General features: G+C 35.8%; 12 protein-coding genes across 20 annotated transcripts; 6 read left to right on the forward strand and 6 right to left on the reverse strand.

Moving 5' to 3' along the window:
* Window positions 1-565: 565 nt before the first annotated feature.
* LOC140758226 (probable Ufm1-specific protease) lies at window positions 566-11,690 on the forward strand. Of its 2 annotated transcripts, none has more exons than XM_073094323.1 (13): window positions 566-844; window positions 1,230-1,568; window positions 2,379-2,644; window positions 3,540-3,627; window positions 3,789-3,964; window positions 5,586-5,676; window positions 5,814-5,936; window positions 6,087-6,134; window positions 6,232-6,308; window positions 7,682-7,770; window positions 7,971-8,082; window positions 9,818-9,920; window positions 11,092-11,690. In XM_073094323.1, the coding sequence occupies exons 1-13, from the start codon at window positions 649-651 to the stop codon at window positions 11,319-11,321; spliced, it is 1,938 nt and encodes a 645-aa protein (XP_072950424.1). In that variant the 5' UTR covers window positions 566-648; the 3' UTR covers window positions 11,322-11,690. The 2 variants fall into 2 exon arrangements, with proteins under 2 accessions (XP_072950424.1, XP_072950425.1); XM_073094324.1 differs by having other exon boundaries at window positions 3,795-3,964.
* Window positions 11,691-14,972: 3,282 nt separating this feature from the next.
* LOC140780066 (ultraviolet-B receptor UVR8) lies at window positions 14,973-19,040 on the reverse strand. 2 transcript variants are annotated; one of them, XM_073125382.1, is made up of 6 exons: window positions 18,690-19,040; window positions 17,334-17,606; window positions 16,910-17,259; window positions 16,426-16,827; window positions 15,862-16,246; window positions 14,973-15,505 (listed from the first exon to the last, which is right to left on the reverse strand). In XM_073125382.1, exons 2-6 carry the CDS (start codon window positions 17,568-17,570, stop codon window positions 15,263-15,265), a joined length of 1,617 nt encoding a protein of 538 aa, XP_072981483.1. In that variant the 5' UTR covers window positions 17,571-17,606; window positions 18,690-19,040; the 3' UTR covers window positions 14,973-15,262. The 2 variants fall into 2 exon arrangements, with proteins under 2 accessions (XP_072981483.1, XP_072981482.1); XM_073125381.1 differs by having other exon boundaries at window positions 17,334-17,609.
* Window positions 19,041-25,590: 6,550 nt separating this feature from the next.
* Window positions 25,591-31,031, reverse strand: LOC140758438 (protein IN CHLOROPLAST ATPASE BIOGENESIS, chloroplastic-like). 3 transcript variants are annotated; one of them, XR_012104113.1, is made up of 13 exons: window positions 30,820-31,031; window positions 29,757-29,840; window positions 29,270-29,344; window positions 29,119-29,161; window positions 28,960-29,017; window positions 27,813-27,980; window positions 27,674-27,736; window positions 27,490-27,581; window positions 27,302-27,383; window positions 27,086-27,196; window positions 26,823-26,970; window positions 26,561-26,630; window positions 25,591-25,734 (listed from the first exon to the last, which is right to left on the reverse strand). XR_012104113.1 is itself a non-coding variant. In XM_073094606.1 (12 exons), the coding sequence occupies exons 1-11, from the start codon at window positions 30,965-30,967 to the stop codon at window positions 26,830-26,832; spliced, it is 1,065 nt and encodes a 354-aa protein (XP_072950707.1). In that variant the 5' UTR covers window positions 30,968-31,031; the 3' UTR covers window positions 26,226-26,630; window positions 26,823-26,829. The 3 variants fall into 3 exon arrangements, 1 of the variants encoding a protein (XP_072950707.1); XR_012104112.1 differs by lacking the exon at window positions 25,591-25,734 and adding an exon at window positions 26,226-26,461; XM_073094606.1 differs by lacking the exon at window positions 25,591-25,734 and having other exon boundaries at window positions 26,226-26,630.
* Window positions 31,032-32,164: 1,133 nt separating this feature from the next.
* On the forward strand, window positions 32,165-40,694 carry LOC140758044 (protein RETICULATA-RELATED 6, chloroplastic). The gene is made up of 8 exons (XM_073094019.1): window positions 32,165-32,682; window positions 34,711-34,875; window positions 34,974-35,066; window positions 35,136-35,251; window positions 38,609-38,707; window positions 38,786-39,091; window positions 39,196-39,360; window positions 40,081-40,694. The coding sequence occupies exons 1-8, from the start codon at window positions 32,278-32,280 to the stop codon at window positions 40,355-40,357; spliced, it is 1,626 nt and encodes a 541-aa protein (XP_072950120.1). The 5' UTR covers window positions 32,165-32,277; the 3' UTR covers window positions 40,358-40,694.
* A 582-nt stretch (window positions 40,695-41,276) lies between these two features.
* On the reverse strand, window positions 41,277-45,244 carry LOC140778098 (uncharacterized). The gene is made up of 3 exons (XM_073122660.1): window positions 45,090-45,244; window positions 44,861-44,995; window positions 41,277-41,713 (listed from the first exon to the last, which is right to left on the reverse strand). Exons 1-3 carry the CDS (start codon window positions 45,123-45,125, stop codon window positions 41,534-41,536), a joined length of 351 nt encoding a protein of 116 aa, XP_072978761.1. The 5' UTR covers window positions 45,126-45,244; the 3' UTR covers window positions 41,277-41,533.
* Window positions 45,245-47,531: 2,287 nt separating this feature from the next.
* LOC140780076 (protein LOW PHOTOSYNTHETIC EFFICIENCY 1, chloroplastic) lies at window positions 47,532-57,573 on the forward strand. Of its 2 annotated transcripts, XM_073125399.1 has the most exons (4): window positions 47,532-50,073; window positions 54,366-54,434; window positions 54,566-54,635; window positions 57,442-57,573. In XM_073125399.1, the coding sequence occupies exon 1, from the start codon at window positions 47,777-47,779 to the stop codon at window positions 49,997-49,999; it is 2,223 nt and encodes a 740-aa protein (XP_072981500.1). In that variant the 5' UTR covers window positions 47,532-47,776; the 3' UTR covers window positions 50,000-50,073; window positions 54,366-54,434; window positions 54,566-54,635; window positions 57,442-57,573. The 2 variants fall into 2 exon arrangements, with proteins under 2 accessions (XP_072981500.1, XP_072981501.1); XM_073125400.1 differs by lacking the exons at window positions 54,366-54,434; window positions 54,566-54,635; window positions 57,442-57,573 and adding an exon at window positions 50,826-51,246.
* LOC140780077 (very-long-chain 3-oxoacyl-CoA reductase 1-like) lies at window positions 52,522-58,573 on the reverse strand. Its single transcript, XM_073125402.1, has 3 exons — window positions 57,546-58,573; window positions 55,234-55,303; window positions 52,522-53,010 (listed from the first exon to the last, which is right to left on the reverse strand). The coding sequence occupies exons 1-3, from the start codon at window positions 58,181-58,183 to the stop codon at window positions 52,729-52,731; spliced, it is 990 nt and encodes a 329-aa protein (XP_072981503.1). The 5' UTR covers window positions 58,184-58,573; the 3' UTR covers window positions 52,522-52,728.
* Window positions 58,574-65,833: 7,260 nt separating this feature from the next.
* LOC140758195 (CBBY-like protein) lies at window positions 65,834-71,182 on the reverse strand. The gene is made up of 8 exons (XM_073094281.1): window positions 70,776-71,182; window positions 70,588-70,658; window positions 70,189-70,347; window positions 70,024-70,090; window positions 68,828-68,923; window positions 68,095-68,141; window positions 67,567-67,647; window positions 65,834-66,078 (listed from the first exon to the last, which is right to left on the reverse strand). The coding sequence occupies exons 1-8, from the start codon at window positions 71,124-71,126 to the stop codon at window positions 65,955-65,957; spliced, it is 996 nt and encodes a 331-aa protein (XP_072950382.1). The 5' UTR covers window positions 71,127-71,182; the 3' UTR covers window positions 65,834-65,954.
* A 6,745-nt stretch (window positions 71,183-77,927) lies between these two features.
* LOC140758508 (DNA-(apurinic or apyrimidinic site) endonuclease) lies at window positions 77,928-90,464 on the forward strand. Of its 2 annotated transcripts, none has more exons than XM_073094705.1 (9): window positions 77,928-78,238; window positions 78,626-78,718; window positions 79,798-79,870; window positions 80,695-80,893; window positions 82,648-82,726; window positions 83,862-83,923; window positions 86,858-86,944; window positions 88,286-88,389; window positions 89,759-90,464. In XM_073094705.1, exons 1-9 carry the CDS (start codon window positions 77,981-77,983, stop codon window positions 89,812-89,814), a joined length of 1,011 nt encoding a protein of 336 aa, XP_072950806.1. In that variant the 5' UTR covers window positions 77,928-77,980; the 3' UTR covers window positions 89,815-90,464. The 2 variants fall into 2 exon arrangements, with proteins under 2 accessions (XP_072950806.1, XP_072950804.1); XM_073094703.1 differs by having other exon boundaries at window positions 79,726-79,870; window positions 89,759-90,454.
* A 3,315-nt stretch (window positions 90,465-93,779) lies between these two features.
* Window positions 93,780-106,573, forward strand: LOC140779512 (lysine-specific demethylase JMJ705-like). 2 transcript variants are annotated; one of them, XM_073124600.1, is made up of 7 exons: window positions 93,780-94,965; window positions 95,998-96,076; window positions 96,157-96,245; window positions 99,337-99,487; window positions 100,771-101,450; window positions 102,634-103,533; window positions 105,077-106,573. In XM_073124600.1, exons 1-7 carry the CDS (start codon window positions 94,122-94,124, stop codon window positions 106,363-106,365), a joined length of 4,032 nt encoding a protein of 1,343 aa, XP_072980701.1. In that variant the 5' UTR covers window positions 93,780-94,121; the 3' UTR covers window positions 106,366-106,573. The 2 variants fall into 2 exon arrangements, with proteins under 2 accessions (XP_072980701.1, XP_072980710.1); XM_073124609.1 differs by having other exon boundaries at window positions 96,174-96,241.
* A 1,312-nt stretch (window positions 106,574-107,885) lies between these two features.
* On the reverse strand, window positions 107,886-119,277 carry LOC140778936 (trans-Golgi network-localized SYP41-interacting protein 1-like). 2 transcript variants are annotated; one of them, XM_073123843.1, is made up of 8 exons: window positions 118,771-119,277; window positions 118,445-118,702; window positions 115,427-118,357; window positions 112,175-113,006; window positions 111,434-112,086; window positions 109,677-109,821; window positions 109,498-109,579; window positions 107,886-108,201 (listed from the first exon to the last, which is right to left on the reverse strand). In XM_073123843.1, the coding sequence occupies exons 1-8, from the start codon at window positions 119,005-119,007 to the stop codon at window positions 108,099-108,101; spliced, it is 5,241 nt and encodes a 1,746-aa protein (XP_072979944.1). In that variant the 5' UTR covers window positions 119,008-119,277; the 3' UTR covers window positions 107,886-108,098. The 2 variants fall into 2 exon arrangements, with proteins under 2 accessions (XP_072979944.1, XP_072979953.1); XM_073123852.1 differs by having other exon boundaries at window positions 118,445-118,696; window positions 118,771-119,276.
* Window positions 119,278-124,767: 5,490 nt separating this feature from the next.
* Window positions 124,768-128,178, forward strand: LOC140780239 (vesicle-associated protein 1-2-like). The gene is made up of 8 exons (XM_073125653.1): window positions 124,768-124,952; window positions 125,044-125,114; window positions 125,262-125,343; window positions 125,435-125,550; window positions 125,686-125,844; window positions 125,943-125,984; window positions 126,628-126,705; window positions 127,420-128,178. The coding sequence occupies exons 1-8, from the start codon at window positions 124,901-124,903 to the stop codon at window positions 127,525-127,527; spliced, it is 708 nt and encodes a 235-aa protein (XP_072981754.1). The 5' UTR covers window positions 124,768-124,900; the 3' UTR covers window positions 127,528-128,178.
* The last annotated feature ends 14,120 nt before the right edge of the window (window positions 128,179-142,298 follow it).

The following is a 142,298-nucleotide window of genomic DNA, read 5'->3' on the forward strand; positions in this document are numbered from 1 at the left end:
TTTATATATTTCACCTCTAATGTAATAAAAATATATTAAATAATTATTTTATCTATCTTTTTTTATTTATTTTCCTTGTAAAATAATTCTCGAAAAACTTAAAATTGATTACATTATAACCATATCTACCTAGAAAGAGGCGTTTGAAGAGCTTCACGTAGCTGAGAAAAGAAATCTATACGAAAATAAATAATAATTTAAGGATCTACGTGTAATTATTTATCTATATTTCAAGCTCATATTCTACACTTTTTATAGATAAGATGGAAATATAGGGTGTGAAGTGTAATTGTCTTTTTAAAAAAGGGAATTTTATAAATCACTCCCTATATTTTACCTATTTTATGATTTGCACTCCGATTTTGAAAATTTTATAACAAACTCCTCGTTTTCTCTATAATGTTTATTTAACACTCTGAGTTAACTTAACCTAATCATAATCAAACTGAATAATACGTGTAATATCTATATTTCAAGCTCATGTTAAACACTTTTGTTCAGAAAAGATGGAAATATAGGGTGTGAAATGTAATTGTCCTTTTTTTTTTAAAAAAGAACTCTTCTCTGTGCAAGCAGAGGTAACTCCGATGTCAAACATCCGAAACCCGTAACCGCCGGCCCCCTTCCATCTCTGGAGTTGCTGTAGCCATGGATGCCGACGAGGGACGGCGCGTGCGGCTGCTGTGCCCTAAGAAGTCTCTTCTACCCTCCTCTTCCTCGCCGGGGATCCGATGGCTTATCGGATCCCCTCTCTTCCTCCCTCCGCTCACCGTCGTCGCCTCCTTCCGATGCCTCCACGCCCTCCCCGGCGATCCCTTCTCCCCCGACTTCTCCAAAGAAGCAGGTCCCCCATCCTTCCCCCTAATTAATCATTTTTATTGGCCAAAAAGTTTGTATCTTGTTGTAATTCTGAGGCTTATCTTTGATCGGTGAGAGGTTGTTCGGGTTGGGATGCCTTGATGCATTTCTTGGCAACTTAGCTTGTTTGTGTGGTGTATTTAATACAAGTTACTTTAATTTGAAAGAATATTTGACTGTTGCTTGAACTAGAGATCACCATCAACAGATATGGTCCTGTAATCTTTTCTTTTCTTTTCTTTTCTTGACAAAAAAGCCAGTTTTCAGCATTAAGCATCTCAAGTCTTCTTGCACATGCTTTCCTGTTTTGTTGCTGACGTGTTGTGATTTCTGAAATCTAATAGAGATCTTACCTTCTCAACTCTTAGCAGATGATATTAGGGCGCTACTCCTAAAAGGATTTGATATAGTAGGAGCATTATATGTTGGCTGTGAGGAAGATGCTCAGAAGGTAATCGAATCCTCTCGGAGAATGAGGTTGTCTCTTTTTGGCGAAAAAGAAAGTTATGATATGCTTGCAGCTCTTGCTAATGTGAAGACCGGTGACATTTGCTTTTTTGTCTCTGATTCATCTAAACCAAGAATTGTTGAAGCTTCTAATGTTGTGTATGAAGATAACCCTGAAAATTACTTGTGGGAGAGGGGCTGTCTTGTTCGATGTGAGCTTGCATTTAAATTGCCAATCTTTGTTCCTGTAAATAAAAAATCAGGTATGAATTTGTTGTCCCTCTTTGCATTCTTCCCCCTCTTCCAGTCTCTTTTTTCAGTTTTTCTGGAATGCTCCATTTATCACAAGACTATGCTATTCCAATTTACTCTCTTTATATCACATCTTGAATTGTCATGCACAATACAGTCATGCCATATTGGCCTCCATATTCTTGTTATTTGCAAATGCCTAAAATGTGGGCATAATACTGGTGTATGTATTCTTGTTAGGACAAAGTAAACCTAGTGATTTGTTTTTATAGAAGTATATTCAATTGAAAAAGAAATCTTCTTGGGGATAGATAGGGTAGGTTTGTGGGTGGTTCAGATCGTGGAAGAGGAGAGGTGGGCTTTTTATAAACTACCTACGTAATGTTTAAAATGCAATAGGGAACAAAAACATAACCATGTACATGTAAAAGGCAGTAAGTTCTAATGAAAATTTGATCAATAGTGCTTATAATTTTATTTAGTTATTTTTAGTGAGAGAAATTTGAGTTATTGCATTGTCAGGAAAATTTAATTGTCATGGAATTAAAAAGGTGATGCATCAATAATTTTGTACAAAATTTTTAGCATAAGTAGCTTAGTCTCCTGGCCTGGTTTACTAGTCATCTATGTGCCTTGCACTCATGATTTGTGGTATTCCACCTGCTAGTTCTAGTATTCTTGTGCCCCATTGAAATGATTATTCATAGTTATCTGGCTTTAATTCCTTAAAATTAAATTAATCAGTGGCAATCTTGTAAAATTTAAAAAATGGAACTTCTTAGATCTGCTTCACTAGTAACCTTTACCTTTTTTTTGTGCAGACGCTGAAGCAAATTTCTCTTCACTGGTTGACGCAACTGTTGCTAGACTAAGAGATCCTTCTGTTGTATACCTAGTTGAAGGGCCTCTAAATTCTGAGGAAGCACCACATTCTATTGTTTTGCATGGTAGGGAGTTGGATTTCAGTTTGCAGACTTCCAGTCATACCCCTCTGAGGACCAACGAAAAGGAATCAAGTGAAAATACTATAGCTTGTTCACACTTTTGTTCAAAGAAAAGGTCAAACTTCTCATCCACTGCCAGAGAGGTAAGCTGAAATTTAACAAGGGGATAATTTGTAATGCTACTTGTACAAATTTAAGTTGCTGGGTATGTATATCTGTAAGTAGTTTTCTAATTGAGCATATAAGAGTGTGATCCGATTGATTCTTTAAAAGGCAACTATAGAAAGTAGCTCTAGTTATCTTCTTGATAACATGCCTTATTCTAGTTTACATAAAAGCTGTGCAAAGCCCATGTCATGCATGTTCTTGTTTTTGACTTTTCCGACAAAGTAAGTGCTCGATTTATCATCTAGCGCAATATGATTTAGCTTATTTTCATATTATTTGCGACTTTTTCTTATTTATTGCTTAAGTAAAATTGGATAACATTTCAGATGCACTTATCTTCTTATAATTGAGAGCATATGTGTTTTGATTATGAAGAGGTAAGGGATGATAATTAGTCTGACAATTTGGGTATAAGATGTATTCATCGTTTCACATGGCTGGTGGTCTTTGATGGTCAGAGAAGTTTGAAATTTGGGACTAGGAGAATTGAGTTTTCTAAGACAAATTATATTGATGCTTTAATCAGTTATAAAGCATGCGTTAACAGATTGCATCAGTCTACCTTAACGGACTGCTTCAGCCTTATCTAATATGAAGTAAAGCACTTCTTTCTGAATTTGAAGACGATTGGCATGCTTTATATGCAAGCATCTGTAGGATAGTACTCTCTAGATAAAGCTGTTTAAAATTTGAACAACTTGTTTCCCCTTTCTACAAGTAATCTCTTCTAGAAAATGTAGCTATCAGAGAGGGGAATGAATTATCTTTTGCTTAGGCTGTTCTGCATGCATTTTTGTGGATATAACTCCTAAAATTCGAGAAAACAAAAATAAAATGAAAACAATAATTTCTGACTGTTTTAATTGCTAGAGTGCAGATGCAATTCGAGTAACTGTCCTGTTCAATCAGTCAAGAAATAGCCTTAAAATGCGTGTTCCGATTGCTGAGTACTTACCAGGTGCTATTGATCTTCCGTGCCTATTAATCCACTATTTTTCTTTTCCATTTTCTTCAGTTAACATGGAAATATGGATTTATTAATTTATATACACGTTCTTTTGCTTGTAAGGTATTATGTATTCCAACCTACTTTAGTTGATAATGAATGCTTCTTTTCAGCTTCAGAACCAGCAATGATCTCAGTGATTAGTCTGAAGCTAGACGTACTTTGTTATACTTCGAAAGATTTTCCTGTGGCTGCTGCTGTGTCTAAACTGATCATTCCTGGATGTGTTGATCAGTTAGATGTTATGAAAAAGGCTGCTATTCCGGAGCTTTTATCACAACACCCTCAGGTAAACTATCTATTTGTTAAAGTGAGAGTCAGGAATAAGGAACGGGCAGTATGCTTATTAGTGGTATTGTGTTTATTTGTAGAATTTTGTCATCCACATCCACATTCTGAGAACTTGCCTGATACTGTTATGCTACAGCTACAGTAAAGTTTTCAGTTTCATTAGAAACTGCTTTGGGAGAGTGAGTATAGGGAATTTTCTATTCCATAAAAATATGTTATCAGAAGAAATTATTCTATAAAAATGTGAAAATCATCAGCATTTGGCAGGGTTAGGTTAAACATTACTTTCTTGAGATATACCTTGGTACTATTGTGCCGTAGAAAGAACATAAGCACTTGTGAGTACCTTGTAGTAAGACTTATAATGTTCATTTTATTGGACGATTGAATCATCTTGCAGTTCAAAAGAGAATAGGTCTCTCCTGGTCAGTTTTTAAGAGTTTCTTAGTTGGCACATAAGAATTAAAATTAACAACTATAATTTTGGCTTTTCACATAATCTTAGAGTATTTCTGGACCAGGACCTATGGTTTTAGTAGGACTAATCTTTCTTGCTGTTGATTCTTCATCTCCAAGAAATTCTCTGATGTTGCTCCATGGTGTAATGAAGTAGGTGGCTTTGCTTGGTTTTAAGCATTACCTAGGTGGCTTTGCTTGGTTTTAAGCATTACCTAGGTGGCTTTGCTTGGTTCCAAGCATTACATAGGTGGCTAACAGTAGGCTGAGAACTGGTTTTAATATTCTCCATTCAGTTTTGTGGACCAATGAAGTGGAAAAAGATATGTTGGTCATTTTTAGGCAAATTTAAATATATGCTAGCAAGTCCTGCATGCAAATGAGCTACTCCTGCTTTTATGCAGAAACTAAGCTATATGTCATGCAAATAGTTGCGTTAAGCTACAAGTGTTTGAAGTATTATAAGTTAGATGCATCCTGTATCAACGATGGTCATGCTAGTGACATGTGCCATGCTGTACTACCATCGGCATGGCACTCCCCGACGTACCAGTGGCACACCCATGTATGCCATTGGCACGTATTTAACATATTTTTAATAAAAACTTTAGACTATTTAGAGATTTTTTTGGGGTTTTCGGCATATAAATCTTTGATTTTTTATTTAAATATATTTATTAAAACCTATATTATAGTGTTTTATCTTTATTTTATTTTGTTACCGGCCTATTTTATTAAAGATAAATTAATAGTTAAATATAAATATTATTCAATACAAATATGATTGAATATATTTATTAAAACTAATATTAATGATTGAACACTCCATAATATGATTGAATGCTCTATAATATAATTAAACACATAATATTAATTAATAATAGTTAATAATTAAAACTAATAAATAGTAGAATGTAAAATGACGGGAAGGATCAAAGATTTTATTTTATGATAATTGATGGAAATAGAAAAAAAAAAAGACGCCACATCGGCACGGAGACCGGCACGGGGTCGTGCCACTAGCACACCCCATGCCAAGTGCAGTACCACCACCGACATGACCATCCTTGTCCTATATGTCTTAAAATTTTACTAAGCTTTTCTTTGTCAAAGGATGTTATACTTAAGTTCCTATTATAAATTAGTTTCTTTTATGTTTGCAGCTTAGTCCATACCACTTTCTTCCTCCTGGACTTTTTATTCCAGTAACTGCTGTATATGAACTCAGTTATGGGGAAACAGAAGAAAAACAAGGTAAGAAAAATACAAGGTGAATCCATTTCAGTAGAAAGTTCTGCTGCTATGTGAAGCTCAATATAGAAACAAAGAAAAAAATGGTTTTTGATTGCTGGTGCTAGTTCTTAGCTAAGGACTGTAATTTAATTATGCAGGTGAAATAAGAAAATCTCTGCACTTGCGACTGGGCTTACCATTGGACCGTCCTCTTTTGCGCATCGCTAATGCATTATCTTTTAGTGTCAGAGGAAGTAGAGAGAGCAACCTCACAAAAGATGGTACTTGATCATTAGTCTCAACATGTTTGTTATTGTGTACGCTGAACATGCTATTTTCTTTGCCTTCTATTTTCATACGTAATAATTATCTGCTTAAAGGAAAATAAAGTGTATTAAAACATATCAAATTTATGTCAACAATGTTTTCAGGTTCTTCCTTACTTCAAGATGTCCACACTGGCATTCCAAATAGTGGTGGTTAGTCTTCTGTGCCTCTTTACCTAATGAAGGGGACAGTACATTTCAACAACTTTGTCTTGCGGATATTATGAAATGACTTTTGTTGTATTTGCAGTTTCTGGTGGGATCATCTCTCTAATTGACGGTTCCTATGAATACTATCATTATCTTCTTGATGGAATTGATGACAATGTAAAGTATCTACTTTGATGAAAGTTTCTGTAATTATTATTTTTTCTATAATTGAAGTGATGTCACATAGAATCACATAGTTATATACTTGTTATTCATGCGATGCACAAAACAGAGTGGCTTTTTGCCATTCTTGTGCCATGTTAATGACATGATTTATTTCTTTGTTTTGCACATATTCGTCGTTCTTTTTAGCTGGTTTAACGAAAGTTCATTGTTATAATTCCTATGTTTCCTAAGTCTGCTTTTTTTTTCCTCACTTAATGGAATCTGAAATATAACATTACTTCCTTGAACTGATTCATGTATTTAAGAGATACACATCAATGTGGAGCTGATTTTAACCCTCAAAATGGTCAAAAGCTTAAGACTAACAGAAAGATATACAGACTATTAAAAAAATCGGTCTCAGAAACATTTCTAGTGGAGAGTGCAAGCAGGAGCAGCAGAAACTGTTAATGAGAAATACAGTAAAAAGATCATTTGTTTCTCTCTATATGCTCTCCTGATTCTTTTTTTAATTTTTTTTTATGTCTTATGATTTGGAGAACACCTGATCTCACTGTTCTACATGCTTGTTAAACACAGAAACGCATTGGAACATATGGAGGATTGAAAATATATTTGACTTCCACTTGTGCAACTCTAACAAGCATAACATCTGTTATGCAAACCATCCCCAACAACCCACTCATCTTCAACTTGATTTTTTTTTTCTTGTTGCCTTATCTAGACTTTTGGAATTTGATTTGTAGGTATACACCTTTCCTGTATAATGGTACAAAGAGATGGTTAACAAATAGTTACTTGAAGTCTTCAAGAATTCTTCTCAAGAGTCAAGAATATAAACATTTGATGCTAGTTACACATCCCTTGATACTTTAGAATATTATGATCTTCTCCTGGCATCTCAAGGGACATTTTGCAGAAGCATCATGTTGAATTTTGTAATTATTACTACTAATCCCTAAAATGTATTGATGGTTGCATGCCATCTCATCTATCAAATTGCTTAGTGTCCTCCTGGAAGTTTCTTGTCATCATGGAAATCTCCTCCTATAATGGGAATTGACTTTTTCCAGCTTTGAAAGAGTTTCAGTCAAGATTCTATGTGATTCTACAATTTATTTATTTTTCCTTTGTTTTGATTTTGAATTATCTTTTTACATTTATAATGCTATATCTTTGTAATATCTGTTGTCAATTGTCTCAATTATTGCTATCTCCCTTGTCATAACGTGGTTACTCTTATCTTCTTTTCTTCTTTGGCACAGTAATTATCATTATACTCATTATTATTCTTCCAGATATTTCTAGCTTTTTGTTATCTGCTTTGTACCTATGAGGTTCTTACTGATTAAAGCTTTATGCAGGGATGGGGGTGTGCTTACCGCTCTTTACAGACTATCATATCCTGGTATAGACTTCAGCAGTACACATCCATAGATGTTCCTTCACACAGGTTTGAAACTTGCTACCTTTCATAAATCCCTGTTCCTTGCATCTAATTGTAGCTAGTTATCTTTTTTACATTACTGTAAACTTTTCTGATAATAATTCACTTTGATTTTTCTTTCGTGAGCAATTTATAATAGAGTTGATATTATGTCAATGTTGGCGATGTCTCATTTTTATCATCTGATTGTTGCCCTTCCATTTCAGGAAGATTCAGCAAGCCCTTGTTGAGATTGGTGACAAGGATCCCTCATTCATTGGATCTCGTGAGTGGATTGGAGCCATTGAATTAAGCTTTGTTTTGGATAAACTCCTCGGTGTAAGATTTCTCGTATTATAGATTCAATTTGTATTGTTCTAAGGAGGTGGTGAAACTGATGATTTTAAATGTCAAATTGCTATACTTGTTTTCATTTGTTTGATGAACATATTTGTGATAGGGGCATATAGTATATGAATAATTTGATATAATACATCTTATGATGAATAGAAAGCTTTAATACAGAAAATGTCCAAGCTAATTGAGCAATGTTGATCAAGCAACTGAATGAGCATATGGGGGATGTCACTCTGTGTCAACTGTGCCAGTCAGCATGTGTCGTGCCAATGGCTAATTGACTCTCTAGTGCCACTGACACAATAATCTTAGCAAGTCACCAATATTTTGCATTGCAAGCTGATAAGTTATGCGAAAATACAGTCGTTTGAAGGTCACATCAGCAATTATACAAGTTGGTAGTTAATATAAATCAGAAAAGAATGGCATGCAAATTTGAGATTAAATATATATCATGTATTTCAATATTTGAGAGGTCTTGGTCAATGATGGTCATGCCGTACGACATGTGCCGCATCACAGCGCATGCTGATGTACAGCACAACCTGCTCTACTTTCGACCCCATGCAAGAGAGGGAGAGAGAAAAGACGAGAGAGGAAGGAATATTCCTACCTTGCCGTTATTGTCGCCCTTGTCGTAGCCTCTATCGTCCTCATCATTGCACTTGCCGGTGCACTTCTCTATCATTTGCCTGCCCTAGGTGAGAACGAAGAAGATGATGACAAGGTCGTAATTAAAAGGATCTGCAGATGGATCTAACTTCAATAGCGGATGAAGAAGACAATGGCAATGTCGTAACTAAAAGGATCCGCAAACAGATGTAACTTTAATAGCAGATGAAGAAGATGATGGCAAGGTCAAAAATTAAAAGGATCCACAAACCGACCTAAGTAGCAGATCAGAACATGAACGATGGAGAAGTGCAACGACAAGGGTGATGGCGACGGCTTCTGCAATAATGCTCTCCACCATGGAGAGAAGCACAACAGTGATGGTGATGGCAATGATGCTCCCTGCACGAGCCATGCGTCTGGTACTACACCGCACGACAAATACCTATTGACTCAAGGATCAGGATGACCATCATGACTCTTACTACATAGATTGATAATTCATGTTGAACTTGTTCCTTAAGCAGTCCTTTTAGACAAGCAACTTATAAGCTAGCCAAGATCTGTCCTGGAGCAGATCAGTCAGCTTGAACTCTGATCTTTAATAAGTGATCCAAGCTAAATCTTAACCTGTCATAGGCATCGAATGATATCCAGGTATGTTAGGCAGATGCATGAGTAAATGCAAGAATTGTGCAGGGATTAAGTGCCTAACCAGTGCCTACTGTCTTAGTGAAATCTGCTGATTTTCGTGGATTACTTGTTCTGTTATTTATCTACTAATCTTTTTATCGTGAACAACTTACTGCATTCCAATTACTGAAAGTAAACTAATGACATAATATAGTTGGAGGCTTGGTGCATCCTACTGTATTCTTTCCATGTGATGGTCACATTCATCTACTCAAATGTATTAATTTATCTTAGTGTTACTAAATCTGATCATAATATATGGTAACATCTTTCCATGTGACTTCATGTGTATTATGATATTAAGTTTCCCCTCATTTTGTTTACTGGAGGAGGATATTTTGCACGTAATCAATATTCTACTCTGTTGGCAAAAAGGATTTGCTTTACTGGGAAGTACTATTACTTGGAACAGGTTAGCTGCAAGATCATAAATGTGAGATCTGGTGAAGAACTTCCTGAGAAATGCAGAGAGCTTGCCAGGCATTTTGAGACACAGGGAACCCCTGTAATGATTGGTAAGTACTTTCAGATAATGATACCATTGGTCTTTTTTGCGCCAATCTGATCCATAGTAGTGGTAGATTTCTGGATGAGTGTTGTAGAAGTTTTAAAATCCTGTTGCACGTTGTTTAGTTCTCCATTTTTGTTACTCCTTTTCAACCTCTTTTGTTGTAGGACTAGGGGTGTAATTGAGCCGAGCTTATTTGACCTGACCTTACCTTGACATTAACTCTGATCAGAATTCTTATAGTCAAGGTCAGCTTGTTTTATTTCAATTAGAACCTATTTTGAGTTGAGCCAAGCTCAAGCCTATTCAAGATCAAGCCTAGATGAGCCATTTGATAAGCACAATCAAGAATATTTCAAGCCAAATTTAATTCAAGTTTTGATCAACTCAAGATTGAATTAAGTCAAGCTCGATTGAGAGAATAGATATGTACCTTCATACCTTTATATAATGCTTCTAATTTCTAATTATATACATTTATATTTCGAGCTTTATTGAGTTGAGCCTGAGTGAGCCTACATTTGGTCAAACTTGTCTTGAAATTAATTTCAAGCCTATACCAATGAATCAAGCTTGGCTCATTTACAGACGAATTGAGCTTGATCTTGTCTTACCGAGCCAAGCTCAAGACAGCTTGATTATTTTGACAGCCCTATGCAGGCGGTTTCTTGTTGCACACTTGGATGATCCCACTCTAGGTGCTAATTCTTTGACATCTCTAGACTCTTGTATAGTTTGTGCTCACTTACGTTCTTGTACGTATTATGTTAGAGAGACATATCATCTTGCTATATCATGTGATTCTTCTCTCTATTTGATACGTTTGTGAAATATTATATATATAGACATATAGAGAACTTTTGGTACCATTGGTTCTGCCTCAAGATTGCAAACTGCCTTTCAAATCTGAATTTGTATGCTGAGTGCAAATTTATCTGTTATCTTTACATGAGAATACTGGTTACAATCTTGTGCTCTTTCAATTCAGAAAGAGCATTTAAGGCCCTGACTGACTAGAAATAAGGATTATTACTTGACAAAGTAATCTTATAGAGGTCCATTTCTTAGCATGTACTTGCATAGTTCAGGAGATAAGCAGTCTCTTTTTTTTTTTTTAAAAAAAATCCAGCATTTATATATTTATTTGTAATTATACATTGTCATGGCAAATGATGCAGGCGGTGGAGTCCTGGCATATACCCTCTTGGGAGTTGAATACAATGAAGCGAGTGGTGATTGTGCCTTTCTCATCCTTGATCCACACTATACTGGCAATGATGATCTAAAGAAGATTGTAAATGGTGGATGGTGTGGATGGAAAAAGGCCGTGGATAGCAAAGGCCGGAATTTCTTCTTGAAGGATAAATTCTATAATCTTCTGCTCCCCCAGAGGCCAAACATGGTCTGAGATTTTTTTGGAGATATGTCGAATGATCAATGAAGCAAGCAATAGAATATGGAAAATTAGAGCACTACAGAAGCATTCAAAGAGAAGCTAGCTAGCAACTTTCATGCTTTGTTCTGTACTCACATTTCTGATCTTACGTTGACATTCATTCTGGACATGTGTTGATTATTTAATCAGATTGTTCTTAAGGTATTGTACAATTCAATCAGAATCTGGGCCACAATTAAAAATGTTTTAAAGTTTTCATGCTTGTAAAAGATTGTATAGCCAGTTGACTTGCCTGATTTCAGGTTACTTGTTACACCAAAGAGGCTCGTTTTCGTGCCACAATTATACGTCATTGTGGAGTTCATTTTGGTTGACGTAAAAGTATGGGATTTGTTCACAATACTTATTTCATTCTAACTTTGTTATTAGCATGCAGCTCACTCATCCTCCTGGCCAACTTGTTGGTTAAAACAATGTCTGGCTATCGCCTTGCACTTTCTTGTGGAGACATTATGTACAATCTCAGCACAATAAGTTCTATATATATATATATATTTGGTTTTATTAATCGATACGTAAGCATAATAAGTTTAACAAAAAATTTACTAAATATTTATCGAGGGAGTGGAGTGGCGGCTTAGCATTTAAGTCGTATTGTACATCATTAAATAATTTCAATAAACTTCTAAACCCTAATAACCATAACAGCCCTTGAGGATGCGTAAAAAATTAAGTATTTCTTACGCTATCTTATTAAGTTGGATTTGTATCACTAATCTTCCTACACTTATTTTGACCAAGTTATAATTGTTAGAATTTTCATTCAAAGTTACCAATGCTTGTGCCTTTCTAATTTAAAGTTTGTTGCCAATTCGAAAAAATTACTTTGCCCCTCTTTTTTTTTAAACAAAAAGATTGTATCACTTGAATTTTTTCTCGGGATACATATTTATTTAACAAAAGTAAAATCATTTAAGTGATTTTGCCATCTTTATTAACAACATTTGTATTTGTAGGTAAACTTTTGATTCGAAGGGAGTAAAATGTATTTGGTCAAAAATAAAACATCAATCTTCGTGTTGTATTAGTTCTCTCAAAGTATTGATATAAGTATACCTGGATTAATTATACTTAGACCCTCTGTACAAACTTTTTTTTGTCGCAGTGTATATACTAATTGTTTGTTTAATTTTCCTTTCAAAAATATCACATGACTATTATGCGATCAATTAGACACTAAGAGAACCATTTTACCCTAATTTTAGAGAGAATAAAGGGAAATAAATTGATGATTAGATGATCATTTGCTATTTTTCAACTACATCTTTAGAAGGTAAGCGATATTAGATAACTAGTTGAGCAGACTAAAATGCCACAATAATTTAATAAGAAGGTATATGTGAACAATAAAAATGTTTAGGCGATCTAAATGTAATTAACTCTTAATTTAAAATTTTCAAGCATAGCAAATAGTAAGTTCTTTCATGGTTATTATTTCTCCAATAATTTCTTCTTCTTTTTTCTGTTGAGAGAAATAAGATCTTAATATTATCCTAGTTAAACCCGGTACCGCTAGGATTCGAAGACGGTAATACTTATATAATATGAACTTCTTCAACCATCTAAGAACTATTTTATCCTCAATTAGTTAGTCTTATTTTTTTAAGAGTAAACTTGATTAGATATTAGAAAATATAAAAATATATTTTGTTACTAAACTAGTTTAAGAATCCCTAAACGAGTTCACGAGGAGTCTCTAAACTCAAACAAAACATTGCCGTAGTATCTGCACCCAAGTGGTTTATGGGTTAATAAGTCATACAACAACATCCATATCCATATGATTCAGCTTCTTACTAATCTTTTGGAGTCTTCTTTCCAGCCATATTAATTAAAAAGCAATAGATTGGAAGAGCCTGCACTCCACTGCAGTTTCCAAGCCAAACCTGGAGAAAAGTTATGTTAGCAACCTCATTAATAGTATTAGTATTAATATTATTATTATTATTATTGGAGTTGTTCATAGATGAAAGCTAACGATGACGTAAAGGGCCAATAACTATGACTTCCAATTCTACCACCACCTTACATTAAGAATCTAAGAGAGCCCTCCATTTATTGGGTGCTTATTTTTTTTTAATATGTCAACCAATCATTGTCAAAGTAAGCAACCTAAATAAGGCAGCAGATCCATCCTTGGCTGCAGGAATTTATGGCAACATGTTTTACATCAAAAAAAGACGACAAAGAAAAAGAGAAAATTTCCCGAGGATACTCGGAGTATCCCTATATAAAACAAAAATATTAAAAAAAATAGCGAGTCAAAAGTTATTTTTTTTTTTTGAGTTAAATGCATTTATCTTCCCGTAGGTAGTGAAATTATACGATTTGTTGCACTTTTAGTAATGACCCAAAATCAAAATACATCCTAAATTTTAAAATACCGAAAAGAAAAAATAGCGAGTCAAAAGTATTTTTTTCTTTTTGAGTTAAATGTATTTATCTTCCCGTAGTTAGTGAAATTATACGATTTCAGTAATACCCCAAATCAAAATACATCCTAAATTTTAAAATACAGTGTTTGATTCTTTTTCTTTCTTTCTTTCATTCTTGGTTAAACAAACTCAGATAATACTCATACAAGAGCTCTTAATCTTCTTAGTAAACAACTATATAGAAAAATGACAAAAACACTATTTTCACTACTGAAGCACATTCAAAGAAGAAATTGGGGGTTGATGATATTTTCTTCCAAACATTTCTATCATGGATGTTAATAATTGCTTACTTTTCAGAGCCTATGGGACTAAATGTACCAAGCCAAAATTCATAGAGGCACCCTGATTCTAGGCCTAACCCAGTAGGCTAATCTGTATTTAATCATAACTTGTCATGTCAAATGCTGCATGATTTAAATTGAGAGCCAACCATAGCCTGTGCTGCCAAACACCCCCCAAACTACAGTAAGCTCATGCAATCCTTCTCCTACTTATATTCTAATTCCAAACAGAAACAAAACAGAAACAAAACAAATTATTTGGTTGTTGGTAGCTCGGTTTCATGATTCGATTTAGTTCAATAGGTTAGCGGTGCATTAATTTAAAGGAGCAGTTCAATAGCGCGAAGTGGCTCAGACAACCAGTGAGACATGGAAGAAGAATTTTGTCATCTGGAGGTAATTGTCAAAGCATTAGGTCTGTCTCTCATTTAATTCAACCCATCAAGCAATTTAATAGATATCATAGAAGGTAGATGCCAATTGCCATGGGAAGTCCCCTTTTCTTGGGCATTTTGTTGCCATTGCATACCCATCTTTTACTGCATTTCAAGTTTCATTGCTTAAAGAAATATATCTATATATATATATACTTCTTTTCATGTATAGCTGCAAAGAACCAACTTCTGTTAGTTCACAATGAATATTTCCAATATTTGCAAACATATCCTTCCTCTTTTCTCTCTTCTGTACAGTTAAAAATTTACAATATACTGAACAAGAGGTAGTTTGTTTTGCAAGTGTAACCAAATAAAACATAAGTGTGGCTGTGTGGGTGCATTAGTATCAAACACATAACATGTCTTGCCTGTTTGATTGCAGCCCTGATTGATTGGAATCTGAAAAGAAGAAATATATTCTTCAAGTAATGAAATGAACACATTAAATTTGCACACCTTGAGCTTAAACTATTAACAAATGTCAGCTGTCTATATGTTCAAAGGAACCCAGTGCTTTAAATGGATCCTAATTTCAAGCTTGACTATGCATTGGACATGCTTCTTTCTTATATTTACATATCAACATGAATTTTTTTGAAAGATAGACACAGCATATGAACAACAGATGCTTTGTGTGAGTGAGAGAGGTAGCTATTCATCATAGCTACTAGCAGGGCTGCACGAGAAAATTAAAGAATTAACAAGATAAGTTGTTAGAGGAGAGGATGCTTTCGGAGCTAACTGAGATCGACGTCGACACGCTCCGGGTTTCCTCTCTCGCTCTGCTGCGCCGTAAGTTCAACGCCAAGCTGACCCTTATCCCCCGCCCCAAATGCATACAACTTACCAGAGTCTGTGAGAGCAAATGTGTGTGCATTCCAGTATATCGAATTTGTCAGGCTAATCTGCACCACTCTCTCGTTGGTCCTCTTCAGTGAGGAGACCAACTCAGGACTAAGAACATTTGTGTGCCTGTTGCCCTGGTAACGATAGCAATCAAGAAATCAGCATTCAGCAATAATGTCTGACTCGATACACATCCATAAATTTTATTGGACTGTACAAGGACAAATGAATGAGAAACCTATTAGTGATTCAAAAAGTGATAGCCATTTCCTCTGAAAAGAAAGTAATGAAGAAGGAAAACTAGATTTACGGATGATAATCCATGTGGACTGATGATAGAATTAAGATAAGAGCCCTTGCTCATGAATAATTATTGAACAAGAAAGTAGGACAATATCTAAAGGGAGAAGTACAGAATAAGAAAGGGAGTTGTAGCCTAAATGATTTTGCCAATCTAAAAGGTGAAATGAAATTCGAAAGCACGGCTAACCTGTCCGTCCACAGCAGCAGAGTGCCCAAGGCTTGAGGATTCACCACATCCAAATGAATATACATCTCCATCATCACAGACAACAAAAGTGGTGTAATCACCAGTTGCAACATGGACAGCCTTAGTGTTGCTCAAGGCTTCCACAACCTTGGGAACAGACTCGCATTCCTCATTTCCATGACCCAAGCAGCCATATCGCCCCCATCCCCAAGTGCACACCCGCCCATCTCGTCCTACAACAGCAGCATGCCAGGCACCAGCTGCAACTTCCACTGGCTGCATGTTCAAAGCCTGGAACTGCTCGATCAACCTAGGATACTTCTCATCGGTTCTGGAACCATGCCCGAGCTTTCCTCCTAAACCACAGCCAACAGAGTATACCGACCTGCATTATAATTGCAAAAGGTGTAACCCAACTACACTTCGATAAGTCACATTGATGGAACTTTTACTAATAATCCTTAGTCACAGTATTGTAGCTCAATCTCAATCACTGCATTTAAGAAATCAAGAAGCTCATTGGATACGATAGGATAAGAAGAAATAGTATGAAGAGAAGCTTACATGCCGCTCGGTTGGCATGCCAGTGCTAGGAGATAGCAGTAGCCAGCAGCAATCTGCACCACAGGGATATTTTCAAGAGGGCCCAAAAGAGGATGCGGTTCGAGGTCATTCGGTTCTGTCTGGTGACCAAGTTTCATGTCATTTCCCCAGGAGAAAGTATAGACCCTCCCTTCTCGAGACAGAACCGCTGTGAAGAAGTTCCCTATTGCTGCTTGAACAACAAATATGTCCTTCAAGGATTCCACCATCTGAGGTGTAGTAACAACCTTAGACCCCTGACCCCCATATTCTGCTTCTCCAAAGGAATCCTTCCCAAATGCATAAACTCTACCAGTATCACTGATCAGCATCGTTCTTCCAGCTCCTGCTGCAGCTTGTATGATCCGAATGCCCTGCAGCGATCTGCAAGGAGCATCGGATGTTCGATTCTTGTTCACTTTTATTAGCATCGAGATCATGAAGCAACTGGAAAGTTTAAAATCACCTGATAGGACGCGGCCTCGATTCCTCTTCTGTAGTTCCATGGCCGAGTTGCCCGGAGCTGTTTGACCCAAAGGAGTAGACTGCCCCACTTGAAGTCACAGCTATGCTGTGACCAGCACCGGCAATTGCCTGAGACTTCTCTCTTCGGCAACACGCCTCACCTGCTAATATGTACCTAAGAACTAGCTTCCAAGAACCCCCACATCGTTGTTTGAGGAGCTCTCTTTCCTCAACTGTCATAGGCTTAAAGATGGCCCTTTTCTGGCACATATCCAATGCCGCAAGCTCCGACATAGATAATTGGAAGTCGGGAGCGAAATTGGCAGGCTTCCTGAAAAAAGTACATGTTGCCTGGTACAACCACCAACATCCATCAACGGCATTATCAATTCTAAAACTGAAAGGAACAAATTAACACTACTTGCCTCAAGATTGGCGAGATCTTGGGAGTCTAAATCGCATGTGGTAAGAACATGGAGAACTATTGAGGGGTTTGCTGACAACGGGAATTCCCCTGGAGTGGAGTCACCAAAGCAATGACGTTGCGATCTTTGGAAAGTCTGCTGCAATGGAGAAACAAGAGACAGGGGCTCATCTATGATGCTGTGGAATGCTATGGATGGTGAGGCTCCACTAGAAGTCGCATCCATTGGGCACTGCATTAAGCAGTGCAGCTAATGCAGGAAAGCGAACTGAAGCTGCTGTCCAATTCAGAAGGAACATATCAGAAAAACTATTGTACCATCTGCATGCAAATTGCACACACCAATATATCTACAACTTGAAACAAAGAAAATGGTCGATAATGTCACTCTTGTAGCAAGAAATTGAATTGAGGAAAGTCTCCAACATAAACAGAGAGAGAGAGAGAGAGAGAGAGAGGATCCATCAGATAATATCAAAATCTACAAGCCCAGAAACATAAAATTAAAGAATCATAATCAAATGAAAGAATAGAAAACTAACAAGTTACTCGCCAAAATTAGTTTCAAAAGAACATCTCAAAGTTTCGAGTCCCAAACTTGAGAGGCAAAGAACAAAAAGAAATACCAAAGATTACTTTCCAAATCATTCAGTTCTGAGGTCAATCAAGAGAGATTTGCACCACAAGTAACTTAGACCTGTTCCTCGTGAAGCAAGACGGGAAGAACGTAAACTGCTTCCCTACCAGATACGTAAGGAGATCAGGAAATCTAAGACTAGACGGCAAAGGAAAAGAATTGTATGTGGATAGTGCTTCTTCCAAAAGGAAGCATATTCCCAAAGATTTTAGAAGAACTATAAAGCAAAGCATTCCACTCCAAAAAGTATGCCTTTCTTGAGATACCTCACAGTTATCCATCTATCAGCTTCCCATTTTATCATAGCACAAACGAAATACAAATCAAGACCTTATCCGGATAACAAAAAGGTGCAACAGAAAACAACACAGGCCCAAAATAGAAATTCTAATAGATCAATCGGCGTCCACAGAATCCAAAAGGAACCCAAATCCTAGCCCGATGAGTCCGATCTTTAGAGAAAGGAATTCCCTCACATAAATCCAACCCAGATCGCAAAATCGCATCTTTAAGACAACCATAGAATTCAAATCGCATAAAATCATCTCTAAAACATCCTTTCCAATAAAAATATATATATATTTATATCATGACCAAGAAGAACAGAGGCAGGCAACTATCCATCCATTCACGACCAGATCGGAGGGGCTAAGAAGATAAGATCCACAAGCACGTCGCAACCACCAGGAAGAAAGCAAGAATCCTCGCTCGAATTCTTACCTTCGACAGCTTATTTCCTGTTCCAGGACAATGAAAAAAGGACCCTTTTTTTTTTTTTTCTAATCGAAGCAGGATCTGATGCGATAGGAGAACAATTCTTCTTGGGCTCAGTTCGGATTAAGGAGATATGAATCGAGAAGCAAATCCAATCTAGAAGGGAAAGGTGAGGGGAGAGTTCTCTATCTCTCTCTCTCTTGGATTTCTTTTTCCCCTCTTCCGAATTCTGATCTCTCTCTCTCTCTCTCTCTCTCTCTCTCTCTCTCTCTGTTTCTGTGCTCTTTCTCTTTTTCTTGGGTCGTTTCCTTCTATGATGGATGTTGATGAGGTGTCCGCACGAGGGAGAGGGGAGAAGGGTGCGAAAGGAATTCGCCCCCTATTTTTATATGCATATGGGAGTGCCACGTCAGCACCAGCTTGTTAGCCTGGAATGACGGATTTACCCTCGGGTCAGGGGTAGAGCTTGGAGAAGGGATTAATTGTAGGGGGGGCATTGGATTTGGGTGGGATCTACGTAGGATTCCTACTACAATTAATAAAAGTCTTCTCTCAATTAGGGGAAATTATAATTTATCCCCCTTTTGTTTTTGGTTTGATTTTAAACTTAATACTTAACTACTTCGGCCTAAATTATAGCTATTAGTCAACCGTTAACTTGATATCTAAAATGATTTGATCATCTCTATAGAAATATAGTCTAATTTGTAGACGAGAACATAGCTCGGTTATTTTGTTATTTATTTGTAAAAGAAATTATTAGCACCGATAAAATGCTGTTAGTTTTGGATAGAAAATCTAATACTTGTAATTTTGTCGAGACTAAAAAATTGGTTAAGTGTTAAGTTCAATAGGAATAAATTATAATTGCCAACTATAAATTTACTCTTAAATTGTTTGTGGAAATGAAAGTCCGGCTCATTTATTGTTAACCCTAACAAAAATATTAAAATGATCAGAGTTTTTATTATTGGATTTTTTTTTACCTTATAAATAACTAAATTAAAGGGATTTATATACATAAAACGCTGATCAGTTCAGCGTTTTTATTAGGACCACAGTAAATTAGACCTTATGTAGTAATAAGTTTGAGGGGTAATTCATTTCAATAAAAAAAAATTTGGAACATAGCTAATTTGGTCAAAAACTCATATTAACCATACCTACTAGGATATTGAAAAAAAAAAAACTAATTTGAGATTGACCTTTTATTACAATTTCATAGTATTTATAGTTATTGTCATGTATGTGTTATGTCAGCAAATGAGAGCCTAAAAAGATCGCTGACTTAAAAGGTGATTTAATAAATTATTTTTTTAGACAATGATTTGCATGGTAATATAGCTTAAAAGGGAGTTATTTTTTAAAGAAGCATTTTATTATCTTAAAAAAGAAAAAATTTATGGGAAAACTAAAACAGTGAACCATCTGTTTGTGGATTATAAGTAGCTAGCAAATAATATCCGAGTTTGGTGTAATGAAAAAATAGAGATGCAGATAAAATCCACAAGAATAAGGGATATATAGAGTTGCAACAAGAGAATAGGAAAAAATAAAAACGAGATAAAACTATATACTAACTCTAAGTTGCACCAATGATTTTGAAATAAAAATACTAAAGACCATAAATGAGTCTTATATAGTAAAACTTTGGTTTTTTTTTTTTGGGCAAGCTTGCAAGAAGGAGAAATAAATAGCTATCGAATGATTAATAGTTGTGCGAACGTCCTGGCTGTAGACTATTATAACGCTAGGTTTTGTTTGTTTTCTATGTAAAATTGGGGTTCTATATATTTGTTGAAAACAAGTTGAATGTTTTTTTCTCCATTAAAATAAAAAACTTATAATTAGGAACGAAATATTATGAAGACAAAGTCATAGCACCAAGAAGACATGATTTTAAACTATGTGAATCCCTTCATAGACTAATGAATATACCTCCATATAACAATATCTTAGGATAAATTAGAAATACTTTTAAAACTAGTAAAAAAACCACCAAACATCTTGCAGAAGACCAGACAACTAATCTTAGCTAAAATCGATCATCGTTAAGCATCTTCATCACATTTTTAGTATTTGATTTGATTGTCAAACGCTCCATAAGTCTTGTAGTAATAAGTTCAAATTAAGTTGCCCATAACTCAAATTTTTGTGAGGACTGAGAAACAACTCTTGTATTTTTATTTTTTCTTATCAGAATTGCTCTTCAAAATGTGAGAATGCACAAACATTAACTTTTATCACTTTAATGTATTGTAAAAAGACAGTATCAACATGCAAGAATATCCGAATACTGTTTTTCATCCCTATCCATATCTATATGATAACTCCATGATAGCAAAAATTCTTTCAATTATAATTTGATGATCTTTGTCATCTCAGCATCTTTTAAGCTACCGTCTCATATACAAGAGAATAATATTTTTTTTTCCATAGTCACCAAACGATATATGCAGTTTTAACTTTTCATTACAAAATCTTCTCTTTTTTTAGAAGAAATGCGATAACAATTTTCAAAAGTCATCAATTCCTGAGATGAATTTATTCGAACAATTATCCAACCCAATAAAGCACTACACTTTTTAAGCAAAATAATATTGAAAAATGTAATGATTAACAATTTTCAATATCAATATACACCTTGAATTCAAAGGATTCGAGATCATAAAGATTCCCTAAAGAGCATCCTTAGTGATTGCTTTACTATGATAAAGCTTCCACAAAAAATTCTTAATGCGAGGTCTACAAGATCAATGACCAATAATGATAACATCTATTTTCTACACTAGACGCACACTTTTCTATAATAAAATATGTATAATTTATATAAGAGGTACCCATAAGAGCCTAATTTTATTATTTTAAAATTTTAAAGATTTTTTGGTACAAATACCCGAACTAAGGGTTTTAATATTATTATATTAATTTTATTGCCCAATATGCCTAGATAGGAGTGTCAATTTTAAACATAATTCACTAACTCAATATAAACCTAAAAGCTTCAAACATATTTGTGTTTAATATAATTAGGTTATAATCACTTAACTCTTAAATAAGACATATTCATATTTATTACCTTAACTATTTACTAACCTGACTTGCCAATCCATTAGTGATACAATAACTCGATTATAACACAAATAATATATTTATAATACAAATAAATTTGTATATAACCTAAATAACTTATAAGAATTCAAATAATATGTATCACGCGATACCTCGTTTGATAAACACATTGTGCTCGTGTTGGCGCACATTTGGCTTAACTCGGCCCCATTACCACCTTACTTAAAGGTTGTAACAATTAAGGTACTAAATTTAAAAGTGGTATCCCACCAAGAACACATTGCAATATTAACACTTGACATATAAGCTAATTCTAGTTGAGTTTGCCAAATGCGAATCAAGCTTGGCTTATCTATTATTATTATTATTATTATTATTATATAGATATGCATATTAGCTTTAAGGTTGTTCACTTATACAAGAAGAAAATTTATTCTAGTATCAGCCTCTTTATACTAGTGTTAACAATCACTTATCTTAATACTAGTTTACTAATACCTACTTCTCTCTTCTTTTCTCTTCCTTCCAATATTTTTATATTTATTAATTATTTTTTTACCTTGAAAAAATATTATTTCAATCAACTATCATTCCAATGACTCTTTCTACTCTTTATCTTCTCTCTCCTCTCCTCTTTTCTCCTCATCTATCAGTTATAAAAGATATTTAAGTCATCTGTCAAACTATCATTTTAGCTTTACATCATATGAATTATAATTACTACACACTATATCGTTTAGAAGTAAACATCCTAATAGCTTCTCTTGGTATACTTCTCTTATACAAGTATAATAAATAAGCATATCTATATCAGTATAAAACTTACTTCACAAGTGAATACCTCACCCCAAGAGTTACACCATGCTACTAAAATAATCGTCATAAAGGTTGAAAGCAAGGTATCATGAAAGCCAAGTGGCAAAATGGAATAATTATTATGAACTCTTTAAAAACCCACAATAAATCCCTTGTTTGCAGCTCAATCGACTACCTTCTTCGTAAATATATATAATCTTTAAATTTGAAAAATAAAGAAAAGTTAACTTTGATTTTTAACTCCTAATTTTAATGGTCTAGAGAGAGCTGCCTTCATCTCTAAGAACTTATACCAAACAGAAACAATTCATCTTAAGAACGGTGTTTTTTTATCGTGAAGCAGTGAATACTCTTAGCTACACGATTAAGGGCAAATACTTCGAAATAGGCAAGGGAATCTCACTTGATTAGACTCCAACCATAAATGATTCATTGAAGAACCGCAAATGACAATCCTTGTACACATAGCCATGCTTTTCGGATCAAATGCATGTTTGGCTTGTTTATTAGTTAAGCTCAATTTGTTTATAAATCAAGGTAAAAAAAATTAATTAAACTCAAGCAGCTCGTGAGTCAATTTGACAACCTATATTAGCCACACTCTCTAAGAACCTATCTTCCATATTATATTCCTCCTCCTACTTGTAACCAATAAATATATTTTATATGTTATACATACCTATGCAAATGGCTATATATTTTATAATAATTGATGTCTTAATTTCTTGGCTATTCATGGAAGCCAACACCAACTAAGTCTCAAAGACTACTCTCAAGCCGATAATCCATAACTTTCTATGATACAAGCTATGTAATATTTCTCCTCTTGTTTTAAATCACAATCGTATCGTCTTCCTTCACTATTCATGCAACCTCTATATCCTGAGCATTAAGCTTAATTTGCACGATATCCATGTAGTATTCTTACTGGCCTGTGTATATTGCTATTAGTTGCGCAACAAATGTTTGTCTTCTTTGACCTCTCGAGCACCACTTTTTCATGTTACTTCTAAAGCTAATGATTTATTGTCTTCTCAGTATATATATATATATATATATATATATATAGTTTTTAGATAATGTCCTATATTTTCATTATGATTCTATTAACAGTTTGTCTTTAAAAAATTTCTAATCTGGTCACTCATTTTTCACTATATTTTTCATCAAATACACTATTATCTTTTAATTTATTATTATTAATCTTAGTCTATCATTTATGTACCTCTACTTTTTAATTACTAAAGTACTCAAAAATATTTAACCTAGACCCCGCACTAACTAAACCTATATAAGCCATATTCATCTTTAACCTATTTCTTGTCTGATTCTAAATCTAATTACTCTATCCTAAACCCATAAGTCAAAATCTCAAAATAATCATTAATATTTACTATAAAAATATAGAAGAAAAAAAAAGATAATTTAGGTATTTTAGAAATCATCCTTAGTATTCTAATAGGATATTTCTTGGTTGATACTCTTCTATTTGAAAATAGTTGGCTTAAGTTAACTCTAAATGTTAAATAAAAAATATAGAAAAAAATGAGTTAGATTATAAAATCCTCAAAATGGGATGCTAATCTATAAAATGACAAATATAGGGTATTATCTAAATATTAATCTCTCTCTCCACAACGATATTATAAGTATTCGAATATAATATATAAACATCACCGTTCTCTAACACCCTAAGTTTTTAGAGTAATTTGTGAATTAACATAGTACCAGAGCTTGTGGATTCAAATTCTGCCATGTTTCTAGAAATATAAAACTCCGTCTATCAAATTAAATCCATATTATAAGGCCATTCAAGGGTAATTTTTAGAAGTTGAATAATATTTGGAACAAATTTTAGATCAAAGAGTGATACTAATTAAAAAAAAAGATTCCAATTATCAATAACTTATCACTAGTACTATGTGGCCCAACTCATGAGGCAGGCCTTAGATATGTGGTATGGCCCATGACCAAGTTAAATATATTTGAAGTGGGTTGCCCTTTGATTATAGTGTCCCTAATTTTATTAGGAAAATAATAAGATCAGATTAAATTAAATGCCCTTCTTTCTAAACTACTAATCAACCGTCAAAATATTAGCTGCCATGCATTCCCTCTGCTCTATTAGCAATCATACGTCCTCCTCGCTCTCTCTTTCTCTCTAGCCACAGTCGAATGTAAAAAAAGATAGGTAAATTAATCAAAACTTAGAGACAAATTTAATTAGTATTGAAATAAATATTACTATTAGTTAATTATAATCTGTTGCCATTACTTGAGATAGTATTATTATATTGTTGAAGGGGTCATATTTCATATAATGTTGGTGACTTCCGGATTATTTAGTTTTGCATGTATACCCTTGAAATTATTTTTTTTATAAAAAAAACTTATATACCCTTCTTTGTTATAAAAAAATTTTGTATATAACGCCTTATCTTTTAACAAAATTATAGTTTATATTATACATTATAAAAATATCCTTAATAAAATCATACTGAGAGCATTTTAATCATTTAAAAAATAAAATATCTTTATTGAATGAAAGTTCTTACAATATTAGTGTAAATCTACTCAAAAATTTTCTGCACATATTCGCCGAGTCAACGACTGGATTTGTAAATAGTAAATATATATAATGTAAATCATAATTTTATTAAAAAAAAAACACCGATTTAATAGATGAAAAAGACTATGCGCTTAGTTAAGAGTAATATATGCAGCTAGAGCATGGATGTTTTTATGTTTCTAGTATTAAGTGGATCAAAAATTTAAGAGTCATTTAATTTTATTTTTGGGTAGTCATACAAAAACAAGGATTTTGAGAGATATCCAATTAAGAATCAGTGTTTTGAGGGGTATATGTATAGATATCACCTTTGGAGGAATCTACACGTAAATAAAAGGTTTTGAGCTGGACTACAAGCAATTCAGCTTGGCTTGGTGACACACGTAACGTCTAAATGGCAATTAACACAAACATTGACCCCAAAAAAAGAAAAAGAAAAAGAATATATATATATATATATATATATATATATATATCATCTTGAGCCAAGGAACATCTGCACATATTTGCAATTACTTTTTAAGTGTACAAATCATATATGAGAGCACAAAGAGAGGGAGATCCCAATTGATGTCACATTGTGCATGTATCCCACTGCAAAAACGAGAAACCAGAACCATTGTTGATGCACTAAAACATGGGCTTCGTCTATATAAAAAGCACACGACTTGGATGTTTCAAGTCAATTATTTTTCATCAATTGGTTATAAACTTTATATATACATATAATCATATATATATGTGTTAGACTATTAATTTTACGTTAAAATTTGAGAGTGAGATGAAGTGAGTAACATTCTCTCTGCTTTACTAATGGGACTGTGTTCAGATGGTTATAACTGGTTCAACTGGAATCACAGCAATACTAGTTTAGCTGGAAGACCATTAATTTCTAACATTGTTACATCTTGAGATTCCATAAACCTCATCTCTATCTGGAAAAAAGATGACAATAATTCATCTTTCTCCACCTTACGGGGGAACCATTGTGAATCCCAAATGTAGCCAATGGGTTATACATACATATGTGTGTGTGTGTATTAAGAGATATCTCCAGCTAGAGTAAAAGAGAACAAAATTGAAAATTTTCAACGCAAGCCCCCTTTCTCTTTTGGGGGAAAAAATGGGATTTCATTTGGATTATTCTACCGAAGACAGTTTAAAAGAGAACCAATAAATCCCAAACCTAATCTATATATTCTTCAAGTGCGCTCAGAGACAGTGTTCAGATTTGTTCGCGACAGAATATAGAATTATAAAAATTGGAGTCCTTCATCCTGTCCATGAGCATTCAATTCACTGGTCTATCATACTGTATGGACTGGATTAGAGCAACCAGAGACGAAAAAGTTATATAAAACTTGGCCATAAAAATCAACAAGAACAAGGATATGCTATTAGCGGAGTAATAAAAAGTTACCAGCTACTGTAGCCTCTGGATAAATAGAGATCTCTGCTCAGCAAACTGTCAGCATCCTGGCTGGGGATACCTGACAGAAAAAGAAAGCTACTAAGGTCTCGGATCATTTCAAACTACACCAAACGAAGATGAACAAATATGATATAACACCGAAGGATTGCAACATCAAAATCTTGAAAAACATTAGTGGAGAACTTATACAGCACCGAAAATGAGGCTGTGTAATGAAACAGGAAAATCCAGTGTTAGCAACTTAGAATACCTATATACTATTCTTTGTAAGCCAAAAACCTCGCAACATCATGAAGGCCTGCTTCCACGTAACATTCAGCAATCCTATCTACTACCTCATCCCATGTGCCTTCAATTGAGGCTAAATCCAGTAAGAAAGCAGCTTCATCCAGAGCTACCTGCATTAGAAATATAAAAACAATTCCAAGGATTCAGATATCAAATTTAAGGAAAGTTACGTAAATTATGATAATTTTTTATGTTGTAAAAAGTAAAGGACTTGTCCAGGACTACCTGTTCTGGTGCTTTTCCTTTCTTCAGGTCTTCATTCTTACCATCTTCAGTCACTTTCTCCTTTATAAACTCAATCTGCTCATCCTCCCACTGTGCAATCTCAGCAACCTCCTAAGCAGGAGAATACAGTACTCAAATCAATTCTAGCAAACATATGAAGAAATAGAGCACCTGACAAACCAAGATGTGTTGTCTTTACAATGACAACAGTCATACGTGGTATCTACAACCGAGTGTCCACCATGGTGATTTCAGTGCTCCCCGAGCTGCATCTTTGGCTTCAAGTTTACGCCCAACCCTATATGACCACATGAATCAACAAAGATGAGCATTGAAGAACAAGCCATATCTGAAATAAGAGTGGAAGCATCCTTAAGAATTATTATGTTTAGATGGCTACGAACTTCAACAAAATCTCTGCATTGAACACAAAAGGTCGTCCAAATCCTGGGAATTGGTTCCTAGTGTAGAATTCTCCAGTGACAAGTGCTGAAACCTATAACAAATAAGGCATGATTAATACTGAAAGCACATAACATAATGATCAGTAGCCTTCATAGGAAAAATCACAATGTACTTATGCCTAACATGATCTCCTTTCTCCAAATGGCGTGCCACTTTTCTTTCTATAACATCAGGAAAGAGTCCAACCTGAAATCAACCATCAAAGTAACAATATACCGTCTTTATTTAATCGACACTGTGACACATATACACGCACACTGACCTTCTTTAAAATATACACGTCAAGATCTGGAATGCCTGACTCTTCAAGATCACCCTTTTTGTAAATCTTTTTTCCATCTTCAGCAGAAGCATTCCATAGTGTATCACTACTTTCTTGAGAGTCTCTAGCATCTGCCTCGACAAGGATTCTGTGAATATATTGATCTACCTACAGAAAAAGGATAACTCTAGGTTTCAAGTCCTTATCTGTCATATAACATATATACGTTAAATTGCGACAGAGATTAACTGACTGTAGCCTGACAAAGTTTATTATACAATAGTATCATGGGACAATTTCTTAACCTATCGTAATTTTGCTTGCAAGCTACTTTAGCTAGTACGAGAAATGTCGACCAAGATAATTAATATATATATATATATATATATATATATATATATATACAAGAGAAAATAGAGATCCATGCTTTTTCAAAGAGTACACAGTACTTCAAAGACCAATGATCAGTTACGGAGAAAAATGAACACACTTTATGAAAATTACATTCATGCAAGATGGTACAAGTGCACAAGCCTCCTAGAAGCAATTACAAGAATGAAGCACAAGTTTGATTTAGCAACTGATGCATACCGATTACTGGACACAACAAAATATAAAGATCAGGTTGCTATTATACCAAAAGAAGTAGATAATTATCTTTTCCTTTTACTCGATGGATAACAAAAGCATAAACATTTAATATTGTAGAAAATTAGCTAAAAGTACTGATAATTCATATAACAATTGTGATCTAAGGCAACTAGGACTAGCCAGCAATATAGATGAACCAACAGAAGTTTAATTGTGTTTCTAAACAATTCAGCTTTTGCTGTTCCAAAACCAATATTCAAATTAAGAACAATAAAGAGGCCTGAAGCATCAGCTATAAGGTTTTATGAATGAACAAAGGCAACAGAAAAAAGATATATGAAGATGAAATGCCAAGAGAAAAAAATTTAGAAGTAATTCTTCTTTTATCCTGGATGGCATTGTAAATCATTCAATAGTACGCCTGTTAAAATGCTATATTCATGGTTGCAACAGATGGTCAATTCTACATTAAATTAGTAGAAAGTCCAAAAAGATGTATGTCAGCGATACAACAAGAAGCAAGACAACAGTGTTGTCTCTTGAATTGTGGCCTTACATTCTTTGCCAAAAGCCAGACCCCATGCTTACGAACTTCCACAACTGGCATCTCCATCCTATGGGAAAGGCAAAAGCATGGTATTGCAAAAGTTAAAAATAATTCACTTGGAAGAAAGATGCTGAGAAACCAAACACAGGACAAAGAACAAGAAATTACCCAGGTGGAGCTGTTGGCCATCTTAGTAAGGAGGTCAAAGTACCTATATCATGCCCAATAACAAGTCAAACAGTAGGAGTTAGGCCTGTTAAGCAAACCACATTCTTCTGGACACCAATAGCAACTGCCAAATTTTAAACTGCGCCTGAACCTGATGGACTTTCTGATAGAGGCACAATGAGAGGAATCAACCCTTCCTTGGCTCCAGGAGGAACAATTGTTTCACCTGTCAAACAGTACAAGATTAAGGCCAGAAATTTCAACCCATTAACTATCCGAGTCCAATATGAGCTCACTAAGTTACTACTTTTCAAGCTTGTTGACTAAAAGAAAAAGTAGATCATAAGCTTTTAATGTTACTTCTGGAATAGGGTCATACTGACTCTTTTGAAATCTACTATAGTGATTATGATGCAAGATTTGAAATTACACCCTTACAGATATAGTCATCTATGTTTCACTCGTATGCATAAATACCATGGACAACCTCATTAGAAGGCTAAGGCTATTTCATATTCACCTCATTGGATAAACAATTATCATCAATTTAGATAGTAAAATATATTGTAGATATTCTTATTGCTGGTATATTTGAATGGAACCAAAATTCAGTTAACTCAAGATTAAGAAAAGTTCACCTCGTGCTTGGAGTATGTTCAACAAGCAATGAAGATGCTCAGGAGGTTTAGTTGCAGCAACATCCTTAATAAATAAAATGTGGTCTGCATTTCATGAGAAATATTATTAGACACATATTTCATCACCAACCAGATAAATTGAAATGCACGAATTTTATGCAAAATCTGAATAAGTATGCAAGAAAAATATCAGATGCAGCAAAATTATTGCTACACCTCATTTGAATGGCATTCTGAGATAAAATATTAATAACAAATTAATGATACCAGTTTACAACTTTAAATTTTAAGAATAAAATGTACAAGATGCAGCAGACATAGCATGCACAAATAAATTGCTTTGGAGGAATCAATAAGATGAAATCACACAATGTGTAAATTGTAAAAGTGTAAACATTGCTCAAGAAAATCAAATAATTGAACCATGAATGTTTGATTTGATGGCTTAAAATAAAAAATGAGAGGTAGGATTTTAGAAAAACAATATATTCTGTCCAAAATGAAAGCAGGATTGAAGGCAGCATAAGCTCAGAGTTCTTAATACCTCGAGATATAACTTATACTTGAGCTTTCCGAAGAGAAACAATATAATAGCAACAATACCCATTACCACCATAGCTTATCAGATTCTTAGCTTTTTAGAGGAACTTAGGAGGAAATTTAAAGATACACTCTAGAAGTTGGGTAAAAGTCCGCTGCATCGACCTCCACATAAGACCAGATCACAAATTCATATTAGAATAATTATAAAAGCTTCGTGACTCTTTGGGACTCACATCCGGCCATGATTCCTGTAGGGCTTCAAACAAGCAAATGCCCAATTTACAATACGCAAAATTTACCACCGAAATCACCATTCCCTAATAGAGCAGCGACAAACTCTCCAACTCAGTGAACCAAAATTCGATATCAAGAACGACACCAGCACTATCATTACATCCATCTGGATTTGAGAGTATTACACGACAAACCATGAATTCTACAGCAAACCCCCCACCAAAATAATAAACTTAGCCAGAAACGGGACGCCACAAGTTGAGTCATCTCGAAGAGAGGGGATTACCGGAAGCGGTGGCGGTCTCAGTGGAAGTGGCGACGACGGCGGTGGAAGGAGACACGGACGACGAGCATCGGATCATAGGCGTCGGCTTCTTGACGCGCAAGGATGGGAGCGCCGAGGCGAACGCGGATTTGCTCACCGCCATTCTCATCTCTCCCTCTCTCTCTCTCTCTCTACTTCGCTAGAAGGTTTTATTGAAGTAAAAGCGCTCCTAGTTACTTGTGGTGGTGGGGAGTTTTTGAAGCTAATCTAATTTGTGTAGCTCCTGTGATCCGAGAGGAGGTTTTTTTCTTTTTCTTTTAATTTATTGTTCTGAGCCTCAAGCCACTAAACTTTCAACTATCTAATTTAGGCTTCAAATTATATGCATCACTAAATAATTGCTTCATAGCAAACGCCATCGAAATCCATTCTAAACAGTCGCACATAATATTATTTAGAGTTGGAGTTGAACTTATGATCTTCTTGATCATAAGCAAATACCTAGTCTTCCCACAGTTAATTTAGCACCGATTCACTTTAAAAATATTTTTCTTTTAATTATTCTATAATACAACTATTTATTCTCAAATAATAATAAGCTAAACATCTTATAATAATTATATTTTATAATACAAATATTATTTCATCGAAATTATATTTTATAGTCTACTTTATATCAAATCAAAAAAAATATTTATAGTAAATGTATGAAAAATAAAACATATTTTTTTTTCTTCACTTTATATTACATTAAAGATAATTATTATATTCTTATGTTAAAATATAAGTGAATATAAAAATAATTATTCTTATAATAAAAACCTAATTTTGAAAATACTAAAAATAGATGTATATTCTAAAATTTATATAGCGAGGAAATATATTTAGAGCTTGATTTATAATAATTGACTTTAAAGATTGTATATATAAATTATGAGCCTCAGGAGTAATTATAGAAAATGATAATAATTTAGGGGGTAAAAAGAGAATCATTACTAATTTTTTTTTACAGACGGACCCTTTTATTATAGTAAATTTAGAAAACTTCAAATAATCATTGTACTCTTAATTTTACTCCTTACTTTTTCCTCTAAAATTTTTCGTGTTGACATTCATATGTTATTATATAACATAAAAATGTGTGTGATATTTTATATGGTTAGGAGGATTAATTTGTTATTAAAAAAAAAGCGAGAGGTCTAAGTGAAAATGGGCATCCATTGAAGGTGTAATTATCCCTAAGAGCAAGAAATTAGGCGGCCACAAAATCGCCTCAACTCCTAGTGTTCGAAGGGGTGGGCCCCGCAGGAACCCGAGGCCGGCCCAAAACTCTTCCCCCGTTAAGAGAGAGAAAAAGAAGAAGATAGAATCCTCTCACTCTTCCTTCTGGAGAGAGAAGGAGAAAGGGGCGAAAAAAAGAAAGATAAAGGCTAAAGAGGATAGTTGGGAGAGGCGCGTTTAGCGAGGCAAAGAACACCGATGGCATCGCACGCCGTCTTCCACTCCACCTCGCCCCAACCCCTCATGGCTCTCCACCGCTCCCGCTTCGCGCTCTTGCCGCCCCTAAACCCTAGCGCTAGCCCTAACCGTAACCCCAGGACTGGGCTCCTCCGCCTCCCGCGCCGGCGGCCCGTGGCGCTGCGGCCCCTCAGGGCCTCCGCAGCTTCCGCGGATGCGCCGCAGGCGCCCGTGGAGCCCGGCGGCCGGGAGGCCCTCGAGCGGTGCTTTACCGCCTCGCCGGACTCCGGGCCGCCGTCGTGCTCGTCGTCCGGATTGGCCCCGTCGCCGGTGATGAAGGGCGGGCAGTACGGGGCGTTTGGCGCGGTGACGCTGGAGAAGTCGAAGCTGAATCTCTCGCAGAAGTCGACCAAGTCAAGCCCTGAGGTATGTGGGAAGAGTTCTGGTTTATGGATTCTTCTGTTTATTTTTTAGATGGCATCTTTGAGGATTTTGGAACGATTTTGTTGGAATGATTAATTGCCCAGAAAATATGTCATCTTTTGGTGCTACTTAATTAGCTAAAGAAGTAGCTTTTGGGCGTTTCAAGTAAGTGATGTATGATTTTGCTGTTCAGAGAGTCTTCTATACGATGGGCTTCTTCTCTTTAAAAGTTATGGGTTGCCAAGTAGGGATTAGATTGGCAGTATTAGGGGGAAATGCTCGTACATTAGTTGCGTGCTTAATTTTTGGTCTTACGTGATTTGGGGGTATAGATTGATTTGTATGTCAACTAATACATTGCTCCTAATATTCTCCATGTAATTTCTGGTAAAAACTGATTCTTTCAGAGATAATAAGGGCTGGAGACAGGAGGTTGTTGAAACAATTGTGATTGTGCCACAGAAGTTGGTTCTAAAGTGAGAAGTCTAAGGTTGCCTTCCTATGGGAAGATGTTGAGTGTTGCAACTGCTGGCAAATTAGAGTACTTGCCTTTTTGCTATGAAGGTTAGAGTTGAAAATTTTTACACATCAGTGGAGCTACCTGGCCAAGATAATGTCTTCCTATAAGAAGAGGATTCCTGATACTATTGTGACTTCTAATTAATTTTCTAAGAAGCCTGGTGTTTCTCTGCACCACTTTCAACATTCTCTCATGTCTTCATCCCCTCCAATAGCTGCACCCTAGTATGAAAATTTCTGCTCTCCCTATCCCTTCCTGATTGTAAAATATTTTTCTCTAGTGTTTTCATAATTGGTATACTTGGGTCTAGAGGATTCTCAGTAATCAGCTGTACTTAGGCGCTGCCTCTTGTGATTACATCATCTTCCTTTCCTTTTCCTCTTTATATATAAATGCAACGTATAAAGGGAGGTTGCATTTCAGAAGCCAAGGATTTCACATGAGAAAATGAGATCAAGAATTGAGGTTTCTATTTTTTTCTTCTCTTGGTTTTTTCATTGGTAATGCTGAAGAAATATTGGAGTAGTTGTGATTCTTGTTGTGCTTTCGGTAGAGAGGTTTGAGATTGATCCAAGTATTATGCTTAGGGTCTTGGAACACTATTGTCATGATAATTCTCCCTTACAAGTTATCTTATGCTGATCAATTAGGTTGAGCAATGAATAGTCCTTCTAAATTACTACTCAGAAACTTGTCTTGAGCTATGGAGTACTCATGCTGAGGAGTTTCTTGAGAAAATGTCAAAGAATTAGAATTCTAGGTAAGGTGAACATAAAGAAGATTGGTAATTTTAGGGCTTCACTAGCTGCTGCGCTAAGTTTTTCCTCCTTGCATCAATCGGCCATCAATTCAAGCATCGAAATGACTTAGTGGGGGTTAGGTTGCACTCATTTACCCTCCCATATCTTGTGTTGCCAGGAGTCTTATGCATTGGAACATTTTTTAAGGAAAATTAACAAGATTCACAATTTGCTACTAGTATTCAATAAATCAGTTGCACCTAGTTTTCTGTATGATTTGACTAATGGTTTGTTTGTCCTATCATGTAATTTAATTTGAAGGAAACTAGAATGGATGTACATCAAAGAAAACTTGAATGGATACAATTCAAGAGTTGCTACCCTACATGTTATTTTGGAATATGATACCACATGCTCTAAAGTGGCTTAGATGATCCTAGAAAATTAGTAGGGATGAGGGGCTTAGTTGATGTGTTGATGTGAAAGGACTCTTTATCTGTTTCGATCCTTTGATTGGAATAATTTGTAGGAGTTCAACATCTTTTCTATGATATAGCCTCTCTAAGTTGGATAGCAGCTCAAACTCTTTTTGTTATTTTAATTTATTGTTGCTGCACATAAAGCATTCGGCCATTTCTTTTCTTTTTCTGAAATTTACCCATATGCTCTATTTCATTTTGAAACCACATAAAGCATATGTTGATATGGCACTTAATCTTTATTTTCTTTTGTTTAGTGCGTGAATGTCTCTTTTGTTTAAAAATGCTACAGACAGCTATCGGTGGTGGCGGTGGCGATATCGGTAAGAAGAATAGTCATGGTGGAGGTGATGGAGGTGATGATGATGGTGATGATGATGACTACTTTGATGACTTTGATGATGGGGATGAAGGAGATGAAGGTGGACTATTCAGAAGGCGCCTTGTTCTTCAAGAGGTAGGCAAGTTAATTCAAGTAATAAATATAGAAAGTGTTGTTGTCAGAAGATAAATGAGCGAAAAATGACATGCAAACATTTCTCTGTACTTTGGCAGCTTTTTGACAGGAAGTTTGTAGATGCTGTGCTTCAGGAGTGGTATAAAACTATGGTGAATTTACCTGCTGGACTACGCCAAGCTTACGAAATGGTATAAGCTATTTCCTCTAAGGCTTGGAACAGTAAATGATATATAGAACTAAACTTAATTGCATTGTAGGGTTTGGTGAGCTCTGCACAAATGGTACGATTCCTGTCAATTAATGCAAGACCAACAACATCTAGATTAATTTCGCGAGGTCTTCCAGAATCTCTGTCCAGAGCTTTTATTGGAAGGTACTTTCCTAAGTCTTTATACAGTTGATAGTGATACGTTTGTGTCTGGCTTGAAGCTCAATCTTTTGTATATCATAGGTTCATTTTGCATGATATTGTCTATACTTCATGTATTAGAGTTTGAGGTGGCTACTCTTCTGGTCTTGACCTGTTGACTACTTTATGATTTATATTAGTATGATAGCACTCAAAGATGCTTCTTTAAGGATATTCATGGACCATGGTTCATAATTTCAGTGAGTTTTTATTCTCTATTTTCATAAATGAAATTATTACATAGTACATATTATGGATCCCAAAACCGGCCGATCCCAATTCAGACTTGAAATCAGTCTAGTGGCTAGTCTCAGTTTGGGATTGGCCGGTTTGGCCAATTCGTCTTGGCCGAATTTGACGAAACTCAGTCATATCGGCCAAAAATAATAATGTTCGTTGAAACTACTTTTTTTTAAGATTCAGGTCAAATTTAAAATGTATGTAACATAGAAGATATTAGTAATTAATGTCATTAACTACCGTTTTTTTTTTCAAATTTTTAGTTTTTACCCTCTATTTCACTCATTTTCCTCCCACTCTCACATTTCATCGAGCTCATTTGGTGGGTCTAGTAAACCCCTCCAACTAGTTCACACTTTGGTGAACTTGGATGAGTTTTTTTTTTATTTATCATTTTCCTCTTTCTTGTGCACTTTCTAACTACTCTTTTCTTACTGCTATAGAATAATAATGAAGAGAATTTTTTTTTCCCATGATTTTATAAAATTTTGTCTAATTCAAGTTGAAATTCATTACAATTTTGAGTGAGATTTTTCTTTAGTTTTAGGCTTCATATATGACTATTTTTTATTTTTTTATTTTATATTATTTTTTTAAAATTTTTACAAAATTTCCTGCATTTGAATTAATATTTTAAAATATTACATAATTAAAAATAGTCTGATCCAATATAGGCTGGCAATACGACCAATATAGTCAGTCCCGATCCCAATACCAAGTTGCAGAACTTTGGTACATACGTAAAGGAAGAGGCTGTTAAATGACTAAGAAGAGAAATTAAACATATCATGGCAGTGAGGCTATTGATAATAAGATGGAGATCTAACAATGTTCCATGAGGGGAAGGTGGCTGCCATCTTCTAATTTTTGACAATAGAAAGTTTGCATAGCAAATTTTAGACTCTTGATGTTTTTGCCTTATGAAATAATTGACAGGGCATACTCAAAGGATTGTATATATAATTATACATGAGGATAAGAAATAGCATATAAGAACATATAAGTTAAATTTTTAATTCATGAAAATTTTAAATTTTAAATAAGTTAATACATTTTTCAAGTTTTTAAGCTTCATATGTGAGTAATTTTTATTTAATTTTCTTCTCATTTTTTTCTAAATTTTTCTGCATTTTAAAATAATATTTAGAATTTTACGTAATTAAAAAATAATTTGATCTGATATGAGTAGCTGATACGGCTGATACATATTGTTTTTCTGAACGGCCGATACTGATCCCGATACTGGGAACCTTGGTTAATAGATAAGAAAAGAGAGGATTCTTAGAACCTTTTTGTCTGTGGTAGATTTGCATAATCTTTTATGATAATTTTGCTGATTATGGAGCAGGGTGTGATACTTATTGGCTATTACCGTAGTTTGCTAACCAATATAAGCATCTTTCCTTTAGACTTCCTACTTATAATTTGTTTTCAATCATTTGTCCATTTCATTTCTTCCTGTTCTGTTTCCTGTGCTGGCTCTGTCATTTTTGTTTGTTTTTTCCTTTCCTCTCAAATGTCTTATGGAGATTGAGAAATATAAGGAGTTCAGTGAAGTCACTATGTAAGGATTACTCCTGTGCCCCTGGTTTTCTTCCTTCATATTCTAGCCCCTGATACAAGGGAAAGGTTCCCTTTCATTAGTGGAATAAAATGCTACTAGAAGAGGATGAAAATTCTTATATATGGAGGAAAATTTGGAATATATGACCTGCAAACTTGTAATATTTGTGGCAAATTTTTTGTAATGGGTTTCAATTATTTCTGTGTTGAGGACCACATTTTTTTTTCTGTTCTAACTAAGTTATATTGAAGACAAATAATTGGATATATTCTGTTGTGTGATAATTATGTGGATACAGTAATGTTCCTTTTTAGTATCACTTTCTGTTGGACATGGGGCTAATTGGATTAACAAATGACAATGAAATGTGGGTGAATTGTTGGAGGAATAACCATAATAACAAATAAAATTGTGAACGATCATTTATAGGGTTGTAGAGTCTTCCCCAGCATTTCCAGGATAGCATTGATTTCAGCATTCTTATATTGGTAAGTTTCTAGAGTGTCCTTAGTTTTTTCTTTAGTTAGAGTTTACAACACCATATGAAGTCTAGTACACCATATATTCCAGGGCTCTTCTCATTTCCCTCAAGAATAGAATTTCATCATCTTTCATTCTAATTAGATTTTAGTATAGATGAACCTTTGGCTCAATACATAACAGATGGTCAATTATAAATAGGAAATTTACGTAAGTCAAGCAAGAGCAAATCCAAGGGCAGACTTGCTCAGCACAAAAAAAATAATTATGCTGGTTGAGTAAGATCTGACAGTTAGAGCTGACTTTGAGCTGACTTTGAGCTGCCAAGTGCTCATTTGTATGTTGATCGTATTTTACCTCAGTGCACCAGCAGAACTAAATTTGTTTTAGGCCTGTTCTGGCTTGGGCTAATTATGTTGTAGATTTGTATAGTTGGTTTGCATGTAATTCTGGATTTCCCTTAATTTTCCATCCCGAATCTTTGGTGTGATTTAATCATTTAATCACATTCAGTGATTAGTTGTTTGACCTTTGCCATTAATTTTGTAATTTATAATTCTTGAGTTTTCTTTTACTGAATTTCAAAGTTTGTAAGATGTAGACAGGGAAATGCATGCCTGCAAAATTAATGTCTAGTTTTGCAAATGACTATTATAGGGTTTTATTCTGTTAAAGTGGAAGAAAATAGCCTTCTATTGGTTTGGCAATGCATTTGCATGTGATACCTTCTGTTTCCACAAATGTTGTGCTATTGGAGTAATTCTCTTGATGAGCACTGCGCATGAAGTTTGTCAGTTTATATATTAGAAGAATCCTCAGTTCTTTCCTTACAATTTTAAATTAGTAATCCTTTTATTTATAATCAAATCAGAAGAACCTTCTTGCTTAGTACTGCTAAATGTCCAATTGATATTTTACTACATACTAACAGATGATATCATGATACTTGAAGTTTTTCTTTCTTTTTCCGTGTTTCATGCTTTTAGTTTACATTTTAAGTGATATCACTAGTATGTAATCTTATTTCTGGTTTACAGGATGATTGCAGATCCATCTTTCTTATATAAGTTTCTTCTAGAATCAGCAGCAACTCTAGGTTGCTCTGTTTGGTGGGAGTTGAAGAATCGGAAGGACAGGTACTTTTTTTTCATCTAGTAGGGACATAAAAGAGGTATTTCTTATGCCTTATGTATTATTCTTGTTTGTTTGTTCAGGATTAAACAGGAATGGGATTTGGCACTCATTAATGTTCTGACAGTAACAGCTTGCAATGCATTTATGGTTTGGTCACTTGCACCATGCCGATCATATGGGAATACCTTCCATTTTGACTTGCAAAACACAATCCAGAAGCTACCAAATAATATTTTTGAGAAGAGCTATCCTATGAGAGAGTTTGACTTGCAGAAAAGAATTCACTCCTTTTTCTACAAGGCTGCAGAGTTCTGTCTAGTTGGATTAACTGCTGGTTCTGTGCAGGGTGCTTTATCAAAATTTTCCTCCAGTAAAAAAGAGGGGAGGTGAGTGGATTTACCCTTGTCTTCTCCAACCTAAGTTATCTTGTACAAGTGGCTGTTTTTATTCTTCCTTGGCATGTGCTTAAGCCTATTGTGTTTTGGTATAGGTTATCAGTAACTGTTCCTTCTGTCAGCACAAATGCCCTTGGCTATGGGGCTTTCTTAGGACTTTATGCGAACCTGCGCTATCAGCTCTTGTGTGGATTTGATCGAGCTATGTTCAACCACTTTGATGTTCTTGGTGTAGTCATCTTTTTCAGCACGGCACTAAGGTTAGTAACCACTCCATCATTTATATCATGCCTCAGTCTACTCTCTTTTATTGAAGTTCTATACTTCCCATCTGAAAGTTATTATTGAGTTGGCTTAACAGAATTTTTTTTTTCTTTCTGAGATCTCTTCTTTAATATTGATCAGGGAAATGTTATCTATTATGAGTGCTTTTCCTTGTCTTTGGAGCATTAGCATGTAACCTTAGAATGTTAAAGAAAGGTTCTTGTATATTGCCCATCTTTTCTGAGATTTTAAGACCACCTAATTTGGCCGTATGCTTTTTGGTTTTGTAGACGAACTTAATAAAATGCTAGGCTGCTCATGTTTAGCTCATGTAGCTTGACAATTCGAATGCACTAATATGTCTGACATCGAGAACCATTAACTTGACTATACATGAATTGGCAAGCAGTTCTATTCTAGACACTGAATCAATGTCTGATATGAGAAGCACGATGAGCCCAGCCATAACCATCAAATTTGAAATACTAATCACATTATTGTGAGCCTACTTTTTCTCTTGAGCAATTGCCGAACCTTTTACTATTCGTTGAAAGTAGAGATGAATGGAGGAAAATGATATAGATAGCTGTTCCCCAGTATTTGTTCCTTCTTGTTTCTGCTGTTCATGATGTTTCTACTTGCCCATATGTTGAATTGGACATAATTGTTCTGCTGTAGTAATCATCTTTTCTATCACTTTTCATGTGGATGGACAGGGTTATGAATGTTCAGATTGGGGAGACATCAAGACTTGCTTGGCTTGGGGTAGAGGCTGATCCACTCATGCAGTCTGACAGTCTACTTAAAGCATACAACAGACCTTCAGAGGCTATTGACAGACCAGAGTCAAAATGGTTCATATCAAAGAATGCCATCATTTCTGGACTTGGATTACTAGGTATCAAGCAGGGCAGTGGGGAATCTGAGGCAACACCCCCAAAGGCACGACGAAAGAGAATTGTCCGGAAAAAGGTGAGTGCAAGTTCAGCATAGTGGGCGCGGCTTCCCTGCGGAAACAATTTTGTATGCGAGGTATATCCTGCCCTACAGATTATTGTCAGGAATGCGAACATGGAAGATTTATTCTTGGAAATTTTTTGCGCAATGGAGAGACACGGCACGAGGACTTGCAAACTGTAGTTTAACCGAGGGTTCAGTGTCAAGGGTGCATGTTGTCATCAGCTAGATTTTTTGTTAATTTGTTTTGTTGTTATATTCCCCTCTGTGGAGATGTGAACCAGACTATCAATTTATTAGTCGTCTCCCTTGCAAGAGCAGGAGACTGCAACTTTCTTTAGAATGTCATACACTAGTACGAAAGTTTATTCAAGAGAGAGTTCTAATAAAATTGGAGAAATATATATATTTTTTTCATTCTTACTTTAGAAGAAGACAAGAATTAATTGTTGTATGGTCATGAATTTTACATCCATCAGTTAAAATCCAGCTGTGGTCGATTTTATCGTTTGCATTGCTGCCATCTCATAAGATGAAAATATGTATGACAATACATCAGAACAAAGATTCACCTTATTACAGAGATAAATGAAATAGAGGCTGGCGCAGCCACATAATGCATCATGTTTCCTCAAATAGTAAGTGAATCTTATTGAGGAGGCTTTATCATTTATATAACTAGCTTATCATTGGTTCCTAAACTTCTCCTATGCTTCAAAGCAGACCAGATCAATTTATAGATAGACCTCTCTCTATATAGATGAAGGTCACATTGAGAATGTTATTTATTGTCTGATTAATTGCAGCCAAATCTCTCAAATAGGTTGAACTCAGCTCCGATAGAAAAGAATCCGGTATCGAATGCGAATTAATAGTCTTGGAATTTGCCATGACAGAAATATTAGAGCAAAGGATTCCCAATCTTTACAGACTTGATGCTGGAAAATTTGTACACTTTATTTCTGTGAAGCCTCTAACTACTTGATATTATGAACCAAGAAAATATACTTGTCTCCTAGTCTTCTAATTGGACTTACTTTGCATAGAAGTTTGTAGAATTACTCCACAAGAACACATAATACACTTTCTTTCTCTCAAAAAAGGGGGAGAAGACACACTACTCCACTGATCATTTTAGTAATCTAGCAAAATAATCCATTCTCATTAGTCACAAGATAAATGTTACATCTGACAACAAGAATGTGATTGTCTTCATGATTGCTCGAGAAGATTCTTCAAGTACAAATTCAAGATGTATCTACCAGATGACTGCACATCAAGCCTTTTCTCACTAGGTTCATATTTTCCTTTGCGTAGCTGGTATCGGTGGGTAACGGCTGAGACTATATAAGCCTGGCCTTCTATCGTGACACTCTCCCCACAATGTATGTTCTGCTTAACAAGAATAGAGCAATGAGAAATTTAAGAAAAATATAAGAAAATGAAAATTCATGATATTTTGCCTTTATAAGCCAACCGATATCAAAGGTATGACATAGCTAAACAGATCACTTAAAAACATAAAGGCAAACAAACTGTCTCCACAGATAGGAATTGAAAATTTTAAAGGGTCAATAAGTATGTGAACAGAAGTAAAATATTTGCATGTATGCTACAGAAAAGACATGGATGTATAATATTGTGACACAACTCTAGCATTTCCACTTTGTTGTCTTACAAATGTAAACCATGCAAAGCTTCATTTGTGTGGTTACCAGAGCTTGCTCTAATCTGACAGAAGAGTACCTGTGATTCTCTTCCATTTAATCTCAGGGTGACTACAAAGACTTGGCAAGTCATCAGATACTATTTGAACAAGTTTGCAACCTAAAAAGCACCTGGAAATCTGGAACTGGTTAAATTTTTTCTAGCATTAAGCTCATGTTGCAACACATCAACTGCTTCTATCTTATTGTCATGAAGATTGTGAACCTTGACCTTATGCTGTGAGAATAGTGTATTTTCCATCAGTCTCATGAGTCGAAAAAAGTGTCTCGGCATGATACACTAAAAAGCTTTTCATTTTCATTGTTTGGTTAACCATTCTTAATTATACATTCCACTTATCATGTCAACATCAGATACATTCATGATGTAGAAGCACCATAGTGTGAATACGATGGGTTCTCGTACCAAAGATAGACTACGCAACAATTCCTTTAAGATCTGAACGTATTACAAGAATCAGTCCGCGCAACCGTAAGAAAATATTCGTCAGATATTCTTCGGTAGTCTAAAAAATTACGAAACCAATTGGGTTAGATCCGTAAACTTTCGTATTTACGCCTTTGACATATTCGAACTGCAACTGGGACAAAAACACGATATAAAGTGGGTGATGGTGGTGGTAACGACTGGAGTGGATGTTAGGGTTATGGATGGGTATAGAGGTGAAGGTGAATGGTGGATGTGGTTAAGAAATGTAAACGAAGAGAACGAAGTGGTCGAGATCCCGAAAAAGAGGGGTGGCTCAACAGACGAGGGAAATTAGAAGTTAGAAGAAACTTTGCCAATTGTAGAGGTAGAAGGATGGTGAAGAGGGAGGAGGGAAAGAGTCTTGAAAGAAGATAGGAGGCAAGAAATCAATAATCCAATTCCATAATGAATTTGGCTGTCATTCACATACTTATAGATGCTAGCCAATAAGTCCTAATAACAATAAGTAACCCTAATTCTAGAAGTTTTCCGTCGATCGCATTCGAACTCGTTCGATGACGTTCGAACGCACTCAAAAAGCTTTATCTCTGTATGTACGAACGCAATGCAGGCGTTCAAACGCGGGAGTTCAAACTGGCCCGACCACGTTCGAACGCACAATATGGGTTCTCTATATTCGCGAACCTAATACATGCGCTCACAAAGGCATTTGAACGCAACCCCTCTTACATACGAACGCGACGTACATGAATTTTATTTTAATGAAAATAAGCAACTAATGTAATAAGAAAAGATCCTAACTAAGTCTATCAGAATATTTGAAAAGAACATCAACAGCACAAAGTCTAGATAGTTTGCAAACTAGATGTTCACATACAATAGATAGTTTGACATTAATATCCTAAAACTACAAGGAGTTATACTAAACTCGTATTTGTTTGTCCTTTTATGCTATAGCCTAATTTGCACGTCTAGCTTAAAGTATGAAGATTGCCTGTTTGACTTTCATGACCTATCACATCGAGATAGCTGGTAGATTTCTAATAAAATATTTGATTTTGGCATTAATAAAGAGGAAAAAAAGGAGTTCTCTTCTGAGAAAAAGTAAACACATGCTGTAAAGAAAATAGGAAAAGTTTGTTTAAAGGAATATTCATGGAATTAAAATTACTGCCACTGAAATCATTAGACTCTTTCAGAAATGCCATTTATGATTAATTTCTAAAGAAATATTCATGGAATCTTCCAAACGAGTGGCTGCCAAAGTTAACATATGCATTCAAAATGATGATTATGCTCTCTTTTTCTTAAATTTTAGAATGACTAATATGTGTCAGCAAGAATATAAGAAATTCACAATTCTTGGATTCTGACCGAGATCCTTTCTTCCACAATATTGAGTATTGTTTGGTAATTTAAAGAAAAAAGAATAATTTTCGCAGACAAGTTTTAACTGTTGTTAATTAGATTGAACTGACAGTACGACATTTTCAAATGAGTTCAATGATTTCGCTAGCCATTATGATATTTTGGAGTATTTTAAAAGTTTTCACGGGCAATTATGTAGAAAAGCTTAAATTTTAACTGTAGTAACTAGTAAGTTAGATGAAGTTAACAGACTGGCATACTTGAACTAGTCCAATGAATTTTAGTGACACTTATAATATTTCAAACAATGTAGCGCAAAATTCTGATACTTGAAAAGTCGTCAAATGGTAATTATCTAAGAACCCTTTTTCTTTTATGCTTCTTCTCATTGTTTGCTTGTGAGATATCTTCAAGGTGTTGCTACACACAACTGTTACTATAATTAACACATTAATAACCATGTAAGTGAAACTTATTTCAAGCATCATGTTGTTATTGGCTTATTGCACTTAGGCCCTAATCTGATATCTTACTAATTCCTCAAATGTGAAAAATTAGGTCTTTTGAGTCATTGTTATTCTTTGTTCGCAACTTCAGAAAAAGTCAGGACCCCAAATACTTCTTCACCTCTATTGTTTACATCCAAACAAGAATCACACTTAAAAGTCTCTTGCATATGAAATTTTCTCAAAATTGATAATCAGCACCTTGATGATTGCTGATGAACGATGTCAATTGCTCATGGATCGCCACGATGATTGCCATACTTTCATCAATAAGAGGCTAAGAAGACCATGTGGTAGTCGACCCATGATATATTCAGCAATGCTTTTTTAGTAACAATAGACAGAAGGATCTAGAACAACAAATTATGGAGAGACAAAAAACAATCAAATGCTAATTCTTTTTCTCCTCTAGTTGATCTTAATAAAGGATGGTTAACACTAAAAAAATTGTACTTCATTCTTTGAGCACAAAAGGTTTAACTTTCCAAGTGGAGCTCAACAAGCATACCATCGGGAAGCAACGGACGCCAAGATTCCTGGGCGGCGGCGTGATTTCCACGACCTTAAATGGGTGTTGGTGGTCGCTATCTCTATCCTTCTCTTTCTTTCTGCACATTATCTGTTTAAGGAAACCACCATGTACCTGCATACCAACCATTTGTTGAATTGCCTCAACCAACTAAGAGGTAAGGAACCTCCAGGAAATGCAGACATTTGAGAAAGGGGGAATTGGGTACCTTGTGATGGGAGATGGAGGTGGAAGCCATGGCCATTTGGGTATGTGGTGTTCGTTCTATTGCGTCAAAGAGGAAATTTGGGAACCTTTGTTTTAATACGAACACAGCCCAGAGAATGGCAAAAGATATTTGCTTCCAATCTGGTGGTTGGTATTGCTGAATGCTGATGGTCGGAGGTACGGTCAGTAAACCGTTAGAAAATTACAATTAAAAAAAGGAAAAAAATGCGAATTCTCGTATATGCCCTTCTAAAAGTCTCAAATTAACACAAAGAGTGATTTCTATGAGATCAAATGATAAATATGATAATAAAAAAGTAAAAAATAAAGTATTTTTTTAATTAATTTCCCAAAAAATATTAAAATACCTAGAATATTATTTATTTAAGGTAATAAAAGTAATGCGATTATAAATATAAGCAAAATATAGGGTGTTTTAAATAAATTTCAATAATTTTTTATTTGGATAAATTATAAATTATTCCTCAGTAGTTATGACTAAAATCAAATTACTCATAAACTTCATTTGTTTCGTTTTACTCCTTGTGGTTTAGATTAATATGAAATTATTAGTTGTTCTAGTATCCATTTCATATTCGAAAACAAATTTTTTATCTAACCTAGCGGCGTAAAAATTTTCAGATTTGAATTTGGATATGGATATACGAATTAGGTTTAGATAGATTCATAACAATTATGAATTCAAATACAAATTCATATTCCGATATATGTTTCTCGACAAACATATAACTTGAATTCACTGGTATTTAATAGATTTTGAAAATGTTCTAGCTCTCCTAACCGCTTAGTCATAACTTATTTTCATCCTCCATAATCCATGTTGCATTGCTAAATATAATAAATTTATTAGCATATTGCGTATCAAATTATCTATCGAGCCGTGAAAAAGATTCAACAAAAGACTTCCGAATCAATTTAAATTCCTAGCTCGTATTTGTTTAAGATCCGATCTGTATACAATTTTATCTGAATACGATTTTATTTTGATATTCATCTAATATTTGTATCAGGAGCAAAAGTTTAGATCCAGATGTGGGTCAATCACTATCTAATTATATGCACTCAATTTTCACTCCTGTGGTTTGATCAAAATTCTTAAATTTTATTTATATTACTAAATCTCTTATAGTTGTAAGTTATATATAACTATGTTAGGTAGGCTAATTTTGATATAAAGCCTTTTTCTCTTACATCAATCAATTATAAAAGTCTTTTTTTTAAAAAAAAATTATTGTCTTATTCTTCTTTCCTCGCAAGATGAGGTTTTTATAATTTAATTGCATTTAATTTTTTGATTACAATAATGAATTCTAATGTGTACCGTAAATGTAAGTTGTGTGTATTCTACTATAACAAAATGTGTATCGACTATAGAAAATATATCCAGTCAATTTTATACACTAAGTTGAAAACTAAATATTGCGAGGTTTCTCACTTCTACGTGACATTGCAAACTTTTAAGAAAATAGATAATATAAATGGCAAAATGATAAAAAAAAAAAACTAACAATTTTACATAAAATTACTGTCACTATTAATTTTGACAGAAAAAACCAATGATTTCACATAAATTAATACTATGAGAGGTTAAATGATACTAATAAAAATTTAGGAAGGAGTCATCTCAATTTGACGTAGCTCGAGGATATTTTTAATAAATTTTAAGAATTTTTATAAATTACACCATATATTTTACCTATTTTGTAATTCATATCCCGTCACCCCATCTTTGAGGATTTTGTAATCCGACCCCTAATTTTCTCGTATAATTCTTATTTAATATCCTGACATTATTTTGACTAACTAACATCGATCAAGTTACTATAATATACCCCCACCATTTTCTTTCATTTTTCATTTCCCTAACTATCTTTCCTATCTACCTCCTCCACCGTTGCAATCATCGTCGCCGCCTCTGCCGCCACCACTATCTTTCCATATTCCACCCTCCCCCTCCTCTTCCTCTACTTCTTCTTTTTTGGGAAGATAAAAAAAAAATAAAGAAGACTAGAGTAATTTAGGTGTTTATAAATTATTTTATATATTATAAGAAATATTTTTTTTAGTACTATCTAAGTTAACCCAAGATATAATATGAAAATTATAGAGAAAAATGAGAGTTTAGATTACAAATCCTCAAAGCGGAGTGTGAATTATAAATAAGTAAAATATAAGATATGATTTATAAAAACCCTAAATTTTATTTTAAAAAAAACTCCATTATAACAGTATGACCTGCACTCGGATCGGATCTAGTAAGGATCTAAATCCAACCCGATAACTAATTCTAGTACAACCTATTGGATTCGAACCATCGAGCCAACCAGGGTTAACCAAACCGGCAGCCAAGCCAACGTTGGCTGGCCTCTGCACCGGATTCGAACACTAATCTCAAAGTGAACGGCTGAGAGTGGTCTTAGCGAGGGACATGCGTTCTTCTTTTACTTCAATCCCTCCCTATCTCTAGAAGCAACTCCTCACCTCTTCTCACTTGTGAATCACAAGGTAATATCCAGCCTCTACTCCCTTCCCAATCATACTCGGAGAACAGGATTTCGTGTTGGGTTGCCATCTTGTAGATAGTTCATAAAGGCTTCTCTGGATTTCTGTGGTCATTCATGTTGTTGTCATCGGAATCTCACTTCTGTGCATAAACCCATCTCCGAAATGCAATCTTTAAGCACTTTACACTTCAAAGGAGCCTTTTTGGCGACTGCCCATCTCGATCCGGAGAAGCTCTGTTCTCATAGATTGAGGAAGGGAAGGAAAAGAAGATGGTATTTTGGTGGGACAAATGTTAGCAGTTGCTGTGCTCACCAAGTCTCTCTTTCATGCAATTATGGTGGTTTGAGGAGTTCAGGCGTAAATTTGGGTTGTGGGTTTTCACGCAATGATCCCAAAGTTAGCTGTAGTGAAAGAAAGAGAACTCCTTTTGGCAGGTACTTTTCTATGGTCTTGGCATTAGAGCAAGAAACTGTTGGGAGTGATCATTTGGAGATTAGTTCGGATAATTTGGATGATGTTGGAAAATGTGAGATAGTTGATGACAAGGAGGAAGAAGAAAAAGTTGTGGACTATGAAAAGAATGATCGTAGTGGTGGGGTTAAATCAGTTGGAAAGAGGAGGGTCGATGTCCGGGCATTGGCGTTGAGTCTTCACAACTCTAAAACAGCAGATGATGTGGAGGAGTTGTTGAAGAACTATGATGATTTGCCCCTCCCTGTTTATTCTTCCATGATCAGGGGCTTAGGGGTTGATAAAAGATTAGATGCTGCATTTGCTGTTGTTGAATGGTTGAAGAGGAAGAAAGAGACAACCGGTTCCATTGCTCCAAACCTGTTCATTTACAATAGCCTTTTGAGTGCGGTAAAGCAGACAGAGCAATTTGACAAAGTTAAAGATGTTTTAGAAGATATGAAGTTGCAAGGCATTGTCTCAAACATTGTAACTTACAACACTTTGATGTCTATTTATCTGGAGCAAGGGAAACCCCATGAGGCCCTCAATGTTCTTGCTGACATAGAGAATCATGGTTTATCACCATCTGCCATTACCTATTCTGTTGTCCTACTGGCTTACAAGAAAATGAATGATGCAAGTGGCGCACTTGGGTTCTTTGTCAAGTTGAGAGAGAAGTATGAAAAGGGGGAGATAGGGAAAGATAAGAGTGAAGATTGGGAGAATGAGTTCCTAAAACTTGAAAAATTTACAATTAGCATCTGTTATCTAGTGATTCGCCAATGTCTTGTAGATGAAGAAAATCCAACTGGCAATGTTTTAGATCTTCTAAGTGATATGGATGAGGCTTTGTTAAAACTAGCTAGAACAGATTATGAGCGGCTTGCATGGGCATGTACTCGTGAAGACCATTATACTGTGGCTAAAGAGTTGTACAGAAGACTAAGGGAGTCAGATGATGAAATCAGCTTATCAGTGTGTAATCATCTGATATGGTTAATGGGTAAGGCTAAAAAATGGTGGGCAGCTCTTGAGGTTTATGAGGACCTGTTGGATAGAGGACCAAAGCCCAATAATCTATCATATGAGCTAATCATTTCTCACTTCAATATCCTACTCACTGCTGCTAGGAGAAAGGGGATTTGGAGGTGGGGTGTTAGGCTGCTGAACAAGATGCAAGATAGAGGCTTAAGACCAGGAAGTAGAGAGTGGAATGCAGTCCTTGTTGCTTGCTCAAAAGCATCAGAAACATCTGCTGCAGTACAGATATTTAGAAGGATGGTAGAGCAGGGGGAAAAGCCAACTATACTCTCTTATGGAGCTTTGCTTAGTGCACTTGAGAAAGGGAAGCTTTATGATGAGGCACTTCGGGTATGGGACCATATGTGTAAAATGGGTATTAGCCCAAACTTGTATGCTTACACAATATTGGCGTCACTTTATATCGGAAAGGGTAATCCTGAGATGGTAGATTCTGTCCTTCATGAGATGTCTTCAGTAGGAATTGAGCCAACCGTTGTTACTTTCAATGCAATAATCACTGGATGTGCTAAGAATAATATGACTAGTGCTGCTTATGAGTGGTTTCACCGAATGAAAGTTCAAAATATCAAGCCTAACAAAATTACTTATGATATGCTGATTGAAGCCCTTGCACGAGATGGTAAACCAATACTTGCCTATGAGATGTACCTAAGGGCTTGCAATGAGGGGCTAAATCTTTCTTCAAAATCATTTGATGCTGTCATCGAGTCATGTGAAGATTATGGTACTAGCATAGATCTAAATGCTTTAGGTCCTCGGCCATTTGAGAAAAGGAAAAACATCACGATACGAAGGGATATGTCAGATTTCTGTCACTTTGCAGATCTTCCTAGGAGAGCAAAACCTTTTGACAAGACAGAAGTATACACCTCACACATGCAAGAATGATAATACTGTGGTTGGACATATTTTAGGTATACTAGAGTTCTCATATATGCACAAACTCCGGAGGAGAATTCATTGTAAGGGTCTTTGCTAGCTTTACTTGAATTATCAAATTACAGTTCATATTACTTGTCGTGGCTCATAATAAATTTCCTTATTTTTCAGTTATGGGTTCCAAATTAACTAATTCAACCGAGTTTATACTTTGCTTTGCCATCTATTGAGGATGATTTGCTAACAACAGCAGAAGCATACTTCTGGCTTTTATTTATTACTATTTTTTGTTCATATTTTTACGTCCAAATCATATAGCCTGGTTTCCAACAAACTAGTGGATAACACTTATATGGATCCTTTTCCTCTATCAATTCTATTTAAGGTAAGATTGTTTGTTGAATTGAGTATTGTCGTGCCTTTTCTTACAATTTCCTCCTATCTGTTGTTTTGATCTTTCTCCTTGCCAGTGCATTCTACATTCTTCTTTGAACATGCCTGAATATTGTCAATTGATTCTTTCATAGCTTATCCTCGGTTGGAGCTAGTTGCTACCTAATTTGTTTAGATATGCTCATTTTTTATCCCATCTTTCAAAGTAACATCACTCATCCATCTCAACATCCTCAGCTATAGTTGTCTATGTTATTTCCTAGTTGCCTAGCATTTTGATCCATAAAGCATGGGTAGTAGATTTATGGGATAATTACAAGGAAACTAGTAGATTTATGCAATAATAAAAGTTCATCATCATCTCATCCAAGCCTTAATTACAAGGATGAGTTATAGCACCTTGAATGAAAGTAGCTGAACTTCTATGCTTTTCCCTTTCTAGAAACTTCCTAGTTAGCAAGAGAAAAGGAGGGAATCTCAAAAAAGAGAAAAGAAGGGATGAGATGTACAATGACAGAGATGAGAATATCCCCATCAAATGCTTCAGTGCTGCATTGTCATATAGGAGACTTTTATTTCTAGGCAAGGAAGATAGGAAGACAGAGAAGTGTTATTTTCATTTCCTTGAAAAAGCACTAAACAAAGCAGAAGAGTTTGACAGTATTTGTCTAGCTCCTAATTGGATGACAATGAGGTCTGATAACAAGATGGAACACGAGCCAACTGGATAGTGTTTAGATGGTTAAAGGGGGTTCATGTTGTATAAGTATTTCGGGTTCAAATCCCAATGACATCATTTTAATTGGGATGCCAATATTTCTTGTAGGTGTTGTATAATTATTACATTAAGCTGCGACCTGTTATTAATAAGCAAAGAACTTCTAGAGCAGTGGTGAAAATTTGTGTGATGTATTAATGTGCATTACGCTTTGGGATTCAGCAGGTTATTTCTTCTAATTAACGGTTTGAAAGAACTGAGCTATACATCAGTGAAGTCAATTATTTTGGCTTTTCGAAATGAAAAATTAGATGGATGTGTTCTTGCTTTGCAAGGCCATGCGATAGCTCATGTATTTGAGGTGGAAATGAAGGAACCAACACGCAAATGTTCTTCTATTTCTAACATTGTTATGACATGCCTTTTTTATGCCATCTGTGAATCCATAGGCAACCTTTTGTACATGATTTAAAATGACTCCCAGTACCTGGTTTCTTGCAGATACACATCTAGTTTAACAAGTCTGGTAATTGATTGTAGGAAACCAGAAATGTTAGGACATACTTTTACTGTCAGTCCTTTTCTTTTTCTTGGTCATTCCTATCAATGCTACACTTCAGGAGCTGCAGGTTTTCATGGCTTCTTAGGAGTTAATGCTTTGTAAGAAAGAATGGATGTCATAAATTAAAAAGATATAGAATTGGACCCACTGCTGCAGTCTATGTTCATTTTCTTCTCTTGTGCAATAATTGGTTTAACTATAGCTTAGGTTTTGCTTGTAGTAGTGTGCTAACTTTTTCTTCAAGCCTGTAAGACAAATACTATCAATTTTCAAAATACAAAGAGATGGGCTGGAAACTCTTACTTAAATTAAACTAGGAAGGAGCTTTTGCAAAATTTAGGTGCATTCAATTGAACAAAAGTGTAAATTTTCTTTCCAAAAAATTAATGTATGGCAAGCACAGAAAAGCTAATGAATCATAGTGTTCTCTCCAAAAGAAAGCATACATTTTGAGAAAATGGAAAAAAAAAAAAGAAGAAGGAAAGGGTACATTTATCTTGAAGTAATAAACCTTGCTGGAAAATTACAATACAGGCACCTCTTTTCCTTGAACCCTAGATTTATCTTGAAGTAATAAACCTTGCCGCAAAATTATAATACAGGCACCTCTTTTCCTTGAACCCTCTAGCTGTATTCTCTTGTGACAGTCTCTGATACTATCTATCATTTTGGAGGAGTTCCAACAGAGGATTCTCTCTCTGTAATAGGGATCACAAAGTAATTCAAGAAAAATATAGCGGAAAAGGAGGTCTCTTTTAGAACTTTGCTTGACACAAAAGTTAATAACTGGCCTTCATTTGGTTCTAGTATAAGGGAACCTTAATCAAGAATTAGATCCAAAAAGTACCTTTTCCACATATTTTTTTTTCATAGTTGAACATCCGATATGAAAAATCGTGCATAAGGAACAAAATTATTATAGTATCACAATCAAAACCAAAAAGTACAATACAGAAAGAGAAGGTGGATAATGCTGAAAACAAATTGTCTTATAGCACAACCAAGCTGAGGAAAATATAAGGTTTATGAGTGAAGTTGAACAGTAAACTTGGTACATATAGCTATTTAGTTATGAGTAGCAGCATTGCGTGCCTCTGTTCTGAGCCGCTTTATGATTTCTCTCTGTCTCAGATTAACACGCAACCGCAATTTATCATGAATGAATTCTGGTACCAAGCTTGCAATCCACCATTGAAGGAAATGAATGAAATTAGGCATGCACAGCGCGTCATGTCCAATCCAACGAATGGCGGCTTGAGCATATTCACTTGATGATGGTACAAATACAGAACGCCTTTTAGCTTCAGTCAGTCCTGATACCATCTTTGTTGCCACAAATAAAGGGACCTGCATAATTTAGGGAAGGACTTATTGTTAGAATGTAAAAGATCAAATCCACCTCTCTATCATCTAAAACCTTTTAGAAGATGATAATCTTAAAAGCCCTAGGGAATTAACTAACACAGCGTACTCAATATAATAATGAGAAGAATAAAGCGTAGAAAGGCAAACGTAAATACACATGAAATTTTATGTGAAAAAACTCCTTGTAATCCTAGATAAAAAACCAGGGATCCCTTCTCCAGGATCGAATCAAACATTATCAAATTAGTAGATACAACGGTTGAAATCGTATTTTCTCCCAAGAACCACACTTCAAAAACTTGATGGTCCAAATCAGAAGGCCATGGATTTTTCAAGTGGCTCAGGCATTCAAACACTTGATGGTTTCTCGGGTGCTGATGGATTGGTCATAAAATCATTCCAACACTTGCAAATTCACACATACGACCTATTAAATGTAACTCAAACAAAAATGTGAATGTCAAAATATAAAAGGTTAAGTACATCACTCTATGTCAGCTTAATTAGAGACCTGGTAGTAGAGCAAACTTATGGCTCAAGAACTAATGCAGTCAAGTTTCTCTCTATATATAAAAGTGCAATTACATGATACCTTTAGAGAAGGATAAACATAATTGTAGGGGAACATACACTTGAAGAATGAATCTTATGAAATTCATGTAGAAATCTATTGTCATCGGACTGGAAAGCACTGTGGAGGATTTCGTAATCTCTACATTGAAAGGACTGCTCAATACTGTCTGACAGGGAAAACAATGCAAGCCAGCAAGAAAGCACAAAAGACGGTAATTGTGTTGCTTCTTTGCAAAAGAAGTCAGCATAAGTAGACAATTTTGAGATCCTACTAGTGGAAGTAAAATTGTCTTTGAATTTGACTGCGTGCATATTGTCAACAGTCATGTAATAATGTCATCATTACATGTTACAAGAATAAAATCAGACTACCAGCTAAGTAAAATCCCCTGGAATCTAAAGTGTTCAAGTCTCCTATTGATCACTTAGGAGCCACAAGATAACAAAACTACAGATAGCTGCAATCTGTTTAAAGGTATAATATATGAAGAAATTTACCTAGTTAGGTGTTATATATGTTCTTCCTGAGTGAAGCAATATATGCCATAGACCTTAATGATGAATATATATTCATTCCAGGGGGATAATTTCACATCTTCTTCACATGTCCTCAAGCTTGGATGTGTGCTCCAGTATACATTACATAAAGAAATTTTGTTGATATGCAGTCAAGATTTAGATAGAATAATTCCTTAAGCATCATATATCTTATCCAAAATACATATATTGCTTGATTATTCATCAATATTTTATCCAAAATACAGGAATGACTTACTCCATGTAGGTAGAAGGTTGCAGGCATTACATATCTTACGATCTTGGGATCAAGATGGGTAAGCTGTTCTATTTTCTAGTCAATTAGTCTCATTATATGTAACAAATTGTTACAAGCGGCATATAGATATTGTTTATATGGCTCAATGCTTATATAAATTGACGGGTGTTTATGATTATCTGGTTGTAGCTATTGGGTTGCTGAAATTGAGTGGGTTCAAAATATACAACCACCAGAAGGGTCAGCAGACAAAGAAGATGTAAGTATGTCTGTTTGAATATTACGATACTATAAGTGGGACACATTAACTAATATTGCTTACAACAGAATTACGATGATGCAAAGAAATTTGCTCCAATGATTCTCAATCGCTCCAATGATTCTCAATCATGATCTTCTTTTAATTGTTTATGCTACCTTACTATTATTTTAGTTTTTTTCATTCATACTGTTATATCTTTCATAACAAGTTGTAATTGAGAGGTTTGTCCTAGAAAGTGAACGTACAAAAATAAATGAAAATCTTTCTAAACATTAGTTTGGTTAATGGATCTTCAAATTTGGCAGACACTATTCTTACTTGTCCTCCCTCATTATGGCTCAAAATTTTCTAGTCCTTCACATACCTGACTCTTGCATGCTTCATGTTTTTTTCAGGCCATTTTGGAAAAGGACATAATAGATATAATGTTGCAGTTTCAACATGAATAATCCTAATGAAGACTTCTTAGAATTAAGAATAATTAAGAAGTACAGTACGAAAATTTTACAAAGAAGCTTTCAAGCCTTTAGAGTAAGAGATGTTTCAGGGTGCCAGTTAACTCAAATTACAAGAAGTCAGATGAAATTCGGCTTACCTGACATTGAACATCAATTCCCTTATCTTTATACTCATGATAGAGGCTTTTCGACAATTGAGCAACATACCTGTGCAGAAAATAAATATGCTCAAGTCTCAATGTCAGCATGAAAGACTTGAGGAAAAAACTAAAAGAAGTTCCAGTGATAGCTTAGAATTTCATCAAAATAAGTTAATTAACGATCCATCATATCCATGAAAACCATCTCATTTGGGAACTTTGGAAGTGATCTTATCATCGTCATAGCATTTTTCTTGAGAATATGGGATTGATAAAGGTCACGAGTGAAGGTTCCATATAAGAATTGCTCTATAACCAATTGTCCTACTATCATCTTGGCACCATTTAGAAAATCCAGCAAGAGAGAGACTACTATAAAATCTGTATGCCCCATTATAGAACTTGGCTGAAGTCAAGTAACCCCAAACACTCGTCTTGTTGAAGTGGAGGGCTGAGTCATCTGGATTTTTTCTCTTTATCTATCCAACAAAGAGGAACATAAGGCACTGTCAAGTATAAAATGAGGGCATATTCGCATAGCTTTATCCTAGTGCTCAGGGGATAAGCCTCCTGCTTCAAATATTTTGAAGTAAAACAACATTTTAAAGCCAGAAGAAATCAGAAAATAAGCTAAAAATCTATGAAAAGATCAGAAAATAAGACATAAAGCAGTTTCAAGTTTCAGCAACAAGTTCTATACTTTGCTTCTTAGCCTACTTTGCATCAGCTTAAACTCAACAAATAGCCTGAAACATAAAAGCAAATCAATTTTTGCAAACACTTAAAATTTAATATAACAGTTGTAATTCTTGACACTTAACTTACAAATAAAGTAAATATAGTTTGGGTACCGTAATTAGACAATAAGTCTGGAACTTCTTTAATCGTAGATGGCCATGTCAACTCACAACAAATGACAAGTAGTCAGGTACCAAACAAGCACAGTCTTGACTCCAAAATGAAGGACTAAAGGAGACTAGATGATATCAATCTTTGAGAATCAATGTCGATCTGTGCTGATCCGATAGACCTACTTAAACAAGTACGGGATATTTCTAGCAAAGAGAGTCTTACTGAATTAGCAAGTTCATTTTTTCTAAAGGTCATGCCTGATAGTGCCAACAAAGTGAGACAGGGGTAAGTAAAACCTTGACATGGAGTCCAACTGTAGTATAACTTAGCTAAAAATATAAAGAGAAGTTATCCTTGATATTCAAAAAGCATTGGCTTTTGCTTCCCATCAGCTCAGGTAATTTATTCACAAAAAATGAATAGTTAATAAACATAGAGTCAAAGTGGAAAAATGGTCTTGGTGTGCTATTTAATTATGTATTCTCTTAAATTTCAATAGGAAATTTTCATATAATTATAAGGTGTGTGGTTATTCAGAATGTGAGGAGGTTGGTGATCAATAATTGAAATGAAAATATTTAGATCATATAGGAAAGAGAAAGGTCGAAACATGCCTTGGACATACAGGATGGGAAAGATAGTAATGGCGTTTCTTTGACACAAAGCTTTATAAAGAGGTGAATGCCAGAATAGGCTTCATGCATCAAACCTTAAATATATGGAATATGACACTCTACCTTTGTAGTCAATGTTAATTTAAATTTTGAAACTTATCATAACGTATTAAATTTTTGATACTTCTAAGTTTTAACCTGATGATAAATATGTTACTTTCACTAAGAATGATTTTAGTAACACTGAAATAAGCTGACTTGAAAAAAAAAGAAGAAAAACATCAATATTTAAGACTTGTTTCCTTCTCAAAGAATGGTTGATGTGTTGAAAAATGAAAATTGAATCTTAGAGCAAATAGTCTACTTTTTCTATAACATTATGGCGATTTAATTGACAAAGGGTCTGCTCAGTATATTTTTCCTTGAAATCACATCATAGACTGAATAATCAAGGTATAATAACTTATTATATCATATATCAAAATACACAACCATCAGAAAAAAAAAAAAAAAACTGTGAAATGGCTAATACCATCCCCCTTTATCTCTTCTCTATTACTAGTAATACTGTCTAATACTGTCCCCTTTTTTCTCTTGGCACTTCATTGATTTACCACCGATCACTTTAAAATTTCACAATTATTCCGTATGTACTATTCAGTGTATATTAGAAGCCTATGCTTTTGGTAACTCACAATCTTCAAGACTAATCTTTGTAACGTCTTCTTTGTCAAAATAGTATCCATGCATGCAAGCAACCAGCATTCAAGACTAAATCATTAGAAATCTAGTCAGAAAAAAAAAAGAGGAGAAATCAACAGAGGAGGATGCAAGAAGGCTAACGCTTTCGTCGCGGCGTAGACAGCATAGAGCGGAAATGAAGGCATCACCACCGTCGACCCCGACCCAATATTCACAACCGCACCTCTTCTCCTCTGAAGCATTCCAGGCAACACCACGCGTGCAATCTCCGTCAACGACTCCAAGTTCACCTTTATCATCCTCACCCACGCATCAACATCCACCTCGTGGAAGAACACCGCGCTCGGCGTCGCCACCCCGGCATTGTTGACCAGAACACCCACATCAAGCCCTTCGATCGCCCCCTTCAGCCGAAAGATCCCACCTTTAACATCCACCGAGAGGTCAAACACCACAATTTTGATCTTGGTCGTGGGAGATACCCCCCAAATGGCCTCGGAGACCTCCCCGAGCTTGTCCGGATTACGGCTGACGAGGACCAAGTTGAGGCCTTTACGGGCTAATTCGAAGGCCATAGCTCTTCCGATGCCGGAGGTGGGTCCGGTGACCACGGCCCACGACCCGTAGTCGATTAATTGCTTTGGTGGGCGGAGGAAGTAGGAGTAGACCCATCGGAGGAGGGAGATGAAGGATCTCGTGAGGGTGAAGAGGCCAAGAGAGCAGAGAAGAAGAACCCAAGTGGGTTGGAATCTGAGGTCGTCCATGAGAGAAGACGGCATTGATTTCTCTACTACTTTCTGGAGAGAGAGAGACAGACAAAGAGACAGAGAGACAGAGAGGGGTTCCAGTAGCCGTTGCTGCCAGTTACTGGAGAAGTCCAGTGGTAAGCAGTCACTGGATATATGGACAGCAGATCCTGTGCAGTCCCTGATGCAGAAATTTCATGCTCCGGCTAGAATCAGCTGGACAAAATTAATCTCGACTCTCAAGCTCTCAGTTCTCTTAGGCTTGGCTCATTTACTTTATTTATTAGGTATTTGAAGAGATACCCAATGTATCTCTATACAGAATATCATCTAAAATATTAGGAATAGAGTTCGACCCAGATTGCCATGAATTCTCTCATTCCTGCCCTAGATGAGCTAACCAATTGGCCACTTGATTATCTTCAGTAAAATAGGGAGAGTAAAATAAAATGTAATAAGGTGGAAAATATTATGTTTCATCGCCACGAGAGGTGGCTCTTGTTGCATAAAATGCTTGAGAAGTTTGAGAGTCGGAAAGTTGGAGAAGCTGTGAATTGGAGCTCGGAGCAATGCAATATTTGATAGTTTATATTATAATTTTATCGTAAGAAATAATTTTGATTGAGTATATAATATGCGCATTCATGTAATAATACTTATTTCATGCATATTTATTATCAATGATATATATATATATATATATGTACTTAAATATGACATTATGTTCCTTTCTAATTTATATATCATGCTCCTTTGTGATTTATATTATTCAATACATGATTTACTCTTTGTTTGGTATTATTAATTCAAGATAACTTCACGTGGTAACCCCACCTATCCTATCGTATGCGCCGCGCGTGTCGTGTAGGACGCATTACAGATGAAAGCTGACCCAAGTGACTCAAGCCAATCTCGAGGGATAAATACGGTATCTAGGATGGATATAAATTACCAGACAAGCATTGATATTTATTGCTCAAACAACCATGCATTGCTCCCAACATCGGAAGAGTGTCAATGGGGACATGCAGATAGATCATGGAAAGCTATAGTTGGTGGTTGTACAAGTTAATAACAACAATCATAAATTGATGGATACCAGCAAAGTCAAAAAATCTTCAAATGAATTTGAGGACGAAGGGATGTGACTTCTAGAGACCAAGCAGTTCTTCCCTTTTATAATGATCAAAGCTATGTTTTGGAACTATAGGAGCGCCAGGAAAAAAAGAGGTGCTAGACAGATGCCAAGAATCAATTAAGGTATAGATTGAATGTTTTAGCCCTGCTCAAGTCGCACAAAATTGGGAGGCATCAAAGAATGTGGTGAGGGTATTGGGTCACTACTGGTCTTTATTCGCCATCTTGGCTATTAATATGTCAAGAGGAATAATTTTTTTGAAGATCAACATGGGATGGGTGGATGCAGTGGCCACCTTTAGACAAGCAACACATCTAATAACTTCAATATGTCCATCTCGCCTCATGAGAAGAAGAGCACGGGGACAGTGAAGTTGAGACCAAAGTGCAAACCATTCGCAAAGTTCATTAATGATACCAACCTATAAGACTTGGGCTGCGTAGCATCCCATTTATGTGGTGCAATAACTAGCTTTTAGCAATCTTCAAAGATCAATACATTAGAGGAATAGCAATGTGATTGGTAGTCTTGAAAAAGCGGTTCAAGTATCAAAATAAACTATTATGTAGCTGGAGAAACTAGATGTAGTGGATCAACTGAACGAGTAGGGGTTATTAGAGCTGAGAAGCCAGTATAATCGCAAATATGCCCTATATAGACAATTGAATATCAAGTGGCTTTAGAGGTCAAGGCTTCGTTGGATAACTTAAGGTGATCGAAACACTAAAATTTTACAGATTACAACCACGACAAGAAAGTGTTGGAACCATATCCCTAGAATTAGAGACTAAAAGAAGGTATGGCTACAAAATCAGGCTAAGGTTAGTACATCTTTCATGGAGTTTTATGGCAAGATTTGGAGTAAGGCTGAAGAAGTGGTAGACCAACCAACCGAATGGTCATGGCTCTCTTCTGTCACGACCAAGGAGGGCTAGACGTTAATAGCTCTGGTTAGTTGAGTCAGAGATACAAACAGTAGTGCAAAGCATGCCACACGGGAGACACTAGGGCTAGATGGTATTGAAGTGGAAATTATTATTCACTATCGGGATGCCATGCGTGAAAGTATTTGCGAGGCTGTGCAACACTTCTTCACAAATGCCACCTTACCTAAGAGCTAGGAAAATACCTTTGTAACCCTCATCTCTAATGTGATGTACAAAAAAGCCCAAAGATAGTTTTAGATTAAAGACCAATTGCACTATTTAATGTGATGTACAAAATCATTGCTAAGATAATAATGAAGAGGCTTAAACTGCTACTGCACAAACTTGTACTGTTAGAATAGTCTACATTTGTTATTGGGCAAAGTATTGCAGACAATACACTAGCGCTCAAGAGGTAGCCCATTTGTTGGTGAACGATAAGAACGATAACCCATTCATGATGGCGAAGATTGATATAGAGAAAGCATATGATTGGTGAGCTGAGATGCAGTATGGGTACATGATGAAGAATAGGTTTCCTCGTGTCACGGTGTGATTGGATCTGGGCATGTATTAGTTCATGCTTTGGATTGTTGATCAACGGCAGAGAGACGTAGAAAATTACATACAACCATGGGTTAAGGCAAGGTGACCCACTTTCGCCTTGTTTATTTTGGTCTCGCAAATTTTAATAAGGTTGCTAAATGAGGAGGCTGCATAGGTGCCAAGTTGGTGATATTTGGCTGACCCACCACCTTCTATATAGGGATGATTTGCTTATCACTGTTCAAGCTATTACGACCAATGCCAATTGTAGTCTGGCATGCCTAGCGATGTACTCGTGTATCTCAAACTAATGGGTTAACTTCTCTAAGCCAGAGGTTTTCCTACCTATGAAACACCCACTTTCAAAAGTCACGTGTTCCTCACATGAAGAGTTCCACATGATTCTCACGTGATCTATCAGTGAAATAATCTCACAAAGTATCTGGATAAGTCTAGAAATACCATAATAATCTAATAGATAATCTAAAGTTATAATTATCACATGCCTCAACAAGCCTCTAGAAATACAAGTCTAAACACAAATTTTAAACATAAATACCCTCACAAGGGCTAAGTCCAACTAGAAATAACAGAATAAATAATAGTAAATAGGAAAATGAATCTGCTACTCCTCGATATCCGCGTCCTCCATAATCAACTCTGAAATATTTCCACCAAAATAGCGGTGAGCACGAGGCCTAGCAAGTAAAATCCAATAGTAATTTATGAATATTGTATTGCATGATAAATAGAAATATAAACCCATAAACATGTCAAGGAATGTGTACATTATAACTTTAATAACTTTCATCATTATAGCTCAATTTACATAAAAATTCACATAGAAACCGAGTCACAATGACATGTCTCACAAAGCATTATAAAATCGAAGGGGACTAGTCATCTAGCGGTATTATCGCCCATACATACCTGGCGACGCTGCATATGACTGGTTGTCTATGGTCATCAAACTAAGGATCCCAGTCATAGGCTCATCAACACCGCTCTAGTAAATCATCGCATATAGCAGAATCATCACATACGACGGGTAAGAGCACACAGCTAGATAGACGCCCTGATCTTGCGTCCTCGGGTACCGCTAGAACTACAACCCTACCTCTCAATCATCTTTTCTAATATCACACTAGACTAGTCTCTAACTAGGGCAGTGTAATCACCTGAATGCTCCACCAGCTAACGACCTCAGATGTAGACCGCTAATATAATACTATATAATACACTCTACCCTTAACCCTGGGTTGAGTGGTGAGAGGGCACTGCCTAGTTGGGACTTGACTAACAATGATACGTGCACGTGGTGCCATGACCTCTATTATTTATTATAACATAATCATCAAAATCACACGTATTATAAACAATGCATAGAGTCTATCATACATATGCAATAAGTGATAAATAATGCAGGTAAGAATTGACATGTAATTAATGCAAGTATGAAATAACATGTAATTATTACAAGTAAGAAATGACATTTATTTAATGCAGGTAAGAAATGACATAAGTATACATTTTTTTTTGTAGACTATTCTAGGATTCTACTTGCCTGGGATAACTCTAGAATCCGTCTCTCTCCTAATCAGTCGGCTCCTCTTGAATTTCGAGATCCTTCCTGTAAATGAGTCTAATAATTTATAAATAAAATAAACATAAGATTGGTGAACTTATAGGACTAACTACCTTGTTGTATAAATTAAGTTTGATTTTCTAGGTCCGAATATATTATTTTGTATTAATTTAAAAAAATGGTCATTTATAGTAGTTCACATTTGCAAGTGTCGAAGATAATTGAAAGGACTAATAAATTCAAATACCTACTTTAGTTATGAATTAATCCTAATTTTATTAATAACATGGTTGAGAAAAATAAAATAAATGCAGTATATGTAGCTAACAAAATTAAGAAAATAAAAGACTAATAATTAATTAGTCTATGTTCCAAAAGTTGGGCTGGGCTCAAGGCCCAGCATGCTTAGGTGAGAGAGAGTGGGCTGCTGACCTACCTGCAGCCCACTAGACTAGAGATAGGGGACTGGGCTCTAGTCCATCAAGTTGAGGAGGTGGGCTACGGTGCGGGCCTACTGCAGCCCACCAGATTCTAAGAGGTGCTAGACTGGACTCAAGGGCCCAGTCTAGCAAGGTGAGGAGGTGGACTGCGGGCCTACCGCAGCCTACCAGGTTCTAAGGTGTGCTGGACTGGACTCAAGGGCCCAGTCCAGCAAGGTGAGATGGTGGGTTGCGGGCCTACCACAGCCTACAAGACCCTAAGCTGGTGGACTGGGCTCCAGAGCCCAATCCAACGAGGTGAGGAGGTGCTCTAAGGTGGTGGACTGGAGCCCAGTCTACCGAGGCCTTAGAAAAGGCTCGTGGGCGTGGGTTGCGGCCCACCCCACAGCCCAAATGAGAATGCGGTAGGGGTTGGCCCAACCCCCCCCCCCCTCTCCTCGTCTCCTTCCTAGAGAAGAAAACAGAGGAGAAGAAAAAGTTGAGAAGAAAAGTGGTGCTGCTGCTGCTGATCCCCGTCACCGACAGCCTAGCACCATCGCTCCCCAAGTCGATGAGGTCGACTTGGATTGCAGGTGAGCTTGAACCATCGGCCAGTGTGGCCGATGGCCATGGAGCTTCCAAGTGCAGTGAAATATGGGCTCGAAGCCCTCATCTCGAGTACTCACCTCTTCCATGTGAAGAGGTGAGTCAGTCGAGGCTGACGAGCGAGGCCACCATTGCCGCTGGTGGTTGCCTGAGTCCAAGTAACCCGACAGTGGGAGGCGACATGGCATCACCTCCCCCGCGCCCCGTGGGTATCCAAATTGGGTTCCCACGGCAAGGGGTTGAAGCGGGGAAACTCCCCAGACCGGTGGGTAGTTGACCCAAGGTCGCCAACCGACGAATTTCTCCGATGAAGGTAGAAATAAATAAACTCATAATTAAACAAGATTAACTAGGCAATATTCAAATTAAACTAAAGAGGGGATGGAGGCTAACCCGAAGATTGAGATGAGGGGTTTTGGTTGGCTGCCAGCGCTCCGGTGACTCGCTGCCCGCGACGAAGGCTTCGGCGGCTCGGAGGAGAAGAGAGAAAGGGGGTGGAAGAGCGAGAGAGAGATGTTACGAAAAGTGGAAAAACTCAAGGGAAAAGGGGTTTAAATAGGGGTGAGGAGGAGAGGGAAGCGGAGTGGAGTTAGCTCCACTCCGGCGCACTTCTCTCCCACCTCTCGCAAACAACTGTAAGAGGTCGGGGGGGAGGAAGAAGAAGTCAGCGCACGCGCCAAGTGCGTATGCTGCGGTTAGAGTGCATGGCGCGTGCGCTCATTTTTTTTTTTTCATGGGTGTTACAACCTAAGTGGATCAAAAACCAAAATATGGAGCTTCTGTGATAGACACTGGGTTTAAGTGAAGGGACCATGTCATTTGTTTACCTGGGGTTGATTATCTTAGGAAAGTGGGTCAAGGTGAAGGAACAGAAGCCATTGCTTGGCAAACTGGAATCAAGGATGCCAAGGTGAAAGAGGAAAAATCTCTTATTTGTGGCAGACTGACTGACTCTTATAAATGCCCTGCTTATGGTCATTCAGACATAGTGGATAAGGGGTAGTTGGCTACCGATTTCAATTCCAAAGTCCACGGCCAAGCATGCAAGGGCCTTCCTTTGGAGCAATGGTGGAGGGAGAGGCTTATATCTTATTAACTGGGATACAATGACAAGTCCAAAGGAGATTGGAGGACTGGCTGTTCGACAACTAAAACTAGCTGAGGACGATTGTGCTTGATAAACAAGTCTTCAAACTATTGAACAAGATCAAAGTGCCTTGGATTCATATTCTGCTCGCAAAGTACGATGAGTTGGACATATGGAACTACAAAAATCCCTAAGAAAACATCTTGCGTATGGCGGGCTCTAAGTACCACGGCAGCACAGTTGAAAGGTGGTTATTGAAAGTTGATTGGTAATGGCCGCTCAACGGTTACTATGATAGAACCATGGCTGGTGAAAGTTCCGTGGAGGAGACTATCTAAGGTCATGAGGAATGCCTTAATGGATGAGGCTCTAACGGTGGCCATCCTCCTCAACAATTGAGAATGGTGCACTGAAGGGATCTTGGAGGCCGCAGGATTAGAGCTAGCTTTCAATATAATGATGTTCTTAGAAGATGAGGATTGAGAAGACATCTGGATTTAGGCCTAGCATCCGACACGGGAAACCAAAGTGAGCTCCATCTACCGGTTCCTCTAGCCGCCTGGGTTAGAGCTGTGGCAGGGTGGAAAGGCCCCTCGAGGTTACCGGTGGCACTATGAGTTGAGCTATTTTGTTGAAAACTCACATGAGGCAAGCTACCGACACCTTAAACTTATTATGGACCCCACATGTTGCCTTTGTGGAATTTACAAGGAGCATGTCGAACAATTGTTTTTGAGATGCAAATAGTGCACAGGATGTTGGGGCTAAGCTAAGCAGGATGATGGGTGCTACCATTGGTTAAATTGATTTAGATTGGTTGGTAAATGATGGACTTAATAGAATGTGGCCAGTGAGAGGATTAAAGGAATCATTACTTCCATGTTTTAGCTGGTATGGAAACAGAGGAACTCTATGATGCTTAAGGGGGAGTCCGCAACTAGCCAAAGACTATGAGCAGCTAAATCCGAAGCTTAAAATGCACCTTGTTCTCTAGCGGCAAGTCACAAATTAGTGTAGACCTGACCAAGAATGGGTTAAGATTAATGCAGATAGTTTGTTTTCTATGGTGAGGCAGGTGTAATATTTAGGGATGACCCTAATGGCCTCCTTTTCTAAAAAAAAACTAAAAGAAAAATGCAGACTTTTGCTCTTGAGGGTTACTGAGCATTAACTCACTGAAGGCAAACAAGGATTTTGTCTAACATCTTAGAAATAAAAGATTAAAAGTTGTCACTCTATCCCATATAATTCAAAATCCACCTCATGAACTTGTTTAGATATTTGAATCCTTCAAAAATGGAAAACAGCAGATGTACACAAGTTTCAATAAGATATGCAAAAAGCTAGTGTAAGTAGTAGCATCAGGAAAAATCATGGAACAAGTAATGCTGCTGGTAGCTTCATCTTAACTTCTTGTTATGGAATTACAAATATTGTACAGAAAGATTTTCTTTCGGCAATGGCACAATGTTAAGAAGACTACAGAGTTCATATCCATTAGCTGACATATTGCTTTTGGAGGAGGTTAGCACAAAACCCTAAGTCGAACCGCACTTCTGGAGGATCACCGATGCAATCAAAGATTGCATCTGCTGCCACAAAGTCCTCTTCAGCTGTGTAACTGTGGACAACAAGAAAGAGCAAAGTGATTCAATCTGAATGGAAAAGTGAAGGAAGATAAATAACTATCAAAAGATAACAACAAACCCATTTCTCTCCTCGATTCGATATGCCGCCAAATAAACAAAGACCAGTTAGTTATTTTTGTCCAGGATAGAAAAATGAAACATTGACATATTTTTCACTGTATATAAAACTTAACATTCTGTCTTGATATAATTATATCTAAAAAACTGATTTTAGTGGTTTCAACATTTTTATGAATTTGTTGAACTGAGCTAGTCATACAATTCAGTATTAGAAGGGTACTGTGAGTAAGGGCTCTACTCTCACCACTCAGACTCCGATGAGATAAAATTATGGGGTGGAAATCGAGCAGATGACTAATGACGAGGATTTCACATGTCAAATGAAGTGGTTGGATTTATAAAAAAATGGTGCTTCTCAGCACATTATTAGCAAACATCATTCATAGAATAGTACGTGAAGCAATATCAGCTATCAAGCTTTGAGGCATGGCATCAACATCCTATGTTTTTGCATTAAATTCCAATTTACAAACTTATGCCACGTTATTAACATCCAAGCCTTCCACTCAAATATGGATCTGGTTACATTATCATAAGATGGCAAGGCTCAAAATAAGATCAAACCTTTAGAAGTAATTAATGATATTTTCCTAATAGAAAGGAGAAGCCTATCCAAAACCTATTAGGTCAATTCCAGTGGAAAGACCTACACAAATGATAGTTTATACTTTAAATTCACGCAACCAAGGAATGACTCGAAAACTTCTCCTACAATCGAGAGGTTAAAGAGGGAGGATGAAAAATTTTGATACAGGAATTTCTAAATTTAAGCCTCAAGAGAACATACATCATAAGGATACCTACCAAATAAGCCATCCTAGTCTACATAGTTTTATGAGACTTAAAATTTCCTATATATGAAAGAATATAGAGAAGACAGTTTAAGTTAACACTGTCTTCAAATATAACACCTACCAACCATAATTTTAGTCCTCAAATGAGAAACAAAAGAGACACATTAAGAAAGTATAAGTAATCACTATCCTATACAACAGTGAATAAACAGGGGGACAAGGATTCAGAGAGAGAGAGAGAGAGAGAGAGAGAGAGAGAGAGAGAGAGAGATTCTTAATTAGCAGTTCCTAGATGACTGTCTGTGTGAAGATATTTTGCAGTCCTAGAATATGTTCATAGATTCACCAGTAATCATGGGATGCAGTTGACTGGCTTATTTCATAGCATCAAATGGAAGAGATCATAGCTTGGATTGAAACATAATTCAGTGACAGAATTTCAACCAAAATATATGAAAACAAATAAATAAACTTGTAATATATTATCAATGTAATTCATTCAAACTGCCAATTGTAAATGATTATGAGAAATGAGATCCTGATAATTTCATTCTTAAAGTGAAATGGTGCATATCATCAATCATTTGTTACATATATAATGCTCACCCGCTCTTTGTTATTATACACTTCATACCAGCAGCTTTAGCTGCAGCAAGTCCTATGGTACTGTCCTCTACTACAACACAACTGAAAAATACAAAAGATTAGTATGATGCACAAAGTATTTAACAACGAAGAATTCTTAATGAATTTTCACACAAGCATTAAAAGAGAAATCTGAAAAATATGAAATGAGTTATAGTGGTAGCTTGCTAAAGACCAGCACTCTATGATATTGATGATGTCATGTGATATCAAATACATATTTGATGTGAAAATATTGTACAAAAAATTAGTACAACGTGTTTTCATTATATAATACTACATTTCTGACTGGATATTCTTAAAAGGAATATAGTTTAACTATGTTAAATATTGCAAAATCATCTTATTATTGGTTGTATCACATGATAAAAAAGAGCTATACTTGGAAACAACTTTGCTGAAAACTTGAAATGATAATATTTTCATGCTAATACAAGTCTACAATATTTAGGTGAAGAACATCAGCAACTTAACATATGTAAGGCATACCTTGATGGATCAACTCCAAGAGTATCAGCTGCTAATAAGTAGATCGCCTGCCCAAAGAGAACCAAGAGTCAACCAAGATTCATTAAAAATCATAAAAATGAAGATATGGGACTAAATATAGAATCATCAATACATAAGCAAATTTATGGAGTCTATGGACAGTCATAAATCAAAATACAGTCTTCTTCCTATATTAAACACCATAAGGAAGTTGACATTCAAGGAGACCAAACATCCATAAAGGAAGAAAATAAATTATCTTCCATAGTTGTAGAAGAAAGTTTCAAGATCTGTCTTATTTAGAAGAATAACAAATGAGAGCGAAAAATATTTAAATGTTAAAAAAATTGACCATACAGTGAAAGCAATCATTTGACATACTCTGTTTTGGATGCTTTTCTACCATTTCTTTTAGTGATATTCCAAACAAATGATGTTATCAACAATGGAATGAAAAGATACATGGGTTTACAGGAGTTGTTACAGAGGACTCTTTTTGTGACAGAATATTTGGGTTAAAAGTGATGATATAGTTGTGTCAAAAGGTTATAATGACTGTTCAGACAAACAAAAGAAATAGTGATAACAGAATAGTGCAAGATAACTGTGAGACTTTTGGTTCTAACAAATCAAGTTTGGTTGCCCTGCCATTAATATTACAATAAAAAAATAGAAGAAATTGAGCCTGAGTTGAATTGAATATATAAAAAATCAGAAACGGAAACTAACTTACTGGATCAGGTTTCTTACGAGGAACAACATCCCCAGCAAATATGGTTATTTTCTCTGCTCGATCACTGCCTAACAAGAATGATACTATGGCCGAAACCTGGAGCAACCAAGCACACTTGCAGTTAGAGTAACTGTTGAACTGCATGTTCATATATACATGTGGGATAAGCTTGCTACTCTTGTGTAAAACCTGACGCTAAGTTTCAGGATAAATAGATCACCAGAAACTGACTCTGCAAGTTTTATCTATCATTACATGATATCATATCATAAAACTCACTCAGAAGAGAAATAGCATCCACTATTGAAATGTCCACCTTTTACCCAACAAGAAAAATGAAAGAAAGAAAGGTCTCAGATGAACTTGAGAAACAATCAAGAGGAGATAGTCAATGCAAGGCCAATATCTCCTTCTGTCAAAATGCAATTATTAGACACTATAATGGAATTTATTAAGGTCAAAATAGGTATACCCAAAAGGAGAGAAGAAAAATTCCTTCATTAAGAATCATTTGGATACTAATTCCCTAAAACCTTCAAATTAATAGAGAATAAGTACAAGTCAAACTTCTAAAGTTCTACTGAAATATAGTCAAATGTCGATACATGAACTATCTTATTCCAAAACAAAGATTGCCACCTCGATGATCCCAAACAGGTCTTGCCTGTAAGGTTGTATCTTTGAATATGTCCTTTTAAGCAGCAACACATTATATAACATTCTTAGCAATTCTACAATCTACATTCCCTCCTATGAGCCCTACAGACATTATCCAAGATCTAACAAAGACCACGGACAGAAGTAGCAGTGAACTACTTCTACAACTAAGAGAAGAGCCACAACTACAAAGCAATGAAACAGTAGAAAAGAATCAAGAAACTAGCTTAAATAAAAGAGCTAAATGTAGGTTTTTATGTGAGTAAAGTTTTCTTTCCTCAGGAATTCAAGGAGAAAGGTAAGTCCACCAATGTTCTTGATTTCTTCTAATAAATGTAGCAATTCATCAGCTAGATGTTTCATAAATCAGAAGGTGATCAATACTGTATCTTTTTCAAGACTATGAATTTTGCAGCAGAGATTATTATCCAATGAATATTTTTTATAGGATTACCATAGCAATATGAAACATAATGATTCATGTTCAAACCTAGACCCTCACTTATCTAAGCATGCATAGCGAAACCTAGTTACCATACCGCCTTCTCATTTGAAGTACTGCAAACTGCAACTTTTACTCCTTTTGCCAGAGCTTCATCAATCAGCCTAAAAAGCCAAGGAGCTTCATATTATGAAATCATTCTGTGGTTAACCGCTCAATTGCAATTAATCAGCTTACCCAACAGAAGCTTCAAATGTATTACCTTTGAACACCAGGTCGCAGAGGGAGTAGCTTCTTCTCTATAAGAGCCATGAATAACTCTGTCTTCCTTTTATGAAGAGACGCAATAAATTGCTTTCTATCTTCTTCAGTCTTTGGTGCTTTAGTTGGCCAACCCGTCTTATTGAAGTATGCTGTCATTCTAAAAGACCAGAAGAGCATCATAGAAGGGGAAAAAGAATGAAAGCAAAGAGGAACAGATCAGCAATACTTTGAACAAACACAAAACTTCAACTTTCTGATTTCTATAACGAAGCAGGATGGGAGTGGTAAACAATATATAGTATCCACTTCCAAAATCTCCAGGAAATGGTATTAGACTAGAGATTACAATTTCTTTAACAGAACATTTATAATCTTAAGAATCAAACTTCGAAGTTACCTCTCCTTTCCACCACCTATCTTGAGCAATTCACCATAGAGTTCAACATCCCAGCTAACACCCAGTTCCTTCTGCAACCGTCAAATAGCCAGAATGAGATTTACTTGACCAATGCGAAATAATCAAATCGGACTCAAACCCAATTGTAACCAGAAGAACCCCAATCACACGCGATTCAAGCATCCAACCTCGGAGAAGGTCTCGTTGAAGGAAATCCTATGCCCGTCCTTCTCCGTGTCCACGAGCACGCCGTCGCAATCGAAGAGCAGAGCGGCGGGGAGAGACGACGTGGAAGCGGAAGAGGAATCCGACGAGCAAGAGATCCCGCTACTCCGATTCCTTAATCGAATCGACCCGCCTCCGAGATTTCCCCTCCTCCTCCTCCTCCCTAGAGATAGCGAGAGGGGAGGAGGAGTCACTCGACTCGCTATTCCTCCGGATAGAGGAGAAGGATTTCGTGAGAATAGAGGGGTGGATAAGTTCTTATTCGGTAATAGCGCAGTGGAAGCAGCTGCAGTTGCGGTTGCGGTTGCCGCCATTGGGGAGTGTGGAAGTTATTGGGAGGCAACTTGGGTAGAGGGACGGTTGGTGATTTGCTTCTGAGTATAATTTTAAACGACGAGACCAGGAGAAGGTTATCCGAGCGGGCCCCAACCCTATCCGAGATCCCGCCACACATCATGAGGAGGCTCTTAATGGGCTTGGAAAAGCCCATTAAGAATTATTGAGTTTTTTATTACCTAGATACACTCCCTAATTATTATTATTTTTAAAAAAATAATAAATCCACATATATCCTTTTGAATAAGAAATAAATAACTACATGAATTTCTAAACCAAAAGAAAATTTGGTTCAGAGTGTATGCGATCGGAAAAAAGTTTAGGGAGTGAATGTGAAAATTTGATGATAGTTCCGGAAGTATTTTATTTAGTTAAGTAGAAAAAAAAGAGAGTTAAATTTAAGCATTTTACATATTGAAATTAATTAATTTAAGGAGATTTTTAACTCTCCTTTACTCCTCTATGTAAACCCCATTATTTACTCCATCTAAAATACAAGACTCTTGTCTCTCTAGTTTCTATGGAGACTTCTTATAGAGTAGAACAGTGGAGGCATCTCATGTGTTGTGCCCAGAACTCCAATCTATTTTACTTGATAATCCTGATTATAAGTTGAAAACTGAAGTTTAGTGCATCATACAATTGCCGAAATAATGCACATTTTTATATAAAAATATATTTAGTCTATAAAATAGTAATCTTAATAGAAAAAAGAAGCGCATTGTAACGCTATTACGAACCGGTGTATTCTGATCCGCAACGTTTCTGGACTCGATGAAGCTCGTAACTTTCAAAGGGATCTGCGAACAATCTAATCAATGAATCCTCTTAAATTTTAGATATGTTGTTGCTCTTAGAGAAAGCTTTACAATGAATCTAAGATCACAAGATTTGGATAATTAGATCTCAAGATATCGATCAAACAATAGCTGAAGGTTAATTAAATCATAGTTTGATAGCCCTCAAATGGCTAGATAGATGCTAGGTTTACTCCTTGGTGTGAAGGGGGAGAAGTTGTAAAAGAGGGTAGTTAAAAGCTGACAGAGGTCGACCAAATACTTGGGCAGTGGAAGAAGGGAGAAAGAAGAGGGAGTATGGCTACAAACAAGTTGGGAAAGAGATAAAGGTCAAAGCCAATTTAATTATCCAAGATTATACTCTAATTAGGGTTTACTTCATATTTATAGAGGCTCATCCTAGGGACTCATCAACTAAGTTAAACAACTCTAACAAACCCTAACAAACCAACAACTAATAGATTCCTTCTATATAATAAATCACATGCATATATCCAGTATTATAACAAAATTATACATATTAGGAATTTAGATGGTAAAGAAGTCAAGAGGAAAATAATGCAATGTAGTCTTCAATCATATATTTAACACATGCATATCCTTACTAATCTATCACATGCAAACTTATGTTGGAAATTATCTCGACATAAAATTATAACAGTTTAATTATCTTAAATCATCTTTATATGTCATCAATGTAATTATATCCTAGATCAGCCTGATCAAATGCATGATAAAATATATTCGATTGAAATTATTTTTAGATAAAGTCATATAATTATGCTGGAGGCCAATATATATATATATATATATATATATATATATATATATCATAATTTGATAAGAGCGTCTAGGGGATAAGACCATTCACCGTCTAATCAGAAGATACAAAATACGTATTACTTATATCTGCCAACCAAGGGTCAACTCATCGCTAATGGAATCCACGAGGTCTCACGTAAGGGGTTTGAGATCCGTTCAAGTAATATATGATATTATGTTTAAAATAAATTAGATTCATAGGATAAATTTAACTGTGATAATATTAATATGCTATTACCATAAGTTATATTTATTTAATAAAAATCCTAGTTTGGTAATTATAGAATAAGTAATAATTATATAGTAATTTATCTCCTTTTTGTAAATAACCAACGACTATATATATATATATATATATATATATATATATATATATAATTTAATAAAAATAAAATTATAAATATAATCTCATTAATAATTATTTTGTGATACTTACTCTTATTTAATTAATCATAAATTATATGAAAAATAGTCATTATACTATTATACAAAAATAATATGTAAGCTTAGTATTTCATTTTATACAAAATAGTGACAATAATAAGATGCTAAAAATTGTATATAAAATATAAATATAAATATAACTATAAGATTATTATTAATAAGGCTGCATGTATTAATCTAATAAATAATAACTAAACCATAAATAATTATAATTAACAAATTATTATACTAAAATACTTAGCTAATAATTATACTAGTGAGTGTGAATTATCAAAATAATTAATTATCTAAATGAACCAATTTACCTTAATTGTTGAAAATAAAAATATATAATTAATAAAAAATAACAAGAGGGAGCAACCTCCTCTTGCTACAATGCTGGGCTCGGCCCAGCACTATTGCAGAAGAGGCAGAGAAACCAAGGAAGAAAAAAAGAAAGAAAGAAAGAAAGAAAGAAGAGAAGAGAAGAAGAAAGAGAAGGGAAGGGAAAGAAGGGGGAGGGGACTAAGACAGCAAGGAAGGGCTCGGCCGCTATTGGCCAGCCAGCGGTCAGCCTCTCGTCGGTAGCTCGATTCTGACGAACCCGAGAGAAAAAGATAAAGAAAGGGAGAGAAAGAAAGAGATAGGGAGAGAGAGAGAGGGCGAGAGAGGAGGGAAGAAGCTTACTGATGTTTGTGGAGGTGACGATGGCGGTAGAGAGAGAGAGAGAAAGAGTGTTTGAGAGAGAGATGAGAGTGAGAGAGAGCCTGAAAGAGAGAGGGGAGAGAAGAAAGAGAGAGAGAGGCTATAGGGAGGGAGGTCGCCGCGGTGGTAGTAGGGCGCGTGGCATCTTCTAAGCAAGTTGCTCATGCAGTTGTATGGGCATGAGGCCAGCCAAAGTTGTGCCCATAAAATTTTTAATTTATTTTTTTAAAAGGTTAGGTTGTTACATGCATACAAATACAAAAAATAAGTTTAAATGGATACTAAAAGAACTAAATGAAAAGGGCTCCAAAACCCTAACATTATGGGCCTGGAAACTGAAGAGATATAATATAAATAGCGTTCTCAAAGAAAGAATTTCTCATAACCCATAATTTTTTCTTTATAATAGACTTTGAGATTTTCTATAAAAGTATAAATAGAAGCGAGTTACATGGAGAAAAATATTGTGTTACTCGGATTCTATTTTTAACCCGCTAAGTTTTCAAATAAGAGAGCACAAGCTAATACAAAGAAATATAAGGTGACTAGTTCGTAACCCAACCCCTGCAATAAGTTGTTATGTAATTATAAAGAATTTAAAGATAATTGAACTTAAAAAGAAGATTTCTTCCACATTCCTAACACTCTTCCTTGTAAACTCATTGTATCTTTCCTCCTATTATATTCTCTATCTAAAACTCATTACACTTCTCTGTCTCTATTTTATGGAGACCATAGAACTTTGCAACATTGGTTATAATTCCTCTACTATAATTGAGTGAAATAATGAAAACATCTCATGTGATGTACTCAAAACTCTAATCCATTTCATTTGACATTCATAACTATCAAGGTTTAGGTATCACTTATTAACCCCAATAAATTGGACTAACAGTATATTCCTCCATTTCTTCTTTCAAAAATCTCATATTGTTCTTTTATATATATATATATATATATATGGGCATTTGCACACAAAAGGCATTTAGTTTTCAAAATAGTAAAAATGGGCCTTTGTACACATTTGTGCATATCTCTTGTATAAATTATGTGTATTTCATTATAAAGGTGTATATTTAGTATAAAAAATAAATGCATTCAATTTTTTTTCGAGGACATCTGCTTTATTTTATCATTTATATCAATATAGTATAAAGTTGGAAGCCTAGCATTGAAGATGTGTAGTTCTTCTATCAATATTTGTTGTATAATTTTTTAAAATTTTGTATAAATATATTAGGATAAACACATAAATGGGTTGTTGGCTTCATGTATCTTAGAAAAAATTGTAGCTAAACATATAAAGATAATATAAAATTAATTTTTAGCTTATAGATCTCATGAAATATTCTTTTCAAAAATTAAGATAGATTTATATATAGCACTATAATGTCCACTTCAATTAAATAGATGTCAAAACGCATTCTCTCAATCTTTAATAGAAAGGAAAATAGAATATATAAGGCTTCCTTTTATTTATTTATTCTCATTTGATACTATAGATATTGTATTTTAAAGCACATGAAATTAAACAGCCCAAACTATATTAACTAACAGCATTGTAAATTATTGATAGTTTAATAATTATTTACAAGAATAAACTAATAATGATGTTAGTTTGTTTTCATGGAGTTGGCAATTCATAATTCATAATATTTTCGAGTATTTAGAGTACCAGAAAAATTACTCTAAAAAATTCATCTAAAATATATGCAAACATTCTCGTTGACATCTAAAGCAAACATTATATAAATTTTGAACAACATCAAGAATGATTTCTTCTGCTTTAATATTTTATATCTCATTCAACAATATTGAAATAATGTATGTTTTATACAAATCAGATTTAGCCCATGAAATACTAATATTATTAGAAAGAAATGTATACAAATTTAAATAATAAGATTAGATGCATACTCAGAAGAACTAATATGTTATCGCAAATGGCCTCCTTCCTTTCCCTTCCCCTAGCCTTCAACTAGGAGAAGTAGAGAGGTATTATCCTCCTTCGCTGTGAGATCTTTTTTCCCCTTATTCTATTATCTTTTTCTTCCCCTTTATTTCGTCTTCTTTTATTTTCTTTTCTCATCTTGTCTCTCTTCACATTTCACCTTGGCCAAGGCCGTCATCACTATCATCGCCAAGGCTATGCTAGCTACTGTCATGGTCATCGAGTCCAAGGTAGTTGCTTCTACAGTCGTCACTCCTCATTCCTTGTTGAGGCCAAGCTGATCTCTATAGTAGTCCACTCTTAAATGTTTAGATTCATCGGCTTCTCCTCCCATCGCTCTCCCTAGTACTATCGATCAGATTCGTGCCTTTTTGGAAATATTTTTGTTTTGGATTCCTTTGCTTAGTTCCTACTATAGTTTTTGTATGTTGTTTGCTATTATTTTTTCTTCTCTATTTTGGGTTGGTGATCAATCTTCCATTCTTTGGAGTTTCACAAGGTCTTGTCTTCGACTATTGGATCATGACAAAATCATATACTAACTCGAAGCTCCTTACTCCCATACTATGGTCGTGCTTTATTATTAATTTTTGTGTTATCGGTTTGATACTATATTTTTTTCAATTTGTAACGCTATCTAAAATGGACTGTCAGAGCTTGTGTTAAAGAGTCGTTTGTCATAGGGCTAGATATTTCACCTAACAAAATATTGTGTAGTACCTTAATATCTCATACTAAGGCTAGTCCTCTCAAAGTCCACATCGTAGAAATACCTTAAAACAACACAGCGAAATTGCATAAATATAGCCAAACGTGCTCCACGAGCTCCTCTCTCACTGCTACACTATATATTTTTTTGAGTTTCCCTTTTATTATGTCCAACTCTTCAATAAAACTAATCATAATGTCATTAAGAAAATGTCACTTGACAACATACCCTCGAGATCACTCTGCATTTTGGAGCCTCAATGTCGTCGAGTTCCAAGCACGATCAAACCCTCAAACTACGTACTAAACTCCAAAGTCTTGGCCTAGATTTGACGCCATCTTAGTTGAATCGTGAGGTCAACCTCCAAGGTTGATCATCTAAGTTTTTTCAAAACAACTCGCAAACAATATGTCTCAATGGGTTCTTTGACAACCATCACCACATAGGAATATTGATACTATAAACCTTAGTCTCACTTCGACATATCTTTACAAAGTCATATCATGCAACCCACCAAATCATTGAATACCTTAAGCATGCCCACAGACTTCTTGGCACGTTGCACACACTTGCTTTGCATTTGCAAGTTAATAGGCCTTCCGCAAAGAAGAGTTTTGCCTATATCAAATCAATACAATTGCAATATTGCACTCTCGTGTGTCTGCTGTTATTGCAAATAATATTTGCATCATATCTTCTCTCACTACTCTAGCGAGGCATCCACTAATCTACAATCCAAGGGGGTTCAAAGGTGTTGTTGGACGTTATATTTTTCCGTATACTTATAACTTCTCAAATAACATACTAAGAACGTAACACATCTTAACTTTTCTTAATAAATAAATACTATAGTACTAAGTTAGGGGAGAGCTAGTTTCGTTCTCTAATAGGCTAATTGTGAGCTTATACTTGTAGGTATTCTATGCGGTTACTTTAGCTCAACTTTATATGTAGAAATTATGGGAATGAGGAAGACTTTACTTTACTTATCAAACAAAAATATTTCAAATCTATGGATATAATCTGACCCGCTTCTACTTATCAATATCGTCAAAGGCATTACTCAGACATCGTGAATGATGAAAAATCTTATTGATGATATTATTAAACTAACTCAGAATTATCAAAATTGTTAAATTACTTGTGTCAATCGAAAAAAAGCCAATTACATAGTTCTCTGAACCTTTGGGTGTACACAGGATGATAATTTTCTGCCAAGTTTATTCAACCTTTGGTCTCTCCGCTGAGCTTTTTGTGATCGCGGTAGCTAATTAAAAGAATTAATTCTTTTAAAAAAGATTGAAGGAATTAATTTTTCTTTCTTAAAAAAAAAAAACTGCCAATTCCAAAAACTCTCAACTACGACTCGTCACCGGTCACTCGGAACACTGACCCGGGAGAGAAGCGAGAGAGAGGAGAGAGTCCATGAAGCGATTCTTCCGGCCCGTGGAAAAGGATGGCTCCTTCAAGAAACCGGCCCTCTCCTCCTCCTCCTCCTCCTCCCCTTGCCCTCCAAATGAGACCACCGAATCAATCAAAGATGGAGAAGAAGGAGTTGAGAAGAAGGGTCCTCTCAAGTTCCTCACTTGGAACGCCAACAGCCTGCTCCTCCGGATCAAGAACGACTGGGACAAATTCTCCAGATTCGTTCAGAACATCGACCCCGATGTCATCTGCATTCAGGTACTCCTTCACCCCTGCCCCTTTGATCCCTTCTTTGTGTTCTTTTTGGTCGAATGGTGTTTTAGCTTAATGAGTTCGTCGATCGAAGTACATTACGCTATCCGGGATGGATTCTAGTTGGTTTTCTTTGGAAGGTCTTTCTTTGTTTTGACATTTTGGTGGAAGAAATTTTTCTGCATATTTCATTTTATGATGATTAAGTTTTTGATTTCGAAACTAATGGTGCCTTCAAACACCTCAATTTACTGAATCGGCTAATAACTTGTGCATATTATTAATATTTTAAGAATTCTGATGCTTGATTTATTAGATAAATAGAATACGGACATATTCAATAAATGGTTATTTTTCAAATATATAAACTAATAAAAGAACTCATTTTGGTAGGAAGTGCGAATGCCGGCTGCTGGCTCGAAAGGTGCACCTAAAAATCCCAGCGAACTGAAAGATGACACAAGCTCTTCGCGCGAGGAAAAACAGGTGAATAGTATTTTCAGTTAGGATATTCTGACCTTTGTCTTTGATATACATAACAAATTTGAAACTAACAACCATGCATATCAATTTCAAGGGAGCCAATTCTATTGATCTTTTATGAGTTGTTATTTCCCGTCATTACAATACACGGTCATCACTCATTGACTGGTAGAGTGGTATGTAGTGAACCAGTCTTGTTTGCCAAATTAAGATCCTAGTCCTTTCTGGGCTGGATATTTTCAAGTGGTTAGTTATGATATTGTCTTCATTATTCTTATGTTATTTCACATCACCAGTAATCACAGAAGACTTTTCAGTTTTCTTCTTTTCTCTGCACTTTTTCTCAACTTCCCTTGGCTTGTTAGAATAAAATCATCCAATTTGCTCCTTGCTCCAGCCTTTAATCAAGATTTTGCTCTTATTACTCAGTACTTCATTCTTTCCTCTGCTTTGAGCAGCCAGAGCATCACTTTGTTCATCCACAATAGCACTAGATACACTCTTTCTCAGCTCCTGAGACGAGAAATTCACTTTGGCCTCCTAATGAAGGAGATCCTGCTGCTGCTACCTTTACTTAGGATCTACTCCTAGGGTCCTAGTTATCTTTCCTAAGTTGCTTTCTAAGTTATGAATACCTCAAAGTTATGATCACTTGATCTATAAACTTAAAGTTATGATCATTTAGATTGTTTAGTCACACTTAATGATTGATAAATTATTATGTTTTTTGTTGCATGCTCTTAGGGATATATCTCAATGGCTTCTATGGATACCTGGTTTGGTGCCATGGGATCCACAGCTGGGCACCTTTAGTAAAAGGGGCAGATAACAAAATCATTTCAAACAAGTCTGATCATGTTTCTGATAAAAAAATGTTCTCACCATTTAAATGATTGAGCAATTCCTGATCTCATGGTTTCTCATCAGATAAAGTGGTGATTCAGGATAATGAAACTATTACAGATTCTGGTTGTTATAGCTTGTTATGGCTCATTTTGATTCTTATGCAGATGGTTTTGCGTGCTTTATCAAGTTTGCCTTTTAAGAATTATCGTGTGTGGTGGTCTCTTTCGGAATCCAAGTATGCAGGAACAGCTTTGTTTATCAAGAAGCAATTTCAACCAAAAAAGGTGTCTTTCTCCTTAGATCGAACAGGTAGATGACCACTCCTTAGATCGAACATGTTCTGCTATCAAAATATTCCCTGTACTAAGGTTTACTGTCATGCCATGTGTCACCTGCTTCATGCCATTCTCTACTTTCTTTGAAGTTTGAACATGTCTGAATGTGCTTCCATATTTCAAAGGACCTGGTAATTTACAAATAAATATAAAATAAATAACCTCACAGCATGTAAAATGTGCAATGCACATGAATGACACTAGTTCATCAAAACTGTTATCATCCATGTATATGCTAAACTATTACCCTAGTAGATGCTAGTGTAAGAATTATGAAACATCACCAGTCCTTTTTTATATAAGTTAAAGGGGCTAAACTTTCTTGTGCCTAGTGAAAATTGAATTTTAGGGCTAGACAACATGAGCATCCTATCAACTATATCAAGATAAATCATAATGAACTTATTCTACAAAAGATAAAATTTCATCTAGCTCAAAGTGTTAATGTTGTAATTTTGGCTAATTTTTGTATGTAGTAGCAAGTGTATTTTTCTATAGAGCATTGCGGAATTTCCATGTTGGAGATTGATGACTTGATTTCATCAAGGATGAGGATTGGCTTTCTTTGTGGGGATATTTTTTTGAGGTGTTATTTGCATCTTCTTTCTTTTGCCTCTTATGGAGTTATGGTATCACAGTCACCTTGCCATGACTTTGTAATTTGTAGTAAGTTTGATAACCTGATACAGCAATACAATAATGTAATGCTTAACTATCTTTGCATTTATCATACTTATTTTCTTTCTTCTGTTGTTCTATTGTCATGGTGGAGAATATGTTTAAATCTCTTGTTTGCAGCTTCAAAGCATGAACAAGATGGGCGTGTTATCATTGCTGAATTTGAATCATATCTCTTACTAAATACATATGCTCCAAATAATGGCTGGAAGGAGGAGGAAAGTTCATTTCAGAGAAGAAGAAAATGGGATAAAAGAATTCTAGACTTTGTTCAGCATGTGGAGAAGCCTCTGATTTGGTGTGGAGATCTAAATGTCAGGTAATTAGCAGCTTGATAAAAGCTCCTATTGTCATCAACTTTTTCTCACTGATGCACAATGTATTATGTAGTTGAGTTGGCAACAGGCTCGATCCTAGTTCGGGAAGTTTATTGATTTATTCCTCTTTCTCTACCTCATCAAAGTAAAATGAAAAAAAGAAAAGAAAAGGAAAAGAAAAGAAAAGAAAAGAAGAGAAGAGAATCTGTTTAATTTACATCTTTGGATAGTAAGTCTCTTTGTAATCATCTTCTGAATGCTAAGTTCAAATTTGATGAAGGGAAAGAAGAAAATTGTTTAACTAGAATATTTTTATATTTGAAAAAATTGTGTTTATTTTTCTGAATTTTGATTGATCAGTTTCATAATGTAAGACTTTTGCTATTAGCCAAATCTATTTTGAGGATCAGAGGATGTAGATTTCTGTGGTCAAATCTCGGATCTTTTAGATGATGTTTTCTAGTGCATACTTTATAAGTTTATATCAGCTTAGTTCATCATGAAATTTTGGTGTGATATTCAGGCTGCTATCAAGTCAGAACTGTATGAAGGGAAAGGTTATGTTTAAACGATTTTGGAACTTTGCTAAATAGATCAAGCATATTTTACAGTTTGATTGATTATGAGCCTTTTCTAGATATTTTATATCCAAGAAGAAGTGAGGGTCACATTAGATATCAATACCTTTGTCAAGCACCATGGGTGCAGATCTTTGCTAAAGAAATCTTGGCTAGGTATTTCTCATTAGGTCCCAGCTCCACATATAAGGGTTGGAATTGTTGACCTGACAAAATATTTTGATATATACCTGAAAGATTTAAGTGGGTTTGTGTTCGTGTTCATTACTTCAACCTGTTTATGACATGCGTTGTGTTTATGATCTGATAATCCGTTTATAAAACAAGTAACACATATAAACCCGAATGACTCATGTAACCATTACCATCTAAGCTGTTTAGTTTGTTTATTAAATGGGTTAGACAGGTCATTTTTAATATTTCAACTCATTTTAGAAACATGTCATGTTTGTTTTGGCTCCTTAAATTAACATTCTTCTGATAAAGCTATTTGGATCTTGGAATTTAACTTTTCCTTATTTCAGTTTGTGGATTGGTTTTAAGATGATAAATTAGGTCAGGTTTAGGCCTCCCTGATCTGACTTCATTACAGATGATGCAAGCCCGCTGAAGGGATTTGATTTTTGACCCAACCTAAGTTCAATCAGATCATCTTGTTCCATTCCTAACCACAGAAATAAACAACAGTCCTTCCATTATTACATTCTCTGGAATCAGAATATCTTGAGCTAATGCAAAACGAGGCAGAAAGAATAGAGATACCCAGGTCTCTATCACCTGTAACTGATAAAACCAGTATGAATCGAAGGCCCATTCTGAACTCAATATGGAAAATGAAAGGTTTTTTGTGTCATATGAATCTTCCTTTGGCTATCTAGATCATGTTCCTAGTTTGCCTTATTATTTTCCTTTTTGCAACCTCTAGTCTGCCTTATTATCTAGGTCATGTTCATTTATTGCTTTTCTACTTACCAGTTTGCTATCTTGAACCTTGAAGGTAACATGGTTCTTCCATGTAATGAAGTGTTTTCACTTCAAAAAGAACTTGGATATTGTCATTCAGAAAAATCAGACATTGCATGGAGTTTCCATCAATTATCTTTATATGCATACATTTCTGCAAATTGTGAGTGATTTCATCCCATCAGATTCTGACCTGTTGTAATATCTTTTTGCAGCCACCAAGACATTGATGTGAGCCATCCTGAATTTTTCAGTAGTGCAAAGCTTAATGGGTACACTCCTCCAAATAAAGAGGTAACCTTCTTAGTTCTTACCTAACAAGTGCAAACTGCTCAGTCTTCCATTGGTTTGTTTCTCTTTAGAGAAGAATGGGAATATCCCACCAGATTCAGACTTCCACTGCTGGATCCATGATACAGTAAATTGGTGCTTGCAATAATGATTTTATGCATGACATTGTGATAGCATATGAGAGTTTACTTAGAAGTTAGAACTATTAACATTGCCCCTGTTTGTTTGCTTCTTTTCTTTAGCCCTTCATGCTAATCTGGTCTTATGTACCTGCACAAAATGATTGAAGATAAACTGGTAATATATTTTTTATTATAAATTTATAATGAGATTAAATCTGGACCAAGCAATGGCTTTCTTGGTTGCACCAGTAAATTACTCTAATTTTAAATTCACCAGGTTTCTCTTTCAATTTTCAGGGGTTATTTTCTTGGTTGCATCAGTGTATTATTCTAATTTTAAATTCACCAGGTTTTTTTTCACTTTTCAGGGGTTTCATTTTACAAGTTATCCTTTATATTTCTTTTGTTCTTTTATTTATTTCCATTAATGTTTTTAATCATCTTGTCTTTTGTGCAAGATTTGTTTGATCCAATAACGAATTTATAAGATAAGAAACATTTTCCACATTGCTTTTACTTATGAACCAACCTCTTGAATTTTATCTTTGCATAATCTTATAGGAGCCTCTTTTCTGATAGATGAAATTATCTTCTTACATTAGGTGATATCTGTACTAGTAACTATAGTCCAAGCATGAATATCTTTGAAGACTTGCAATTCAGCCTAATTGATTATCTGCGCTGTTATCAGTAGTCAATAACAGGAGATCCATTTAACTATGCTGATTCAGTTATCCTGAGAGATCATAATCCAGTCATCTATTTCCAAAATTCCTTTCTCTAGGCTGATTGCTGTTTAGAGAAACTAAACAACGACTTTTTCCTCCTGTTAGCGGCTTAGTTCTTCTGCATCTTCATCATTGGAAGTTCATGTATGTGGGGATAGGTTTGCAGTTGGCATGGATTGATCCATGGTGACCCTATAACTAAATATTTACCAGCAAAGTTCATTAGAGCTAGGGCTATAAAATTTTCGGCTCAACATTGAAGAAGACTTTCATTTATCTGTATCGCAGGACTGTGGACAGCCCGGATTCACCTTGGCAGAGAGATGTCGGTTCAGTAATATTTTGTCCCAGTGGGTGAATATGACAGAAATCCTTTTAACTTCTACTTTCCCTTTCAAAAGACTATTGGAAACTTTTACTCACTTATTGCTGTCATTCGTTCAAGAATCCACACTTCGATAATGAGATATTAGGTTGCCTAAGAGCAATCATATACTTTTAACTGAGTTTGACAGCAGTTTTTCTAATTGTTATTGGATAATTTTGTTTGAATAACTACTCGACTCCAAAATGATATTTTCTTCATGTTTTTCATGTTCAATTAATTGACTATTTTCCACCATGTATGCTCCAAAGGCAAATTTGAAATCAATTGTCCTTCTACTAAAACTCACTTGGTCAGATTTTATGCAAGACATGCACAACATTGTTGTGTTTGAATTTCAATTAAATTAAGGGGAATTAGACTTTACCTCTCAGTAGTTTGGCTCAATTTTATAAAATTCTCATGTATTTTTAAATTAAGCACTTAATTCTCATGTGGTCTTGATTTTTGACTAAAGTACAACCATTATTTTTTTCATTATATTTGACTAAACTAGAGGTTAAATTTGAAAATCTTCATTATAGATAAAGTTGTAGAGGATTAAATAGACTTTCCAACGCTTCTAATATAATATCGGTTGGATTTTAAAGAACAAAGATATGACAGATATATTGAATAGATATATATTTTTATCATATCTTTGTTATCTAAAATTCGATCGGTATTATTTTAGATGTTTTAAAAAGCCTATCTAATCTTCTGCAATTTTATCTCTAATGAGGATCTTCAAATTCGGCTTCTGGGTTAGTTAAATATGATAAAGAAAAACGATTGTATTTTGTTAAGACCACATGAGATTTAAATGCTTAACTTAAAAGTATTTAAATCTTATGTGAAATTGAGTCAAATCACAGGAGGGGCATAGGGTGCAGAGTGGATGCAGAGAGTGCAATTACCCTTATATTAAATACTGCACTTTGGTGATCATGAACTTTGGCAAAAAAAATCATGAACTTATTTTCTTCTTTAATGGCTGTCATTGACCTTTTCACTATTCATGCTTGCTACATGCTCATTATCTTCATATAGTTGCTTCTATGTATCTAATAGACTCTCAGGTGATTTTGTCATAGTAAAAATTAGAGAAGGAAATAGTGATTATTTTTTAACCAAGCAAGGTCTGACAAGAGAATTTGCTAAACCTTCTAAGCTAGTTGGTATGGAGTATCTGTTGCCGTTGAAGTAAAAGTGACTATGTATTATGTAGCCAAAATCCAAATATTCTTCATACTTTGTTGATATTATAGGGAAATCAACTAAATATGGTAGAACTATGTTAGGTTGAAATAAGCTGGTTGACTGAAATATAGATCCATTACTATTTCATAGTCTTTTGGAATTTGCAAACCAAGTATGACACTTGATTGAGTTGATTCATCGTTTCTCCTTATTTTCTGGTTGGCAAGCAAGATCGGATACTTATTTGATGCATATTTGATTCCCTTGAAATAAGTCAAAACCAAATTCATTTGGATTCCCATAAAGAAATGTAACTAATCAACTGATTTCTTTTCCAGTCTTGTTTATACTCTATAGTGATTTTCATTTGTGTCTTCCTACTTTAAATGCAATTTGTTCATGCTAACCGTCCTACATGTAATGTGCACCAGCATACTAACATCAAGCTACATATGTTGGGTTCTTTTGAAATTATAATGATTCTCAAGCTACATGAATGAAATAGATAAATACTGCATGCTACCTAGAATGACCAATGCCTATAATCTTTGTGATCTCCCTCGTCTCATACTAATTACTTCACTCTCTCCTATATTTTTGTTTTTCCTTTCATATTGGAAACTGTCTTTTTATTAAATGCTGAAGTCTATTCTTCAGATACTTTGTTCCATGTGGGAGGATAAGATGCACTTTAATTCCCATTTTGATTTGCAGTACCTTCATTAGTATCTTCCGATTCTATGATATAGGTTTGCATAATTTATACTAATAATATAACATGTAACAGGTCCTTTGCTAAATTAAATGGCTCTGGACTCACAACATAGTGAGTGAGCACTTATTGTTGCTTCTGTAATCAAATTGCATTTTGGCCATTTGGCCACTAAGATTTGTTTAGCTATCCTATTGGAAAAAGGAGTTCAGCTTTTCTAGTGAAATGGCTATACAAAGCATGGCACAGTTTCGTGCTCATGTATTGTCACATTATATCATCACAATTAGATACAATAATTTTGCACTAAAGTCTTTGGAGAAGCTTGAGGTGCGGCAGAGGGTAATAACATATTATCACTTCTGTAAGTTGAATCAAATGACTGGTTATACTTTTTCAGTGATGTCTCTAGCTCTAGCAGCTGATGTTGTTAGAGATTGAGAAGGCACATCGATCTGCTCTAACCACAAGACTATATGTGCCTCACTATTCAGTGTTTACATCTGAAAAACATCTAGTAAGAATAATAAACAACTGATTCATTAGCTCAATAGTTGGCAACATTCTACTATAATTCATTATAGCAATTAGTGCCCTCTCCAGAAAAGGAAGAGGCAAAAAAGAAGAAAAGAATTGTACTGGCAATGCTACTTGTAACTCCCTTGTTTCGCAGAGCATTAAAATCTGCTTTAACTATGAAAATGAAGTACTTGAACATCCAATAGATAGGGTTTGTAGTAATATATGCTCTGACACATAGATGGTCTGCGTACTATTTCTTATACCACTTTTGGATTGAAGTTCTCCTAAAAGACAACTATTTTAGATTTCTTTTTCTTCATACTCATTCAGTTGTAATTTGTGATAGCCTGAGCAAAATTCTTTTCCACATACAGCTTAATATTCTTCTTTTGAAAGGAAAGTAGAATTGCATCTCAAGCACCTTGGTTTCTTATTGTCCTGATTGCAACTTTGAATGTCTAACTGTTTTATTATTATGGCATATAGAGGAAAGCTGATAGATGCTTACAGACTTTTACATAAAGAAAAAGACATGGAACATGGCTTCTCATGGTCTGGCAACCCAATTGGCAAGTAAGGTTTCTTGGATCACGTCTGTTTCATCTTCTTTTGTTGATTTTGTTCTTTATTGTCGGTTGGTAGTTATTTTGTTATCCATTAGATACTTGGAAGTGTCCTTGTCAAACAAGAAAACAGAAAAAATTGACGTTGTGCTTGCTCATTTTTTCAACCAAGTACATTATCCCTTATATCAGAGGCTACTTTGAACATGGAATAGTTTCAAGTTCACCCATTTGATGTTTCCAGAAAGCTTATCCTATGTACCTGTATCCATCATTATGTAGGAATAATATAAATTTGCCTATGTTGTGAGGTACTTATTCATGAAAGGAATGTAAGATGTCTTTAGATTCTTATTTGGAATTTCTATTATATATGTTCGACTGTTAAGTGATATTTTTGAAAGACCTCAGATTTTGAATATATTTGCCCAAGATTCCAAAAATCGGTATCGGGATCGGGATCGGCCGTCCGAAAAAACGATACGTATCGGCTGTATCGGCCGTATCGGCCGTATCGGCCGCCTGTATCGGATCGGACTATTTTAATTAAATAGAATTCTAAATATTATTAAAAATATTAGAGAAATTTTTAAAAATTTAGAAAAAATTATAAAAAAATAAGAAATAATAATTACTCACATATAAAGCCTAAAAAGTAAAAATCTCTTTTTCTCCCTCTCTTCTTTTCTATCCCTCTAATTGTTAGTCTAAAGTATTCATTTTCTCCCACATTCTTTTTTTTTTATCTTTTTCTCTCTCTCTTTCTTAACTTTTTTTTTAATCTTTCCCTCTCCCTCACTCTCTCTTCCTTTTTTCCTCTCTCATACCCTTTTTTTTAATCTTTCCTTCTCCCTCACTCTCTCTTCCATTTTCTCTCTCTCACTCTCTCTTGCTTTTTCCCTCTCTCTCACTCTCTCTTCCTTTTTTCCTCTCTCTCATACCCTTTTTTTAAATTTTCCTTCTCCCTCACTCTCTCTTGCTTTTTCCCTCTCTCTCTCTCTCTCCTTTTCTCTCCCTCACTCTCCCTTCCTCTCTCTCCCTCTCTCTCTCTAGCTGCTGCTGACAGCAGTAGTTGTCAGCTGCTGCTGTCAGCAGCAGCTGACAGCTGACAGCAGCTGACAGCTGACAGCCGCCTGCAGCAGGCCGAAACCGAGTGGTTTCGGCCTGGATCGGGATCGGCTATAGCCGATCCCGATCCGTTTCGGCCGATCCCACTCGGGATAGGCCGAAACTCGAATCCTTGTATTTGCCATATATCAAGTCAAGCCAAATTTCTATTCATTAAAAATGTTCAAAAATGTCTTCTTTCCTTGAATGCATATTTAATCCATTTATAATTTATTTCTTCTAGATATCGAGGCAAGCGAATGCGAATCGACTATTTCATTGTTTCGGAACTGCTTAAGGATCGAATTGTTTCTTGCGAAATGCATGGATGTGGGATTGAATTAGAAGGTAATATAATTTCTCCAATCATGTAAAGAAGTTAATGTTTTAACCTTGTTTGAACATTCATACTTATAGTTTCATTTATCAAATTCCTGTCCACAAGCTAGCATAAAACATGACAAAGGAATTATAGGATTTTTCAAAGTGAGCCCATGTAGATCCCTACTATGGAACCTTTTTTTAATTCCTAGGTACAATAATTACCAGGCAATGGATGCAAAGTAGTACTTGCTCTAATTGGCATTACTTTGAGATGCTTTTATCATTTTTTTATGTTGATTATTGATAAGTATGAACTTCATAATGGAGAAATTCTTTTTGTCACCTTTTTAAAATAGATGACAACTTGTTATATGCTACATTTAGGTTTTAGTAGTATTTGTTCAGCTTTTAATAATCTTTTACCTGAATTTGCATCATTACCTTTATCTTTCAAATGTATTATCTACTACTTTATTAAGCACTATCATCTTGCATGAACCATGTGCATGAGTATTTTCTCTCCACTTATCTTTTGAAGGTAAGCATATCTACTCTTTTTGAAAAATACCTCCTTAGACATGACAGTTGATTGCATACATCTCTTTTCTCAAGACCTCATGTAGGCAAGATCATGTGTAGTGGGATGTCCTTTTATCTCTTTTGTACCCTATCTTCTTTATTAACAATGCCCTTTGGACATTCATTAATCTCGCTCCGAAAAATTGGAGGAGCACATCTATCCATCATACAAGTAGTCTTTTAATTATTTTAGTCATTTAAGTTATAGTTCACATTTAAGTAAGAATAACATGAACTGTTCTCTGCTCTTGGGATTTTTTTTTTTTTGGACAAAAGGCCAAAGCCCAGTTTCATTGAAACAATAAACATCCATGCATGCTAAAACTGAGTTGAAAACCACCAAACTCCAAACACGACATATCCCTCAACTAACATCAAAACTGTAGACAAGAACATCCAGACCTTGAGGGGAAAATTTAAGGATAATAAACACAATCCAACCATACTACTACCAACCAGAGCCAAAATTCAACAGCAATCCAACCATATCAGTGTTTAACATAACAAACAAAACAAAACCTTGCACACCACCAACAGACATTAAAACCCTTTCAGTTGGGTCAAAACATAAAACTAGTTTTTGAGGTGCAGTAACAGAAACCCTATCCAGTCGGGGATCCTTGTCGCCAGATTTCAATCATCGTCCTCCAGATGCACCACCTCTTCAGTAGAAATCTTCTAAACCTTTTTTTTGCAGCTTTCTGCTCCTAATTGCCTGCCCAGCATAAGAACAGAGCGTTATATGTGAAATGTGTTATTTGTGAAATTCCATTGTAACTCAGCAGGTCTTTATTGCTTCCATTTTTTATTACAGGATTTTATGGGAGTGATCACTGCCCTGTTTCACTTCAGCTTTCCAAAGAAGCATGAGAACTCAAAGGTTTTTTTGCTAACTGGGATTCATGATGAAGGTTTAATTTTTGGCACAGCCGTCGCTGTGAAACCTTGTAGACATGACAGCATCTTGGCAAGTATCATGTCGATACACTATAATTGGCACCGCAAACAGCATTGGCTTGAATTTCTTCGAACCTCATTGGCACATTAATATGTGCTGATCTATGTCAGTTGGTGAAGATGACACATCTAGTTTTTTTTTTTTGTATATCTTAATATAGTCTACCGACTTTTATTAATTCAGGAAGCATTTCCGCGTATCTCTTAACATATTCTTCTTCTGTGGTGTACCTCTATTTTACTGTCTATGATGCTTCTCCAAAAGAGAGAAAAAGAAGATTATCTACTTCTTATTTTTGTTATTCTCAGTCATGTTTTGAAGCATTCACACATAAACTACCTTATCACTAGGGAGTTTTGTTTATAGGAGCCAATTAACCTAAGGGGGTGGATATTCTCGCCTTCATTACTCTACTGGAGAACCAGAGTTAAATGGCACAGTGCAATTGGTGGTCAGCAATTATTAGGGTGCTCAATTCTACATGTATCTCTTGCTCTATAAGAGAGGAGCCTAACAGCTAAAATTTCTTAAAATTTCCTTGTAACAGTTGATGTGGCTTGCATTTCCATAATGATTATCTTTGCTTGATTTTGATCTGATGTTATCACCAGCGGGAATTTATCATTGACACACTCATTGTTAGAAATTTTAGTATCAGCTTTCTCCTAAAGCTTTGTCTCTTTGTTATTGAGATTTTGTCAGGTGATGCTTCTGCTCAATCAATAAAAAAAATGGTTAAACACATTTAATCCTTCTGTATTTATGCCTAAAATTACTTTACTATCTTGTATTTTAATGTCTCAAACCATTCCATTTACTTATGATTAAAATGAAACGTTCGTTTTTCTATTAAATCTCTTTGTTATTAAAATGCTCTGATCATGTTTTATAGAAAAATATACAGATTTTAAGATAATGTAGCTAAATTACTAAAATAGCTATAGTACTTGATTAAATTTAATAGAAAAACTAATCTGTCTTACTTTAGTTATAAGTATAGGAATTTGTTTGAGATTTTTTGAAAATTTTGGGGATATAAGCATAGGAGGGTAAAATATATTTTTAAAAAAAAGTGTTGCTTCTAGGTGGTTTCAAAATATCTCCTTGATCATGTCTTGAGCAATTTGAAATTTTGGTATTATATTAGAATTCTAGTTATCAAAATTGGACGGTGCTCGGTGGCGGCGTCGGGCTGGTTTACTAGTGAAACAACCACCAAACCTGTTTGGCCTTGTTGTCGGATCGAAGAAGCAACATACAAGATTCAAGTAATTATCCTTAATATTTAGTTTTTTTTTACCCTAAGTGCATTTTAGTCCTAAAATTTTAGAAATGTTTGGTTAATAATATGTTTGTCTATATCAAATGGATTGATTTCTATAGTTCTATTTAATTTCATGTTTCTTGGTAATAAACTATATTTGTTGTGTTACTATTTAGAAATCGATCGATATATTGTTAGTTGTAATATGCAAAACTATAAGTTTTTAAAATTTGATGTTGTTAAACATAAATATTAGTAAAAGTAATAGGATAAATAATAGAAGACAAAGGATTATATTGTTTTTGTAGATTATTTTTTTTACTTTTAGAATTATTTAGAACTATCTATAGATTACATAAATATTTTAGAATATATATTAAAAAAATTAAAGATCTAACTCAATGAACCAACGAATGAATTAAGAACCCAGTGATCTGATCCCTAACCGAATTATGTCTGGTTTAATTCTAATAACCATTCAAGTTTGATTCTAATAACTATGATTATGATTAGAATTACTCATTCCATTCATGCTTGATTTTCAGTGGATTGGACAAGCACTACTGCTCATTTATTCCCCACCACCACCAACATAAATGATCCCCAAAATCTAAATGGAGGCTAAGTGGTATACAGTGGCAAATCTTTGATTAGTTTTTAATGCCAGCCATAAATTATAGTTTCACTTATATATATATATATATATATATATATATATATATATAGAAAAACTTAGCCATATATCATATTTGAAGAACATTTCTTTTTGAAAGGAAAGCAAACTAAGGTTACAAAAAGGAGTTTTTGCATCACAAGATGTACCAAATGGTTAGAATAAGTTCCTTTCTATGTACATTCAAAATTTATAATTAGAATATTATTTGCGAGTCAATCAACTAGTTTATTAGTCCTGCGAAAGAGTATGGGAGATTGGGTAATAAGAAAAGGAGGAGAAAAGACGGTAACACTTTTTCAAAATTATGTGACCATTTTTTGTTCTTTTTTGCGTCAAATCTGTTCATATCTTTTCCTCCGTATTTACACCACATATTATGTGACCGTCTCCTTTCTTCCTCCTAATCTTTATAAATCTCTTTCTTTTCCCCCCATATTTTTCTCTCCAAATAGCAACCCTAATATAGTTTTCATTCCTCTGTTAAACTCTCAATCTCTTTAAAGCTTTATCCTTTCCAATCTATGTTAATCTCTCTTCCTCTTCCCTTCGCTCGACATTTCTATCTAAAATCGTGAGTTATGTGGCTTCTATTTCTCTTCTTTCTCTCAATCTTTACCAATATATATTTATTCCATTAATTTTTGTCAAAAAGAAAAATTTATAAAATTAATTTTCAATCAACAATGTAACCTCCCATAGGAATTATGATAGTTCAACGGAGTTTTAATATTATAAACTTACTTTTTCTTCGAAAGATATAAGTGATACTGGGTCATAATTCTTGGCTTAAAAGTGTACCTATTATATTCTTTTTTTTTTAATTTTTTTTTGAAATTTTGACTATTATAAATTTATATACAAAAAATGTGAGTTAAAAAATATTTACTTCATTAGTAAATATGAACCCATATACAAAAGTTCATAATTTCATTTCATATTATTCGCCTTTGCTATGAGCAATTTTGGGTACCAATAAATAAGAAAATATTATCATTTCATAAATTTATAATTAATTTATTTAAATATAATATTTTCCGTCCATACTTACGATGTTATAAAAAGAAAACCTAACTAACAAATTTGCTGATTTGGTCGCAAATACTACTACTAGAAAATAGTCTTTTGTTGTTGATCTTGTACAAATTTTGACGGCGGATATCGACGGCTCTCTTTATAATCCTAATGATTAATGATTAAATAATACATATTATCCTTTTTATTTTTTTTAAAAAGAAAAAAACTAAGAAAAAAAAGAAAGAAGAAGAAACTACCACTTCCTCAAACTGTACCATTAGAGTGACCCGCCCTTGGGGAACTTTCAAATTCTTGAGGACTCTCTATAATCCAGGAAAGTGACTTCTAATATAGAGTGTAAATTGTCTTAAATGTAGCCCACTGTTGCACAAAACTACCCACAGTTTTCACTCCACCAGTCCACCAAATAATTGAACCCAAGAAGACTCCCTTGATACCACCAATTCCTGCACTTCCAAACACCACATAATATATACATATTATATATATATAATACTAACTCTTTTGGTTGGATTAAAGAAAACACTATCCTGATCCAAAATACCCCTATGATTAGGGCCTCTTTTGCGAATAACCACCTACTATGTTTCGCATTTACAGTGAAAGCCCTCCTCCTCCCTTTAGATCTTTGTATATTTAAATTCCCTTTTATCTAATAAAGTGGTTATTTGCAAATAGACTGTGGAGAAGAACTGATTTATAAATATATCTTTTTTTAATTGAAACAAAAAGAGGGAGTTTTTTTGTAAAAAGAGAGGGTAAAAGTGTGGATGGTTATTTTGCACTAAAGACCCTGTATATATGGTTATCAAGAAAGCAGTGGCATTATGGATATTTACTCCCAAAAGCAGCTCCCTTTTCAAGCCCCTTCCTCACTCTCCCCTTACTCTCTCTCTCTCTCTCTCTCTCTCTCTCTCTCTCACATGCTCTCTCTCCTTCCTCTGCTCTTCTCTCTCTTCTCGCCTCTTCCTCTCGCACATAGATGGAGAAGGGGGAGGAGAGGGCAAAGTTAGGGTATTAAACAAAGAGGAGAGTTGCTGCTTAAAAGCTACTAGTGGAGATACCCAAAAGGAGAAAGGGGGAAAAAGGTTCTTTGAGAGCATATGGAATAGAATCCTTTTCCCCATCCCCTTCTTCCCATCTCAGTCCCAAAATTTCTCTTCTCCACTCTTTTGTGCTGCAATGAGAGAAACAAGGTGATCTTTTGTTTTTTTTTTCTGTTTTTTTGGTGCCCAATCTTGCCAATGGCAGCAGACCCATCTCCCGCAGAGGTCCCCCAATGGTTAAAAACCCTACCTTTGGCCCCGGAGTACCACCCGACCCCGGCGGAGTTCCACGACCCTATCGCCTACATCCTCAAGATCGAGAAGGAGGCGTCGCGCTACGGCATCTGCAAGATCGTCCCGCCTCTCCCTGCTCCGCCGAGGAGGACCGCCATTGCCAATCTCAACCGCTCCTTCTCCGCCCGGAGCGTCGGCTCCGAGGGCCCCAGAAAAGCTCCCACCTTTACCACTCGGCTGCAGCAGGTCGGGTTCTGCCCCCGGCGTCCGCGCCCGGTGCAGCGATCGGTGTGGCAAAGTGGCGAGCACTACACCCTCGAGCAATTCGAGGCGAAGGCGAAGCAATTCGAGCGCGCCCAGCTGAAGAAAACCGGAAAGAAGGCGTTTTTGCCGCTCGAGATCGAGAGTCTCTTCTGGAAAGCTTGTGCGGATAAGCCTATCTCGGTTGAGTATGCGAATGACATGCCTGGGTCAGGATTCGCGCCTCATGGGGCAGGGAAGAAGCGGCTTGAGGAGGATAGTGGCAATGTGGGGGACACACCGTGGAATATGCGGGCGGTGTCACGGGCCAAGGGGTCGTTGTTGAGGTTTATGAAGGAGGAGATCCCCGGGGTGACATCGCCGATGGTGTATGTCGCCATGATGTTTAGCTGGTTTGCGTGGCATGTCGAGGATCATGATCTTCACAGCCTGAATTACTTGCATATGGGCGCGGGGAAGACGTGGTATGGGGTGCCGAGAGATGCTCGTTTGGCGTTTGAGGAGGTTGTTCGCGTGCATGGGTATGCTGAGGAGATGAATCCTCTGGGTGAGCGTTTCGCCTCTACTTACTCTTAACCCTGTATTTAGCTATATTTTTCTTCTCTTCCGTATATGTTGGTTCCCTTCTGTGTTGTTCTATTTAGTTGTTGTATGTTTCCCTTCCCCTGTTCTTTCTGTCACATGGCTCATTCTCTTGTGTGGACAAGTTGGATTTGTGTTTAACAACTGCATGCAGTCGAATTCAATCACCAGAATTGTTGGATAACTTTGGGATCTTATTTCCTATAGCTCTTTATGCTCTACTTGACTGAGAGAGAGTTAAAAAGAGGGTTGGCTTTTTCTCCTGAACTTTTATGTATCTTGTTACTTTATTGGCTTCTTATACGTAATTTATCTCCAGTAATTCAGTAAATGTTTCAGGTGGCTGAAAAATTACTTCTTCATTTTCATTAGTGGTATACTTTCCTGCTGCTTAGATATAGGACAAAATGAGTACAGGCTTTTTGGTTTTAATGAATGAAATACATAGACATGCATGGATATGAGATCATATGAAAATATTGTAGAGGGCTTTTGTTTATTTTCTCTATAAAGTGGGAAAGTTAGGATGCTAACATGATTCCATGCATCTATTGCAGAAGGGAAAATATCTTCTGGAGGTTAGTTTTGTAATTGTCATGTATCTTGATATGCAATGAAATCATATATAAAGAGTTCCAGGCTTGGTCTAAGATTATCTTATCATCTGAGGCTCTAGTGATCTTAGATATATATAAGTTCCAGTCATCACTGTTCCAGGAGCTACCTGAGGGATTCTTTTCATGTCATAACATCAAAAATCTTCTCTATAAAATTTCTACTTTTTTCCCTCAAATTATTTCAAAATTTCTAGATCATTCGCGACATGTATAAGTATCTTATATGGAGAATTTTTCTGTTTTTTTAATTTGTTGCTAACTTCCTTGAAGCTTTCTCAGTTACTACCCTAGCTGAAGACCATTTTGTTCTTTTGTGTCATTCCTAATATGTACATATTTGATAGTTTGATGAACAGTATTTTGTTGTGGACTTTTTGCAGTGACATTTACAACCCTGGGTGAAAAGACCACAGTGATATCTCCAGAAGTACTTATGGATGCTGGAATCCCATGCTGCAGGTGATAGCAGATCACATCTTTTCTCATGTTCACTAGTTGAAGTTTAGTTAGCACTTAGCTTTTGGGTTAATCATTGATAGATCCTTCTACAAAGCAGATTGGTTCAAAATGCTGGAGAGTTTGTTGTCACATTTCCTGGATCTTATCACTCGGGTTTCAGCCATGGTAGGTATCTTCCTATCAGATTCCTTTTCTTTCGGAGGGCATAAATGATCTGTCAAGCATGTCATGACGTACATACATTCATTTATTGTCCATTTTGTATAATTGAGGTGTTTATACTTCCTTGTTCATGATTCTCATATTAAGTATTTTATCTTTTTAGCCTTTGTAGTACATTAGCACATATCAATAAAGTTGAAGTAAAATGGAGGAAACAACCAATAACCTTCTGTTTGGGATTTGGACAGGGTTCCAAGGTGATTTGTAAGGCCCCCTAGTTCCATCGTTATTGCCTAGTTTCTAGGTATGATGACTTAGATGGTCTATTAAACAAGTCTATGAAGAACTTATAGAAGGTTCAGAAAATGGTAAACACTATCCTTATTTTGGGCAAGATTAAACATCTTATTTATTGGAAGAATGTATAACATAATAAAAGTGAATATTGATTAATATGGAAATTAATTTCTACATTTTGCATTACTTCATCAAGTCGTAATTTCAAACCAAAGATTTCAGTTGTTATACCCCAGTTCCTCAATACTTAATACAAGACCTGTTATGATACTTAAGTATCTTGATACTGTCCCATGCTGATACTTGCCAATTCATGCCACCCCATGCTGGGCCAGTGATATCCTGTATCACCTGTGATGCTTGTGACTAATTGACAAATTTTTTTGGCATGAGGGTGTGTCATCCTCTGTTGGCATGTTGATTGGCACATGCTGTATTGATGGCTAACTAGAATACGCCATGTCTAGCACGACAATCCTTGGTTCAGATCACCAGTAAAAGAAGGAAAGTTACTGCTGGAATTTTTTTTTTTTCAAAAAGCTTAATCCCTTAATTTCTACCAAATCTCAATTCAAGTGGTTTATCTCATCCTGATCGATCCAATATTTATTGGATCCATTCTCATCACTTGGGTTTTTCTTCTCTAAAAAAATGGATTAATAACATGCATAAATAAGCCAAAACATGAAAACTCTAATAAGTGAGAGAGTGATTATGCCACTCGGACAAGGCATTTTGGACAAAATAGAAGGATGCCTAGGTGACTAAGCATTTTGAAAGACATTAGTTTGGATAAAATCAACTACCAAAAAGTGGAAAACTCCTTTCCATTTGTTAAAATATTTCATTGTGAACCAAAGGTTCTCATATACCTATCAGTCAAAGACAACAGTGAATGGTTGATATCTCTTCTATCAGGTCAAATCAGTGGTTTTAGTAACATTATTTGATTAGCAGTCTGTAAGTACAAATTAAATGTTTTTGTAACCCAACAACATAATCATTATTCATGAAGATCCCAATATTCCTTGTTAAATTAGGTGATCTTTTACCTAAATGGAACTCCATTTTTAGAAATTAGGACTAAGATTTTAAATCTATTCCTTGCTTGACAATAGATTGAACTTTCTAGGAATTTTCTTCAGATCTGTTTGATCTTTTAACTGATTGATGTGCTAGTCTTGGGCCATGATGGCATGATGCCATATTTACTGGCATGGTCTAGCATGGCAGGACATGCTACATCATGGAGCATTTCACACTTGGTTAAGAATGCTTGAATCAAATATCTATGTTATGATTTTACACTTAAGAAGTATGTATTATGTAAGACACTATTTCTTGAATTTTATCTGCTATGTTGTTGCTATTGCTTTTCCTTGCAGTACTATATAATGAAGTGTTGCTTTTACATCTTTAATCATTCTAACATAAGCAATAGCTGTTCTTTGGTCATGAGTTTCAGATATTGCCCTAAAAAAACATTGAGTCCCGAATTTTCCTAAGATCTTTTCACATTTAGTGAAAAAGAATTGGAAAGAACGTTTTCCCAATTTTAACCACACTTCGAGTCTGATTCTAGGGAATTTCTTAGATGGACCATTGATGGTTATATTTCTATGATTTTGGGGTTTTCCTTAAATTGAATAACAATTTTAGAAATTTGTGCTCATTTTTCTCAGACTTTTTTATGGGACTTCAAAAATTTGGAAGGAAAAAAGATCCTCTTGGCCTGCAATAGAGTCTGAGTTTGTTGAAATTTGTCTAATCAACCACCAAAGATAGATCTAAGTATACCAAGTCTCCACAATCTTTGGCTCTCTTTTGTCTTGCCATTCTTCCTCTTGCTACCGGGTCATCTAGGTTTGTCATTGTTCTTCCTCCTCTTATTTAAGTCCACACCAACTGTACATGTTGTGTTCTTTCCTTCTGTTGGTGTGACAGGATAGCATGGATCATTTGCCTGGTAAGAGATTTATAAAGAATTGAAATCTCAATAGTCTTAGGATTTAGTTTACATAGTAATCATTTTTAATGGCGACTTTATGAAGAGAACAGATAATATATTCATGTCCTTGTTGATTTGGTCTAGAAAGATTGATTCGATATTGTGTTTAATATTCTTTTTCTCCTCAAAAGTCCTATTGGCAGGCATGGTATTTGTTGAAGGAAACAATTTCATTGGCCAGGTTGGCTGTTGCTTCTCCTATACATATCTTCAGTCCCTTTCTAGGTCTATTTCTTTTGTCTCCTTGTAGAATTTCCTGGTTCTATCTTTTGGGCAGCACCTCTCATTGATGTCATTAAGTCACTCGGGCACATTTCGTAACCATATTACTTTCTAATTGCAAATCACTCATCTATCTTGGCATTGTAATCTTAGTTAACCTCATTCTCTAAATATGATTATCACTTGATTCCCTGCTTGACTACTTCCCAATTTATCTAAACATAATGCATTACCTCTCAAATTATGAAGTTTTCTATTTCAGATTATTAGTATCAAATGGTCATGGAGCACAAAGAAAGGACCTAATTATACCTTTGATCACCCTTGTTTATTTCTTCTGTTCTAGTGGACTCTACTTTTTTAGTTATCTTGAAGTCAATCTTTGTAGACCATCTAGGTATCAATTAAGCAGAAAACGTAATCTACAAGTTACATTGCATAGGCAGAAAATCTTTAAGTTCTGGTTCAACACACACATTATGTGTACTGCTAAATATTCTCTTTCTCCTCATGTTGGTTGAAGCTATCAATTTAGCGAGAAATTTTTTCTCACTTCTTTGTTTCCTGATAGGTTTTAATTGTGGGGAGGCAGCAAATATTGCAACTCCAGAATGGTTGAGAGTAGCTAAAGAAGCTGCTATTCGAAGGGCTTCAACTAATTATCCTCCAATGGTGTCTCACTATCAGCTTCTTTATGCACTAGCGCTGTCATTATGCTCAAGGTTTGTTCTCTCTTACGTTTCAGCATCCATATAGGAGCGTTGCAGCTCTATTAAAATTCATTTGCTAATCCTTGACTTTCTTATTTCTCCCCATGTTTATATTTTACCTTGTTTTTCCCTTTATACTAAAAACTTAATTGGTATAGAAGTCTCTCTTCTCTCTTAAAGTTCCTTTATTCTATTCTCTCTTTTTCTTTTAAATTTTTTCTTTCTTGCTTTTTCTCTTTTTCTCAAATCAGTCCACAGTTATCTTTTATCAATATCATCTTTGACCTATGCACTGGATTCCCTTTAGTCCTCAATTACCACTTCTTTTTGAAATCTTTGACCTATCTAGAATCCTAGATATGATTCTAAGTTCAAATCTGTGGCTAGTATGCATTACTATTTCCACTAGTTTTCTTTTGATGATATATGCATTTTCTGGTTTCATACTCCATATGGCTGTATGAAATATGAATCATCTTCTGGACACTTCAGCCCCATTTGTTTTCCAGCTAAGGGAAAATACTGGAGTAGTTATTTCTAATTTCTTACTCTTAATATTATACCTCTAATATAGTAGGGTAATTTGATATTTGGTTGTAAATTAGAATATTCCTCTAATAATTATCTTTGATGTGACATAAAGTTGATATAAAAATATAAGTAAGAAGTGAAAATGATTCAAATACCCTTGATTTGATATATAAGTCATCTTTTGTAGGTATGCAATGTATACTTGAGTAAGAAATGAGATAAGTGGGTAGTAGGAGAGGCAATAAGTAGACAAATTGAGCAAAAAATTTTGATTTGTGGAATGACATAGATAGAGGATAGGAGAGAGGATTTTTAAAATAACTTTAACCAAATTAAGGGTAAAATAATAATTGGGCTTATGTGTGGAATAATGTGAATAGTATTTCTAATCAAGAATAGGGATAATTTGACTTTTTAGTTTTGATTACAAATCTAGAGTAGTGTTTCTTAATCTAGAATAGTAAAAAAATTAACATAGAACTAAACAGGGGTCTCTGAGCTTCCGAAATAAAACCGTACTAATTAGATTTCCTTTTTCATTTCTCCTGTGACCCTTTCACAGTATGCAGTATCTTCTAAGGTGACTTTCTGTTATCTTGTTCTTGTAATGCATAATTAGTTATTACTATTAGCATCAATGTTGAAGAGATTATTTTAATTGCGTCATTTATTTGACCTTGTAATTTCTACTTGCGCTAGCAGAGTATGAGTTATTGAGTTTAATCTTTTGTGCTTGCATAAGTAGCATTGATTTCCTTGTACAGGGTTCCCATTACTTGCAGTCCTGAACCACGAAGCTCTAGGTTAAAAGATAAGATGAGAGGTGAAGGAGAAATCATGGTCAAAGAGATATTCGTTGAAAGTGTGATAAAAAATAATAACCTTCTCAGTGTTCTTCTGGATGAAGGATCTTGTATAATACTTCCGAAGAATACATCTTACAGTCCTTGTTCTAGTGTTCCTACCAGAACCCAGGTGAAGATAAAACCAAGATTATCACTTGGTTTCCAAAGTCAGCAGCTGTCAATGGAAGCATTACCTTCTGATGCTGTCATTTCTGAAAGAAGTGAAGGGATGAGGCATTTCAACAGCCCATGTTCAGTAGAAGAACATCCGTCCACTGTATCTCAAGGAAAGAAGCTATATTCATCAAATGCTAAAGTTGTAGCTGATTCTTTCTGCTCTTCCACCCCAGAATTGCAGAGTTTAGTATGTCGGCAGGGCGATGGCTTGTTGGATCAAGGACTGTTGTCATGTGTCACATGTGGTATATTGAGCTTTGCATGTGTGGCAGTCATTCAACTGAAAGAAGCAACAGCCAGATATATCATGTCTAGCGATTTCAGTTTTTTCCATGGCCATATAGCTGATTCTGCAGAAACAAGCGATGCTGATAATATCTCAAATTGGAGGGCATCTGACCACCACATGGTTTCTGATTCAGGTTAGTTTAAGATTTAGGTAACATAATCTTTTTACTGTTTCATTTCATGATTGTGCCAATGGGTTCTTGTTTTTGGATAGATTTCCACCTTCTTTTGTATGTTGCCGACTTGATTCAATAGTCTTCTATCATTTAAGTTTTTGTTTCCCATGAAATTTCTTTGATCAGCCAAATTTAAATTCATCACAATTTTTGTCTCATTTAAGCAGGTGACCTTCCAATCCAAATAACCTTTGTTGTCAATCTTCACTACCAGGAAAAAAATTGAATGCATTTAAGCCATATCATACATAAGTTAGATTATTTTCATTATGTACAGGATTATAACATATCCTTTTGTGGAAGATGTCCTGATCATTTGTTCGTCAAGTAATTGTCTGAATCACTCTCATAGAAGGAAAGAGTTGGAAAAAGATTTTCTCAAAGGATTTAAAATATGCAGCACTGGATCCCAGAACAAAATATGTTGGGCTGCATATACTGTGCTGCCCCAGTATATGGTGCTGTTGTTGATCCTCAACCTGATGATTCACTATCTGTGAACCATTAACTTGATGATAGAAACATCAATTTGATGATCTGATCTTCTCTTCTATTTTTCTTTGTCTCGAAGTCCCTCGAAATGAAAATCTAGTGCATTCCTTTTTTTGTTCTTTCCATTTATAATGGCAACTGGTGGCTTCTATTGTTTCATAATCCTAGAAGAGAAGATGAATTAAATTGCTTGTTGATCTAGTGTAGATCTTCCTTGGATCCTAATACTAATTGGGTTCTCCTTCTAGCTTTTCTTTTTCTATAAAAGGTGTTAGAATGCAATAATTCTAATTACTAAGACTATGTTTGATGCACTCAATCGGGCAAAGTAATCAGATTATCTACCTTTCTCTGTATTCGGGTGGCCAGATTAACAACTTCATTCTTCTCTAGAGAAGACAGAAAGAATCCATTTGTTTCGTATATGTACTATGTAGTTGGTTTATTATTATTTTGATATGTTGGGATATTGCGGAGATTTTCTCCGAATGTTGGTACTAAAATTCCATCTTTTGATGAACTAGAACTTTAGTGTGAAATTGTTGTCTTGAGGTCACAATACTATGCTTCCAGTAGTTCCTTGTTTCATCTTTCATCAGCTTCCTTATGCTCTATAGGACTTTTAATTACTTTTGTAGCTCCTCCACAGGACAAGCACCAATTACTGCTGGTAGTTTGGTGTCAAATACATTTTCAGTCAAAGCTTCAGATCAATGTGAACAAATTTTCAGTAAGACAACTCGTAAAGGCATTTCTGCTCTTGATCTTTTAGCTTCTGCTTATGGGGTCTCAGACTCTGAAGAGGAAGCACCCAATGAGATGTTTGCAAGTGCTGATGAAAATGATTTTGAGGGCTCCTCCTTAAAATGCAAAACAAATCCAAAATTAGCAACTACATCAAAGGATCTCTCTTCAAGTACCACTCCATATGAGACAGAACAACAGTTGGACAGACATGAGTGCAAACAGGGATACACTGGGATATCAAGGATTCCTTTTGCAAGATTAGATGCCGGAGGTGAAGCGTCGGTTCAAAATTCTTGTAACATTGATGACTTATCTAATTTAAATGGAGCAACAAGTCCCAAGTATGTGGACACTTGCCAAGTGAGGTTAGAGTGGAATGGGCAAGTGGATGCAGGAGCAGCATCGAGATGCTTAAAATATGGCAGTGAGATGCAAGCATCTAGTGTAGCGGGAAAAGCGGACAGCAAGCTGCTCTCAATGTATTGTGGTGATGATGAAGTTAATGGAAGGTTTCAATTAACTGGGACTGCTAGCATTAGTACGAATGATATGGAAAATCCAGGGTCCAATTCTGGAGACTTTTCTAGGCAGCCTGATACCTGTGTAGATTTAGCTGCAATAACTGGAAATGCTCACCTGAGAAATCACAGAAGCTCTATAAAGGAGTCAGCCATGTCAGACATGCTAAAATATGACAAGGATATTTCAAGGATGCATGTATTTTGTCTCGAACATGCTCTAGAGGTGGAAAAACAACTTCAACCAATTGGTGGTGTGGATGTTATGCTTTTGTGTCATCCAGGTGAGTAGTACTACTATAATCTACCTTTGTTTTAATTACCAATACTCTTTCTTTTGTTTCTGGCATACTACGCATGTCCTCTTTTATGTTTATTCTTGATGACTATGTTTTCATTAGTAGAGACAGAAATATCAGAAGATTCTCTTTTTAAAAGAAGTAGGGATCTGAGGTTTGAAAGATCCAACTGCAATAGTAGGAGGAACAAAAATAAGATTGTGGAGATCCTTATTCTTATACACTGATTCTTCCTGGTACTTAATTCTGATGCAACAACATAAAGGATTGATGAGCATCAAATTATGGGATGGTGATGATGGTGGAAGGGTGTTCTATAAAATCAAGGATCGATAGATGTAGAAATAAATATTGTGGTGAAGCCTCAAATTTTGCATGCCTCGTTATACCCTAAATCTAAGATCTTAAAATGGAGAATGTTTCAGTGTACATGGCTCCACCTACATAGAGTCTCCGGAGGAAAGATTTATGTATCCTTACACTCATTTTTGAAGTTGTTACAAAGACTGGAATCCCTGACCTCTTGGATACAAGGAGCAATCCTTACGGTCATGTTAAGTGAACTTGATAAATTTAATAACGACAAAAGCCAAAAGAAGTGCAATACAAATAACTCTTAGGAGGAGTAAAAAGAGATCTAGAGAACTAAGAGGACTACCTAATGTTATAAGAGAAGTATCACATCAAGAGGAGACTCAAAGATGCTAACAGGAAAATTGAAGACAATTTGATGGGAGAATAAAAGAGACATTCAAATAACATTATTTAATTTAAGATTATTTCTTGTTGGATGCAATACTGGAAAATGCTACGAGGATAATGCTTGCTCCTTGAGCCTCTGGCTGGTAAACTGTTTATATGGGATGTGGAAACCAGCATGGCATGCCCACTTGAGTCACATAATAGTACAAATTTGCCAAACCAAATAGGTCTGAAGTAGTCAGAAGTTGTGACACACTAACAAAAATAAGTTTTTAGTGTACAGTAGTGAGTTTATGGGGGGACAAAGTAGGGTTGATGTGCCTAGTTAAGTTCATTTAGTCGGTTTTGTTTCATGCATTATTATGTTCTCTGATTTCTCATTAAATTTATTTGATTTTAGTGATGTTTGTAAGACTTATCTTTAAAGTATATGGAAACCTCAAGTTATAGCATTATAACTGGATATTCTTAGTAACTCTTACTAAGCTGGACAATTATGCAGAACTTTTGTTTCGGAAATTTGAATTTACATTTTATATGGTGTATCATTTGCTTTCCATCTCTTTCATCTCTGAACCAACCACCTTTTTCCCACATCGCATAATCATATGATAGTTTCATGGTTAACACAAGAATGGAAACTCTTATCTTCTTCTAGCCAGTAATTGTCTACTGTATAGAGCTTGTCGACTATTTCCACTAATCTGCTCAAGTTTGTTGCTTGAACCAAATAAATATTATATAGGAATATGCTGCTAAAGTTCCTGCATCATATTTATTCCTTTCTAAAAGTTGTCTTCCTTAAGAAGAACCACATTGCATGCAGAGTATCCTAAAGTAGAAGAAGAAGCTAAACTTATGGCAAAAGAGTTGGGAATTGATCATGAATGGAAGGAGATTAATTTTAGGGAGGCAACAGAAGAAGACAAGGAAAGAATCCAAACAGCTTTGGAAGATGAGGAAGCCATACCCGTCAACAGTGACTGGGCAGTAAAGATGGGCATCAATCTGTACTACAGTGCCAGCCAGAGCAAGTCCCCACTTTACAGCAAGCAGATGCCATACAATGCTATTATATACAAGGCGTTTGGCCGAGAATCTCCAGGTAACTCTCCCATGAAACCAAAAGGTCCAACAGGAAGACTGGGCAGGCAGAAGAAAATAGTGGTAGCTGGAAAGTGGTGTGGGAAAGTTTGGATGTCCAATCAAGTCCATCCATATCTAGCTCATATAAATGAGTATCAAGAACATGAATATGAGGACAGATCCCACCCAGTTCCTGTTCAGAAAACAAAGGTCAAACCCAACAATCCACGTATTAAAAGAAGAGAGCGGTCAAATGGAGATCTATCTATTGGTAGCACACCATCAACAAAAAAATCTGGAAGGAAGAGAAAAAGACCGTCAGGGAAATCAAGAACCCAAAAACGGAGAAGTGCTCAACTGGATAGAACTGACATCTCTGAAGATGTACCTGAAATATCTTCTTCATCTAAATGTCCTAAGGTTGTATGCAGCAGCCTGATTAAGAACCTATCTAAAACTAAGTGTCAGGAGAATTGCAGTCAACATGAAATGAAGCTGAAAATCGGAGCTGAGGATGCCCCAAGAACACGACTTAGAAGGCAACAACCAAAATTAGAAGGCATAGAAATGAAAACTTCGAAGAAGTCAACCAGTAATAGAAAAGCAAGAAAAGCTCAAACTAAAGATTTATCTGGGAAGGATGAAGAAGAAGAAGAAGATGAAGAAGAAGAAGAATACTCATGTGACTTGGAGGGATGCTCCATGAGTTTCAGCACCAAGCACGACCTGGCATTGCACAAGCGCAACATATGTCCACTCGAGGGTTGTGGAAAGAAATTTTTTTCACACAAGTATCTTCTTCAGCACCGCAAGGTTCACTTGGACGACCGCCCTCTGAAGTGCCCATGGAAGGGGTGCAAGATGACGTTCAAGTGGCCGTGGGCCAGGACGGAGCATATAAGGGTGCACACAGGAGCCCGGCCTTATGTCTGCAAGGAAGCAGGTTGCGGTCAGACCTTCCGGTTTGTATCAGATTTCAGCCGCCACAAGAGGAAGACAGGTCATTCTGCGAAGAAGATTTGCAAATAACTGCTAATTTTTGTGCACTAATATTGTTTTTATGATACTGATGTGAAAAAGGGAGGGCCAAAAATTAATTTCTTGTGAAGAATGCAATTGATAGGGGAGTAGGATAGGTTAGGTGTCCTCTCTAACTTCTTTCATTGTTCTCTGCTTCACAGTCAACTGTTCATTGTCCAAGCTCCATTGGCCTCATTGAATTAACTTAATTTACTCATTTTCTTTGCAATCAGAACAAAGCATTTTGATGTTAGAAAATATCTTCTGATTTGCATTCGGGCAACTGAGATAAAAAAAGAAGAAGCAAACTTAGTGATGCACTATTATTGATTTCAGGATGAGCAACTTTTAATTCTGAAAGAAAAAGGTGCAAATTGGCTAAGACATTGTTGATGAATGATGAAATCAGTTTTTACTTAAAAAAACAAGTGTTGCAATAGATTTAGCAGCACAGACGGAAAATTGTTTAAATTATCACAAGCTTTGTAGTTGTTTTTCACCCTTATTACATTTCAATGGTAGATCATAATCCTCTTTCCCTCACCTTTTCCACCACCTTCAGAGGAGTTTTCACAAATTCCAAGTTGCATTCTACAAAATGCTTGAATTTATATACACACAGTATATGTTTGTTTGTGTTAACGTGCGTGACGAAATTTCTTATTCGTTATCCATGCCACATACTGTGTGATTTGTGAAGGAATCATCTTTGAAGCATTCTTGCGTTCCATATTCGGTCAGGATTCGAAGTCTTCTGCTACATTAGTCAACTCATTCAGGAATCGGATGATTTCGATTCAGGAAAACAAGAAGGATAGGGAGGTTGACAAACCGGCATAGATCAGCAAAGGCTCCTGCAAGAATTCAACTGTGGAGATTGTCCCAGGAAGTAGACCAAATGGCGATAACTAATCACGATGACAAGCAACCGAAGATAGATCTGTTTGACTGTTTCAGATTCTCTTTCGTGATGTCTGATCTTACTCTAGAGAAGTTTATGAGGGTATAGTGGGATTTTATGGTGTCCATTCCTCCAGCCTCCAGGGATAAATCTCTATATAAAACCCCCATCCCTGTCAACTGATGAGGGGCATCTATTCAATGGGGCCGTAGGGAAGAGGGTATAAAAAGGAGATGTTTGTAGCCATTTTCTATTGCCCATCATGTAATTAATTCTAGTGAGGAAGGAGGGCTTGGTCCTGAAAACTCCTTGTTAGATGGATTGGGATGAGAAGGGTTGAAGTTCTTTGAGGGATATTCTCTGGAGATTATATGAGCCAAGAACTTAAGACTACAATTACTATGATTTCATGACTCCAAGATCTAAACCTTCTTGGAAGTTGAGCCAATTTGAGGGGATGTATCACCCACAATTTTGAAAAAGAGGCATTAGAAACCATCAATCACTTTAAGCAATTCTGTAGTTAGTACAATCTATCACCATGTAAGTTAGCTTTAAGCCAAAACTCTGGCCCTAGAAGATGCTTAAGACAATATCAATAACCAGTATTACCTGTAAAAGAACAGGATGCTCAAGCTTGAGTATATTAAGGAATGTTCTTTTTATATGTTAAATGAGATATAATAAATGATCGAATACAAATATGGATAAAAGAGGGCAAGATAACAATGCCGTGGGGACCGTAAAAAAAAAATTTTAAAAAGAACTAAAAATGATAATTATACATTCTATGATACAATTATCAAGCTATAAAAGGAAAGGTGGTCACTATTACGCAATGTCACACTATGGTGCCTAACAACCATAGATGCAAGAAGAGCCAGTATGCAATTAGTCCTAGCCTTGCTCTTGGTCGATTCATCAATAGTCGACCTCCTGATACCCTGCAAAGATAAGGGATACAGTGAATATCCATTTGTAGAAATATTTCAATCATCTGAGGTCAAAGCTTGTAATTTACTGGGTTTGAACAAACTAAAAAATTGACAGGTATCAGCTCTTCAAGCCTGAAGTGATCAGAATCCCGACTCTACCAAAGTAGAGTGTCGAAGACAAGCTTCAAAAAGCTGTATAGCTACTTTTATTCCTATATATTCATTCTTGCATCGGCTCTCTTTCACTCTTCTATGAGAATCAGACAATTCATCTCGATTCATTCAAATGTTAAGAACGGTAAGACAGAATGGACAATCGCTGCATGGATCACAGCTTTTGTGGTAATCAGTTTTTTGATAGTGAAGGGACAACTGAAATATCTAATTAAAATGCCTAAATAAATGGATTTCCGGACCTTATCAAGTTGTAGCAATATCCGTAAATTTATCAGGCACCCCTTCGATGGTCTTATAAAAAATATCATATGTCGTTATGAACTTACTTTTAGCTTTTAGACAAAATATAAATAACTTTAGTGGTTTTCCTAGTCCTTATCAAGTTGCAGTTGTTACCAAGGAACATATCAGGATAACCAGAGTGTAGTCTTAAAATGCATACACTCAAGATGAAAGTATTTCAACTATTAGACTAAAGTCACTAAACAAAAAACAACTCCACTTGAATAGCTTCCCTTGAGTCCTTATAATGTTGCAGCTGCTATGAAGGGACATGAAAGGCATATCCAGGATGACTTCTTATAATGTATATCATCTATCAAGATGAAATAATTTCATCAACTGTTACAGCAACTTGCATGTACCATGTTAGAGGAAAAATATTCGAGGACCCTAAGATTGAAGTCGCCCTAGATGGGGTTGAATGGTGGAGAATAATTCATTTGGTCCAACATCACATATTTCAGACATGAGGTTCCATCACTACTGCTACTGCTGCTGTTGCTGCTACTGCTGAAGTTGTCTATAAAGATCCAAACCACAAGTTTCTAATAGTAGCCTAAAGTATAATCTGAAAGCTTTTAATACTTTGGTATGGATCGGAAGATAAACCTTAAGACAAAGCAAGGCTACCAAATTATAATCTGAGTAGAAAATAATAAATATCAAGACCAAATATATGTTTATCAAGTTTCACAATGGAAATATACAGAAGTAAATATTTCATAGAATTCCTTTTTTAAGTAATATATGCAACTATGTGTTTTAAATAGAATGTCATGTTTCCAAATAAAATTACAAGTAGAGCACAGTCACTTAAATAACAAGATAAGAAGCTGAACAGCTTACCAGATGCTATCAACCCTATCTGCGATTAACTTTCCTTGCTTTGGAATTAGGCCAGATGTGTTCAAAGATTTGAAAACATGACCTGCAAAGGAAAAGAAGCAACGTTATTCTGTCAGGAAGACATTGTTGATACTTGACAGAACTAATTTAATAAAGCACAAAGTTGGACGATATCCAACCTTTGTCATCAGTTTCCTGTGACGCAATAAGCCGCTCAGTTTCTGAATCAATATTAAGAACAAGATGGTCATTTGACCCTTTCCGCATTGTTCTAACATGGGTAACAGTGGAGGCAGGAGATACAGAGTTCTTCACAATTGGGCCCTGAACAGTGATACACAATCAATATCGTTGCATGAAAACTATTCTTGCACTTTATACTTTTATATATACGTATGATGTAATATAGATCTACAAATTTGATGGTTTGTAAATCCATCTTATGCATAAATGGTTCACAAATGCACCTTGTTACATTTATGATGTAATACAAGATAGACCAATGAACCTCCATCGAATCCCAACAACTGAAGGAGAAGTTGGCCCAGAGTTCAGGCACGGTTGTAGGATGATGGATGTCAAAAGAAACAAATCTAAGCAGGTATTACTGTTGCTAGTAGAGCACAAAAATGACTTCATTGTAACAATCAAGGCAAAATATCCCCAAATCCCATCCTCTAGAGTTCTATCATAATGAAAACACTAGCTATCCTTTGACTACATTGATTATCTTCTATCCAGTCGACAGAGTTAATAGCTACTCCATACTGTTTTCATAATCTTTTCCCAACCACTGAAATCCTAAATCATACTTCGAAAATAGAATTAGCTTTTTGAATCATTGTCCGTTGGTCATTCTTACAGGATTTTACAGTATCTGCCACTGCAAGATTTACCAAATCACATCGTTGTCACTAAATCTATTGATGAGGTAATAACTATTAAGTCTTCCCCTCATTACCAAATCACCCTCCGACAACGAGCACTCAGATAGATTAGTTGTATGTAAATCTGATAAATCCTCAATCATGTAGCAATTTTTAGTACCTTATTCTAAGCACCCACCCTTGTGTTAAAAAGAATCAAACTAAATGCAAGATTACTCTAATTGTTTTATAATCTCATGTACATAGAAGAGGAGACTTATTCAATAAATTGACCCATACAAGTATACAGCTGTCTGGTTGATACTAGCAATTTTTCTCCCACCAAGCTCTAGTGAGTTCTAAGTTTAATTAGAACGTATCTATTTCTTATGCATTTGGCTTGATTTCTTCAGTCCAAAAGCCGATCAACTTCTCCAGTATGTACTGGTGCAGTCCAAATGAAGGCAAGTCAAGACAGTTCAAATAGATTATTTTTTAGTTTGTCCATATTCGAGTTCTCAAACAAGATCTGAAGAAGAAAATTTGAGGAAAGAAGAGACAAATAGAAAATTAACTAACACAAGGTATTCCACCAGTATGATTCCTTTCTTTTCATAAAAAAGTGCCAACAAGTCTTCCTGTTTGGAAGCAGAAATGAAAAATGAACAAATGCAAACCATCTCACAATTACAATGATCTTGCACACTTTGTTACAGTTATTATGCATGTTAGTTCTTTTAACATTTATCCAATTTTAGTATGTCTTCTTAGATATACCCTCAATGCATGACCATCGACAAAACAACCAGTGTCCAGTAGGTTTATCATAGGTTACTAGTTACGTAGTCTCTCACACCAACTAATGGGACATTGATTCCTGAAGAGTGAAACAGGTACCATGTTTCTGTTCTTTTAGATAAACATTCAATTTTAACAAAGCTTCACATATATCTCAACCAACTCAGAGTAAAGTCCATTTAACACTCGTATGCAAAAGTGGGAGATGAATAATGCTTAATGATACAAAAACTGAAGGAGAAGCACATTAAAATGAGTCTTACAATTCTTACCACATCTTGAATTTCGGACATCTCTGATGCCATTCCTGATGAGGATGCTTCAAAGATAGTGCTCTCTTTTGCAGTCTCTGAGTGTGCAAGTTGAGCATGAAATGAGTCTTCAAGTACCTTAATCTTTGCTGTCAATTCATCCACAGCCTTTTCCCTGGCCTGCAACTTGGTTTTCAGATCCTGTATCCTAGATCTGGAATTTTCAGACTCCACACTTGAGGCAATTGTCAGTCTTTCCAACAATGACAAGAGTGCCTTCATAGTGATTGGCTTTTGATCCCCAAAGGCTTCGTTTCCTCCCAACCCCTGTATGATTCTTTCCAAACCGGATGTCAACTCAAATATATCAGCTCTCGCTAATTCCAACTCACGATAATTGGAACCAAGGAGTTCCGTGGCCTTCTTTAGATGTTCAATCTCAGTAACATGAGATGCAAGAATTAACTGCAAATCTTCCTTCTCAGAAGTCAACTTGTCCACTCTATGCTGCACCTCAGTGGCTTTATCAACAATGTAGAGGAGTTTGTCAAAGGGACTTGAGAAAGGAAATCCCTGATCCAGTGAATCAGACTCACTGAAAGGGATCTTCTTCTCACTTACTTTTTCAATGAGGATTTCCAATTGGGCTTCTGATAGTACTTGATCATTTCTTCCTAAAATGACAAGAAATTTAAGAGAACCAAATAGGACTGCCTAAAACAAAAAAGATGTTAGAAGATAAAGTAAGAACGCACAATATACCTCTATCTTTGGAACTTGAAATGCAATCTAGTGACAAAAGTTCTTCCTCTTTAGCCCTTATCATATCCTCTCTGGCCTGATAATTATCTATCTTGATTCTCATCTCAGTGCAAATTTCTTGCAATGTTGCAAGATCTTTCTCCAATGTAGAAACTCTTTCTACATCTTGAGAGACAGTTTTGGCAGTCAACTCAGCATGTTGTAGTTTGCTTTTGAGATTCTCCAGATCTGCTTTCCAGACCTCCTTAACATCTCTTAACTGTCTGGATTGAATCTTTAAGCTCCTAGCCGCAGATAATAAGCTATTTGCTGCGTTAACATATTCACTACCATCCTCCTGTAATCGAGCTGCAGCATCTTCTTTAAGTATTGATTCCACACTAGTTTTCATTATGTCCTCCTCCGATGCAAATTCTGAATCGAATAGATCATGAAATTCAATCTGGATCTCTTTGGTGGCATCCATACATGCAGACAGAAGTGTAACTACCTCCTTCTGCATGGAAACCATTTTAGCTTCTACAACCATGTTATGAGCTTCCAACTTATCTACATCTAACTTCATGGATTCCTCAAGTTCCAGAATATGAATAAACTCATCCCTTACTACATGCGAAGCTTGCAACATATCTGCAGTATGATCATCCATGTGTGTAGAGAAGATTTTAAAGCATTGACCAATAAATTTGGTTTGATCATGCAACCCTTCAACAACCTCACTGAAGGATGAAATATCATCAAGGTTTGTCATTCTTGCATTACTATGAAACTTTACATCGTTAATGAAATTCGCAAAATCTGGGACGGAGACCAGCTTAAAAAATTCCTCATCCTGAAAATTTACATATTGGACAGTGAGACAGGGTTCCAAGGCCTAAGGGAGTTCATACAGAGAAAACAGAAATGGAGAAAACAAAATTATGATAGCTTATAAAAGAATACATAGTAAAAGATAAAATATAGATTTTGGAAGGCATTGTACTTCTTCTAAGTTCTTAAAGGGAACAAATAAAGAACCAAATAATCTAATTTAACATGTCTAAAGAACTTTTAAGATTGCTTTATCTACTTGCAAGGTTGCTTCCATTAATAAAATAGGAATACTAACTTACAGTTTAGATTTATTTTCTCCAGCCAAAGCAAGTGAAGATGAAAGTTGGAACTGTACCAATTGTTTATACTATATAAGAAGCCCTGCTTTTGGTACACCCTTACCCTGCTTTATACTGAGGCAATAATTCTATCATCCTTTTCCTCATATTGAACACTTACCAGAAAAGGACACCCTTAACTTAGTCAACTATATTCTGTCAATGTCAAGTAATCTATCTCAATTTCCTACTTTTCATGATTGCTGGATATAAAGTTTTAATTTTCATGTATTGAAAGTTTGAGAAAGAGAATAGCTAACTATTAACATACACTGGTCACAAAATGCCTTGTCATGGGTTAATTTGTAAAATATGCTCTAAATAAATTGAGAGGTCTACTGCCTACATAAGCACAAAGGTTTCAAGTATCGCAATCGGAATTGGAATCGAAATTGGCCGTTCAAAAGAAACTATACGTATCAACGGTATCAGCAATATTGTCCATCCATATTGACGGTTTGTTTTTTAAAATATAGAAAATTTCTAATATTTTTTAAAATATATAAAATCTAAAAATTAAAAATATATATTATTTTTTCAATCTCTATCTCTCTCTTTCTATCACTCACCCTCTCTTCCTCATATAAATAAATAAAAAATTCTTACTCTCTCCCTTACTAACTTTCTCTTCCACTCTCTCTTATTAATTTTCTCTCCCACTACCTCTCCGTCTCCCTCACCAACTCCCCTCTCTCTCTCTCCTTCTCCTTCTCCTCACCGACTCTCTTCTCTCAATGACCAGAGAGAGTAGATCAGGCTTTAGGCTAGACGGAGTCGAATGCTTCCCAGTGCCGATCAACCGCTGATCTTGTACCAGTGTAGTGTGATAAGCCAGTCATCAAAGAGGAGTTGGTTGGGCTTTCAGTCCCTTGTCCCGGGGTAGAATAAAAGTGCGCTATAGTATCGCGGTAGCAGCCCTCTAACAAATCTGCCAATCCCGATATTCCCACATTTCATCCTGGTCCAGTGTCCATTCCTGAATGAAAGAAATGAGCTTTTTTCTGTGCCCCTTCACTCACTTCTGAATGACTCCTTTAGGGTTAATGGAAAAAGCTCAAATCGAAAGTATCACGACTCCACTTTGTCTTTAAAGACACATCGAATGGATTCTTTGGAAAAGCCCAGTTCTCTCTCTCTCTCCTTCTCCTCACTGACTCTCTTCTCTCAATCTCTCTCTCCAATTCTCCCTCCTCTCTCTCCCCCACTAACTCTCCCTCTTCCCTCACTGACTCCCTTCTCTCTCAGTCTCTCCCTATGCGATTCCCGCTCTCTCTCTCTCTCTTCGATTCTTCTCTAGTACTTTTCCGACGAGATATTTTCTCTTTTTCTCTCTTACTCCCTCCAACAAGCTCTCTTTATCTCTCTCTTTATTTTTTTCTTACTCTCCTCCCTCTCTTTTTCCCTTTCTCTCTCAATTTCGGTCAGTTTCAGCCGATACGACTAATCTAGTCGATACTAGGCTGAAACTTGGAACCATGATAAGCACCTCACTTAGATCTCTCATGAAAATGGTATCCTAACAATTGATGTAAAATGAGTTCCTCGTGAAGAAACTAGTATTATATGCACCAAGCATAGTTGAAGGTATGATCCAGCTCCTTCACTGGAACCTTATGCCTCCTCGAATAATGAAGTTTCTGGTCAGGCATCTTCACAAATTTACCTAGTCCTGATGATGCAGGTAGGATCTCATTTACTAGAACAGATAAGAAGTAGCCTCCCATTGGAGCGAATATAGATATAACACAATAAAAGTATATAACAGATATTTCAGTTACAACAAATTTCTTAACTTTCACTTTTGCCAATATATATGACTAAGTGAGTCCTTTAAATATCAAAGTAAAATTATTAAATCTACATGAAATAGCCCAATAATGAAGACTGCAGATCACATAATTGTACCATTGAATCATGCTTTATTCTCTTATGTTCCTAGGTGCAAAAGCAATTCCAAGAATAGGAGGTTCAAATTCTCTTGACTGCTTCACTACTAAAATCCTCTGTCTGAACAAGGACTATATACCAAAGTCACCATAGATAAATATAACCAATCAATCATATAAGAACTGGCCATAGAAAACAAAAGTAAATCAATCACCTCTAAGCCATGATGGATATGAAGCCCCTTCGCAGCAAATTGCTCATGTATGTCTTTCATTATAAGACCTATGTTTCTTAAGTTGTTGATCATTTTCCTGAATTCTGCAGTCATCAAGGATAAAAGACTTTCATCCATCATAAGCATCTTAAGATTTTCAAGGTGACCATTTAGTTCAGCTGATTGGATTTCAGAACTGCCACGGGTTCCCACCAACTCTTCCATACATTCTGATAATTTCGCATTCAATGTGATAATCTGTTTTTCGTGTTTGTCTTCAGCTTCATTCTTTTCAGCATACAAGATAGAATTACGCTTTTCTGATAGTGACAATGCATTTTCTAGTGATTTCAGAGTTGCAAGTGCATCCGCTAATTTGCCAGCATTCATCAAAGCTTCCCCTGTAATCTTCTCCAACTCCTGCTCCATTGAAGTTTTACCAAGTTCCAATTCCTTTCTTTCTTCAGCAATACAAGAAATTTGTTCTTCTGCTTTACTTAACTTGTTTTCTAATGATTCAATAGTTGCAAAGGCATCAACTAACCTGTTAGCATGCAATATACTTTCCTCCTTCACTTTAACTAGTTCTTCCTCTAGATGAATCTTAGCAATTTCTGCTTCTTGAATGTGCTTTACAATCCAGTTTACCTTCTCTATAGGCCCTTCAAAGGTATTCTCAGAAGGAAGAGCAATTTTTTCAATAGATTCAAGTAGAGCCTGTAGATAACTATTTCTTTCACACAAATTCCTTTCGATTTGTTCTCTCTGATCCTTTAGAGAATTGTTCTCTGCCTCAAGCTTCTGATGAATCTCAGGAAAAGCAGATAAATGATTGATCTGCTCTTTGCAATCAAATATTGCAGAATCTTTCAGCTGAAGCTCATGTTTTAGCTTCTCAATTTCAGATTTCTTTTCATCCAAAGAGAGCTTGAAGCCTTCACGTTCTTGTACCAAACCCTTTCCTTTCTTCACAGCCATCGAAAGCTTTTCTCTGAGCAAGGAAAATTTTTCCTCAACTCGTAAAAGCTCTTTCTGCAGGGACTCTTTATCATTTCTCAAGTTGGTAACTTCCACTGATACTTTTTGCAACTCATCAGACAGTCGCATCCTCTCAGATCTATCAATCAGCTCATCTTCAAGCATCTCCTTGCATAGCATTAGTTCTTGATCTCTCATGTACAATAGACTTTGCAGCCTTTCGAATTGATCACTTTTAGCAATAGAAACGTTATTTCCTTCCTTCATTTTAACCATGCATTTCTCTATGATTGAGTTAGTGTCGGCAAGAGACTCATTGTCCAATGTGATTTCACTAACCTCTACTAATACCTTTATCAGCTCGTTCTTCTCAGAAGAAACCACAGAAAACTTTCCAGCAATGTCTTCATATTTGGACCTTAGGTCAGCATGTCCACTTTGGAGAACATTTTTTTCCTGTTTTTCTTCCAACAGAGATGCTGTCAGATGGTAAATTTCTTCTCGTGTGCTGGACAACTCTGATTCATGCGAGGCCACAGTAAGATGCAAACCTGATATTTCTTCCTGCATCTTGGTTATATCTTTTATAGCATTGTTTAATGAGTTTACAAGCCAGTTAACTTGAGAACTTAGTTCACTATGTAAAATTATCTCTGGCAGGTCAACTAAACTTAAGGCATCTTTGATTTTGTGGTTTTCTGTGAAGATAATATCTGCAACATTTTTCTGATTGACAAGCCACTTTATCCTATCTGCAACCTCCAAGGAGAGCACTTCCTGTTGAAAGTTACTCTCAAGTATAACCTGCTCAATTTCCTGAAGAACCATGTCCCTCTGTGAAAGAGAATCTTGAAGAGAATTAACCATATTGTATGTTTTATTCAGATCTTCAGCATTGATTTTAGCAGTCTCTAGGGCATCAGATTTTTGTTGCAACTCCACTAAGCAGTCCTCAAACTCTCTTGTCTTATCAGTTAGTAACTGCTTCAGCTCCTCAACACTGGCTTCAGTGGCTCTCAAGGATTCAGACTTCTTGTGCAACTCCAGCATGCAGCCCTCAAGCTCACTTGTTTTTTCAGCCAATGACTGCTTCAATGAATCGCGACTTTGAAGCAATGACTTGCCCTTTGTCACTGCCATACTGAGCTTCTCTCTGGTTGTTGCTAACTTGCTCTCTGCCTGCTCAAGTTCTATCCTCGTTTTGCTGGTTGCAGCATTAGCTGCATCTAAATTTTCTTCCATTGTCTTAACCTTTTTCTCAAGTCCATCAATTTTCTCTTGAAGATAAGCCTCCTTTCTCTTGCTTTCAAGCAACTCCTCCCGAGCAACAGTCAAAGCAACAATTGCTCCATGATCACCTGAGACTTCAAAGTCAGGTTTAATCTGTGCCAAGGTCTGCCCAAGTTGTTCGATTTCCATCAAAAATTGTTTATGTTTCTCAATTAGCAGCAAAGTTTTCCTCTCAACAAGGGAGGTTCCGTCAACATGTGTGTCCTCCTCTGGGCCAACAACTGATTCAAGTGAAGCAAGCAACTTCTCAGAAACATTGGCCTTGTCCTTCAAAGGCTCTGCCCACGTCTCACGAAGTGAGCGCAAGTAAGAAATAACAACATCATGAGACATAGAAAACTCCAATGCTTTCACATTAAGGTCCTCGATCTCTTGTTCTTTGGTATATAGGGCTGCATTTAGCTCCCTAATCATCCCTCCAGAACTTGCCTTCTCATCAAGAATGCCTTTCAAGTGAAAAATAAATTTGGAACAATCACCCAGCATCGAATGCAATGGCATAGGGGATGATGAAGACACCTTTTCATCTACCGGTGATTCCAGCTGATGGAGATGCTCAACCAACTCATCGCTGTTTGACACTATAAATGACTGATGATTAACCATATCTTGAAGATGCTGCCATAAACCAACAATTTCACTCCGAAACACCTCCCTTTCATCCTGAATCGAGACATTGACATTAAACTCTCTACTCCTACATTAGAAAACAAAACCAATTTCCAAAGATCCAAAGTTTTGCAGCCACACCTTATACTTTTGGCATTCCGCCTGGATCTGGGAAAGATCACCAGCAACAAATCCACCACCGGAGCTCTCACCAATCTCAATCACCGCCATTGAATCGTCGAGCCTGACACTCCGCCCACCGACCATGCCAAGCTGATCCGTCGCATCCTCGAAACTCTCCTCCCTTGTCGAATCCTCCGGCTGCTCCTGCATCGACCCATCTATATTTACTAAAATGCCACTGTCCGGATCCCTCCGCGAGCGCCTGGAATCCTGCGTCTGGACTACCTCAACACCCAAAACACAATAAAGATCTCAACTTTAAAGCAAAAACCGATCTAAATTACCTGATCCGAGTTACCGGGGAGTTCGACGAGCACGCCATCGCTGCTACCGCTCTCGTCAGACGACTGCTGCGCGTTGCTCGGCGACTCGGGGTCGGGCAAGGCGGTGGGATCCTGGTCGGGTCCGGCGGTCGGCGACATCCCCGGTACCGTGACGGCTCTGTCACCATCGGCGCCGGAGCTAGAACTCGAGCTACTCGAGGACTTCGGCGACGAATCGGAGTCCGAGTTGTCCGGCATTGCAGATCTCGGAATCAACCCCCAGAAGCTTACTTCAGATCAAGCGGAGCGATTGGCTTAGAAACCGGAAACCGTAGATCTAATGGGTCGGATCGGATCGGATCGAATCGAATTATAACTGAATCGCGAAACAATTGGAAAAAAAAAAGGAGGAAAGGATTTGGGGAAGAAAGAAGAGTTTCCGGGAACAGAGGGAGAACGAGGAGGAGAGAGTTGTGATGTTCCTTATAAGGAAGTTTAGCTTAAAGTGGTTCCATTCGATCGGACAAAAAAAAAGAATGGAACTGGAGAAGAAGACGTCGTATTGAAGCGAACGGACGGTGAGGAGTCGTCGTCAGCGGTGGGAGGAATGTGAAGCCGAACTTAAAAGAATTAGGATCGACTGCACAAATGGATGTAGGAAATTAGTCTCGTAGCCAATCGAAGTGAAGTGGATTGTTGAGTTTTGGGTAATACTACCTTGGTTTTTTTTTATCATTTTAGTTGGACAAGTTCCCACCAAACTTTAGCTAACATACTAAGTATTCTATGTTGATTTATAGCATACAACATTGGGCAAATACGTAATATAATTATAAATTACATACTGTCATGCATGGCTGTCTTACTAAATGATCAATTTAGATTAAGGATTATTTGATATTCTATGTATTCGTTAGGGTATGATTCATATATGTGTAGACCTATTTGAGCTGATTATGAGATTTGCAAATAAGTGAAATTAACTTCTAGAATTTCAAAAAACTAATATTCGGATGGATTGGTCGTTACAAGATAATGAAAAGACAGAATTTGAAATGTTATTCATATATATACAGATATGTTGCCTTCTTTTCTTTGACACCATCTAAGAGAGAGAGAACAGAGATCCATAAAAATATTTAGAGAAAATTTCTCAAGGACAAAATCTTAAAGCCTTAGAAGATTTATTCTCGTAGTTTGATAAGAAGAGTCTCTTGCCATTAGAAACGAGACCTGTGCTCACGAGGATGGTTGGTGATTTCTTAAAAAATTGGATTGATTCATGGAAACTTCCATCGATTCAAGTAAAGTTCTGCACTCAAGTAATTTATAATTCAATATACTTTGGCATAGATCGATCCTTACATTTAGATGGGAAATTATTTCTTCTTCCCTAAGGTGTAAGTCATGTGTGTCACCGAACTATTGCTCTAAACTAAACATGACATTATTCTAAGTCATTACGCTGCCAAGTTGCTTCTCCAAGCTATTAATTGAGCCGAGTCATTTAGCTAAGCCACCAAGCTAGCAAACCACCAAATAATTTTCTTCACAATATTTATTTGGGGTTGAAACAAATCCTACAATCTCCTAAGTCGTCGAGAAGGGTACATATCATCTCTATAATAATTTATTGGTGTAGTATGACTTTATAGGTTGGTAGTTATTACTCTTGTAGGAGCAGATCGCCTGTAAGCATGAAAGTAGGAATTTTCTACGGTTAGATACATGGGAGCATATGCTAATTAGATTTTCTTTTTATTTAATAATTTAGGATTAAATGTATTTTATCTCTATACTTATGCATAAAATTGATCATGTTTTTTATGAACTTTCCTTCTGTTATTGTGTATTTAATCAGATCTGGATCTGATCATGTATCTCTTTATCTTAATTTGTTTCCTAAAATAAAGAAGAGGAGGAGGCTTTTTAGATTTGAGCACTTTTAGTTTGAGTACCCAAAAATTGACAAGATTGTTGAATCTACTTTTGAACCTTAAAGAGGTAGAAGATTGGGGAATAAGATTAACATGATTAAGAGGATGGTTATTGATTGGAATCAAAATTGGAAGTTGAAAAGCAATATTGAATATATTGAGAATTTGATTTAGGTGTTGGAGCATAAATAAGCTATTGGTAGTACTATAGAGCTTTATATAACAAATATGGTCGTACTAAGACAAATTAAGATGAAATGACATTCTAAATCTTGTGACATGTTGGTTGCTTTTGGGGATAAGAATACTAGGCACTTCTATATTACTATCCTCATTAGATGTAGACGAAATAATATTAGCTCTATTTTATTAGATAATAATAATCGTATTTATTATGTCAATGATATCCATAATGTTTTTATCAATTTTTATGCTTCTATTTGAAAGATGGATAGTAGTAATACTTCTCTTGATTTCGATTAGATCCGGTTACTTTGTATACCTCCTATTGCTATGATGATTTGATTGTGAATTTTTCCAACAGCGAGATTAGGAAAACTCGATAGAATATATGTGTCTCTTAGCGAATCCCCAAGGTCGAATGGGTACCATGTTGAGTTTTATAAGTATTTTTGGGATCATGTGGACTCGGATGTGTGTATGACCATGAGAAAGTTTTAGATAAATGGCAACTTGGAACCGAATGCTTATTATTTTTATTCCTAAAGAAAGTAAACCCTAGTAAAGTTTTGGACTTTCAACCTATTTCTTTATGCAATGTAATTTATAGGTTATTGGCTAAGTTGTTAGCTAATTGCTTAAAGATTTGCTTCCACAGATCAATAACTTTGAACCATCTGTCTTTGTGGTGGGGAAGTGTATTAAGGATAACATTTTATTAGCTTAAGAGATCATCCATTCTCTAGAAGTTAACAAGAAAAATGATATGTGCTTATCAAATTTGATATGGAAAAGACTTATAATAGAATTGATTGGATGGCTATCCTACATGTTCTTGAAGATATAAATTTTTTGAATAGATGGATTTCTTTTTTGTTTCACTCTTATATTACTACTATTCGTTATGTTTTTTTGGTTATTGGTGCTTGTTCTAATGGGTTAATAGTTCTTGTAGTATTAGACAAAGGCAAAGGGATTCTTTATCGTCATATTTATATATTCTTGCTATGTAAATTTTTTTTAAATATGTCGAATATGGAGATAAATAACAGTAGTTTGGATAGCTTCGATATTTTGCAAAATATGTCATTTAATGTATGCGAACGATATTTTGATTATTACTAAAGTTTCTAGAGATAGGATTTTTGCCGAGTTTGCTTACAATTTTATACTAAAAGGCTGCATAGAGAACTTCCTTAATACTAATAAGAAGTAGAACATGATTTGGGATTTTTTCTATTGCTCCTTGTATGAAATTTTTCTTATGGAAGCTCCTTTTAGATAAACCTCCTATCAAAGAGAGATTAATGTCATTGGCTTAACAAGCTCCCTTATATGCGGTAAGGATGCGGAGGATATACATCATGTGTTTATGAATTGCTTATTTGCTAATAAATGTGGAATTTGAATATGACTGTTTTGAGCTTTCAATTTAATTTTGTGGATAGTTGGGTTATGAATGATTGGTTAAGAAATAGTTTGGATTTATCTAATAAGAAAAGAAATTTCATTCTTTTTGTTATCGCTAACACCTTTTAGCAAATCTAGAAAAATTGAAATAATAGGTGTTTCATAGATTTGAAATCTTCAATTAATCAAGTCTAGAGGACAAAGCTTCTTATGATTTGTAGAATACTTTAATAATATTTTGAAGGGGCTACCTTCACCAAAAAGAGTGGTCAGTCAATTGTTTTGCCCTTTTTCTGGTTAGATTAAAATTAATGTGGATGGGTCTTTCGATCCAACCATTAAGAAGGGAAAGAGTGGATTGATTGGTAGAAATTCTAATACTAATATATCTTTTGACAGAAGCTTGGGCGATAAGAGAGGAGCTTACAAGAGCGAAGGAGCAACATTTAGAGAAGGTGGTAGTAGAACTAGATTCCTAGATTCTCAAATAATGTTTGGAAGGTGGCTTATCTCATTAAAATATCAAAAGCATTATTGAAGACTCCAAGTCTCTTTTGAACGGGTTTTCTAATATACAACTGAATCATATTTATAGGGATGCAAATCAAGCTGCTAATTGGTTGGCTAAATTTTGTAATAGCAATGGATCATTCTTTTTGTGGGACGGGTCAGGGCACCCTGACTTTTAGTCCATTTTGACAAAGGATAGGCTTGGGATCCTTTACTTTTAGGATGTTAGGATGTAACTTTTTACGGTCTTTTGGTTGGTTTTACTGATATCTTATAATTTAAAAAAAAAAAAAAAAAAACTTTTGACGGGTCTTAGTCTGCACGTCTAACAATTTACTCATTCACATAAAAATCATTGTTTGAATTAGAAATTTATTTAATATAAATCACTTTCTCCATGAAAATATTACTTTTGCATTTAATGATTCAATAATTTTTTTGAACAAAAAAATTGCTGGTCAAATTAGTGATTTTGGCCAAATAAAATTGTTATATCCGAAAGTAATTCTCCTTAATTAAATAAAACAAACTAAACCAAACTACTGGTTTGCTCTTAATTCTACCATATTTCTCCAAAACTTTAGAAACTCATATATTATTCTAGTAAGTTGTTTATTATTATTATTAGTAGTAGTAGTAGTAGTAGTAGAAAATATTTGATGTCATCAAAGGACCAGTAAACTAGACGCCTTAATTGTGTTCAGTAACTAAGCATTATTTTATTTTGAGCTAAGTTCACTTCCAAACAAAGGAGAATCTAAATTTGAATTTAAATCACACTATATAAACTTTATATTATATAAAATTTAATAACAATATTTTTGATACTATTTACATGATATATCTTTAATTTCTTAGAAATTATTTTTTATTTTTTTATGTCACGTTAAAATAATAATGACACCCTTATTTTAAATCTTTTCTCATGTATCCTTAATTTCCCTACAAATAAACATATTTTATTACTCAAATACACTTAGATATCTCTATTGTAGTAATTATACAAACCTCTAAAATAAAAAATAAAAAATAGTTTAGAGGGTTATATATGATCATATATATATATAGTGTACCTGGAAAATAGTCATAGTTCATAGTTCAGAAAATCTAAGTGGAATTATCTATAATCACGATATACATCATATTTTTCAGAGAAATTTATATATAACAAGACGTCTTTTAATAAAATTATAATTTACACTCTATATTTTTATTATTTATAAATCGAGCCTCATGATTTTATGAATATGTACAAAAAGTAATTTATTATTAGATTAGTAGATTAGTAAGTTAAACTTAATCAAATATCTAAATTAAGTTAACTAAACTAAAAAAATTACGAAATATCCTTAAGGGCATTTAGTTATTTTATAAATAAATATCTCTATTTAACAGAATATTTTGATGATGTTAGTTTAAATCTAATATAGGATATTTTTTGCACATATTCGTTAAATTAGAGGGCTCCATTTGTAAAGAGTAAAAATGTAGAATGTAAGTTATAATTACGTTTTAAAGCAATGTGTTATATATAAATTCCCTTATTTCTTAATAGGAAATATAAGATAATTAATTATATATATATATATAAGAAAATATTTAACAAAATATCTTTAAGGGCATTTTAGTTATTTTATAAATAAATATCTCATCTAACAGATGTTAGTTCAAATCTAATATAGGGTATTTTTTGTATATATTCGCTAAATTAGAGGGTTCAATTTATAAATTATAAAAATATAGGGTGTAAGTCATAATTACGTTTTAAAGCAGGTGCATAAATTCCGTTATTTTTTAATAGGAAATATAAGATAATTAATTATATATCTATATAAGAGGTTTAATGCAAAACAGAAAATGAAAAGGTCATATGAAAATGAGCCATAGCCTTTAAATAGTTAGGCCTTGGAGCCCTTGAGTTATTATTTCCTCTTGCGCTCTCTCGCTCGCTGCTCTCTCGCTCTCTCGCTCTCTCGCTCTCTTGCTTTCTTGCTCGCTCTCTCTCTCGCTCGCTCGCTCCTCTCTCGCTCGCTCGCTCCTCTCTCGCTCGCTCGCTCTCTCTCTCGCTCTCGATCCTGCGCCCCCGGAGCCGAATCCACTCGATAAACCTCAATATGATCGCCGGCAAGCTGCTCGGGGTCGATCCCCTCGAACTGAAATTCCCATGTGAGCCTCCAAATTCTTTCTTTTTCTTTTGTAATCCCAATTTCCAAAGATTTCGATGGTCTCATGGTTTCTTTTTGTGTGGTTCGAAAAGTCGAATTAGGCAAGCAGATCTCCTGCTTCCTTCAGTTATCCAACAAGACCGAGGACTGCATTGCTTTCAAGGTCGGTCCGTGAATTTTCTTGTTCTTAGAGAGATTATCAGATTTGTGCTGCAAGATTCTCTCAGAAATGCTATTAATTACGAAAAGATTGAATCTTGCCAGATTTTTATTGTTTCTTTTTCTTGGATTTCTTTGTTTCATGTTATAGGTCAAGACGACTAACCCGAAGAAGTATACTGTTCGGCCTAATATGGGCATCGTCTTGCCTCGATCAACTTGCGATGTCATCGGTAATTGATTCTTGTAAAATTCCACTTATTGTTTTGTTTTCCTTGGTCGAAAATGTGATCTTTAGTAAATCTTTTTTGATCTTTGTTTCAGTTACGATGCAAGCGCAACGAGAGGCTCCTCGTGACATGAAATGCGAGGACAAGTTCCTCATTCAGGGTTTCCTCACGAGTGCAAGTGCTAGTTTGAAGGGCATTGCTCCAGAAATGGTGTTTCTTTTTATCTCTGTTATTTTAACTTTGATCGCACTTCATGAATTTGATAAGAGAGAAAGTTGGTGCTATTGGGTTTTTTAGATAAAGTTAGAATCTATGTGCTAATTATTGGAATGGGTGATTTTGCAGTTCACTAAAGAGCCGGGCAAAAAAGTGGATGAGGTTAAACTGCGAGTTGTTTATGTTGCACCTCCACGGCCACCCTCACTTGTTCCGAAGGAATCCGAGGAGGGTTTATTGCCTAGGGCTTCTAAATCAGAAAATAGGAATTTAACTACTATTCTCAATGTGAGTGTGAGGTGTTGATTCGTAAGTTTGAAGGATTATTTTCTGCAACTTTGGTAATGTGGAGGGCTAATGATTAGCTGATGTCCAATTTATTACAGGCATCAAAGGAGAATCTTAAGCCTCAAGAGAGATCTGAAGAGGTTAGTACTTTTGGACTTCGTAATATTTGGTCCAGTATGCTTTTTGTTGACATGCTTTTATTAGCTTGAAATTTGAGCTCAGATACATAGTGTAGAAAATTTTCATGATGGCTTTCAGAATTATAATTCACATTCATGTTTGAAGCAAGGTTTCCATAAATATTAGGATTGGGATCGGTATCGACCGTCAAGAAAAACGATAAGTATTGACTGTATCGGCAGCATTTGTCATATTGGTCGCTTGTATCGGATCGGACTATTTTCAATTATGTAAAATTATAAATATTATTTAAAAATACAGAATTTTTTTAAAAATTTAGAAAAAATGAGAGAAAAATAAAAAATAAAAATTACTCACATATGAAACCTAAAAACTTACTTAAAATTTAAAATTTTGATGAATATTGAGCTCTCTCTCTCCCCTCCCTCTTCTCAAATTTTGTTCCTATTATCTATGCATCAATGCTTATTTCGGTATTTCAGAGTTTTCCTGATAACCTTATTTGCATTTCCTTACTATAAGAAACATTTTCCAATATCAAGAATTATTTATGGATGACTTGTTGCCCTTGGTTTTGGTGTATCTCATTCATTGACTGTAGCATATAGTAGGATTATAATAGCAGTGTATGCTTTATTGCAGGCTACAGTTTTGATCTCAAAGTTGACAGAGGAGAAGAATTTTGCTATTCAACAGAACAATAAGATTAGACAAGAACTGGTCAGCATGTTTTTTATTTTGCTAATTCTTGTCCCAAATCTATTTTCCTTTTTATTTCATGATAGCATGTTTATCCTTTTCATATGTGGTTTAGTGACTTAATGGACCCATCTTCTGCAAAGAATTTTTAGTTTTTTTAAAATAAGTTAGCATATAGAGTGGGTTGAGTCAATAAGAAAGGAGGGAGAGACATCATGACAGATAGCAAACCAAAGGTACATATGCCACAATATGTGAGACATAGTCTTATAAAAACCAACTGATATATCTGCTAATTGAGATTGACATTAGTGGGCTTGGTTTCATTTCAAATACATTGTCCATGAAAAATGAGATGAGAGTGATCAGCCTGCATCCTCGATATTTGTCCAATTTGATCCTGGTGTTTCTCAAATTAAATTCAAGATTGGTGGTCCACACCTTCGATGAACCAAAACATTTGCCTACTTGAGTAATTTATATCCCTAATGGGGATTTGTAATTAAATCTATGCTAGGAGTATTAGCAAACAATTTTGAGCATAACGACTGATATTCTATATTTGTGTGTGTTTATACATATTACTATATTAGGAGAGAGAATGTTTTGCAATTTTATATATAATTATTATAGATCTAACTTTGCAATTTTAATTTTCTTTATCTTCCCAAATTCCATTTTCTCCTGTTTGAGTAATTTGAAAAATGTGTTGTGGCACTGTGTTCATGTCTGCAGGAGCTTGTTAGGCGAGAGGCCAGCAAACAACATGGTGGCTTCTCCTTTATGTTTGTCCTTGTGGTTGCGTTGCTTGGAATCCTATTGGGTTATCTTGTGAAAGCATAATCCTTCTCGGGTTATGTGTCCTGTTAAAGAGGAACGAAGTATATATTTCCACTTCTTTTTTATTGTAAATTAGCTAATTGGAGATTCATACTTCTCCAATCCATTTCTTTCGGTTGTAAATTATGTTCCTTTTGCCCTTTCAATCAAGAGTACACAAGGAACTAGCTGCTTTAGTCTCCATCTTGTATGAACACAGAGATCCTTCAACCTTCATCTTGTGGCATCTTTCCTTCAAGTGTTTTTACTCAATTCTCTGAAATCATTGATACGAGGCACATATCAGGACATCAACATTATATTCCAGAAATTCCTCTCCCAAATATACAGAAGAAAGAAGAAAGAGAAAAGGTCTTCCATACAAGCAAACTCTTGAAGGGGAGGTCTAATGGAGAACTACATTCAGCAAGAACTCAATTTTCTTTGGCTTTAAATAGTGTCTTGTATTTATCTTTAAGCTATTTTCTTTGTCAATCAAGAGTGGACAAAGGAAGTGGCCTTGGATCTTCTAAAGCAGCAGGCTATACATACTTCCATGTCAGAAATTTTTGAGTTCTTTTTCATTTTATTATACCAGCTGTGCTCTTAATGAGGGTAAAAAATACAGTGTTTAAGCTTCCGAAAATAAACTACTCTTATGTATTTTTCAGCAATAGTACTCATGTTTTTACTCAATTCTCTGAAATCATTGATACGAGGCACGGATCAGGACATCAACATTATATTCCAGAAATTCCTCTCCCAAATATACAGAAGAAAGAAGAAAGAAGAAAGAGAAAAGGTCTTCCATACAAGCAAACTCTTGAAGGGGGAGGTCTAATGGAGAACTACATTCAGCAAGAACTCAATTTTCTGAGTTCTTTTTCATTTTATTATACCAGCTGTGCTCTTAATGAGGGTAAAAATACAGTAATACAGTGTTTAAGTTTCTGAAAATAAACTACTCTGAAAAACCCCTAGACACACGTATGTATCTAACCTCTAGGCAATGATATTTCTCGTTCGCTTAAGTAAAAGTCGGAAGAAATATTAAAAAAACGAAAGTAGAGATGAACGCCAAGATTTTAACATGGAAAACCCAAACGGGAAAAAACCACGGATCCAAACTCGGATCAAAACCAATCACTATGACAGTAGCAGTTACAAGACTGACTCACAAAACAACCCGTCGATCCAAACGACTTTGTTCCTCTCAGTCTTGATCGCTAGAACCCACGATTCACTGCTTCTTGTGATTGAAGTCCAATCTCAGTAACCCTCGAGATTGATCTTTCGTCTAGATAGCCCTTAAGACGAAAGATTAAGATTTGTAGATGCGAAGGGCCTTGTTTGTTGAAGAACCGATGTAGCCTCCAAAAAGTCTCCTTGAATAATCTTCTTCAACCACCCTAGGTTAGGGCAACACTATCCTTATATATGATCTCCAAGATAGAGCCAAATCCAAGTCATATTCGTACTCACGAAAATCCAATAAATTGCAAAGTTCATATGTGCATTCGAACGCGGCCCGAGTGCGTTCGAACGCGGCCCGAGTGCGTTCGAACGGCCTAACTTAATCTTAGGTGCGTTCGAACGCGACAGCTTGAATTCTTCAGGTTGCGTTCGAACGCGTTTGTGAACGCTGCTCTCGGTCTGTGTGAACGCAGTACCCGCGTTCGAACGCGTTTGTGAACGCGGCTCTCTGTCTGTGTGAACGCAGTGCCCGCGTTCGAACGCGTTTGTGAACGCGGCTCTCTGTCTGTGTGAACGCAGTGCCTGCGTTCGAACGCGTTTGTGAACGCGGCTCTCTGTCTATGTGAACGCAGATTTCGCGTTCGAACACGTTTGTGAACGCGGTGAGAACGCGAGGCTTTTCTCCAATGATCTTGCAATTCTTCACACCAGTGATATTCTAGACTTGTGTAAAGCTCAAATACATGAAAGAATACACTTAGAATATTTTGTACAAAATTACCAATAAATAAAAAACCTAACAATCTCCCCCTTTGGCAATTTGTGACAAAACACTTAGGTTAAAAGATATTACAATGACTTCAAACTGAGCAATCAATAAGTCTAGAATATTTTGCACATCAATCCCTGCAAGGAAACATATACCAATCCAAGATCAAGTGAAAATAACTTGAAATAAAAAAAATCAAAACACAAGTTATCACAAGAGCAAAAATTTAAACAGACAAAGATTAAACACACGTTATCACAATTACTTCAAGTTAAGTTAAGTTTCAAATGCCAAGTTCAACCATCAAGTAAACTCCACTAAACTCCCCCTATGCCCATACTCCCCCTACACACCTAGACACTTAAACACTAAGACACTCTCCCCCTTTTTGGCACAAATGCCAAAGACTAGGAACTCGGAGGAAACTGACGATGAAGAATCGTCAACACGGAATCAAGTACAGTTCCCTGACAGACTTGCTCAGTACGTAGATCATTCACCGCGGAATAGAGATCCTGCACTTGAGTACTAAGTTGATCGAACCGGTCCGAGTACTGTGGTAACTCTCCTTCAGTGGGAGATGAGTCATCGGCAGAGCTATCATCAGAACTGTCGAGATGCGATAACCGACCAGCGGCGGAAGAGGACGGTTTGAGAGGAGACGTCTGGTCTTGAGCTTGACTCCGCTTCAGAGTAATCCGATCCAATAGTTTCTGCGAAGTAAGAGAAGGTTCCGAAGCATCTACTCGCACCCCACTCTGAGTGCACAAAGTGGTAAGAAAAATGCCAAAAGGTAATCCCTCACGAGGTGCTTCTTTCTGTGCAGTTGAGAGAATGGAATCATAGATCACTGCAGCTAAGTCAATAGAGACTCCCGATAACATGGCATGAAGAAGGAACGCACGATCCAAACTAATGCTGGAATGTCGAGTCTTGGGGGTGACATTGTACAGACAAAAGAGGTGAAGCATGCGAGCCACAGATGTCAGCCTTGCATGCGGCATCATGTTACCTTTCCAACGTTCCCCTTTGATCAGGACTGTACCGGCATAGTCATTTATATCAGGGAGTGGAGCAGACGTCGGATACTAAAACTCACCATCAGGCAAACTCAGTTCAGCACGAATAACATCGGAATCCAGGTATATAGATACACCACGAACAGTATGTTAGGTTTTTATTTGTTGGCAATTGTGTACAAAATATTCTAAGTGTATTTTTTACATGTATATGAGCTTTACACAAGTCTAGAATATCTCTGGTCTGAAGAATTGCAAGGTTATTGGAGAAAAGCTGTTGAGTTCACACCGCGTTCACAAACGCGTTCGAACGCGGTGCGTTCACAAACGAGTTCGAACGCGAAATCTGCGTTTACACAGACAGAAAGCCGCGTTCACAAACGCGTTCGAACGCGGGCACTGCGTTCACACAGACAGAGAGCTGCGTTCACAAACGAGTTCGAACGCGGTGCGTTCACAAACGAGTTCGAACGCGAAATCTGCGTTCACACAGACAGAGAGCCGCGTTCACAAACGCGTTCGAACACGGGCACTGCGTTCACACAGACAGAGAGCCGTGTTCACAAACGCGTTCGAACGCAACCTGAAGAATTCAAGCTGTCGCGTTCGAACGCACTCGAGCCCGTTCGAACGCACCAACAAAGTTTAAAAATATTGAACTTTCATGAGTACGGATAAGATTCAGATTTGGCTCTATCTTGAAGATCATGAGTACGGATAAGACTCGGAGTTGGCTCTATCTTGAAGATCATGAGTACGGATAAGACTCGGATTTGGCTCTATCTTGAATATCATATATAAGGATTATGAAACCCTAACTCTAGGGTAGTGGAAGAAACATTATTGAGGGTGACTTCTTGAAGCTACATCGGTTCTTCTACCAACAAGGTTCCACTCATCTACAAGAATTTAATCTTTCGTCTTAAGGGTGATCTAGACGAAAGATCAATCTCGAGGGCTACTGAGATTGGACTTCAATCACAAGAAGCAGTGAATCGTGGGTTCTAGCGATCAAGACTGAGAGAAACAAAGTCGTTTGGATCGACGGGGTGTTTTGTGAGTCAGTCTTGTAACTGCTACTATTATAGTGATTGGTTTTGATCCGAGTTTGGATCCGTGGTTTTTTTCCCGTTTTGGGTTTTTCCACGTTAAAATCTTGGCGTTCATCTCTACTTTCGTTTTTAATGTCTTGAAAGCAAATTTATTAAGCATCGTTCAATTTTGTGATGAAGGCTATGAGGTAGAATTCTCTAAAAATGATTGTACTATTTTAGATCATGATGGTAATGTTATATGTTTTGGATCTAGAACATCTAATAATTGCTATATTGTTAGAAATTCACATAATCTGAAATGTAACAAGACAAAACAATAGAAATAGAACATGTTGAGATGGAGAAACAGTTGGGTGATTTGTTACAAAACCTTTTGATTTACAGAGATTTCAGTATCTTCGCACTTATTTAGGGATTTGTGCTTTGGATTGATTTGTGTTTTAGTTTGCGAGTTTCTTATTATTTTGTTTCATTTTTTTTAGGTTTTATTTTACTCTGAAATTTTCTTTGGTTTCAGTTTTAGATGTGTCGAGAGTTTTTGTTATAAAAAAAAAAATTGATGCACTCCTAGATTCAATAATATACTCTTGACATAAAAATATGACTTTTCTCTTGATTATGAGTTATTATAGTCAATTTTGTCATCTTGTAGTATATTGTATCAATTTTGATTTTGTCACTCCCTCGATTTCTATAATAATAAATTTTTAATGCCTCATAACGTATATATATTCTTGTGTGAGCATGATATCATGAATATTTTTTTAAATAGCTCACTATTAACTTTGATTTGCACAGTTTGACCTCATACTTAGTTATCAAATATATTTTTATAAAAGATCAATGAAAAGGGCTACAATGAGTTAGTGTGAAAGCCGTCTTGTTTCGAGTCCAGTTTGACTCAGTACATTATATGCAAATTCAAAAAAAATGATAGATGTGAATTTCTTCTTACACTTTATTTGATTTGTACTACAAGAAAAAGGCTACCTGCTCATGTGTGAAAGCCATCATTGCACCTATTTTTTTTAAAAAAAATACAGGAACAATTCCTGTTATGTTATGGAGAATAAGTCGAAAAGTGCAAAATTTCAATACTAAGTCGGTTTGACTACTGTGTTGCATCATTGTTTATATAGGAAAGTTTGTTTAAGAAGATTGGTTCATGTTATCTATGCTCATCTTGCATATGCGTATCGTTATGATCAATCAAGATTAATTTAATTTTGAGTGATGCATTAGAATTGATTATAATATGCTTTTGATTACTTGATTGATCTGTGTATGATTTATTTCATTTTATTGTCATATTCTATGTCTTGAATGTATTTTGAATTTCTAGAAGTGCATCTCCAAAGTCTATTGATCTTGATTGATTTCGTGTAGTTTCAAGTTTTGATCATGTTAAAGTTAATATCTTGATGTTTTTTGTGCGATTGAACGTGATAACTTGCATTTTTAAGTGGAAGATGGATTTCACTTAGGGTCTTCATGGTTTCTAGAATTTTTGGATTATTTTTGTATTCTTTGGGCATATGTTGAATCTTGCGACTTTTTTCCTTCTCTAGAATGCCTAAAAAAGCTACAGTTACCAAGAAACCAAGGCCGCCTTCTTCACCTACCTCGACTCTGTGTTGACGATTCTTCATCGTCAGTTTCCTCCGAGTTCCTACTCTTTGGCATTTGTGTCAAAAAGGGGGAGAGTGTCTTAGTGTCTAAGTTAGTGTCTAGGTGTCTAGGTGTGTAGGGGGAGTATGAGCATAGGGAGAGTTTATGAGAGTCTTAAGTACTTTTGAACTTTGCTTGAAGTAACTGTGAACTGCTTAAGTACTTTTGAATTTATGCTACATTGATAACTTGTGTTTAGATTGTTTATTCATTTCAAGTTATTTTCACTTGATCTTGGATTGGTATATGTTTATTTGCAGGGCTTGATGTGCAAAATATTCTAGACTTGTTGATTGCTCAATTTGAAGTCTTTGTAATATCTTGTAACCTAGGTGTTTTGTCACAAATTGCCAAAGGGGGAGATTGTTAGGTTTTTATTTGTTGGCAATTGTGTACAAAATATTCTAAGTGTATTTTTTACATGTATATGAGCTTTACACAAGTCTAGAATATCTCTGGTCTAAAGAATTGCAAGGTTATTGGAGAAAAGCTGTTGAGTTCACACCGCGTTCACAAACGCGTTCGAACGCGGTGCGTTCACAAACGAGTTCGAACGCGAAATCTGCGTTTACACAGACAGAAAGCCGCGTTCACAAACGCGTTCGAACGCGGGCACTGCGTTCACACAGACAGAGAGCTGCGTTCACAAACGAGTTCGAACGCGGTGCGTTCACAAACGAGTTCGAACGCGAAATCTGCGTTCACACAGACAGAGAGCCGCGTTCACAAACGCGTTCGAACACGGGCACTGCGTTCACACAGACAGAGAGCCGTGTTCACAAACGCGTTCGAACGCAACCTGAAGAATTCAAGCTGTCGCGTTCGAACGCACTCGAGCCCGTTCGAACGCACCAACAAAGTTTAAAAATATTGAACTTTCATGAGTACGGATAAGATTCAGATTTGGCTCTATCTTGAAGATCATGAGTACGGATAAGACTCGGAGTTGGCTCTATCTTGAAGATCATGAGTACGGATAAGACTCGGATTTGGCTCTATCTTGAATATCATATATAAGGATTATGAAACCCTAACTCTAGGGTAGTGGAAGAAACATTATTGAGGGTGACTTCTTGAAGCTACATCGGTTCTTCTACCAACAAGGTTCCACTCATCTACAAGAATTTAATCTTTCGTCTTAAGGGTGATCTAGACGAAAGATCAATCTCGAGGGCTACTGAGATTGGACTTCAATCACAAGAAGCAGTGAATCGTGGGTTTTAGCGATCAAGACTGAGAGAAACAAAGTCGTTTGGATCGACGGGGTGTTTTGTGAGTCAGTCTTGTAACTGCTACTATTATAGTGATTGGTTTTGATCCGAGTTTGGATCCGTGGTTTTTTTCCCGTTTTGGGTTTTTCCACGTTAAAATCTTGGCGTTCATCTCTACTTTCGTTTTTAATATTTCTTCCGACTTTTACTTAAGCGAACGAGAAATATCATTGCCTAAAGGTTAGATACATACGTGTGTCTAGGGATTTATTTTTTTTTCACAGTAGAAACTCAAAATTTTGGTTGAAAGACACTAGATCCGGAGGAGATCGACCCCCAAAAAGGATTTGAAGTGAAAAATTCGATGAAAAACACCAAGATCTTGAAGATTTGAGAAGGGGAAAATGAAGGGTTTTTAGGGTTTGGAGAATGGAAGATGAAACCCTTGGGTTCGGACACAATATTTAAAGAACCCACGCGTGCGTTCGAACGCACTAGTCCGCGCGTTCGAACGCGCCGCGTTCGAACTCAACAATCCTCGTTCGAACGCCCTTTTTTTTTTTTAACTAAAAACAAGGTAAAAATATTTTTGGAGATGCACTTCTAGAATTCCAAAATATAATCAAGACATAGAATATGACAATCAAATGAAATAAGTCATACAAGATCAATCAAATCATCAAAAGCATATTATAATCAATTCGAATGCATCACTCAAAATTACATTAATCTTGATTGATCATAACGATATACATATGCAAAATGAGCATAGATAACATGAACCAATATTCTTAAACAAACTTTACTATATAAACAATGATGCAACACAGTAGTCAAACCGACTTAGTATAGAAAGTTTGCACTTTTCGACTTATTCTCCATAATACAGCAGGAATTTTTCCTGTAATTTTTTTTTATTGAACCATATATGTGCAATGATGGCTTTCACACATGAGTAGGTAGCCCTTTTCTTGTAGTACAAATCAAACGATGTGCAAGAAGAAATTCACATATATCATTTTTTTTAAAATTTGCAAATAATGTACTGAGTCAAACTGGACTCGAAACAAGACGGCTTTCACACCTACTCATTGTAGCCCTTTTCATTGATATTTTATAAAAATATATTTGATAACTAAGCATGAGGTCAAACTGTGCAAATCAAAGTTAATAGAGAGCTATTTAAAAAATATTCATGATATCATGCTCACTCAAGAATACACATACGTTATGAGGCATTAAAAATTTATTATTATAGAAGTCGAGGGAGTGACAGATTCAAAATTGAAACAACATACTACAAGATGACAAAATTGACTATAATAACTCATAATCAAGAGAAAAATCATATTTTTATGTCAAGAGGATATTATTGAATCTAGGAGTGCATCAATTTTTTTTTTATTTATAACAAAAACTCTCGATAAATCTGAAACTAAAACCAAAGAAAATTTCAGAGTAAATGAAAACCCAAAAAAAAAACGAAACAAAAGAAACTCGCAAACTAAAAAGAACACACATCCCAATAAAATCAGTCCAAAGCACAAATCCCTAAAGAAGTACGAAGATACTCAAATCTCTGTAAATCCAAAGGTTTTGTAAACAAGTCACCCAACTGTTTCTCCGTCTCAACATGTTCTAGTGCTATTGTTTTGTCTTCAACTAACTCGCGTATAAAATGATGTCGGATATCAATATGTTTTGTACGCAAGTGTTGAACAGGATTTTTCAATATATTAATAGCACTCATGTTGTCACAATAAAGCACCATAGTATCTTGTTCAATGCCATAATCCTTGACCATCTGTTTCATCCATAGTAACTGAGAACAACAACTTCCTGCTGCAATGTACTCGGCCTCTGCAGTAGATAAAGATATCGAGTTTTGTTTCTTACTGTGCCAAGCAACCAGATTGTTTCCAACATAAAAACATCCACCTGAGGTACTTTTTCTATCATCATATGAACCTGCCCAATCAGAATCCGTGTATGCCGATATGATGGCACCCAAGTCATAAGTAAACCAGATACCTAAATCAACTGTGCCACTGACATATTTTATGATACGTTTCACAGCAGACAAATGTGACTCCTTGGGTTCAGACTGAAACCTAGCACACACACCGACACTAAATGCAATGTCAGGTCTACTAGCCGTTAAGTACAAAAGGCTACCGATCATGCTCCTATACATTGTCTGATCAACACTTTTTCCTGACATGTCCTTACCTAGTTTGGTAGTTGTACTCATAGGAGTTCTAGCATGTTTTGCATTTTCTAAACCAAATTTAGTCACAAGATCCTTAGCATACTTGGTTTGAGCGATAAAAATCCCTCTCTCCAATTGAGTAATTTGAAGCCCTAAAAAGAACTTCAACTCACCCATTATACTCATCTCAAAATGACTGTGCATGAGATCAGCAAACTCCTTAGCTAATAATTGACTCGTCGCCCCGAAGACAATGTCATCCACATATATTTGTGCCACAACTAAACTCTTGTTTTCACGTCTGATGAATAATGTCTTGTCCACTCCCCCTCGAGTGAACCCCGCATCCACTAAAAAAGTGGTCAACTTCTCATACCAAGCTCTTGGAGCTTGTTTTAACCCGTAAAGAGCCTTTTTCAATTTAAAAACATGAGAAGGAAATTTTTGATCTTCGAAACCCTTAGGTTGTTCCACATAAACATCTTCATTCAGGATATCATTTAAGAAAGCACTTTTAACATCCATTTGAAACAATTTAAATTTTAAATGACAAGCAATGGCAAGTAGTATACGAATAGACTCTAATCTAGCAACAGGAGCAAATGTCTCATCAAAATCTATACCCTCAACCTGAGTGTATCCCTGTGCTACTAGTCTGGCTTTATTTCGAACTATATTGCCATGTTCATCACTTTTATTTTTGTAGATCCATTTTGTTCCAATAACGTTCACATTCTTAGGTCTAGGAACTAAATACCAAACATCATTCCTAGAAAATTGCTCTAATTCCTCATGCATAGCATTTACCCAAGAATCGTCTAACAATGCTTCCTTCACATTTTTAGGTTCAAAAGAAGATGTATAACAAGTAAATGATACCTCACTTTGAATTTGTCGTCTTGTCTTAATTGATCCATTCAAGTCTCCGATCACTTGTGAAGTGGATGATTTGATTTCACTCTAGCAGATGGTTCCGGTACGTTGCAGTCATTTTTGTTCATTTCAACTTTGTCCTCGTCCTGATTCTCCATTTCCAGATCAAGCTCTTTTCCTATTTCTTCGTAATATGTATCTGCAGAAACAGAAATAGAAGTAGCTTTAGTTAAGTTAGTCGAGGATTCATCTATCATAACATTAGCAGATTCCATAACAGTAGAAGTTTCAAGGCTAAATACTCTGTAGGCTCTACTATTATTCGAGTACCCCAAGAAGATGCCTTCGCTACTTCTAGTGTCAAATTTAGTCAAATATTCTCGATCACGCAAGATATAACATTTACTACCAAAAACTCGAAAATACTTAACACTAGGTTTCTTACCTTTCCAGATTTCATAAGCAGTCATATTTGTACCTGGTCTTAGATAAACACGATTTATCACATGTACCGCTGTATTGACCGCCTCTGCCCAAAACCTTTGAGTAACCTTTTTAGCGTGAAGCATAACCCTAGCCATTTCCTGCACAACTCGATTTTTTCTTTCAATAATCCCGTTCTGTTGTGGAGTTATAGGAGCTGAAAACTCATGTTGAATACCAAGAGAATCGCAAAATATAGAAAAATTTTCATTTTCAAATTCTCTACCATGATCAGAACGAATCCTAACTAGGGTTGTAGATTTTTCATTCTGCAATTTTAAGCATAGTGATTTAAAAACTTCAAAGGTTTCAGACTTCTCACGTAGAAAGGCAACCCAAGTATATCTGGAGTAATCATCGACCATTAAGAATATATAGCGTTTACCTCCAAGACTTTCAGTTTTTGTTGGTCCCATCAAGTCCATGTGAACTAATTGTAGCACACGGTCAGTAGTAGCTGTATTTACCTTCTTGTGTGAGATACGAATTTGTTTTCCAATTTGACATGAACCGCACACTCTTTTTGACATTTCTTTTATCTTAGGTATTCCTCTTACCACTTAATGTTTGGACAGAGTAAATAATTCCTTGTGATTCACATGTCCAAGACGTTGATGCCAACGATCTGTAATGTCGAAAGACGCACTGTTACATTTCAGTTTATGTGAAGTTCCAACGACATAGCAATTATCAGATGTTCTAGATCCATAACATATAACATTACCATCATGATCTAGAACAGTACAATCATTTTTGGAGAATTTTACCTCATAATCTTCGTCACAAAATTGACTGATGCTTAGTAGATTTGCTTTCAAGCCCTTAACATAAAGAACATTTTCGAGACTAGGAATCCCTAGAGTACTTACCTTTCCTTTACCTATTACCTTTGATGAATTACCATCTCCGAATGTCACAACTCCCCCTTCATGTTTTTCAAGATTAGAAAATAACGACTTGTCACCCGACATATGTCTTGAACAGCCACTGTCTAAATACCATAAATCAGAATTTAAAGCTTTCAAGGCTGTATGCACAACATAACATTTCAAATCACTTTTCTTGACCCATATGGTTTTTGTTTTCATCCCATAAATGAAAGCAGTTCTAGGTTTTTGCAAAAATTTACAATGAGGTCGAATATGCCCTAGAATGCCGCAATGATAGCATGTCGGAACAAACCCTTTTCTACTCACCTTTTGTCGAGGAGTGTGACTAAAGTTTACCTTTGGTGCCGTCAAAGATTCACCAGTTTGTAGATTCAACTTCAATTTTGAAGGATTCATCCAGGATTGCTTTGAAAATACGATTGATGGCTTCAGGTATTCTTCCTTTTGTTTACCTGCAGAAATAAAAATAGTTTTATTATTATTTGAATTACCAGTATATCCAACACCATACCTGTCTTTTCCAGAGATCTGAGCTTTTAGAATCTCGTCCAGTTTGTTCTTCCCTTTTAGAAATGTAACTTCCTTATGCAATCGCTCTAGTTCAATTTCATCAGCCTTCATTTTATTTTTCGCATTGTCAAGTTGTTCAAAAAGGTCTTTGACACGTTCAAGCTCCAATTTGTACTTCTCCTCAAATTGAATTCTTTCTGGTTCAATTTCCTTGAGTCGTTGAATTAATCTAAGATTGCTTTTCTTGAGTTTAAACGACTCCAGGTTCAAGTCATTATATGCCTTTTGAATTTCAGATTCATCTTCCTCAGCCGGTAGCATATCAAGATCATCTGTACTATCAGTATCATCAACAGAGTCAGTATTAAGCAGAGAAGAGGCAAAGGCTACAAAGTTTTCTTCGTCTTTATCAGAATCATCATTAGATTCATCTGAATCATCCCAAGTAACTTTCATAGCTTTGCCCTTTCTCTTAAGACGATTAGGGCATTCTTGTGCGATGTGTCCAAAACCAGAACATTCAAAATATTGAACTTTATTTTCAGAATTCTTATTTTTCTGTTTGACATTGTTGTTGCTACCACGTGTATTCGAAGTCACAGTATTCTTCTTTTTCACAAAAGTTTTGTTTTTTTCAAACTTTTCAGTATTCAACTTGTTTGGCTTCCGAAAGAATTTATTGAACTTTTTGATAAACATAGCCAACATCTCAACATCTAAATCGCCTTCATCTTCAGACTCCTCTAAATTTTGTTCAACAGTGGATAGAGCTATCCCTTTGGACTTCCTCAGTTTTGAAAGACTGGACTCAAATGTTTGTAGATTTTCTACCAATTGTTCAACTTTCATAGAGTCAATGTCCTTACTTTCCTCAATAGCTGTAACTTTCGCCTGAAACCTTTCTGGAAGAGACCTAAGGATCTTACGGACAATTCTATTTTCAGGAATTTTCTCTCCTAGGTTGAAACTGGAGTTGACTATATCACTTAACTTTGCATAGAACTCATTAAATGTTTCATTCTCCTCTATACGTAGGGTTTCAAAATTAGTAGTCAACCTCTGAAGTTTCGAAAGTTTTACAGCCATAGTACCTTCATGAGTTGTTTCTAAGATCATCCAGGCTTGTTTTGCTATTTCACAAGTAGATATTCTTCTAAATTCTTCCGAGGAAACACAACTAAAAATTGCATTTATTGCTTTGCTATTCCAGCCAACTTTTTCATAATCCGTTTTATCCGATGACTCAATCAGTTTCTCAACTAACTCATCATTCACCATGTACATTGGTGGACTCCAACCGTTCATAATGGCCATCCAAACTCTCTCATCTATAGACTTCAAATAAGCTCTCATCCTAGCTTTCCAATATCCATAATTTGATCCATCTAGAATAGGAGGTCTAATAGATGAGGGTCCATCTCTATGAAAATCCATGCCTATTTGATCTCTCTCAAAGAGTGAGAGAACCCGCTCTGATACCAATTGAAAAACCCCTAGACACACGTATGTATCTAACCTCTAGGCAATGATATTTCTCGTTCGGTTAAGTAAAAGTCGGAAGAAATATTAAAAAAACGAAAGTAGAGATGAACGCCAAGATTTTAACGTGGAAAACCCAAACGGGAAAAAACCACGGATCCAAACTCGAATCAAAACCAATCACTATGACAGTAGCAGTTACAAGACTGACTCACAAAACAACCCGTCGATCCAAACGACTTTGTTCCTCTCAGTCTTGATCGCTAGAACCCACGATTCACTGCTTCTTGTGATTGAAGTCCAATCTCAGTAGCCCTCGAGATTAATCTATCGTCTAGATAGCCCTTAAGACGAAAGATTAAGATTTGTAGATGCGAATGGCCTTGTTTGTTGAAGAACCGATGTAGCCTCCAAAAAGTCTCCTTGAATAATCTTCTTCAACCACCCTAGGTTAAGGCAACACTATCCTTATATATGATCTCCAAGATAGAGCCAAATTCAAGTCATATTCGTACTCACGAAAATCCAATAATTTACAAACTTCATATGTGCGTTCGAACGCGGCCCGAGTGCGTTCGAACGGCCTAACTTAATCTCAGGTGCGTTCGAACGGGCCCAAGTGCGTTCGAACGCGACAGCTTGAATTCTTCAGGTTGCGTTTGAACGCGTTTGTGAACGCTGCTCTCGATCTGTGTGAACGCAGTACCCGCGTTCGAACGCGTTTGTGAACGTTGCTCTCTGTCTGTGTGAACGCAATACCCGCGTTCGAACGCGTTTATGAACGCGGCTCTCTGTCTGTGTGAACGCAGTGCCAGCGTTCGAACGCGTTTGTGAACACGGCTCTCTGTCTGTGTGAACGCAGTGCCCGCGTTCGAACGCGTTTGTGAACGCGGCTCTCTGTCTGTGTGAACGCAGATTTCGCGTTCGAACGCGTTTGTGAACGCGGTGAGAACGCGAGGCTTTTCTCCAATGATCTTGCAATTCTTCACACCAGTGATATTCTAGACTTGTGTAAAGCTCAAATACATGAAAGAATACACTTAGAATATTTTGTACAAAATTGCCAATAAATAAAAAACCTAACATACTCTTATGTATTTTTCAGCAATAGTATTCATGTTTTTACTCAATTCTCTGAAATCATTGATACGAGACACGGATCAGGACATCAACATTATATTCCAGAAATTCCTCTCCCAAATATACAGAAGAAAGAAGAAAGAAGAAAGAGAAAAGGTCTTCCATACAAGCAAACTCTTGAAGGGGGAGGTCTAATGGAGAACTACATTCAGCAAGAACTCAATTTTCTTTGAGTTCTTTTTCATTTTATTATACCAGCTGTGCTCTTAATGAGGGTAAAAAATACAGTAATACAGTGTTTAAGCTTCTGAAAATAAACTACTCTTATGTATTTTTCAGCAATAGTACTCATGTT

The sequence above is a fragment of the Typha angustifolia genome, chromosome 3 (genome assembly GCF_048772165.1).
Source record: "Typha angustifolia cultivar Huaian chromosome 3, ASM4877216v1, whole genome shotgun sequence".
Taxonomy (NCBI): Eukaryota; Viridiplantae; Streptophyta; class Magnoliopsida; order Poales; family Typhaceae; genus Typha; species Typha angustifolia.

Coding starts and splice junctions, on each gene's coding strand:
- LOC140758226 (XM_073094323.1), top strand. CDS start 649: ATGGATGCCGACGAGGGACGGCGCGTGCGGCTGCTGTGCCCTAAGAAG. Junction 845..1,229: donor CGACTTCTCCAAAGAAGCAG/GTCCCCCATCCT, acceptor AACTCTTAGCAG/ATGATATTAGGGCGCTACTC. Junction 3,965..5,585: donor TTTTATCACAACACCCTCAG/GTAAACTATCTA, acceptor TTATGTTTGCAG/CTTAGTCCATACCACTTTCT.
- LOC140780066 (XM_073125382.1), bottom strand. CDS start 17,570: ATGCAGTGCCCAATGGATGCGACTTCTAGTGGAGCCTCACCATCCATA. Junction 17,260..17,333: donor AAGATCTCGCCAATCTTGAG/GCAAGTAGTGTT, acceptor TGGTTGTACCAG/GCAACATGTACTTTTTTCAG. Junction 16,247..16,425: donor GCATGCCAACCGAGCGGCAT/GTAAGCTTCTCT, acceptor ATTATAATGCAG/GTCGGTATACTCTGTTGGCT.
- LOC140758438 (XM_073094606.1), bottom strand. CDS start 30,967: ATGAGAATGGCGGTGAGCAAATCCGCGTTCGCCTCGGCGCTCCCATCC. Junction 29,162..29,269: donor TCTATCAGAAAGTCCATCAG/GTTCAGGCGCAG, acceptor GGCATGATATAG/GTACTTTGACCTCCTTACTA. Junction 27,197..27,301: donor CACTCGGTTGTAGATACCAC/GTATGACTGTTG, acceptor TCTCCTGCTTAG/GAGGTTGCTGAGATTGCACA.
- LOC140758044 (XM_073094019.1), top strand. CDS start 32,278: ATGGCATCGCACGCCGTCTTCCACTCCACCTCGCCCCAACCCCTCATG. Junction 32,683..34,710: donor CGACCAAGTCAAGCCCTGAG/GTATGTGGGAAG, acceptor AAAATGCTACAG/ACAGCTATCGGTGGTGGCGG. Junction 39,092..39,195: donor TCCAGTAAAAAAGAGGGGAG/GTGAGTGGATTT, acceptor GTTTTGGTATAG/GTTATCAGTAACTGTTCCTT.
- LOC140778098 (XM_073122660.1), bottom strand. CDS start 45,125: ATGGCCATGGCTTCCACCTCCATCTCCCATCACAAG. Junction 44,996..45,089: donor CCTCCATCTCCCATCACAAG/GTACCCAATTCC, acceptor GTTGGTATGCAG/GTACATGGTGGTTTCCTTAA. Junction 41,714..44,860: donor GCGTCCGTTGCTTCCCGATG/GTATGCTTGTTG, acceptor CTTGTTAAGCAG/AACATACATTGTGGGGAGAG.
- LOC140780076 (XM_073125399.1), top strand. CDS start 47,777: ATGCAATCTTTAAGCACTTTACACTTCAAAGGAGCCTTTTTGGCGACT.
- LOC140780077 (XM_073125402.1), bottom strand. CDS start 58,183: ATGCCGTCTTCTCTCATGGACGACCTCAGATTCCAACCCACTTGGGTT. Junction 55,304..57,545: donor GTCTACGCCGCGACGAAAGC/GTTAGCCTTCTT, acceptor TTTTCTGCACAG/GTATGTTGCTCAATTGTCGA. Junction 53,011..55,233: donor GAATTGATGTTCAATGTCAG/GTAAGCCGAATT, acceptor TAAATTATGCAG/GTCCCTTTATTTGTGGCAAC.
- LOC140758195 (XM_073094281.1), bottom strand. CDS start 71,126: ATGGCGGCAACCGCAACCGCAACTGCAGCTGCTTCCACTGCGCTATTA. Junction 68,142..68,827: donor CTCGTAAGAAACCTGATCCA/GTAAGTTAGTTT, acceptor CTCTTTGGGCAG/GCGATCTACTTATTAGCAGC. Junction 67,648..68,094: donor CTTGGAGTTGATCCATCAAG/GTATGCCTTACA, acceptor TGTATTTTTCAG/TTGTGTTGTAGTAGAGGACA.
- LOC140758508 (XM_073094703.1), top strand. CDS start 77,981: ATGAAGCGATTCTTCCGGCCCGTGGAAAAGGATGGCTCCTTCAAGAAA. Junction 82,727..83,861: donor ACACTCCTCCAAATAAAGAG/GTAACCTTCTTA, acceptor TCTGTATCGCAG/GACTGTGGACAGCCCGGATT. Junction 86,945..88,285: donor TCTGGCAACCCAATTGGCAA/GTAAGGTTTCTT, acceptor TATTTCTTCTAG/ATATCGAGGCAAGCGAATGC.
- LOC140779512 (XM_073124600.1), top strand. CDS start 94,122: ATGGCAGCAGACCCATCTCCCGCAGAGGTCCCCCAATGGTTAAAAACC. Junction 94,966..95,997: donor TGAGGAGATGAATCCTCTGG/GTGAGCGTTTCG, acceptor GACTTTTTGCAG/TGACATTTACAACCCTGGGT. Junction 101,451..102,633: donor CCACATGGTTTCTGATTCAG/GTTAGTTTAAGA, acceptor GCTCCTCCACAG/GACAAGCACCAATTACTGCT.
- LOC140778936 (XM_073123843.1), bottom strand. CDS start 119,007: ATGCCGGACAACTCGGACTCCGATTCGTCGCCGAAGTCCTCGAGTAGC. Junction 113,007..115,426: donor ATATCCATCATGGCTTAGAG/GTGATTGATTTA, acceptor GTAAATTTTCAG/GATGAGGAATTTTTTAAGCT. Junction 109,580..109,676: donor ACAGGAAACTGATGACAAAG/GTTGGATATCGT, acceptor TTTCCTTTGCAG/GTCATGTTTTCAAATCTTTG.
- LOC140780239 (XM_073125653.1), top strand. CDS start 124,901: ATGATCGCCGGCAAGCTGCTCGGGGTCGATCCCCTCGAACTGAAATTC. Junction 124,953..125,043: donor CCTCGAACTGAAATTCCCAT/GTGAGCCTCCAA, acceptor TGGTTCGAAAAG/TCGAATTAGGCAAGCAGATC. Junction 125,344..125,434: donor ATCAACTTGCGATGTCATCG/GTAATTGATTCT, acceptor TCTTTGTTTCAG/TTACGATGCAAGCGCAACGA.